Source organism: Fundulus heteroclitus, chromosome 15 (assembly GCF_011125445.2).
Source record: "Fundulus heteroclitus isolate FHET01 chromosome 15, MU-UCD_Fhet_4.1, whole genome shotgun sequence".
Lineage (NCBI taxonomy): Eukaryota > Metazoa > Chordata > Actinopteri > Cyprinodontiformes > Fundulidae > Fundulus > Fundulus heteroclitus.
Window position 1 is genome coordinate 19459438 of NC_046375.1, and position 143736 is coordinate 19603173.

At 42.8% G+C, this 143736-nt stretch overlaps 5 protein-coding genes, 1 long non-coding RNA gene and 1 pseudogene across 9 annotated transcripts in view; 5 read left to right on the forward strand and 2 right to left on the reverse strand.

The window, feature by feature from the left end:
- The window catches only part of LOC105929054 (solute carrier family 23 member 1), a 13819-nt gene extending 9211 nt beyond the window's left edge, over positions 1-4608 (forward strand). Inside the window, exons 9-12 of the mRNA XM_036147625.1 lie at positions 827-991; positions 1089-1197; positions 1344-1439; positions 3439-4608. Of these exons, the coding sequence (XP_036003518.1) occupies positions 827-991; positions 1089-1197; positions 1344-1439; positions 3439-3662 (594 nt within the window). The 3' untranslated portion in view covers positions 3663-4608. The remainder of the gene's footprint in view (positions 1-826; positions 992-1088; positions 1198-1343; positions 1440-3438) is intronic.
- A 10066-nt stretch (positions 4609-14674) lies between these two features.
- LOC118556543 (solute carrier family 23 member 1-like) lies at positions 14675-35421 on the forward strand. 2 transcript variants are annotated; one of them, XM_036147626.1, is made up of 12 exons: positions 14675-14990; positions 18388-18533; positions 22734-22891; positions 23104-23263; positions 29744-29925; positions 30097-30217; positions 30577-30733; positions 30812-31065; positions 32273-32437; positions 32538-32646; positions 32794-32889; positions 34056-35421. In XM_036147626.1, the coding sequence occupies exons 1-12, from the start codon at positions 14975-14977 to the stop codon at positions 34277-34279; spliced, it is 1788 nt and encodes a 595-aa protein (XP_036003519.1). In that variant the 5' UTR covers positions 14675-14974; the 3' UTR covers positions 34280-35421. The 2 variants fall into 2 exon arrangements, with proteins under 2 accessions (XP_036003519.1, XP_036003520.1); XM_036147627.1 differs by lacking the exon at positions 14675-14990 and adding an exon at positions 17630-17944.
- Positions 35422-41168: 5747 nt separating this feature from the next.
- On the reverse strand, positions 41169-54235 carry LOC105929052 (glycerophosphocholine phosphodiesterase GPCPD1). Its single transcript, XM_036147624.1, has 20 exons — positions 53873-54235; positions 53496-53585; positions 52741-52831; positions 52524-52608; positions 51648-51723; positions 50954-50995; positions 50237-50360; positions 49440-49680; positions 49197-49359; positions 48968-49097; positions 48778-48832; positions 48614-48706; positions 48466-48540; positions 47856-47895; positions 46942-47000; positions 46796-46861; positions 46577-46713; positions 46256-46391; positions 45960-46120; positions 41169-42516 (listed from the first exon to the last, which is right to left on the reverse strand). The coding sequence occupies exons 2-20, from the start codon at positions 53542-53544 to the stop codon at positions 42318-42320; spliced, it is 2022 nt and encodes a 673-aa protein (XP_036003517.1). The 5' UTR covers positions 53545-53585; positions 53873-54235; the 3' UTR covers positions 41169-42317.
- A 1803-nt stretch (positions 54236-56038) lies between these two features.
- On the forward strand, positions 56039-64189 carry napbb (N-ethylmaleimide-sensitive factor attachment protein, beta b). Its single transcript, XM_012866654.3, has 11 exons — positions 56039-56265; positions 57999-58078; positions 58264-58380; positions 59133-59179; positions 59549-59626; positions 59731-59786; positions 61051-61135; positions 61219-61323; positions 61413-61481; positions 61561-61611; positions 63050-64189. The coding sequence occupies exons 1-11, from the start codon at positions 56165-56167 to the stop codon at positions 63149-63151; spliced, it is 891 nt and encodes a 296-aa protein (XP_012722108.2). The 5' UTR covers positions 56039-56164; the 3' UTR covers positions 63152-64189.
- Positions 64190-66287: 2098 nt separating this feature from the next.
- Positions 66288-73344, reverse strand: LOC105929075 (GDNF-inducible zinc finger protein 1). 2 transcript variants are annotated; one of them, XM_012866686.3, is made up of 8 exons: positions 72976-73104; positions 70443-71434; positions 70176-70359; positions 69934-70100; positions 68299-68393; positions 68044-68211; positions 67802-67959; positions 66288-67711 (listed from the first exon to the last, which is right to left on the reverse strand). In XM_012866686.3, the coding sequence occupies exons 2-8, from the start codon at positions 71396-71398 to the stop codon at positions 67064-67066; spliced, it is 2376 nt and encodes a 791-aa protein (XP_012722140.2). In that variant the 5' UTR covers positions 71399-71434; positions 72976-73104; the 3' UTR covers positions 66288-67063. The 2 variants fall into 2 exon arrangements, with proteins under 2 accessions (XP_012722140.2, XP_012722141.2); XM_012866687.3 differs by having other exon boundaries at positions 66289-67711; positions 70443-71413; positions 72976-73344.
- A 22614-nt stretch (positions 73345-95958) lies between these two features.
- Positions 95959-121386, forward strand: LOC110368763. Of its 2 annotated transcripts, none has more exons than XR_002428384.2 (3): positions 95959-96907; positions 97011-97110; positions 121282-121386. It is a non-coding gene; the product is annotated as an uncharacterized LOC110368763 (long non-coding RNA). The 2 variants fall into 2 exon arrangements; XR_002428383.2 differs by lacking the exon at positions 121282-121386 and adding an exon at positions 104446-104790.
- A 16159-nt stretch (positions 121387-137545) lies between these two features.
- The window catches only part of LOC118566202, a 7158-nt pseudogene continuing 967 nt past the window's right edge, over positions 137546-143736 (forward strand).

The window sequence follows — 143736 nt, forward strand, 5'->3', positions numbered from 1 at the left end:
TAACAGAGCACTTCGCTCTCAGACTGCAGGTCTGCTGGTGGTTCTTAGAGTCTCTAAAAGTAGAATGGGAGGCAGATCTTTTAGTTATCAGGCTCCTCTCCTGTGGAACCAACTCCCAGTTTTGGTCCGTGAGGCAGACACCCTGTCTACTTTTAAGACTAGGCTTAAAACTTTCCTTTTTGACAAAGCTTATAGTTAGAGTGGCTCATGTTACCCTGAGCTATCTCTGTAGTTATGCTGCTATAGGCTTTTCTGTCATTTTTTTCTTCATAGTAGGTACACCTGGTCTGGTGTTCTGTTAGCTGTGACATCATCCTGGGAAGACAAATCATCTGCTTGTACCATATAACATAGAAAAGATTCCTGGATCAATGTTTGCTTCTGTGATTTTTTTGTCTCTCTTATTGTCTGTCTGCTCTGTCTTCTCTAATCCCCGGTCGGTCGAAGCAGACGACCGTTCACATTGAGCGTGGTTCTGCTGGGGGTTTTTACTTACCGTTAAAGGGGAGCTTTTCTCTCCACTGTTGCTTCATGCTTGCTCTGTATGAGGGATTGCTGCAAAGCCATGGACAAAGGAAGACGACTTTCCTGTGGCTCTACACTCTTTCAAGAGGAGTGAATGCTGCTTGTCAAGACTTGATGCAATCTACTGGGTTTCCTTAGATAGGATTTTTTTTGACCAATCTGTATAATCTGATCCAATCTGTATAATCTGATTGAATTTTACTTTGGAAAACGCCTTGAGATGACATGTTTCATGAATTGGCGTTATATAAATAAAATTGAATTGAATTGGATTGAAATGTTTTGTCCACTTTGATGACAGGTGGCTAGTCGGACTGTGATTCTTCTAAGTGGATTCCTCATGATTTTGATGGGAATGGTGGGCAAAATTGGAGCCATCTTCACAACCATCCCCACTCCGGTAATTGGAGGGATGTTTCTGATCATGTTTGGTGTCATATCTGCCGCAGGAATTACCAATTTGCAGGTAAATCTATCATGAAAATATAGGTATATTGTTTTCATTGCTGACGAATGCACTTTTCCCAATAGTGGCACTTTGGATAATCTTTCTTTTTGGACAGTTTACAGACATGAATTCTTCTCGGAACATCTTTGTGTTTGGCTTCTCCATTTTTTCTGCGCTTGTCATTCCGAACTGGATCATGAAGAACCCCGGGGTTCTAGAAACAGGTACTTGGGGAATTTAGCTGATTTGTATACTTACTGCTTTAACATTTAATTACAATGCCGTCAGCTGTTTCTGTTGTAAATTGGGAATGTTTCCACAAAGATAAAGCTGTTATTTCACTTTCTTGTCCTTTGTGCGTGTGACTCAGGTGTCAAAGAGGTGGACCAAGTTTTGAATGTATTGTTCACCACCCATATGTTTGTGGGAGGGTTCCTTGGCTTCTTCCTAGATAACACGATTCCTGGTAAGCTGAAGTGCACTGTTGCTAATTGTCAGGATCCCCAGCGGTTTTATTACTTATTGTTGCTACCTGGGGATCTTGCAGCCTGTTATGTTTAGTATTGTTTATCCTTAGATTTGTGCTCCTGTAATTTGTTTAGTTTTCTGTTCGGTATTTGTGTTAAGAGTGTATTCTTGTATCTGTTAGTGGTTACTCTTTTAGTTAGCTTCTGTTCTTTATGATTTCAGTAGTTCTGTTAGATCGTTTTTTTCTGCCTGGTCTTCCTTCATTTTTTTAAGTTTTCCTTCATGTCTGCCCATTCTCATGTTTCCCTGTTACATTCAGTTCTCCTTCTGCCCTTGCCAGCTTACTGACCTAACTTTCCTTCTGCTTAATTGCCTTTTACTCATCTCACCTGTGTAATTTACTCCACCTGCTGCTCCTTCCATCTCCTCCCCTTTATATTCAGCTAGCTCAGTCTCCTCCGTCTATCTACTCAGTTCTGGTCTCATTGTTATTCATGTTCCTGGTTCCTGTTTCCCCGTCATCCTGTAAGCCTTGTTTATTTATTTAATAAATCACCATCCTGCTGTTATTGGAAGAAATGGAGCAGGTTTTCGGCACTAACAACCTGGGTTTTGCTCCCATTCCGCCTCTTACTGCTCTATCGACCCCACACTGTTGACGGCATAAGTGAGCTCCATCCACCACACAGCCCATCGCACCACCCCCCAGCTTATTCTGATCACTCACTTCCTCCTGTTTACTCCGCTTGGCCCGGCGCTCTCCTCCACACTTCGACGACTTGGCCTGAGGCACAAACGCCAGCCTTGGTCTCCGGAGCATTGGTTGACGGGGCACCTTTGTCGGCTGTTGCTCTAGCCCAGCAGCGAAGACATTGACGACGATGTGGTGTGTCTTCCACAAAGCCAGAGTTGCCCACGTCATCAGTCCGAGAGGAGCGTACCGTCGTCACAACTTCCACCTCCAGCCTTGAGCCACCAAAGGGTGTCCAAATCCCATTTGAACCATCAGCTCTATTCATATGTTCACCTTTCGCCTCAGTTCTGGCACAGACTGTATTACCATGTTTATCGTCATCAACACTCCGGACTCCATCAATAACCTCTTCATCATCCATTCCCCCAACACACCATCAAAACTGTCTTCATGCTCAGCCTTCCTAGCATCTTTGCCATCATTTATATCATTATTATCATCCTCACTACGCTTACAACATGGACTGCCTCAAGCTTCTGAGGTCTTCAGCGACCCGGTATTGTCTGAAGTCTTTAGTGGTCCTGCTTCATGGTCTGAGAACGTCTGTGGTCCTTCATTGCCTGGAAACATCCGTGGTCCTGTTCAAAGGTCTGGTGGACTAATCGGGTTCTGTTGATGTCTCCGAGGGAGTGGGGGACTCTTCTGGTTCTGCTCCAGTCTCTGAGGGTCCGGGTGACTCCTCGGGTCCTATTCCTGTCTCAGGGGGTTCGCAGGATTTTTCGACTGCCAGATCTCCAGACCTCCGTTGTGGGTTCCAGCAGAGCGGCTGCCACCAGTCTGAGCTCCGCAGTGGGATCCAATGGATTGGCCACAACCAGCCAAGCTCTGCCGTAGGTTCCAGCAGACCAGCCACAACCAGCCTGAGCTTCATCGTGGGCTCCAGGAATCAAGTCTCCAAATACCTGAGTCCTGTCTTCAGAGCTTAGCCCTTGGTTCCAGTCTGTAGCATCAAGGTCCTGGTTGTAGTCTGTAGCATCGTGTGTCCAGGCTGCAGCACTGAAGTCATGGTTCCTCCCCCGACCCTGCATGGATCGGCGGGTATACATACTACATGTATGGATGAAGTTTGTTATTCAGGGGGTATGAATATTTTTGCAACACACTGTATGAGAATGCTTGACCAGAATTGGGCTTTTGTGCTTTTCTCTCACCACAAATCATTGACTTTTAACTGGTAACTGTAGTGCGGCCAAAATTATCAACATAAAACATTGTAAACCCTTTTGCCTTTAACCTCATCCAGGGACCAAGCGTGAACGTGGCCTCCTCACCTGGAACACAGAACATCGTGAAGACTCCAGGAACGCCTTGACACCAGAAGACGTTTATAATCTCCCGTTCGGAATAACTACTTGTCTTCAAACCCGGTCCTGGGTCCGTTACGTCCCCTTCTGCCCACCGACCAATCACATGACGGAGGATGTCGTGTCACAGGGTCAGGGGACTGAGCAAATGACAAGAGTTTGAACTGTTTTCATCGGGTCACAAACATGCGTCTTTTTCTTAAAGTTAAGACTTTGTTCAGCTTTACTTTTCATTGCTGGTTGATTGTTAAATATACATATTGTAGCACATTCAATTCATTGTAGGCCGCTAATAATGCATTTCATGAAAACATGAAAACATGCAGCTCTGTTTCCTCTTGTTCCCACTTTATTTGACTTAATATATTGAAAAATACAACAACAAGATAACATTTCAATAACGTTTCTGGTCAACATGGGGAACCTGCGACACACTGATCGGCTGCCTTCACATTTTGTCAATACCAAAAGGAGAACTACTGAATGATTAAACTGTTCCAGGCGTGTTCCATTTTCTCTTATCCTTCTAATAAGTCTTGGAGCAGGCGCTGAAAACCAGATTGTTGTTGTTCCTCAGTTTCCCCTTTCAAAGGAAATTAAATTCAGCCTGAAGGTATACTATCATACATCCGCATCTCCACATACAGGCAGCTGCTAAAAACACCACAGCAGCAGCGGCATACAGGCCGTTATTGTGTATCCTTTACAAACAGATAACTCATTCTCTCTATCTCTCCTGCTTACCTTCCATGCTGTCGGCTCTTTGTCTCCATGTTCATTTCCTCTGTCTAATCACCTCTGACAGGCAGATGGGAGAGGGTGTAATGTTTTGACCCGGGGACCCAGCATATCTCCCCAAGGGCCATTTTGACCATTGGTCAGTGGTTCACCTCCCACTCTGTGCTATTTCTGCATTCTGCAGAATCGCCAGGCGCTACAAATTTGTCTGTACGCAGAGTTCCTAGCAAAATGTTGATATCGCTTAAACTTGTTCATGCTTTGTCATGTTACAAGCACAAACCTTATTTAATTGGGATCAAATGCAATGAATATTTATATGAACACACCTTACAGTACAAATAACCAAAAATCATTGACATCCTACCGGACCTAGGCTGGTATAATATATATATATATATATATATATATATATATATATATATATATATATATATATATATATATATATATATATATATATACCTTCCATTTCACTCTTTTGCACGATTTAATTTTATCATTACATCCTAATACCATGCATTGTATTTTATTGTGGTAATGTGACAAGATGAGAGCAAGTTTAGGGTGTAAGAGTAACATTGCAAGGAACTACACACTTAGTGAGAATATATTACATCATGCATAAAACTGTCTAGGGTTTTATGTAATACTCAGGCAGCTATTTGCATTTTAATTGAAAGGGATGAAGAAAGATAGCCATGTTAATCTTGGATAGCTTTAACTTATTCTTTCACAAATGTTTTTCTGCCTAAGGAACTGATTTTATTTTCTCTTTCAGCATATTGTCCCTCTTCCTAGCTTTATGTGAAATGGCAGCTCATTATTGCTGCATTGTATCTATTTATTTTTCATCCACAGATTAAAGAAGACCAAAATATTGTAACTTTAAAAAATGCCCTGAAGGATGCTTTTATTTCAATCTGTCAGAAATAAAAACCCACAAAGGTAAAAACAAGAAACCTAGCATTTTTGCAAAAAAAAAAAAAAAAAAAAAAAAGAAAAGAAAGGAGCTGTTAAATAAATAGATGTTTCCCAGACACATCTTTATGGAAGATATAAATAAAGGTTTGAACGATTGCTGGCACAATCTTCTTACTGTACATAAATTCCTGCTCAGGGGATCATTTAAAAAGGTGGAAAATGTACAGTGGACATAAGAACATTATATCAGTGAGTTAAATTTTCGGGGAAACCAATGCTTTAGTCAGTGGGACAAATGGCAGGTTGGTTTTCTGAGCTCTTGGTGTCATGTTTTGAGGCAATTTCCTGACCCACATGCAGAATCACTCGGGAGACCAGTTCAAGTTAAGAAAGTTTTATTTACAATATGGGAAAGATTCAGTAAAAGGGGTCAAATCCACCAGGGGAAGAGATGAGTTAACAAGACTGTAGTGGGCAGGTACGGAAAATGACGGAAGGAGAGGACTTACTGTAGTTGGCAAGAGCGGGGGGAGTTAGGATTCGGTGTTGGTGGAAAGGTAAGGGTCTGAAACACAGGAATAAAACTGAGACGAAGATCATAGAGTCAAAATTCACACACAACACAAAATTCTAAATTTTGTGTTCACACACACAACACAAAAAGAAAAGGAAAATAAACAAATAACGCTCGAGAACTGGCTTATCATAGATAATCATCCGGCGAAGAATGATGATCCTGCAGCTCCTTTTAAGCACCAGTCAGCCTTGATCAGGAGATTTACTCCAGGGACTCTCCAGCAGAGATCTTCTCTGGAACAGGAATTCACTCGTACAAGAAACCACACACACGCACCAGAATCCTAGCACTTGGTGTGTTTAAAAGCTGGCTTTTAGGATACATTTTGGAACATAAAGGAGGCAAAATAGTGTCAGTTGAGTTAAATGTGTTCCTTTATTTTATGTGTTGGCGTCAATATATAGAAATGCTTAGTCATTAGTGCTCTGTTACAAAAGCTGCTCACATAGATTGTTCTTCAGACACTGAATAAAAGGACGTTGCAATACCGCAGATTGCAGGTGAAACTCTGCACTAAAGGAGACACTTACTCCCTTTGGCCACAAGAGGTCCTCAGAGACCGTTTAGACCTCATAATTCTGGCGCTTTTTACGTTTCCTATTTATGGTGTGACTGTCTGTAGGAGCTGATTTTCATTAGTCTGCAGCTTAAACATTCATAAAGTGAATGTTGATGCAGTCCTTAACCTTTCTCTGTTTAACCCTCAAACCTGATTCACTGCCAACAGATTTTTTTAAAGCACTTTTCCTCTTGAATCCATGGTCTAAATATTTGTTTTTTAAAGCTGGGTGTTACTTAATGCCATCCACTTTCATTATCCACTTCCAGCATGATTTCATCCAGCCTGTCATCTAAACGCTCATTCTGTTGAAGATTCAGCTGAGGTCTCCACAGATCCAGTCAGCTGAGGACAAATATTGTATGTCTCTCATTCCTTATCAGGTCAATATCCATCATAGCAGACACCAGACCTGCTTCAGAGACATCATTTTCAGCCAGCTGTCTCCACAGCTGATCACCAGACTTTCCCAGAATTCCCCCTGCTGGACTATAAGCAGATCCATTAAGAGAAGAGGGAACATCTGTCTACGCTGTGTGCAGATGGCCCCGAGGTCCGCAGTTACTACTCTGTCTTGAACAGAACAACTAAAATCTCTCTCTCTCTCTCTCTCTCTCTCTCTCTCTCTCTCTCTCTCTCTCTCTCTCTCTCTCTCTCTCTCTCTCTCTCTCTCTCTCTCTCTCTCTCTCTCTCTCTCTCTCTCTCTCTCTATATATATATATATATATATATATATATATATATATATATATATATATATATATATATATATCCAGGGTGAGTTGGCTGAAGCAGGTGAACATGTGAGCAGAGTTGAATGTAATTACTGGCAGCAGGTGGAGTTGATGTGGGCTAATTGGCTGAGCTGATTGGATAGTGGCTGGTGGCTGAGAGGTGACAGGCAGATAAGAAAAGTCCAGAAAAGTCTAGAGCAAAACAAACAAAAACCTAAATCATGACAACCATGTTTCACTGTAGGTATGGTGAGCTCAGGTTGACGTAAGGGGGTTAGTTTTCCGGCACAGATAGCGCTTTGCATACATGCCAGTGGGTTCTACATTGGTCTCCTCAAACCAAAAAAAACCCCTTATTTTATTATGATCTTGTGCTTGTGGCAAACTTTTAATGAAACGTCTATGGCTTTCTTGCAACTGTGTTGTATGCCTACTACTTTTGCAATACATTGTGTTGATGAAAATCTATTTTTCTGCATTTCAGATAATGACTGAATTTGTAAGGAAATATAAGCGTTGGCAGAGGAATCTCCTTGCATTTACACTGCAGCATGCGGTCCTGTTGCATGGTGTGTGACCGCTGCTTAAACACTGGGGGGAGCTGCACACTAAACCCTGATTTCAAGTTGTCTGCCAAGATCATGACTCATGTAAAAGCTAAACAGCTGTTATTTGCGTCAAGCACAGAAATTCAGTTATAATTAAGAATTAATACACATTTGCAGCAGTAACAGTTGTGACTGTATTTGTTTTCAATTACAAACTATAATAACAGAAATTATCGGTGCCGATGTCACATGTCATAACACCTGCACTGGGATAGCAAAAAGTCAGGGATTAGTAGTGAGACAAATTATTCTTTCCTTCTAGGAAATCAAACTTCAAGGAGACAACTCTTTTTACTTTTCCAATTCTGATTGTTTTTCTCTTTCGTCTATATTGGAGAACACATAGGTACGTGTGCCTATTTAGACAATGTGTAAATAAATACGTGTTTTTATGCCAAAATACTCTTAGCTCTTAAACAAAGATAGACGTGGTATTACATATTGATTATTGTTCATTGTTTATTTTTTTCCTTTTTCTGATGCACATGTCTTTCTGTACACACCAACAATGATTTCTTCATATTTTTTGCGTGCTGTTTATATCCAGGTGCGTACAGACAGTATTTTTTTTAAAGCCTGGAAAAGTGTTTTGAATTTCCAGGTCTTCATGTCCTACACTTTGCTTGAAACTGAGGCAGGAGCTTAATGCTCTTGAAAGACACCCGTTTTGCACAGCTGCCTTCTTGAATGTGCGGAAATTCTGTAACATCAGGGTACTTCATTTGGCAATGTGATTCAGCCTTAGTTTGTCAAATACAGAGACAACTAATTAATAAGCATTGAAGTATGGTTTATGGGTTGGCTTTCGGCAATGCTATCATGACGTGAAATCTCATCTTCAGAACCAATCTCTGGTCAAAATGGTGATCTCCACACACTCCTACCCATAGAAAAAAATATACTAGACATCTCATGGTTTTGCCCTACAAAACAATGAAACTGGTATATAGTGGATTTTCTTAAATCAAATGGTAAAGTCTTAAAAACACATTTGTTTATTCTAACTACGCAGTTTTCCAAGCAGGATTAAAATCAATTTTCTAAACATGTTTCTTCTGTCATGAGCCTGCTTCTCTTACTTACTTCCATGTTTGCAGGCTGCTACTTTTTGCCAACATAAAATACCATATTCTGCGCTCTGCTTTGGGAACCCTGGGAACTCTCAGGTGATTGACTCAGGAAGCAAACACAGAATACACACTGCAACAATGTCGTTCCACACCATACCTGTAATTATGAAAAGAGAAAAACTCAACCAAGACATATTTAATGGAGAGGACCAATGGGAATGTTACTTTCATCCCAGGTGAAAAATGAGAATGATTTTGACTAGTTTTACAGTACAATATTTATTTATTGCTCTTTCAAGTAAAATATTTTAGAACTGTCAAAAAGCATGTGGTCCTTTAGTGCAGTAATTACTATTTACTACACATTCCATGGAGAAAATAATTTTAACCTTTGGGGTTTAAAGTATCACAGAGCCTCAACCTGGAGCTTTCCTGAACCCTAATCTTTTGTCGTTTTATCAGTATTAATATTTCAGTAAAAAATAACTGTATACGAATAATATTATGCATGTTTTACTCATAACCTTGTTTAATGTCACGAACGAGAGACGGATGGACCCAGTATTCAGGCCGAACAAGCAGGGTGAATGAAAAAGCAGGTTTAATAGAGGCAAACTTAAACAATACAGGGGCAGGCAAAACTCAGTGGTCAGAATTACAGTCCAAAAACCGGTACACAGAGAGGCAGTCCAAAAACAGGCAGAAAATTAGAAACAGAGCAGGAAAATCAGGATCAGATATCAGGCTGGCTCAGATGTCAAAAAAGGCAGTTGGGTTAAATCTACAGACGGATGCTGGACAAAACTCACCAAAGGCTAGTTAGACAATGATCTGGCAGAGTGCAGGAGACAGAGGCAGATATAAGTAGGGGAGTGAGCAGGTGAACAGAATTAAATTAATTACAAGAATGGGTGGAGCTGATCAGGGGAGACAAAATGGCTGCAACTAAACTGAAGCTGATTGGATGGTGACTGATGAAGGGGAGTGAGAGCAAGACAAAAGAATGCTGGCAGGTGAACTGAATAAAGGCTGGTGACAGAAGTGATTAGAGCAGGCCAGATGAAAAGTACAAAATCAAACCACATTAAAACCCAAACTATTCCATTAACCAAAACTAGTACAGAACCTAAACCTAAGACAGAATTGATTACATAAAAGAATCACTAAACCAAAATCACCATAAAGACCAAACAGGACATAAGCAAATAATAAAAACCAGAGCTAATACTAAGACAGTAGAGTGAACTAATTAAAAAGACCAACATAAACTATAACAAAAACTCAAATCATGACATTTAATGCATTTAGTTTATACAATATTACATATCAGTCTTCACATATTATTAAAAAAAAAAAACGACACACGACTAATAAATGTCACATTTGGGAGTAATTGCCATCATTTATTTCTTCTTAATATTGCATATTTAAACAAACCAAATCGGACTGTTTTGAATCAGTACAGAAAACATGTCAGAGAAGACAGAGGCTTACTGTGTAGATGTGTTATGTTTTCCTAGTTTATTGAGCAACACTGTTTCTGTCTCTATGTAGAATTAGACCTGCTGCAACAATGAGAAGCAATGTGGTGATCTAAAGGACCCTTTATTGCATTTGGCTACTTGGAACAAATGTGGGCTACACAGTGGGTAGCGCTGTTGCTTTGCAGCAAGAAGGTCTTGGGTTCAAGTCCTACCCTGGGTCTTTCTGCATGGAGTTCGCATGTTCTCCCTGTGTATGTGTGGGTTCTCTCTGGGTACTGTGGATTCCTCCCACAGTCCAAAAACATGACTGTTAATTGGTTAATTGACCTCTCTAAAGTGTGTGTGTGAATGGTTGTTAGTCCTGTTTGTCTCTTTGTTGACTGCAATGAACTGGCAACCTGTCCAGGGTGTACCCCGCCTCTCACCCATTGACAGCTTGAGATAGACACCAGCACCCTTTGCCACCCGGATAGGGAAAATGGATGGAATGAGTGTTGTGTTTTTCTCTGATGCAAGCACCAGATGTTTTGATGAAAATCTAGCTGGAAGCCCTCAGAGAGGGTTCTTACTGGTGTCATTTATTGCCAGAGTTTCAAGTATACATGCTGTCCAAGTGAAAGTCCCTGTGCTCTTCGTCCCTCATGAGGACCCTGGTGACGCTCATTAAAGTAAACCTCCACCTCCCAACTTTGTAACTTACAGGGTGGCTACAGGATTTTGGAGCCCTTTGTATTTTCTTCCTGAGGCTATGGTAAATGGTAAAATGCTAGGTGTTTACCTGAAGCTATGAGAGGAGTTGATCCGTCACTAACATAGTTGTTGTCTAAAGCGCTGCTGTTTTCAGTCTGCAGTAGACACAAGGCCCTGACGCATTGCCTCGGAAATCAGAAATAGGAGCTGGGAATGGGGTAAAACCTAGTAAAAGTGTTCCAGTTAACACAGTCGGTGAAGTCGCGACTACAAAATTAAATTAAATTAAAAATGGTTAGGGTTCCAATATGGTAGCGGCAAGGAAAGCCGTAATTTTGTTTAAATCTGTACTCTCCACATGCAAACCGCCTGTTTAATTTGTTTGGTCCAGAGTTGCAGACGCTACATGTAACATTGATTTTAGACACACACTTACAACTGTGTCTTTTAAAATAAATATGTTTTATCACAGCTTACTGATGTTGATGAGAGGAGCTGCCATATTGGATCCGACAATTGGCCTTTAAAAAATGTCTGCGACTTTCCGAGAGGAAAGCTCGACTTTAAGGCAAGGCAAGTTTATATGTGTGGCACATTTCAGGACAAGGGCATTGCAAAGTGCTTTACATGATTAAAATATAGGAAAATAAAAACAGAATAAAAGCAAGTATAAAAAAAACATTGTAATAAAATGTAGGAACATTTAAACAAAATTAAACATAGGAAAATGGATACTAAAAGCAAATATTAACAATTTTAAAAATTGTCTACAGGCCTAAACTAATGATGTTTCAGTAAGCAGGTTAACTAGAACAGTCAAAGACAATATTAAACAATGTGGTTTTAATCTTGGTTTAAAGGAAGTCAGGCTTTCGGCACTTTTACAGTCTTCTGGAAGTTTGCTCCAGATAAGTGGAGCATAACAACTAAATGCTGCTTCTCTGTGTTTGGTTCTGGGTATGAAAAGTAGGCTTTAGCAGCCACTAGTTGATTTTTCTGATCGGATTGCAAAAGGAATGCAACATGTCTGTCCTCCCAGAGCTTACTGGGAGCTAGTCAACAGAGCAAATGCTGTTTTATTTGCATCGCCAGTCTGCATGCGTGCCCGTTTCAACTATGAAGACCGACCAGGTGACCTCAGAGCGGAGGCCTGTTCAGTTATGTCTGAACTTATCCCGATTAAAGGGAGGATTGAACACATTGTAATGTAAAGAATAAGGAAGTAAAGGAAGGAAGGAGATTAGGAATAGAAGAAGTACAAAACATTTAAAATGTCCCTTAATCTTATTTTCAAGCACATCCTGTTCCCCAACAGAGTGTGACAGGAAACGTGTCAGGCAGGACTCAAACGACAACTCAGGCAGTTTCCAAGATTCAGTTGTTTAATGGAAGTCCACAGGTCACTACACAGAAAATCAGTCACAAGGGCAGAGGTAGCCAAAGAATACTGGGCAGAGGCAAAGTTGAAGCATAAAAAGGTTTAAAAAAAATTTAAAAAATCACTAGAGGCTAGAAAGCTTGTGAAAAAAGGTCTGGATCACTTGCTGGAAGAAGCAAAGATGAACTTACCTGACTCCGCCAGATAGATTTGCTCCGCATATCCATCTGGAAACCTTCCGTTGAAGTAATTTTGGGAAGGGGCGAAAATACTGGTTAGCTGATTGGCCTATGTTGGTGATAGACGGGCCAAATGAACCAATCAGATTCGTCGTCGCTCGTAACAGAGCGACGACGAAAACACAACCACAAGCCAAGCTACTCTTGCTGCTGCAGGTAAAGGCTCGTTAGCTCAGCAAAGAAATACTCTGTAATTCCGATAAAACTTGCTCGATAGCCGCGCTAACGCTAGTTTCATCGGCTGAAGCCGCCATGCTGTTAAGACTGAACTGACGCGCTTCCCGTTGCGTCACACCTCAACCCGCCTCAAAGCCAACGCTGATTGGACGTTCGTTTGGTGAACGGCTCCAAATTTTCTTCAACGGAGAGTATCCAGACTGATCTGCGAGTGAAACCTTGAAAGCTCGCGAGATCAGGATGGTCTCACGAGGCTAAAGATGAACTGCCGAAGAAAAATGGGAACCGACTGCTGGAGCATGGTCTGTGTGCTCCTGACTGTTATATTTAATCAGATGTGCATAAAGCAGACTTGTTGTTAATATGCAACCGGTCAAACTAGCTTGATCTAAAAGCATTTCTTCCTCGTGTGAAGTGTTCTGACATCATTGGAGCTTTGAGTTGATCTCGCACTACAAGTTTAATGTTAACAAAAACACTGGAAAGCAAGTGAATGATCTGCCTGCCCTTGGTGCAAACAGTTTGAGTTCTTGAATTTAGGCATCAGCAAATTGCCAGTTTGAAGCTACGCTAAAAGGTTTTAAGAGGCTGCAGTTCAATTTTTTTTATTAAAAAATTTTCTTACTTTGTTTATATGGATCAAAGAGCTTTCAAAGCCCCAGTATAAGATTTACACACTGGGGCTTTAAAGCAGTCAAATCATTATAAGGTGAATATTTTCCCTAGCGCCAGGAAATAGTTGCCTTTCATGCAAGATTATTATAGCGTGACGGACTCATACCAGCCAGTGCAATCATTCTGCTGCTTTAACATGACAGCATGATAAAAATGTGTTTTAATATCACTTTTAGAGAAAGTTAATATCAAACTGGACATTAAAAGATTTACATAAGAACAAATTATTAAATCTCTCTAGAACCAGTGTAGATTCACAGGATTTACGATTTTCAGTAGATTTTTATTAATACAGACAAAGATGTTTGATTAAACAAAATTGTTTTACCCAAATAATCAAATATGAAGCAGATTTTTTTTTTTTATGTAGCAAAAAGAAGTTTCTACAAACTTGGTTAAGTTTTGGATGTGAAAGCATCAGGAGTGTTGGGAATTGATCCTAACTCCATAATTGTTTCCTTTTTTCCCCCTCTAGTATCTGTGATGCTCAAGGAGAGCAGCCAAAGACCATGTAGGTGTACAGGTTTAGTCTCTCACATCTGAACAGACCAGGTGAAACGTGACGTCACACATACCGGTGCTCAGTTTTCAAGCCAGTGTGCTGGATGAAGCACACTGGCTTGAAAATTGAGCACCGGTATAAGCACATCAGTATAAGCACATCTGCATAAACATGATGCAGATGTGACTTTACAAGTGTGACAGTCCAACAACTGGGGAAACAGTCATCGTCTATCATGCAGAAAGTTGCTTTGTTTGCTATTATTTCCATGCATGTAGCCATTATTATGTTGCTCGTTGTCATCTCAGACAGTAGAGCAACAGCGTGCCATGAGTTTTTCTAAGTGGTGGAGTGATGGGTCAAATGTGGATTCTGCAAATTGCACAAAATGATGTTTAATAAGATGACGGTGCTGGTTTCCATTAATATCTTTTATTATTTATCTTTTTCAAGTGGAGCGACTTGATGCACTTTTAAAACCACCTTGGGAAGGATTAACTTCCTCTTCATGAAGTGTAGTTGAAAGCACTTGTTCCACGTTTTGAAGCACTCTTATAGATAAGCTTCCATATACGTGATTTTAGGAAAAGCAGAAGAATGTTGTTTTTGCAACAGTGCACATGTAAATCACTGTCCTGTTTTTTTTTTTTTTTTTTTTTTTTTTTTTGGGAGGGGGGGGTGGTTTTGTTTCTGCTTTTTAGTTTCAACATGAGCAATCGGTCAGTCTAAATAGACTCATGTAGAAATATTGGGAGAGTATTTCCCAACACCTGGTGAATCAGCGTCACCTGAGCACCAGTTCTGTCTGGTGCAGAGTATACCGTAAATAACCGACGCCCAGAATTTGAAGACTGAACGTAAGGAGCTGACTGATCTAGAGAAACTGGATGTTGTCTGGCTGATCGGTCGACTTCGGCGCTCACGGCGCGGAGACGACTGAGTGCATCAAAGCAGATGTTCCCTGTGAGGGCGGGAGAGCATGCGCCCGACGGGTACGCCTCCTCCAAATAAGCAGGAAACTGGTTAGGATTAAGGAAAAGATCTGGTCGAAGATCCGCGATCAAATCTGCCTCGACCTCCAGAAATAATTTCGGGTCCGGACTAAACCTCAGAGAAGAAGATGCAGGAGTCTCTGGGTGAGTGGACTTCCTTATTCTGAGCATTTTTTGGGGTATGAGCGCCTAGCAGCATGGCTCTACTGGAGAGTAGGCTTTGAGCTGGCAGCGAGCTCGTGTTAGAAACCTGAATAAACCCACATGCCTGGAGATGGGTCCTAAGCAGGGGCGGACTTAGCCATTTTGGGGCCCTAGGCAAACTTTTGTGAAGCCCCCCCTCCCTCCGCTCCCCTCCAAGTCTCGCCTGAGTGCCAAGCAGTGAGGTGCGGTAGGGTTCATAGCTGGTGAGGCACTGACGTCATCAGAGTCAGATTTACAAATATATACACTCTACAGAGTAGACTCATTACAAAGTGCTGAAGGAGACTGACCAAATACATTCACCAACAGACATGGAAAAAATATTGATTCTTTGATGGAAAAAAACTAAATTACTTGTCATTTGATTGATAACAGTTTATGAGTTATGATGGATTTCTGCATTTGTAACACATTTAAAAACTATAACCCACATTACACACATTTCATTACAAAAACAAAACATAAGTAATTATCGCTATCTTACCTCTACTTATAATTTAAGTCCATGCGGCGCTCTTTCTGCACAAAAATATCAGTCATTTTCCGGTAAAAGTTCTGTTTATCTTCTTCGGTTTTAAAACTCTCTCAGTCTCAATGGAGCTCACTGCCAGGGAGGAAAGCCTTTCTTGATCAGTCCTGTTCCGGCTGTATGTTTAGAGTCTTTTTAGTGCTTTATTGTTTAGCAAAACTCGCTAATAATACATCCATAACTTGCTGTGACGCTACAGTTTGGGATCACGAGTTTTCCTTGAGCACCCCCTGCCTAGAGACCAAGGAACTGCCGGCCTCACCTACAACCCGTGCTTTGCCTTTTATGATCAGCCAGCAGAACATGAAAACATATTACCTGCACACAGCTTGATGACCAAAACACAATTCGTAATCCACATACATTAAATTATGGAAAATCAGTTCATAACTGTTTGAACAACTGAATTTATGATCTAGAGACAGGAAGATGCATCACAGAATGGAAGCCAGCGCAGTTAACATGGGATTGCGCAATCCCAGGGGAGGCCAAGCTCGCTGTGGCCTCACCGGCTTCGCTATGAAGCGCCACCAAGGATTTACATGGAAAATAGCGAAAAGTCTGCGATTTTAAATAAATTATGATAAAAAATGAGGAAATTAAATAAAAAAGAACTTTTATTACAAGTGACTGAGTGAATCGCAATTTATATTATGTTATCATTATTATATATTTTCTTTCTTTCCATGATGGCAAGTGAGTCCTGGCCTCACTTGCCTCTCCTGACTGCACGTCACTGGTGCGAAGGCTTCTGTATCTGTAGGGTTTCATGCTGCAATACTGAGACTCAGACAGTAGAGCAACATTTTCTTGTAGTCCCTCCCCACAGGGGGACCCGAGATGACATATTACAATAAGCATTCTTATGGTATTTTAGCGAAAGGAAGTAATACCTGTATTAACCAGATGTGTATGAGGGGTTTTATGGGTCCCCCAGGAAGTTGGGTTCTTAGGCAACTGCCTAGTTTCGCATAAAGATAAGTCCGCCCCTGGATGACTGAGTCCATAAACCAGTTACAGTCCAAAGTCAGAGCCGGGAGATCAGAAAATCAAACAACAGTCATTAATCAAAATCCGAGGGCCCTGGGAAAAAAAAAAAAATCAGAGGGCAGAGTCAGAGGACAGATCCAAGTTCGTTAACGGGCAGACTTAGTAAACAGACAGGGAACAGGCAGGCTCAGACAATTCAGGAACAGAAACTGGTTAGGTAACGGACAGGTAACAGGTATATCAGAGACCAGGCTGGTTTAGAGAATTAAGAGGCAAAATCGGGTCAGATCACAGGTCGGGAAACAGACAGAAACCGCTGGACTAGACTCACCAATAGGCTCGAAATAATCTGGCAGATTGTAGCAGGATAGAGCGTGTTTAAATAAGGAGGAGAACAGGTGAGCAGAGCAGAGTGCTAATTACAAATGACAGGTGGAAATAATCAAAGGGAAGGTGGTGACTGAGGTGAACCAAACTGATTGGTTAGTGACTGGAGACAGAGACTGATTGGATAATGACTGAGAGGTGGAGAGAGCTGACTGAAGACTGGCTGATGAACTGAGCAGACTGAGCAGGTTAAATGAAAAGGAAAACAAACCAAAACAAAACCCAAATGGTGACAGATAGCTGGCAGGAGAACTGATGAAATAAGGCAAAGTGCAAAACAGAACTAAAGCAAAAACCAAACTATGACATACACATCTGCATTTGTAATGTGTTTGCACAGCATCTGTCTCATCAGCCCATCTCTAATCAACAGTATAAAAATCACTGCATGCTTGACTTGTATGTCTATGTATGTCTATTTCTAACTGCACATTTTTTTTATAATATTAACACATGGAATGTAAACAAACTCAGATATTTGCTAATTTCTTGTCTCTGTCCTGCTTTAGTTAAAATGTTCAACCTCACATGCAGCCGCTGAACACGTGAGTCACGAGCACAAAGCTTGAATCAACAAGTTCATTCTGTCCAAAGATTCCGATGTCCAAAAAAAAAAAATAATCTTGCAGGTTTAATCCGCTTAACCAGATACCGCTGACACGGCATTTCCTATACTGAAAAACAGAATTAAAAAACGAGAACTTAAATCAGATCTCCCATCCGTTTTATTGGTGGTTTGGCCCTAAAAGTGCTGATGATGTAATATTGACCCTGTTTGCACGAATGATTTTGAGGTCAGTTTCTTTTTTCTCGGAATCAGAGTGCTCTGCTTTTCTACCTCTGGGTCACTTCTGGGTTATAGACTGTAAAAAATAAATAAATAGAATAAAATAAAAAGTTTTTTAGCAGAATCCCTTCATTGACACATTTCTACTAAAGCTTTCATTCAGCGAAGGAAAGCAATAGCCTTGACAACCTTTCATTTGATGTGAGTACAGTTGCTTCTTCTTACAAAAACTACCAGCGCTTTTGTTTACTGTATTGTTCTTTTGTTATGTTATTTTATCTCTCTATCTATCTTCATAAAGAATAACAATTATTTTTCCCTAGACATTGTTGCATTTAGTGATGCAGAAGCCTCCTGAATGAATTGTGCTCTATGTTTAGAATCACACTTCTGTTGCTATGCACACTAGATGTGGCCAATCTTTTGAAAAAGTAAATTACAGCGAGGTAGGCTTTAGAGCTTTCCTGTCTGAACATGGAAAGCAGATTTTGTCCAGAGACCAGTGACTACTTGTTTGACTGAATTAAAAACGACGCATTGTCACCTTGTGAGTCATCACACTTTATTTTTGCTTGTTTGTTTATGTTTGGATTTGTTAGAGCAAGTTTTTTTTTTTTTTTTTTTGTGGGTGTGTTGCACTGCAGATACTGAGCAAGTCGGTGATCAACTCCTGAAAATGGCAGATAAATCCAACCGGAGCGACTGTGTGGCAGAGGAGGACAGAAACAGACCGACCTATTGTGTGACCGATGTCCCTCCTTGGTACCTTTGTATTTTCCTGGCCTTTCAGGTGGGTGTGCTGCGCTCTGATGTGCAGCTGACCAGACGGGTTTCAATCAACTAATTTCACTGATTAATAAAATCTGATCTGATAAGAACTTATCATTAAAATTAATTTCATTTATTAAAATAATCAGGTAAAATGTAATGGTTTACTTAAGATTGTAGGGAAAATGTACATCTTATACTAGTCACCAGTCTAATGCTGCTCATTATTGATTAACAGAGTTCAAATAAAATAGGAGCTCTTTTTCTATAACAGCTAAGCTGTCCAAATCCCTCAAAGCTATTGGTCTGACTCTCAGTTGAAGATTATTTTTGAGGGTTCCATTTCAAGACCTTTTTATAATAGAGAAGATAATACAGATATAATTTCTTTGGCTCAGAGATACACCTCAATGCAGCGGACAACGCCACTTCTGTCGGTTTTATGGATGTCACTTTTAAACAGGACGGAGGCAATGGCCTCTGTTATAATCAGCTTTGACATGTGGCGTATCTTCCCTTTTCATTCAGTACCTGGTTATTAATGTAAAGAAGGCTCGCTTGAAGAAAGTCTTTTCAGAGCCCAGTTTAGTTTATGGACAACAGGACAATACAAGAATAGCTTGGAATGTCAGGAAAACGTCCTCTTTATAAAAGGTTAGCGTAAGATTTTGAGGAAAAAATTGTCTAGACTTAGTTTATTTTGCCACCTTAATTTGACCCTTTTAACTATGCGGAGATACACAAAACGAAGTTAAAAAGTGAAAGGGCTGGTTAATGCCACAGCCACATTCTTCCTGTTATGTTTCTCTCACATTGGAATAAGGTTTGTTGAAAACAGTGTAGTTTAGTTATTAACATTGGCTGACAGTAGCCAAGGGCAGGCAAAGGGAATTGTTAAGGTAAATTAACTACCAACATTCCTATAAGTACGAGGAACTGTTTACTGAAGAATTTTCACTTAATCAAAATGGGGCTATGATGTATCCCTGATGTATTTTTGTGGATTGCCGACTCGGGTTGTTGTAATACAATGACATAGCGTCCTACTTTGCTTGTGCATGCTATCACTTTCTACGCTACAAACCACAGCAGAGATATGTGGTTTACATATGTCTCACCCTATCCTAATCCTGTTTCTATTAAATTTATAATCACTTAAGAAAATAATGATTGAGTGGGGGAAAAAAAGAAAAAAAAAACATTTGAGCTACTCAAGTGTTTGGGAGAATCTTTAGCTTTGCGCCGCTTATGCCATGATCCCAGAGACTGTTCTGATGCAGTTGTCTTTAAACTGTGAAATAAATAAATAAATCACTTTATAAAATATCTAGTAACCAAAGTGGCAGACATGTTTACAGGATGTTCATGAAAAAACAGAAGCTCGTGTTTGCTGGTTTTAGGGGAACAAAATGCGAAGCTGAAGAAGCAAAGATCCCAGTAGTCATGGATTTGGAAACGGGCTACAGAGGCTCAGAAAAAAGCAGCAGAGGATCTCTCTTGAGATAAATGTGGAATAAGAGACACATCTGTGGCACCAGCCAGAGAATTCTGGGATTTGTAGTAAAAGCGGTGCATGTGCTCTGTGCTGGTGGGCTAGCTCTGATTAGATATTTAGAATTATGTCGCAGTCCAAATCTAATTACACTGTGGGTGTTTAAATTTGCCATGTTGTGGTTCTCCCAGGTTCTTTACCTGAAAAAAATGGTCTTCTCTATTGTAGACTTCTGAGACTTCGGTAGGAATAAAAAGTCTCTTGAAACAGACATCCATCTATCCATCCATTTTCCAAACCGCTTAATCCCTCATGGGGTCGCGGGGTTGCTGGTGCCTATCTCCAGCGTTCACTGGGCGAGAGGCGGGGTACACCCTGACAGGTCGCTTTGAAACAGACACTGTACTTTAAAATATTTAATCTAACAAGGCAGAGGGATGTTTAAAGCTTCAGTGCTGGAATCTCATACACAACAATCTGAAATGGGTAAGAACAGGAAATGGGGAGTCCCAAGCTCTCGGTAACGTCAACTTACATAGACGAGCAAAGAACTGGCTCCAGGGATGTACACGTGTCCATTCTGCAACGAGTGTCGAATAGTGTCAGCTCATCCTTTGCTTTCAGTCAGAAATATGATAGAGGGTTTTTTTTTAGTGTACCTTGTTAAAGCCTGGGTTTGGTCTTGTTTTTCTCTTTTTCTCCTTTTTCTATTTCTTTGAAATCTTTTTTTAATGTTGTAACTTTAGATTCACCTCATGGGGGATATCAAATTTAGTTTTAAACCACTCGTTCGTGCATAAATACTTTCAGGCCCGTATTTTTTCAGGAGGAGGACGCGGTTCCTTGGAACTCTGCAAGTACTATTAAACAATATCCATATGTTACACAGTAAAACGACTAGTTTTACCACTATTGACTTCGGTTAACTGGGGGGACATCAGATGTTAAAACATATTTAATGTTTGAACCAAGAGTCAGAAACTTCTGCCGCCCGGTTGCCTTCCTCCCAGAAACCTCTGCATTCTCAATAGAAAAGCCCAACCTCTGCTTTCCACCCTCAGTTCCTAGACGGAAATCCTAATTCAACACGTTTTTTATCCCCAGTCAAAATCCTTATCAGTATTTTTAAAACCAGATTTATTATTTTACTCTCTATTTGGTGTAAGCTTTAAGGTATATTTAGGTTTTGCTCTCATTAGGAAATTGTTGGTTAAATTTGCTGTTTTTCCTCTGGGGGGGGGGGTTCCAGTGTGGAATCTTACAGGGTCCTCGAGAGCCAGAAACCCTCCTTCTCTGAAACAGTATATAGGGTTTGAGGCTTGGAAGCTGCTCCTCTTGTCGCTGATATCCTTGGGGAAAGAAACAGTTGAAGACACCCTGCCGTCAACACCAATTGTTGATTGAATTAAAATCTCAGCTCTTTGTTGAAGAAAGGAGACCAGTGATATTTGCTCAACCAGTGCTTTAATAATTCTTGCAAGAAGGAGACCAAACAAACACACTGTCAAAAGAACTCTGCTCTAGCTCTGCATTTGTTCTGCTTTAACTACAAAAGAGATTCTCTCTCTTATACTCACACAACAGCAATGAAACAAGGAAAGGCAAATAGGATTTTGAAACTTTATTTAATGTACCATATCTGGCATATTGTGGCTTTCACTGAAAGTCTCGCAGGCTTTAAAGAGGTACAATAAAAATATCATAAATATGACCTTGCAGGAAAGCAAAGGACGAGTGAACACTATTTTAATTCATACAGAATATCATACGCAGAGGTTACATTGAAAATTTCCAATCACAGGGGTAAGTTTGAGACACGTGACATTGAGAAACTGAGAAACTCCTGAAAAAAATGCTTACATAACTAAAAAAAACACACACACACACACAACAGGAAACACAGGAAATAAAAAATACAACTAAAGATCCAACAAGCTGTGAAAATGTAGGAGAGGACTGAACTGGGGGGATCTTTTATTTCAGACTTACGGTCACATCTTCGTTTAGCAGAATTCCCACGATCTGGGGTAACTCTCATCCTTTTATAAGGATGTGGTATGACGTAAATGCGAACATGATATCTTACTGTGCACGTAGACCAATCCAGACCAGGAGTCTGTCCTCCCTAAATGGAATGATTATATAACCGTTTGCTGTAACCTAGTTGGGAGGGTGTGTGTGTGTTTTGGAAACGGTCCTTAGTCAAGAATCCCAAACAGATGTTTCCTCTCATTTCTGAACAGAATCTTTATCTTACTGCACTACTGTGGAAAACAGAAAACAGCCAAACTTTAATTGCAATCCTTAGGAAGGTCTCTAGTGTTTTGAAATACAGGGCTAAGTTCAATGAGAGTCCAGTTATCCTTATGTTACCTCTGCTGTGGGGCACTTTAAATATCTCTGAATTCTCATAGCTGAACACTAATCACTCTTTGTTGGAGAGGATTCATTCAATCTACCATAAAAAATATTGCTAAAACTGTAGAATGTAAACAATATTTGTAATTAGTCTGCAATAAAGTCTGTCTTGATAGAAACTGACAAGGGCAGCAGGTAAAACAAAATCTAAATGAATAGGTTATCATTCAAGCTTTGAGAACAGCACCCTGATGCAATGCTGCTTGTCTTTTCTATAACTAAAGACAGCAAACATGTATGAACCAAGCTTCAGTTTGTTTCTGTGTCATGTTTGCATCAGCACAGTCAGTTTCATGTTCCTCTCCTCCACAGCACTACCTGACAGCCTTTGGTGCGATCATCGCCATCCCCCTCATCCTCTCTGAGTTGTTATGTCTGCAGCATGATGGCCTGACCCAGGGCTATCTAATCAACTCTATATTCTTCGTTTCTGGCCTCTGCACTATTCTGCAGGTTACCTTTGGCATCAGGTGAGAATTCCTGGTTTGGGAGCAATAATATACCCTGAGCTGTGTAACAGATTAGCGGTTAAATAGCAGCGCCACTGCCTCAGTTCTTTGAAATTATGTCCTCGGTATCACTCTGTCATTTAGTAATCTTTTACATCTTGCGATTTAAATTAATTTACTGTAGATTGCAGACCTTTTAATCTGATTTTTTTTTATCTTTGTGAAACTTGAAGACTTCCTATCGTGCAAGGAGGTAGTTTTGCCTTGGTGACCCCAACCGTGGCCATTTTATCCGCACCAGAGTGGAAGTGTCCGGCTTGGACCCAGAATGCAAGTTTGGTCAACACCTCCGATCCCGTTTTTATTGAAGAATGGCAGAGCCGCATGAGAACCGTAAGCCAAAATGAATAATTTACTTCCTAAATACAGATACCCCTTCTATAAAGCTGAAAATCAATTCATTCAACATACAGTGCTTTACAAAAGTATTACTAGTCATCTAATATTTTCAGATTTTGTCACCTTAAAAAGAACTGAATCTATTTTATTAGGACGACCAACACAAAGTATCACATAATGGTAAAATGAAAGGTTAATTCTATGTATGTTTTTTTGTCTTTAACCATGAAATTAAACTTTATTTATATTGCACCAATTCACAGCCTGTCTTTTAAAGGTACTTTACAAAATTAAATTCAATCAAATCCCACAGATTGGTCAAAAGGTTTCCTATTTAAGGAAACCCACCAGATTGCATCAAGTCTTGACAAGCTGCATTTACTCCTACTGAAAGAGCGTAGAGCCACAGCGGAGAGTCGTCTGCATTGTCCATGGCTTTGCAGCAATCCCTCACACTCAGCATGCATGAGGCGACAGTGGAGAGAAGAACTCTTCTTTAACAAGGAAAAAAAGCAGAACCAGGCTCAGTGTGAACAGTCATCTGCCTCGATCGACTGGGGTTTAGAGAAGACAGAGCAGAGACACAAAAAGCACAGAAACACACATTGATCCAGGAATCCTTTCTATGTTATATGGTAAATTGTGAAATTTTGGATCTAGAGTTAAAGTAAAATTTCATTATTTTATGAAATGGCATGATGTCACCTACCGCATCTCTTTATGTCGTTCTCCAGTCTCCTGTTTACATAGCTGGGCTGGTGTGCATGTGTGTACATGCACACATGTTAACAGCTGCCACTCAGGGCTTTAGCTTCTCCCTGCCCTAAAATGTCACTGTCAGAGCAGTGCAGTGTTGGAGCAACATGGCAGAGAGCAACCCCAGCAGATCAAAATGTTCTCTTGCTAACATCATTCTAAAGTTATGATTTACTTACTTCTTCATTAGACATGTTCCTCTGAAAGGTGATGCTGTTATTCTGTGAATTTATCCTTTACAAATATGCACATATGAGGCTACGGATGAGTAGTGGAGGGGAAAGGAGGCGCATGGTTATCATACATCTTGTTTTGGTCTAGAGACAGTGCTCAGGCTCCACCTTGTGGTGAAATATTGCTTATTGCTCCTTTAAGTAAAGGTTTGAGAACAGCTACTGTAAAACCCTGGGGTACATATCCATTTACTATGGATAGATTAATCATGTCTAAAATGGGAATACTTCGCTAAATAACTTGGTTGGGGTTGGGTCTAACATACAAGTAGAAGGTTTAAATTTTACATAGCTCAGAAAGCTCTACTGCTTCTAAACAGTTCAAACACCAATCAAGTTTCAAAGATTCCTCCGACACTTCCTCACTTCCTAAAAACGAGGTAATCATGTTTGGGAGGATGCCAATGGTTTTATGTTTTAATAGAATCAATTTTGTTTTTTAAGAATCCCATAAAGAATCCCATAAAGATGAGAGCTAAGGGAATGGATGGATCAGCAGAACTCTAACTTTGTGTAAATTTGGCAACTGCACTAAAGAGAAACCTAGGATTATGTTTTATTCCCCCCTATTGATGAAAAATATGTAGCTCTAACTCTGCGAAGGGTCTTTTTATACAACAGTAGACAGTTTATCCAGATTAGGTACCATTTCCTTTCCAATGTTCTAACATGCTTCAAATAATGTAGCTCTGGATTAAACCAGGGAGCCAGCTTACTGAGAATAGTTACCTTCTGATTCTAGAGGGCTATGTTGTCTAAATCAAAATGCAATGAAGAAGTAACGCCATCAACAAGAGATTCAATTTGCGAAGGGGAAGAAATAACATTGCTGCCCTCTGCTGGGTATTTCTGTGATGCTGAGGAAATGAAAAGGGGGAAAGACTCTTTTACCATCTGCAATAACTCCTTGACAAAATGAGTTACAAAAACATTAAATTTCCCTTTTGGATAAATAAAGTGTTTTTGAATATGAATTGAATTGAATTAAGGTTTGATACAGCATTATCTGATAAAGATGTACTGTAATGAAACCTTCTTTTGAGGGTGGAGAACACAGTTAAATTGAACTCTAAGGTTAATTGGACAGGGTTGTGAGGAAATGCTGGTATTTCTTTGAAATCAATGGCATATGTCATCTGCATAATGCAAATTAATATCAAACATGTAACGTGCAATGTAATACAGCTTCCTGAGTCAATATTTCATGCAACAACCTTTTGCTGCAGTATAAGTATTTTTGGGTGTCTCTCAGTGAGCTTTGCACATCGAGAGACTGATGTTTTTGACCACTGTTTTTTGCAAACTGACCCAAGTTAAATTGAATTGAGTGGAGAGCATCTAAGCAGTAATTTTCAAGTCTAGCCACAGATTCTCTTAACTCCTTGTTTCACCATGAGGAGGGTGTGTTCAAAGTGATGTGGAGTATTAAGTTTTTGTTTTAGCATTGTACAGAGTTTGGCATGAAGGACAAGATGTTTAATTTTGGTCTCTGACCAAAAAATGCTTTTCCACAAGTTTACCATGTCCCCTACATCCCTTGTGACAAACTTTTAACAGGAATTCTTATGGCTTTATTTAACAATGGTTTAGTTTTTGCTCTTTGTCTGGAGCAGCCCGAAAAGCCCCTTATGATGAATTACGTAAATGGATCTCGTGTTCCCTCGCCCGCGCGCGGGTCATTGGGGCCCCACTCTGGATCCAGGCCTGGAGGTGGGGCATGTTGGCGAGTGCCTGTTGGCCGGGCTTTTATCCGTGGAGCCTGGCCAGGCTCAGCCCGAAGAGGAGACATGGGTCCCCCTTCCAATGGGCTCACCACCTATCGGAGGGGCCAAAGGGGTCGGGTGCATTGTGTAGATGCATTGTGTAGTAGAGGGCGGGGACCTTGGCGTTCTGATCCTCGGCTGCAGAAGCTGGCTCTTGGGACGTAGAATGTCACCTCTCTGGTGGGGAAGGAGCCTGAGCTAGTGCGCGAGGTTGAGAGGTTCCGACTAGAGATAGTTGGGCTCACCTTGACGTGCCGCTCTGACTCTGGAACCAGTCTCATTGAGAGGGGCTGGACATTCTTCCACTCTGGAGTTGCCCATGGTGAGAGGCGCCGAGCTGGGGTTGGCATACTTGTTGCCCCTCATCTCGATGCCTGCACGTTGGGGTTCACCCCGGTGAACGAGAGGGTGCCCTCTCTCCAAATTCGTGTGGGGGGACGGGTTCTGACTGTTTGTGCTTATGCACCAAACAGCAGTTGAGATTACCCACCCTTTTTGGAGTCCTTGGAGGGGGTACTGGAGAGTGCCCCTACTGGGGACTCCCTCGTTTTGCTGGGGGACTTCAACACTCAAGTGGGCAATGACAGTGGGACCTGGAAGGGCGTGGTTGGGAGGAATTGCCCACTTGATCTGAACTCGAGTGGTGTTTTGTTGTTGGACTTCTGTGCTCGTCATGGATTGTCCATCACGAACACCATGTTCAAGCATAAGGGTGTCCACATGTGCTCTTGGCACCAGGACACCCTAAGGCGTAGTTCAATGATCGATTTCATTTGTTGTTTCATCTGACCTGCGGCTGCATGTCTTGGACACTCGGGTGAAGAGAGGGGCGGAGCTCTCCGCCGACCACTACCTGGTGGTGAGCTGGCTCCGATGGTGGGGGAGGAAGCCGGTCAGACCTGGCAGGCCTAAACGTATTGTGAGGGTCTGCTGGGGACATCTGGCAGAGTCCCCCTGTGAGACAGAGCTTTAACTCCCACCTCCGGTAGAGCTTTGAACACGTCCCAAGGGAGGCGGGAGTCTGAATGGACCATGTTCCGCGCCTCTATTGTTGAGGCGGCTAGTCGGAGCTGTGGCCGCAATGTTGTCGGTGCATGTCGCAGCGGCAACCCTCGAACACGCCAGTGGACACCGGCGGTGAGGGAAGCCGTCAAGCTGAAGAAGGAGTCCCACCGGACTCTATTGGCCTGTGGGATTCCGGAAGCAGCTGATGTGTACCGGCAGTCGAAGTGGCAGGTGGCTCGGCTAGTCGCCAAGGCAAAAACTCGGGCGTGGGAAGAGTTCGTAAAGGCCATGGAGAAAGATTCCGTATGGCTTTGAAGCGATTCTGGTCCGCTATCCAGCGTCTCAGGAGGGGGAAGCAGTGCAGTACCAACACTGTTTATAGTGGGGGTGGTGTGCTGCTGACCTCGACTTCGAAGACCTCCTTAATCCCATCAACACGTCTTCCATTGCGGAAGCAGAGCCTGAGGACTCTGGGTCGGGTTCTCCCATCTCTGGTGCTGAGGTTGCCGAGGTTGTTAAAAAGCTCCTCGGTGGCAAGGCCCTGGGGGTGGATGAGATTCGCCCTGAGTACCTTAAGGCTCTGGATGTTGTGGGGCTATGTTGGTTAACGCGGCTCTGCATCGGGAGCAGTTCCCCTGGATTGGTAGACTGGGGTGGTGGTCCCCCTATTTGAAAAGGGGACCGGAGGGTGTGTTCCAACTACAGAGAAATCACACTCTTAAGCCTCCCTGGTAAGGTCTATTTCGGGGTTCTGGAGAGGAGGGTCCATCGGATAGTCGAATCTCGGATTCAGGAAGAGCAGTGTGGTTTTCGTCCCGGCCATGGAGCACTGGATCAGCTCTACACCCTCAACAGGATCCTAGAGGGTGCATGAGAGTTTGCCCAATCAGTCTACATGTGCTTTGTGGATCTGGAGAAGGCATTCGACCGTGTCCCTCGAGGGATCCTGTGGGGTTTTTTTCGGGAGTATGGAGTACCGGGCCCTTTAATAAGGGCTGTCAGGTCTCTGTACGACCGGTGTCAAAGTCTTGTCCACATTGCCGGCAGTAAGTCGGACTCGTTTCCGGTGAGAGTTGGACTCTGTTCATAACTTTTATAAACAGAATTTCTAGGCACAGCTAAGGTGTTGAGGGGATCCGTTTTGGTGGCCTTTGGATTGCATCTCTGCTATTCGCGGATGACATGGTCCTATTGGCTTCATCAGGGCGTGATCTACAGCACTCACTAGAGTGGTTTGCAGCCGAGTGCGAAGCGGCCAGGATGAGATTCAGTGCCTCCAAATCCGAGACCACGGTCTCGACCCAGAAAAGGGTAGAGTGCTATCTCCCGGTTGGGGAGGATGTGCTACCCCTAGTGGAGGAATTTAAGTATCTTGGGGTCGTGTTCAGGAATGAGGGGAAGATGGAGCGGGAGATCGACAGGCGGATTGGTGCGGCGTCTGCTGTGAAGCGGGTGCTGTACAGATCCATTGTGATGAAGAGAGAGCTGAGCCAAAAGGCGAAGCTCTCGATTTACCGGTCGATCTACGTTCCTACCGTCATCTATGGTCACAAGCTTTGGGTCGTGACCGAAAGAACGAGATCTCGGATACAAGCGACCGAAATGAGTTTTCTCCGTAGTGTGTCTGGGCTCTCCCTTAGAGATAGAGTGAGGAGCTCAGTCATTTGAGGAGGACTCAGAGTAGAGACGCTGCTCCTCCATGTCGAAAGGAGCCAGTTGAGGTGGCTCGGGCATTTGGTAAGGATGCCTCCTGGACGCCTCCCTGGTGAGGTGTTCTGGGCACATCCCACCGGGAGGAGACCCAGAGGAAGACTCAGGACACGCTGGAGGGACTATGTCTCTCGGCTGGCCTGGGAACGCCTTGGGATTCCCCCGGAGGAGCTGGCCCAAGTGGCTGGGGAGAGGGACATCTGGGCCTCCCTACTGAAGCTGCTACCCCCGCGACCCGACCCCGGATAAGCGGAAGACAATGGATGGATGGATGGATGGATGGATGGATGGATGGATGGATGGATGGATGGATGGATGGATGGATGGATGGATGGATGGATGGATGGATGGATGGATGGATGGATGGTTCAGTTTTTGCTACTTCAGATTTTTGATTCATGTTATCCCATTGACAGATTCTTGCACCTGAGTTGTGGATCTCTGCAGCTCCTCCAGAGTTACCAGGGGCTTCTCTGTATGTCCTCTCATTACTCTGCCTGTCAGATTAAGTAAATGTCCTGTTCTTGGTAGGTTTGCAGCTGTGTCATAATCCCCATATTTGAGGAGGATGTGTTGCTCAGTTATCTGTGAGTCGTTCAGAGATGCGGAAATAATTTTGATAACCTAACCCTAATTTACATTTCTTCTTCACAACATTATTGCTGACCTGTTTGCTGTGACTTTTGGTCTCCATGAGGCTTTTTGTCATTGTCTCTCTTTTGAGACGTTCATAGCGTTTTTACTGAGATTAGTTTACAAACGGGTGAGTGTATTAAGTGTTGCTCTGTCACATAAAATCCCAATAAAATGACATGATGTTTGAGAGTTGACATTAGAAAATATGAATAATTCTAATAACAATAATAATACAATCCAGAGGAAGTAGTACTCTTTAATGGTACTGTATGTGTTTTCCCAGCTTGAAACTATTACAAGTTTTGGTCATCATTATAGTTAAAAAAGTGCATTAATGCTCATGCCTCTGGTTATTGTATTTCTCTCCACAGCTGCAGGGCGCAATCATGGTGGCCTCTGTCCTCCAGATTCTTGTTGGTTTCTCTGGCCTCATAGGGTTCCTCATGCGCTTCATTGGGCCCTTAACCATCGCCCCCACGGTGTGTCTTATAGGCCTGGCTCTGTATGACTCGGCCGGGGTAAAGGCTGGCACCCATTGGGGCATTTCTGCTTTGTAAGTAACTTTTCAGAAAGAACACAAAGCTCATGTAAATAAATAAAAAAGAATATACTAGAACTTCTCTCTCATAAAGTGTTTTTACTGTTTAGAGCGTCATCTGTATGTCTCAACCATAAGACTGGTTGTTCATTTGCATGCTATTATGCTCCTCTGTCATACTCACAGGACTGCAGGGCTGATAATTCTCTTCTCTCAGTACCTCCGTCTCATACCAGTTCCTGTTCCGTCATGCAGCAAAACCAAGAAAAGGAAAATCTCAACGTTTTATCTCTTCCAAACCATGCCTGTACGATGTTTTCTACTCACATACTCACTGCGAAAATGAAACTAAAAATAAGAATTTTTTCTTGAAATGAGGGTGGATAAGATTATTGGCCAATGGCCTTAAAATAGGAACAATTCATCTCTTTCATCTTATTTTAAGTGCAGTATATCTAATTATCTTATGTTAGGGGCAAGAATACTCATTCCATTGGCAAATAATCTTATTTACTTGCTCAAATCAAGGAGAAATACATGAATTTCAAGAATATTTTACTTATTTTTAGTTCTCTTTTTGCAGTGCTGTGACATCTTCGCCATTTAAGACTAACATGTCCTACTTTTGTCCATATCAGACCTCTAATCCATACTAATGTCAGTTAGATTCTGCTGGGCATTGCTGTCTCGTGGCTAGTCTGTTACCTCCTCACCATATCTGATGTCCTGCCGTCTGATCCTACCCGATACGGTCACCTGGCCCGTACTGATGTGAAGGGAAATGTGGTGAGCCAGGCTTCCTGGTTCACACTGCCATACCCCGGTGCGTAGCTTTACTAAAAACACTGCTTGATTGATAAAGAGACCAATAGAGTGATCATCAGTTTGACTTCTCCTTCAGGCATGTGGGGGACACCAACTGTAAACCTGGCTGCTGTGGTTGGGATTTTGGCTGGAATAATATGCTCCATGGCAGAGTCTGTGGGCGACTACTATGCCTGTGCCAGGTTGTCCGGGGCTCCTCCCCCTCCAAAGCATGCCATTAGTAGGGGCATCGGTGTTGAAGGGCTTGGCTCTTTACTGGCGGGAGCCTTTGGGACAGGCAATGGCACAACATCTTTCAGTGAGAATGTGGCAGCTCTAAGTATCACCAAGGTAAGTGCAGAAAACACAGGTTAGTCACTTTCCTGTGTAGAATGCAGCTTTACTGTTCCCCTCAAGAATACATGAATTTGGCACAGTTGTCGTGTTTCACAAACTCGAGAACTGCGCGGACCATAAGGCGCACCGGATTATAAGGCGCATTAAATATTCTCCCCAAGTGTGTGTGTCCACAGCTCTCTACTGAGAGGAGAGGACAGAGTAGATGGACTACACTGCTCTGTTTCCAAAATAAAGGCCAAAATAAACGTAACTTTTATATGGAATTAACTTACTTGGTTTATTGCTGCTAGGGCGTACTCTGGTACCTAGAGAGAGAGAGAGAGAGAGAGAGAGAGAGAGAGAGAGAGAAAGATATATATATGTGTGTGTGTTTGTGTGTGTGTTATGAATATAAAAATCAATTGCTTAAATCTAAACATTGTTGTCTTCATTATTTCATAAAACCATGTGAACCTTTTATGATCTGGTATAGACACAGAATAGGAACAGACTTTTTTGGGAAGTATTAAAAAGATAAAATTACTAATATGAGAAAAAAAGTCATAGGAGAATAAAGTAAAAAAAAAAAGACAAAAGTGGTAATATTATGAAAAAAATGTCATATTATGAGAATTAAGGGGGGGGGGCGACATTTTCAGAATAGTCACAGTTTGCAGAACTATTTTAGTCCTGGAGTAATGGGGCCAGGTTAGATTCTTTAAGTTATTTTTTTTCTTTACGAGAATAAAGTCAGAAGAATGAAGCCAAAGGGATATGAAAATAAACTCATAATAGTACAAAAATAAAAAAAATTCAAATATAAAGTATATTCTGAGATTAAAGTCCCTCTGATACTGTTTAAGTGTCTGAGTCTAACTGCAGATTTGCCACATTCAACATGGCGGACACTCTGACACATCCACAGCATAGGTAGACCCTGCCCAACGAGGCGTCTATGTATATAATGTCTATGTAGCGACACAGTGTACCGTAATGCTCTGAATATCCATTGAGTGCAGCAGCTTCTTTGCTAATCAAAGTCTATGAGCACATTGTACCACATAAAATCAGTCAATAAGCACAATGGTAATCATGTATAAGGGTCACCGGATTATAAGGCGCATCATCAATTTTTAGAAAAATTACTAAGTGTGCTTTATAGTCTGAAAATTACGGTACTCTTAAAATTATCCTTTTTTTTTGTCCACTTTGATGACAGGTGGCTAGTCGGACTGTGATTCTTCTAAGTGGGTTTGTTATGATTTTAATGGGAACAGTGGGAAAAGTCGGAGCCATCTTCACAACCATCCCCACTCCTGTAATTGGAGGGATGTTTCTGATCATGTTTGGTGTCATAGCTGCTGCAGGAATTACCAATTTGCAGGTAAATCTATCATACAAAAATATAGGTATATTGTTTTCATTGCTGACGAATGCACTTTTCCCAATAGCGGCGCTTTTGGATAATCTTTCTTTTTGGACAGTTTACAGACATGAATTCTTCTCGGAACATCTTTGTGTTCGGCTTCTCCATTTTTTCTGCGCTTGTCATTCCAAACTGGATCATGAAGAACCCCGGGGCTCTAGCAACGGGTGCGTGGGGATTTGTCTGATTTATGGATTTACTGCTTTAACATTTAAATACAATGCTGTCAGCTGCTTCCGTTGTAAATGGGGAATGTGTTTTTGCAGAGATAAAGCTGTTATTTCACTTTCTTGTCCTTTGTGCGTGTGACTCAGGTGTCAAAGAGGTGGACCAAGTTTTGAATGTATTGCTCACCACCCATATGTTTGTGGGAGGGTTCCTTGGCTTCTTCCTAGATAACACGATTCCTGGTAAGCTGAAGTGCACTGTTGATAATGGGTTACAAAAATTGTGTCTCTTACTTTGACTTTAAGCACAGAGAGATGCATTCACAATGAGTGAGCATGCTCTACAGGACAAGCCTTCATTGAAGAAGTTTACTCTCATGTGTCTCTATTGACTCATTGCAATTGCTTAGCATGCTTTGCTAAGCAAAGCATGCTTAGCATGTCAGCTTTTTTTACAGTATTTATATGTTACAACGTAATTTGATTTTTTGAATATTTCACATTTCACATAATAGACCAACACAAATAGTGTGTATTGAAGAAGTAGAAGGAGAAGAATGCATGATGTTATTATTCTTTTGCTAAGATTTGCTGCAATTACAGTTTTGAGTCTTTAAGCTATGTCTCTCCTCGATTTTGTCTTGGTCACTCTGCCACATAACTATGCCTTGATCTAACTTTTTGATTACTGTTCACTTTGGAGATAAACTTTTCAGGGTGATGAGCAGTGTTTTTCATTTAATAAAACTTTTGTCATTGCTCAAATTGTTCTACAAGCAGGGACTAATTCAGTACCTACCAAAAGGCGCTTGGTTGTGCTGGATTAAATTTAGGGGTATTAAAAATAAAGGGGGCCTAATACTAGTGCGTGCCACACTTTTCAAATTTCCATTTATCAAAAAGTTGAAAACTATGTATGATTTTCCTCCAGCTCCACGTCTGTATGCTGCGTTGTGTTCATGTATGACAGCAAGAAGGTTCTGGGTTAGAACCCCGGCCTGGTGTCTTTCTGCATGCAGTTTGCATGTTCTCCCTGTGCATGTGTGAGTTTTCCCCAGGCTTCCTCCCACAGTCCAAAAACATGACCGTTTTGTTAATTGGGCTCTCCCAAATACTCTAAGGTGTGAATCTGTGAGTGCATGGTTGTTTGTCCTGTGCCTCTGTGTTGCCCTGTGATGGAACGGGTGACCTGTGGGATCAGCGGGTACACAGAATGGATGTATGGATAAAGTTTGTTATTCAGGGGGTATGAATATTTTTGAAACACACTGTATGAGAAGGCTTGACCAGAATTGTGCTTTTGTGCTTTTCTCTCACCACAAATCACTGACTTTTAACTGGTAACTGTAGTGCGGCCAAAATGATCAACATAAAACATTGTAAACCACTTTGCCTTTAACCTCATCCAGGGACCAAGCGTGAACGTGGCCTCCTCACCTGGAACACAGAACATCCTGACGACTCCAGGAACGCCTTGACACCAGAAGAGATTTATAATCTCCCGTTTGGAATAACTACTTGTCTTCAAACCCGGTCCTGGGTCCGTTACCTCCCCTTCTGCCCACCGACCAATCACATGACGGAGGACGTCGTGTCACAGAGTCAGGAGACTGAGCAAATGACAAGAGTTTGAACTGTTTTCATCGGGTCACAAACATGCTTCTTTTTCTTAAAGTTAAGACTTTGTTCGGCTTTACTTTTTATTGCTGGTTGATTGTTAAATATACATATTGTAGCACATTCAATTCATTGTAGGCTGCTAATAATGTCGCCACAAGTGAAAAACATGAAAAAATGCAGCTCTGTTTCCTCTTGTTCCCACTTTATTTGACTAAAAATATACAAAAATACAACAAGATAACATTTCAATAACGTTTCTGGTCAACATGGGGAACTTGCGATCGGAGGTCCTCACATTTTGTCAATACCAAAAGGAGAACTACTGAATGATTAAACTGTTCCAGGCGTGTTCCATTTTCTCTTATCCTTCTAATAAGTCTTGCAGCAGGAGCTGAAAACCAGAATGTTGTTGTTCCTCAGTTTCCCCTTCGAAAGGAAACATAATTAAGCCTGAGGGTATACTATCATATATTTTTGCAAGAAGAAGGGACTTTTAAATAAATAAATGTTTCCCAGACATATTTTTTATAGAGGAAAATAAAGCTTTTTACTGGCGCTGGCTCAGTTTTGTTTCTGCTTGGTGCATCAACCTGAAACATCCAAAAGGTGCAAAACGTACAATGGCAGACCATAAGAACATTACATCTGTGAGTTAAAGGCTTGTCTTCTGAGCTCTTAGCGTGTTTATACAATTGAATGTAATCATGTTACATTTTGTAACATGAAAGGAAGAAAAAATGTCAGTTGATTTAAATGTGTTCATATTTTTTTATGTGTTGGAGTCATCATATAGAAATACTTAGTAATTAGTGCTCTGTTTAAAAAAAAGACGGTCTGGAAGCAGAGAAGTCCGTATAACGGGTCAAAGGCAAAGTTTCCAGGGCCAATCTTTTCCCCAGGGTGGAAAGATTGACTTCACTATGACCAATATGGGCCTTAAAGCATGACTGAAACATCATTAGTTCTTTGTAGTCCAGCTGTTTTTAATATTTGCTTTTAGCTCATATTTTCCCATGTTTTATTTTGTTTCTACATTTTAATCCAGCTGCTTTTATTTTGTTTTATTTCCCTATGTTTTAATCATATAAAGCACTTTGCATTGTATTTGTACTAAAATTTGCTATACAAATAAATTTGCCTTACCTTCTTACAAAAACTGCTCACACAGATTATTCTTCAGACACTGAATAAAGGGACGTTGCAATACCGCAGATTGCAGGTGAAACTCTGCACTAAAGGAGACACTTACTCCCTTTGGCCACAAGAGGTCCTCAGAGACCGTTTAGACCTCATAATTCTGACGCTTTTTACGTTTTCTATTTATGGTGTGACTGTCTGTAGGAGCTGATTTTCATTAGTCTGCAGCTTAAGCATTCATAAAGTGAAGTCAGTGAAAGTCTAAACACTGATGCAATGCTCGCTATTATGTCTCTGGAGTGTCAGTGTGAGAAAATGCCCACTGGTGTTGATGCAGTCCTCAAACTTTCTCTGTTTAACTCTCAAACCTGATTCACTGCCAACAGATTTTTTTAAAGCACTTTTCCTCTTGAATCCATGGTCTAAATATCTGTTTTTTAAAGCTGGGTGTTACTTAATGCCATCCACTTCCATCGTCCACCTCCTGCATGATTTCATCCAGCCTGTCATCTAAACGCTCATTCTGTTGGAGATTCAGCTGAGGTCTCTACAGATCCAGTCAACTGAGGACAAATATTGTACATCTCTCATGCCTTATCAGGTCAATATCCATCATAACAGACACCAGACCTGCTTCAGAGACATCATTTTCAGCCAGCTGTCTCCACAGCTGATCACCAGGCTTTCCCAGAATTCCCCCTGCTGGACTATAAGCAGATCCATTAAGAGAAGAGGGAACATCTGTCTATGGTGTGTGCAGATGGCCCCGAGGTCTGCAGTTACTACTCTGTCTTGCCCCTGAACATAAAATCCAGTTATTGAGTCACTTTCGAGGGTTTGTTTTGTGCTTACAGAACAACTGAAAAATTTCAGATTTGATTTCAGTTCCAGCTGATCTGGCTGCTTTCAGGCTGTTATCCAGAGAAATCCTGTTTACCAAACTCCCATAAGTCTGTTTTTTCTCTCTTTATCCACCAGCTCTAAACTCAAGAGCTCCTTTTTATCCACTCCAAGCTATTAGATTTCCAGATGAAGTTTCCAGCACATCTTTAGTCCAGGTTTTTGGCTGTTTTACCTGCCATATCTCTTCTTCCCAGTTTACCATGTTTAGTTTGAACTCTTTAAAGATAAGAAAAGAACATATGGCTCACAAGGCTGTTGAAATAAATTCACTTCAGAGTGCAGAAATATTAATTCAGAAAAGTCTCTTGTAAAGCTTTCTGGTTTCTGTTTATTTTGCTCTTGCATGGCAGTAGATCAGGACTTTTGGCTTACATAAAGCCTTGTTGCCCGTTGGCTCTATGCTTTTCATCATTAATAAAGCATTTGCATTTTTTCTAGGTCAGACTGACAGTGCTCCCACAATCTCACATTTTCTCAATTTAATCTTACTTTGACTATAGCCAAAGTAACACATGAATATATTTTCATCTGAACCACTCATCTGTAGCTCTGGCTTTTTGTTTACAGTAATTTTCCACACAACGACTCCTGCCACATCCACCATGTTTCACTGTAGGTATAGTGTGTTCAGGTTGACGTAAGGAGGCTAGTTTTTCAACACAGATACCGCTTTGCATACATGCCAGTGGGTTCTACATTGGTCTCCTCACACCAAAAACAGCTTCTTTTATTCTGTTCTTCTGCCTGTGGCAAACTTTCTATTAAACGTCTATGGCTTTCTTTCAATTGTATTATAGGCCTACTACTTTTGCAAGACACTGTGTTGGTGAAAAAAAAAAACTTTAATTGTGAACTGCATTTCAGATAATGACTTGAATGAATTTGGACTACACTGCAATGCAATTTTGTTGCATTTACACTGCAGCATGCAGTCCTGTTGCATGGTGTGACCGCTGCTTAAACACTGGGGGGAGCTGCACACTAAACCCTGACTTCAAGTTGTCTGCCAAGATCATGATTCATGTAAAAGCTAAACAGCTGTTATTTGCATCAAGCACATAAATTCAGTTATATTATATTGATTCTTAATTATATTATTATTAATTATTAATCATAATTAATAATTAGTTATTAGTTAATTATTAATTACTAAGAATTGCCTATTCTTCATTCTTAATAATAGTTCAATCTTAACTATTATTAAGAATTAATAGTTGTGACTGTTTTCTTTACATTTACTATATCTCATAAAAACAGAACTAATGGCTGCCGGTTCATTTTCCCTCTTTGTCGAAGCTAACTTCCTCTTATTTAGTTCAAAAAGCCAGAAAGAGGTAGCCAAAGCACAGCCAAAACATCATCTGCACCTTTCATTTAGGAAAAAAAAAACTTAACGTGACGGCTCTATGGCGAAGTAGATGACGACACATTGGCCCAAACGAGTCATCCGTGATGGTCACAGTGCGACATTTTTAGGATGTAAGCCAACAACTAAGGGAAAACCTTGCTGGAATTTATTTTTAGCGAAATTAAACCTTTCACAGTTAGCAGACGACCTAATGTAGGAATCTAAAGAAAGCTTTTGCAGATTTTGTATGTCTGTTGCAGTACTGAGGGAAAATAAAATAAGCATTAAAGCCTCCAAGGTTGCACCGTGGGAGGAATCCGGAGCACACCCCAGGCTGGGATTCAAACCAAGGGGCCTTCTTGTTATAAGGCAACACGCTACCAGCTGAAAATCTTTTTTTTTTCATATAATTTTGGTGTTCCAGCTCTTTTAGGTATATTCACATTAATCGTTAGGGTAACTGACTGCAAGGGAAAACAGTGTTGGTATAGAGATGTGCCACTTTACCTTAATCTGAACTGGAAAACCTTGACTAAGGATGAGCGGAGCTAAGGGTGTTGGAAATATAAACAGAGACAAGGGATGATAAAACTCTGCCAAAGTTCATGGTGATACCGCCAAGACAGTCACTACATGAACCCTGACCCCATCGGTGCTCCTACAGCTCCTATTGACTTTCATTTATTACTAAAGCACACGTATTGCAGCTGCTATGCTAATTGATTGTGCTGTTCCATTTTTCTAATTTTTTTGTTATGTTAATTAAACTAATCATGATTTAAGTCGTGCAAGGAGGTGCAAATTTAACGTCAACTTTGCTGATTTGCTGCAGTCGTGTCTCATCTGAGCAAAGACAGACCTGACCGTGGCGCAGGCGTTGCACAGCTTCAGAGATTGAAGCGATTTACAGTGTGTCAATACAAAACATCCGCTCAGGATCATTAGTGGTCACTACTGTCTTTTCAGCCTTGATGTGACTACCTACGTCAAGCTTGGCCTGTCATGTGAATGCTTTCAGCATCATTTTTCTTTCATTTCTTTAAATCAGTTGTGCACAACTGAGGACATTTTCATCTGGCTTTAAAGCGTCATTGCATACTTTTCTGTTGCCTGCTTTTATATATCATTGTTGCTCACAAGTAAGAATAAGAAATTGTGAATGCCTGCTGGCATTCCTCCTCCACTGCATACCAAAACCAGCATAACGTTTGGTGCACAATTCTCAAATAGCCTGTGTGCCACCATGAGTACGCGAGTAAATCATTACACTTTTATTGCGCGTCAGCAGTAAAGCGTGACTGGGTCTTGTCGAGTTAAAAAGCTGCCTTCAGGTGAGCAAAGCATGATGCCAGGTTGGATTTTCCAGTACATGGCAACCCAAACTTTGTTATCAATGACACAGTCATGGAAGATAACTGAATTGCTTAAAGACTTCCGCAAACAAAATGATCCAATGGCACCAGCACTCAGATTTTATGCCACTTCCTCAGAATGCAGGGTGGTATATTTAATTGCAGCTGAAGGTTTATTGCTCTCTGGAAACCGGAGCCAAAAGGTAACCATGGCCTTGACGTACCTGATAAGCCGGCCGAGCCGGTTGCTGTGACCTAGTAGTCACTGACAATTTATTTGTCTAGCTATCAACTCAGAGCGCAAAACGGTTTCGGCCCACAGGTCTCAAACTGTGCTCCAGGTATCACTGGTAGTACTCGTACTCGAAGCACTCAGGCTAGAGTTGCAAGATCATATATCAATATGCGTGCAAAGGATGACATTGCTGCAATAGTTGCGAGGCTATTAGATTTCAAGTGCCAAGCATTGACACTCCTAATACCAGTGGTGCGTTTGTCCATTGATGCTCAGACTTGTGACAATTTTGTGACCAAGATTCTGAGCTCACAGAGAAGGATGGGAACTTTGTGAGAAAGACTAAATAATTAGAAACATTTGAATTTGTAACATCTCAGTTTTACTGTCACATTTACCAATAATACAATACATCTTCCCAAATGTCAAGCAGTAGCCTACTAATTCATACGAACTGTAAGTTTCTATTATCTACAAGTACTATGCAAAGAAATGTGTTCCACCAGACCTACACTACTTCACATTTTCACATGGAAACACTGTTTCACCCCGGATTCATGACCCTGACAGTCAGTTTCATTAACAAGTCAATGTGGCCGAGGTAGGTGTACGACTTGGAGCTTACTAATAAACTAACTGCACTCCTAATAGTTTTTCATGTTTTTTTTTTATATAATTTCACATCTGTATAGATCTAATTCCAGGGATACGTTATTTTTGACTTGTACGACTATTTACATAGTCATATGCATCTAAGACTAAGGCTGGAGAGTCCTGGGCCCATACTGACGCATACACACGGTGATAAATAAATGCCCGTTTGTCTTCCCCCCCCCCCCCCCGGGACAGGAACCTACACGCTGCTCACTTGGGGTACTGGACTTGGAAGCCCCCCTACCTGAAATGTGTTTGCTGATGTCTGTGTGCTTGCTTTTTTGTGCTGAGGATTTTTCTTGCATTACTGGCACTGTCACAGAGACAGTGCCAGTAATGTACCCCCCCAACCATCCTGATGTATTCCTTTTCTCTACTCTGCAAGAAGGCGGCGCCTGACAAGACTGCAGATGCAGTCTCCCATTTACAGTCTTTCCCTTGATGGGCTGTACTCAAACGAAACTTCCCCCACAAAGGACAAATTAACTCAGTTCACAAGACTCTTTTCAGTAGAAAAACATAATCATTTTCCAAGCTCCGGAGTTCTTTGTCCTTGACATAGATTCTAAAAGTGTAACATACAAAAGATCAATATGGGTTTATGCCAGATATTTCTACAGGCTTTATAGAACCTGGAAAAACAGAAATGGCATGGATTGATGGAAAAGAAGGGAATACTAATGGAAGGAAAGTAGAAAGGATGGAAGTAACAAGGAAACAGAAGAGACATTAAGATGGAGAGGAAGTAGCACAGAAGGAAAGGAAAAGGAGGATTGATGGAAAGGAGTCAAGTGTGGAAGGACAGAATGAAAGAAATACAAGGATGGGAATAATTAAGGCTACAAGGATGAAGAGAGAGAAGAGAGACAGGGAAATGAAAATTTAGATGTAAATTTCTAACAGATCATTGGGAACAACCTTTATGGTTTAACAAACATGGCAGAGAGGGTCAATATTGCATCCTCAGCACTTTTAAGGGCCAAACTCTAAACAATAACTGGTGTCTTATGCGATGCCTGCAAACACGAAAATTTCAAACTGATGGGAGAACTGACTCCACATATTTTAATTCTGTTTTGCTACAGGCAATGCAGTGTCAGCAGTATGTGCTTAAACGGATTAAACCTCCACAGCAGGCTTTTTTTTTTTTTTTTTTTTGCTCATTTTAATCTTTTGACCCAAGGTGGTTTAAGCTTAGTGCTTGTAATTCACATGTTCAGTGGTCGCATGGCAAGCCGCACATTCTAACTAAAGCAGGATACAGACAAGAAAATAGCAAATGTCTGAGTTTATTTACATTCCATGAGTTAATATTATACAAATGGTGCAGTTAGTCATCCATATACATACACATACAAGGCAAGCATGCGGTAACTTTTACACCGTTGATCACAGATGGGCAGATGAGATAGATGCTGTACAAACACATTACAAATGAAGGTGTAATCTGGAGCAGAGAGAATTGGTGCTCAGGGGACATCGATTCACCAGGAGGTGGGAAAAGACACTCCCAATATTTCTACACAAGGCTATTAAGACCGACTTGAAACTATAAACCAAACAAAAGAAAATCCCCAAGGCAGTGGTTTACATGTGCACTGTTGCAAAACAACATTCTTCTGCTTTTTCTCAAGTCAAGGATATGGGAAGCTGGTTTATACAGTACATACAATAAGACAGCCAGCATGAACTAAAGTCAAAGTTAAGTTTGAGGATTTCAAAATGTGGAACAAGTGCTTTCAACTACACTTCATGAAGAGGAAGTTAATCCTTCCCAAGGTGGTTTTAAAAGTGCATCAAGTCGCTCCACTAGAAAAAAGATAAATAATAAAAGATACTAATGGAAACCAGCACCGTCATCTTATTAAACATCATTTTGTGCAATTTGCAGAATCCACATTTGACCCATCACTCCACCACTTAGAAAAACTCATGGCACGTTGTTGCTCTACTGTCTTGAGATGACAAAGAGCAACATAATAATGGCTACATGCATGGAAATAATAGCAAACAAAGCAACTTTCAGCATGATAGACGATGACTGTTTCCCCAGTTGTTGGACTGTCACACTTGTAAAGTCACATCTGCATCATGTTTAGCTTCATCCAGCACACTGGCATGAAAACTGAGCACCGGTATGTGTGACGTCACGTTTTACCTGGTCTGTTCAGATGTGAGAGAGACTAAACCTGTACACCTACATGGTCTGATGTTTTTGGCTAAATTTCAAACTTATTCATTGGCGGCAGAACATCTGAGGACAGAAGGAAACTTAACCCACACAGAGAAGCGAGGTGTGAATCTGGCCAATACCTTTTTTTTTTTCTTCTGCAAACACAAGGGTCAATTTTATTAACCTTATTTTGGTCATTTTCTGTGTCAACGTGCAAACAATCTAATGAAATCTAAATGTAGTTGGTTGCTATGAAGAGCTGAGCCCAGAATCGGACTCCACACTTCCGCAAGGGACCTTGGAGGCGACGCACGTCACTGCGGAGCAGGGAATGGAGTAGCAGGAGCAGGCAGAGCTCTTCATGGTCTCCTCTGTGATGACCTCTTGCAGGGAGTGTTGCTCTTCTACCTGGAAGAAGTTTGGCTGCTCTCCTTGAACATCACAGATACTAGAGGAGGGAAAAAAGGAAACAGTTATAGAGTTTATTTATGGAGTGGATTTAATTATTTGGGTAAAACAACTTTGTTTAATCACATTTGTAAATCATAAATTTGTAAATCCTATGAATCTACACTGGTTCTTGACAGATTTAATAATTTATTCTTATACACATCTTTTAAATGTTAGCAAATTTTAAGGGAATAAAAAAGACAAGATGTCCAGTTTGATATTAACTTTCTCTAAAAGTGATAGTAAAACACACATTTTCTCTCATGCAGTCAGGTTAAAGCAGCAGAATGATTGCACTGGTTGCTGTTCTCGCTCCAGAAATGAGGCTCGGGTGCGATCACATTCCTAGATATCGACACCTGATGGTTTACCACCATGAGACATCCATTCCTTGATTAACAGGTTTACTTTGGCCTGAGTGCCATCTTATCTCTTTCTTTGGTTGATTAGCTTTTACAACCTGCTCTGGAGCACATAAAGTCCTGCAGCTGAAACTAAGCCAAGCATCTGTGCGATAAAGAAATGATCAAAACAAACTTTCGCCACGCCTGTTTCAATCAGTGGAATAAAATGTCCAAATAAAACCGAAACAGCCATATTGATAAAGCCAATAAACCCTGGAAAGGAAAGGTTCAGCCAATGAGGACAGGAAGTTTAGCGAGGCCAGTGAAATCACCCTTTGTTTAAAATAGGCATGGGCCGGTATGAGTCTGTCACGCTATCTTGCATAAAATGCAACTATTTCCTGGTGCTAGGACAAATATTCAAAACCAAAATCAATGTATTTTTTTTATCTGCTATTTTAAGTGTACATTATCCATCTTACCATCCTTCTGCTGTGTTTATACAGTTATACAAGCGTAACAAGCTGCAAACAGCCAGACCGGTTTTTATTGTATGCAAGAGAAAAAGTCTAACAAGCAGCGCCCAGCAACAGGTGTGGGAGGGGGTGGGACTGCATTACTCTTCGAAAATAAATGAAACTGCAGCCTTTTAAAACCTTTTAGCGTAGTTTCAAACTGGCAACCGGCTGATGCCTAAATTCAAGAACTCAAACTGTTCTTTGCACCAAGGGCAGGCAGATCATCCACTTGCTTTTCAGTGTTTTTGTTAACATTAAACTTGTGGTGCGAGAGCAAATCAAAGCTCCGACGATGTCAGAACATTTTCACGCGAGGAAGAAACGCTTTTGGATCAAGGTAGTTTGACCGGTTGCATATTAACAACAACACTTGTGTGTTAAGTCTGCTTTATGCACATATGATTAAGAAAAAGGAGCCAGCAAACCATGTTCCAGTCTCATGCAAATAAAAAGCCGTTTCTTCTTGGAGCCACGCTTAGGCAAATAAATAAAATCACTTTAAAAAAAAAAAAAAAAAAAAAGGGGGGGGGGGGGGATTTTAAAGCATTCTCCAAACAGTGCATGGATGTGACAATAACGGGAAGTTTCCTAGTGTTTATTAAAAAAAAAAAAAATGATAACCATGACAGCTGACCAATCGAGTGAGTTTAGCACAATCACAGTTTTTACGAGTTTTACTAAACAGAAATATATTTTTCCAAAGCCATGAAACCTGATAAGTCAACCGCCTCATGTATCATTGTCAAGAAACACCGCTGTGCTCCAGCAGCGTTTGATGAGCTGGACTCATTCAGGCGGTATCTACGCAGGGCGACCAAAAAGAAGCCAAGCGGCATAAAGTGAACTAAAAGCACAGGAGCCAGAGAGACATTACAGGATTCTGGAGAACTTGAGTCAAAATATGGCAGCAAGCCTTCACAAATTCTGGAAGAAAGAGGCAGAGTTAGAAAAACAAGATAAAGACGTGTAGAAACACACGGAGGGGAGCTGGTTCCCAACCGTCCCTCAGGCCCAGATTTTTTGCAGACCTCAGCAGAAAGCGGAGCTGAGATAAATATAGAGCAAATGTCACAGCATGGAGACACCCAGAAGTAAAACAGCCAAAGGAACAGGTTCTGCTGACCACAGGTTCCTCTATACCAGAGGACTCAGTTTAACTCTCATGCCTTATATAACAGCCCTCGGACATCATGTTTGTTCGCTTCACGCTCCAACGAGTCCATAAACAATCAAGTGAAGAAGAAAAACGGCTGCCAAATGCCCCAGAACCCTGCCAAGGGGTTACATAAGTATGTAATACCTCTGACAAAGAAGCTAGCCGCTCTGTTTCTGCATGCCAGCATGAGAACGAGCAGCCACTTGGATGTTGTTGGCTACATTTTCTTTCACCTGCATTAAAGACAAAACTGTGGCACAGAACAAGGTCGTTTAGTCTGGAAACGCTGGAAACTCAACAGCAGCAGCTCATGTGGCCTTTTGAACACGACAACCACCATTTAGTAGTTTAAGTTCAGTAAAATCTAAAAAAAGAAACTGTTTTTTCAACATTTCAACTAAATGATATAAGGTTTAATAATGGGATCTTGTATAATTGAAACTTTCAAGCATGATTAAACAGATAAAGAGTCCTAGAACAGCTGCTATCAGGGAATACCTACATGAGAATCCTGCATGGGGGAGCGGAGAAGCTCTTCCAGCCCATCTCATGTTACGCTACACCTTTAACACCCTTTGTGTGGTTATTATGTGAACCCATTGCTCCCGGGCGGAGGCCGTTACTGTAAACAAGTGACTCACCAGCTGACTCTTCCCCTCAAGCACACGCTGGAATAAAGATGCTAGCTAATCGTAAACATGTAGTAAATGTCCTGTTTTATGACGGAGCAACAGCTAAACAAACCCTCTGACCCAAAGCCGGCCATAAACGGGTGAAAGGCTGTTTGCCGCAGAGCCGGACTATTTAAACAAAGTCTCTCTCCATCATAATAAACACTGGCAGCAGCGGGCGTTCAGAGAGTTTAGCCTGGAATACAGTCGATAATGGTCATCTTTAACATAAACTACACGTTTACAATATTTAGTCAGTGGGAAAACAAACCAATGTTAAGAAGTTACTGTTTAAGAAAATCCCTGGTGGCACATATTTATAGGCATTCCTAAAAATCCTAACAATAAACATTATTTAATCTATACTTTTTCCTTTTTAAGTTGATCAAAGTTTCTAGAAACTTATTAATAAATGATTGGGGTGAATAAACCAGCAGAGCAGGGACACCAGAAGTAAAAGAAAGTGAAGAACAACAACTTCTCTTTCCTTCCATCACAAATGTAGCATTATGGAGATTGTTAATTTCTACAGGAACATAATCTAAAAACATCTGCTTTAGTTAACCAGACTAAGACCTCATACCCACTTGTTAAACTCATTTAACACGTCCTCTGAACCTTCTTAGAGTGCATGGCATCATAAAGTCTTAATTACCTGGACATGTTTAAATAAATAAAAACTCTGGTTGGGCTATCAACATTGTGTGTTTACAGTTTACAGCACATAGACTGATGCTGAGCTGTAACCTCACCTGTCATAAATGAGCCCATCGATCCCCTGCGCTCTCAGCTTCTTCCTGGTTTCGTGCTCGTTGTTGTCGTCTCCCCAGCTGAACACCACCAGACCTTTAGACTTGGCCTCCTCGATGTAGTTCAGGTGCTTCAGCAGCTCCTCTGTGTGGGCGCTGATTCCCTGCCAGGGCAAAAACGTCAACGTCAGCAAAACATCAGCTCCTTTTAACTCCACCTTACCCATCATTTTCCATTAAATATATTGAATTTTTAACAGCGAAACCTCCAGAGGTAAGAAAAAGAAAAATTCACACACCAGAATGTTCTCGCTTTGAGCGAAGCTGACAGCGATTTGCGTAGTTTGACAGCGAATGTCCATCAGCTCAGGATACTTCTTTGAAATCCCCTGAGTCAGGAAAAGGATGGGGTACTTGTTCTGCTTGAGTCGCACCCTGTCGGCCAAATTATACAGACGTTTTAGCAGCTGCTGGGAAGAAAGTGTTTTAAATAGATCCTTCAGGAGCATCTAATGTCTCACTGGCTGCAGAATAAAATAGTCCCTCAGCTTTTAAAGGGATCATTTACAGGCCAATGAGACAATATTTCAACTGAACATAACCTGCATGGCGGCGCTTACATCGTGCAGATATCTGGGTCGAAACAGGAGAAGATGATGCGCCTTTTCCCCGCGTTCTCCAGAACGCAGTTCAGAATAATGTCCAGGAAGGTGTTCATGTTGAAATACGAGGACAGGTTGCCGTCCCATGTTCCGTCCTGTGAAAGCAAAGCATTAAAGACATCAGCTGGCGTAACCAATTACGTTGTTACGTTTGAAGTCTGGTTTAAATATACTCACTTTCATTTGGCTGATCCATTTCAATTCGATGTTAAAACCAACATTTTCCGGAACGGCGTGGAAGATCTTTGGAGAGGAACAGAGAAGGTGATCGTTTTCTCCCCGGCATCCGGATGTCAACGTTATCGCTTTAGCGCATTCTTTACCTGTGATAATGAGGGGAACGGCTGATGTTCATCGATTTCCTCCTCGTCGTCCAGCAGGTCTGCACAAAACAAACAAAACAGGGGAGCGTTCACACGTCATCCAAATTATGGGCCGATCCAGTATCTTCTGGTCCACTTTCCTGTGACGCAAGGCGGCGTAAGCAAAGCGCAGGACTGGATTTAGGTCACTACAGCGTGAAAATTAAACGATTCCCAGGTTATGGTTTTTATTCGTTTCCTGTTTTAGCCGTGTCAAGCAGAAAGAGGATTTCTATTTTCAGGATGAAATTAGATTGCCATTAAATGTAAATAATAGGGCCGTGCTTCGGTGGCGTAGAGGTTAGCGAGCACTACTGTACAAAAAAATGAGCCACTAGTGCCATAAAAAAACCTCAATAAAGATTAAAAAAAAAAAAGTTAAAAATAAAATGGGAAGGTGTTTGCTTGAAGAAATAAAAATAAATAAATAAATAAAAAAAAAGTAAATCAATTCTCTTGCATCTCCTATCTAGTTTTAGTCTTTCAAATCTAAATGTCAATAAACAGAAACCCAGGTCAGTCACACAAACGGTTTTGGCTCTGACTGCTCATCGTTTCTTCTCTGCTAATTTCTCTCTACAAAGACAGGAAGCCCATGGGCTCCTGCTGCAACTCTTCAGACACCATCCAGAGGCAACCAAAAAACAAGATTCCACATATATGAAAGAAACATTTACGACGGATGCAGGTCCAGTTTGGTGACCTCGGCACTACATCCTTCAGCAGCCTTTGTAAGACAGCTGAAATAAAAACGGCCTCCTGACACACCAGGCTACTCCCAACCATTATGTAAACAGCATTTTCCAGATAAGCAATTTAAACCTTCTCTACCAGGGCGTGACAGGAAGGGGTGAGGAACAAAAAACACTGCTTACCTTTGTCATCGCTTCCTTTCAAGGCAGCGACATGGGCCAGCTGGACAAGAAACAGATCATCATATTTAGGTCAGTGCCGCAGCAGGAAATAACACCTAAATCCTGTAATCAATGATCAGCGAGGACATTCCTGTCGATATCCTTATCAGAGCTAGGAGAAAGTCACTGCGGATGATCAACTGAACGTTGCTGTAATAATCTGAACCACTGATCACCAGCGGATGTAATCAGGCCGCTGATCAACACAAAGCAGCTCATATTGAATTCCTGAACCACGTTTTGAGGTCACATGAAATTCAAGACAAAAATCAGGTTGAATCCTGCTGAATTAGCAGAATAATCACTAAACAAATCCTGATGCTACAGTACTGTACGATGGCATCTGACTGCTGCAGATTTTGTGTAAGAGCTCCCTCCCAGCAGGGTGAGCAAATATCGTTAAGAGTGTGTCGACCAGCCCAACAGCAGAGAGATAAAATTACAGCACAAACCAGACTAACCACTAACAGCACACCTATAACACACGTTCATCAAGCAAAATAGCATAAGTATATTTTCATTACTCGACAAGACAATGTTGACAGTTGGGTTTAACCAGGGCAGAGTTTACCTTCAAGAGCTGCAGCTGATCAAAAGTCAGGTCTTTGACAGGGACCTCGATGAGCTCCAGGGTTTGGGCGTTTTTCTGCCAAGACAAACAGAAGCATTAGCATCAGGAAGCCAGCGCGGGCGGCAAAGCCAAGGTGTATGGAGCTTGCCTTCTTGGTGGCGATGCAGCAGGTCAGGTCGTGGTAGACGATGGGCACGGCATCCTTGGAGAGGTGAACGTCAAACTCCACAAAGGCTGCTCCCTGCAGGTAGACAAACACGTTGAGGCATGTGTCCTGTGTTCACGCACATATCTGCCGTGCTACACACTTACGTGCTTAGCAGCACTTGTGAAGGAAGCGATCGTGTTTTCTCTGACTTTGTGATGTCTGTAAAATAAGAAGAATTGACGAGACATCTAAACTAACTGGCAGTACGGTCTAAAATAATCTCGCTGATCTGAAATGTCATCTTTAGACAGAGGCTAATCCCTGATGTCCAGGTAAAGCTGAACGGAGACTCACTTGGCAGCGTGTGTGCTTCCAGCTCCTCTGTGACCCACATCCACGGTACTTGTTTTTTTCCAGTGCTTCGTGTACGACGAGCTCATGTCCCACTGCAGCCCCTGGATGGGGCGGATCACCAGGTAATCCACTAAAGACACGAGCGGCAGTCAGCGCGGCTGGACTCGACAATATTAGGACATGTACAGAGAAAACACTTTAAAAAAAAAAAAAAAACAAGAAACTTCACCTCTGACTTTCCCAATCGTCTGCCTGGAGTTCCGTCCCATTATGGGAAGCATAAGGACACCGGTGTCTTTGCCGTTCTCCAAGAACGAGGAAGAGAGGAGGCAGGCAGTGCCCACCTGTCCGGGATGGACGTCTCCCTGGACTAAATGCTCGCTCAGGTCCTCCTGCAATCAGGAACCGGATCAGCGTGCAAGTCGTAGAACATTTTGACGATTCTTCGCGGAGCCACCGGGGGCAGATTTACCTCAAAAAACTCGAAGGTGAGCTCTAGGTTGTCGGGGTCCATGGTGTGGATGCTGTACTCGGTCCACTGAGAGGGCTCCAGGGCGTAGCCGCACTCGGGCTGCGAGTGTCGCGACTTGTAGCCGTTGGCAGTGATCAAACTGATCTCCAGGGTGGGGGTCATCTTGTGCCAAGAGGAAGGACTGAGGTCCTCTTCTTCATCCTCCTCCTCTTCTTCAATGCCCTCCAGTGTAAGTTTAATCCTATAAAACACACACATTGTAAAAAAAAAAATTAAAATAAAAACTCAAACTACTTTATATTTAGCTACAGTTGTGCTCATAAGTTTGAAAAATGGGCCGGGAAAAATAGTTCTATCAGAGGATACGTGATGACAGTGAAACGATTTTTCCATTCATGGTTGGAGGTTGTGTGAAGCCGTTTATTGTCAAACAAATGTGTTTACTCTCTAAATTATATTAACAGAAACAGCCCAAATGAACCCTGAGCAAACGTTTACATACCTAGCGTTATTCTCAGTCTCCATCAGAGGTAGTAACTAGCTACATTTACTTGAGTAACTTTTAGAACAAAATGTACTTTTAGCAGTAGTTTTATTGCACTGCATCTTTTACCTTAGTAATATTAAGAAGCAGTGCCACTCTTGAGTACAATGTTTGGCTACTCGACCCACCAGGGTATGTAAACCTCTGAGCACAGCTGTCCATACCCGGGTTTACTGCTGCTCTTATGCAACAGCCCAGTGCGACGTCTCACGTTGCTCTCTGCGGCTAAATTTGAACGGCGTTGCATCTTTACCTGAAGCGCGACTTCTTGAATTTCTTCTTGGTGATGGACACCGGGGGCCTCTTGGAATAGTGCAAGCGCAGGCGAATGTCTGTCTGGCAGGTCAGCCACCCCGAGTCAACACATTTCACCCCATCTGCAGAGAAAGACGGCGCGTGATCAGGGCGGTGCGCAGGCTTCATCCATCCTGCAGCTGCTACAATAGCAGGGAGGAGGCTCCCCGTTTAGTACAAAGGACATCCGGACATGTAAAGAAACCAAACAAATGAACTGCCTGCTGTGCTTTTGTATCAATAGAGCTTTTATTCCCCCGTTTCATTCAGGGGATTTTGTGTTAGACCAACCCAGAGTAGTGCATGATTAGAAGCTGAACGCAAGATTATCAAAGTTTTGTATTAAAAACATGAAAAGCTTCTCCTTTATTAGTATTCAGCTCTATTGACTTTAATACCCAGAAATAAAATCCGGTGTGACCGAAGTGCTTTCAGAAGTCATCTAAAGTGTAAATCGATTGCAGCTGTGCAGGAATTAATCCCAGTAGAAACACAGCGGTGCTGTGAAGGCCTTAGAGGTTTGTTAGAAAAGATTAATGCAGGTAGCAGCATCATGTTAGCGTTAATGTCCGTGTTCTGCAGGGACACTGAAATTAGCAGGAGTTGGCTGAAAGGGGGCCCCGCAATCACTGCTTTTAAAAAAGGCAGAAGATAAGCTTTAATGATGCAAACTTACTGTGAAATCCAAATTCCCCGTCATCAATATTCTGCTGTGCATCTGCGGTTGGAGGAAATAAAGTTAGACTAATCTCAGTTAAGAAAAAGCAACTTTATATCTTTTCGTACCAAATGTACTCTGCTCTGTTGCCTCAGCTTTGACCTTAAACTATTTCTTTTTACGTTAACTGCAATATTTAAAGTCAAAAGGACAGAGTTTACTTTAGCTGAATTGCATGCCATCAGCCATAAATCAAAAGGGTAAGCAGGAAACAGTGATGCTCAAAGACTTCCATAAAACAAAAAAAAAAAAAAAAAAAAAAAAAAAAAAAAAAAAAAAAAAAGGGGGGGGGGGGGGGTGGAAGCTACTCATCCTGACTGGCTCATGTTTTAAAAAGCTTGGTTTGCATAAAGCAAACACAATGGCTGCTGCCAACAGAGATCTATAATAACAGGCCATAGTTTCTGTTGCATCGCAGCGTCTCCCCTGTGGTTCTAGATTAGTGCAGCAAGCGCTCTCAGCAATCCCTCCCAAAACATCCACACAGCAAACAGCTAGAGATTACAGTGACTTTTTATGTGAAGGCCACACTGCTTTCCTGAGTGGGTTAAGCTACAGCGGACCAGGAAGGGGAGGCTTGAATACAACAAACTTTGCCCATCCCAACCAAACCAAACGTTTTTTTTTTTGTTGATCTTTTTGGTTTTTATACCTGTGGGGCTCATCGTGCGGGGCTGATGATGGGTCTCCCACAAATTGACTACCACTTGACTTGGGCCACCTGCACTCTGCAATTCCAATATTGGGTACAATGTTAGGGTTTTCAAGTCAGACAAACAAGAGCTACCGTTCAAGCTGGTCTCTGGACCAGAGAGCGAGAAAGCCGCTAGAGCTCCAATGGTCGCCGATCCCCCAGGTGGATCGGGCACAGACCATGGGTTGAAATCTGAAAAGGGGATTTGTTAGTGCAAGGAGACCAAAAAAGAGAAAAAGAAACCCAAGCTTCATCTCTCTTTTTTTAGATTATAAAATTATTATATGTAATCTTATCTCTCTGGCAACAATAGTGGATGAGGATTTTGGTTAAATATACAACGCGGTGCTTCTCGACTCCTGTGTAGCTGCTGCAATCCTGTTTAAACCGCTTTCAGGGCGTCGGATTGGCACTCTGTTGATTGGGCAGGCGCTGTTGTTTCCAAGAGCTCAGTACTGCCAGGTGTGAACAGGTTTAACAGGGGAAGATAAAACGATTTTTAAAAAAACTATCCAGGCTCCTAACATTCACCCTTCCAAGCCAGGAGAAATCCAGCTCAAATTAGTGGTGACCTGAACAATCAATATATAAATAAGACACACAAGCAGTGTGTGATGATCTGCAGAAGATCTGCAAAAAAAGAAATCTTGTCAAGCAGTCATAATAATACATTGAACAACTTAGCGCTACATAACTGTACTATACATTAAAGTTAAAACGTAACTTTTACGAACAAAAAAAAACAAACGATCAAAAGCATCACAAGTATGACAATAATCACACGTATATATAGGCACGGCACTTGGTACCAAATGCCAAAGCAGAACAGCTCACCTTGGATTGCAGGAAGAGGCCCTTAAAATAGCGATACGTGGAAACCACCCCTCGGGGGACCGAGATCGTCACGGTCCATGTGTGCCTGGGATCAAACCAAAATACAGCCCAGGTTTTAGGCCAAACACAAACACCTGCTCTCTCTGCATTAACCACATTGAAGGTGCATCAATAGCTTTAAGAGAAAGTACTGCAGCACACGTAATGTTTCACACACCCCACGTCGCCGAGAGGATGCAGAGTCACAGCTTTCTGATAGCTCCAGCTTCCCAGAGCCTCGCAGCTGCCGACGACAGCCATCACCTCACCTAGGAATGCGGGGAAAAAGGCGTGCAATGCATGATGGGAGCCAACAGTCTAAATGTCGTTACATTTCTTAGTCTTAACAGTTTTCACAGGATACCATAAGCTAATCACTGCAGCAGCTGTCTCTGGAAACAGCAATGCTATTTCTTCAGACACTGTTGGGGAGCAGGATGTGCTCAAAAATAAGATTATTAAGGAACATTTTAAATATGTTTTGTACTTCTTCTATTCCTAACCTCCTTCCTTCCTTCCTTCTTCTGTACTTTAAAATGTGTTCAATCCTCCCTTTAATCGTCCATCCTTCGTCTCTTACATTGCTCCTTCCTTGTTGCATAATTCCTTCCATCTATCCTTCGGTCTTCCCTTTCTCCTCTCCTTACCCGCTTTGTTCCTTCCCTACATGCCATCCTTTCTTCCATCTTTTACTTGCTCCGTCCTCCCTTTTCGCCATGCCTCTGTTCCCTAAAGGAAGGAGCTTACTTGAAGAATTACTTAGCAGAACATGAGCTTTTATATCTACATTAAATGGGCTAACACGACCAAGAGCTCGGGGAATTATGAAGTACAGCTTTTTTTTTTTTTTTTTTTTAGGACATTTAAGAGCAGCAAAATTAAGCTTTAAGGCAGTGGATTGTAGATGTAAACAGCATCACACACCAGACGTACCTGGAGAGGTCTCCCCCCTGATGGACAAGGTCACCTGGGTGGTCTCCATGGTGGAAACAGGCACGCGCCGGGACTGGCGATGCAAACAGGCTGCAAGACATCAGCAGGGTTGAAATAGAAAAAAGAGCCTGTGCTCTGCTCAGCAGCTCCCAGGAAGCTCTGGGAGGACAGACATGTTGCAACACTGGCCACGTGTCTCCCCGCAAAACAGCTGCGTCTTCAGACAACAGCGACGATTCCCCCTCCTCTGACAGCTTCGGGTAAAAACACCTGGTAGCATCCCTACCACCGTTTACCATAAACAACGAAGCCCGAGGAGGGGGGCGAAAAATACAAACAGCTTCAACATATTACTACACAGAGCAGCTGTTGACTACCTTCCTAACTCCTAATGCGCTGGCCCGGTGTTTTTCTCGGCACTGCGGAGGAGGGATTCACACGGCAAAGCCCGGCTCTTCTATCCAGCTGAGAAGCATCTTTCTGGGCGAACGGAACTCGGACCAGCCGGCTCAACCGCTGCCATCGCCGCTCAGCTCATCCGCCGCCCGATTCGAGGCGGCTTTAGCCGGGAAAAGAAACACGGAGGTTCTCGGTTGCAGACGCGAGGCCCGGGGATAATTAGGAAAACCCCGCACCCATAAACGCTTTTTAGTCGAAGGCTCTCGCGAAAACTGGGACAAAGCTTCCAGACTGGCCGCTTCGGCTTAGCGCAATTTGTAATAAACATCAGCGGGCAAGACACATCCGGTGAAGGATTTTCAAACTAAAATAAAGCGAACCGTTCGACGTGCGTCTACATGTTGGTGCAGAGGTCTTCTTTCGTGACAGTGAGCGAGAATATAACATACCATGGTGGAAAATTAAAAGAGACGTCTCCTTAAAGTTTGATTCCCTTGAGGGAAATAATAAAGTTTCTCGCTAATCCCTGATTCCAACGTCCCGGTGGAGGTCACCAGTCTGTCACAGCACCGCACAGAGACACACATGACTGCAACCCTGCTGTCGCACACTTACACCTTGGGACAAATGACACACAAAAAAAGATTAAAACCTGAAAGAAACGCTTTTAGATTCAGTCAAGACTAAACAACGTTACTTTTATTCTGAAAATATTTTCTACGAAATCGATGCTGGTTCCGCTGCGTGCTTGACGAACTGGTTCATACCGCCCTGCTCCGGATCTGTGGCGTGTCCCTGTGATGCGTTTAAGGTTCCTCCGAATAATGGGTTGCACAAACAAATACGAAAGGACATTTGAACAACACACACACACACACACACACACACACACACACACACACACACACACACACACACACACCTAGTTTTCCTAATGATTGATGCGGACGACTTCGGGATTTACGTGCTTCTCACAAATCCACACCAACTAAGTTTAGTCTGGGCTGCCTCAACCAGAAAGTCTGGGGATTGTGGTTTTTGAATTCTTTCCACAACTGCTTTTTATTCAGGCATTCGCAGACGGTTTTAAAATCTACGTTGAGTAAATGACTCGTTTTGCGAATTTGTGGCAGACATATCCGAACTGAATTGGGGGAAATTGTATTATTTTTTTTATAGCGACGTCAAGAACAAATGTACGATTGCCCTACAAATACACCCATGGCCGTTCTGCGAAAACACAGGCTGATATATGTGCTGTCATTCCCAAAACACATAAAGAAAGCAGGTCTCTCCAGACCGATTCTACGAAAGCGTTTGTCTGGAAAGCTGGAATCTAAACATAGGCCTACATGAGTCGGTCTTCTTGGCTGCAGGGACACGCTATCGTGTTACACAGTGTAAAAATTGTTCTGTAATTTTTTTTCCACCTCGACGTCAGGGAATAAAACGCCTATCTTTTGGTTTTAACCTATCAGTTGAGAAGAAATAAAAGTCGTGTTTAATCACGTCTTCAGACTTCAGTTCCTGGCTCTTGCACATTAAACATGGATGACTCGGGTTTTTGGTTGTTTGTTCTATTATTTGTGTGTGTGTTGTGTAACCCTCGAAACTGAAAATGTGATGAGAAGTATGTGTCGTTTTTTCAGTCATAATCTAAATATTTAACATTCAGAAAATCTGATGTAATTTGCTTCGAAGGACGAAAAAAAATGCGACTTAAAAATTAAAAAGCGCCTAAATGGGACCCCGCGTTCCGGTATGGCTGCAGGGAACTGTACATGCAAGTTTATAAAATAAAGATAAAGCTACTAATGATGTTTTAGCGCCCTCTACGGACGAACAAACACCTTGGAAAACAGCTAGTTGTGTGTGCTTTAATCCAGAAATGTTGCATTTACTTGTTTTTACCATTCAAAATGCCATGTTAAATTACACATCTGAAAACTATTCGTGCTACTGAATAATTTTAATAATAATAATAAAAAAATTCCTGCAACGACATTTTTACGTAACACAGGGTAATAAAATCCGGCTTCTTCTTCACTGGGAGTCGTAGTTTCTGTCACGATGACACCAAATGTTGTCGGGTGGGTAAAGAACTCCAGCTCCCATGATGCCACGGTGCCTAAAGCCACAAACTGGGGTCACGCCTACGCTAAATCGACTGTAATCCTTACTGTACACAACTGAATCCTCTGCGGGTAATTTTTCTTTCGTTCTTCCCGTTTTCCTGCGGCTTCAAGTTTTCTCTGAACACGCTGAGAGGGATGGACACCTCCGGGAAAGAGAAGGAAGCCATTCAGCTCATGGCCGACGCTGACAAAAAAGTCAAGTCCTCCGGCTCCTTTTTGGGAGGGATGTTTGGAGGGTAAGACAGCACTGCACCAAAGAACAGCTAGCCACCGTCAAGTGTCAGCAGTAAAACTTGGCCCGAAGCCCGCATCCACCTTCACCTTTCTCTAAGGGCCAGCTTATAATAGCAGCAGCGAAACATTGCATACATTTATTTAAATATTCCACCAGGAAGGTGACACATGATTGGCTGTGAAAAGCCCTTTACACCGGTTAGCTAAGTTAGCTGCTATCAGTGTAAACAAAGCAGCAAAGCAAGAGTTTCTATTTGGCTCTGCGCAGCAGACTGTCCATGCAGCCTCAGAGAGTTATTATAGTGTGCTATATCTTCTATATTAGTTTAAGAAGTTGTTTAAAAAAAAAAAACATGACTGAAGTTGATATTTAAGTAGCTTCTGGCTACATTAAGGATTATATTTGAATACAAATAGAAAACGTCGTCCTAGATTTGTATTAGAATAACCGTTCCCTCATGATTTAATCCCCAGATAATCCCCGGACTTCTACTTCTAAACTAATCGATTTACCGAAAGGTGTGCTAATCCCCAAAGGTGTTTTTAGTGGCGCAGCCTTGCACAGGAGCAGACTCTCTTCCAGATCTTGTGAGATCGGCTGTTAATTGGGGAGGAATCGATGCCCGGTTTTCATTCCCAGAAACAAGACGGACAAACAAAAATCTCTGCCTCCTTTTACTCTGGCAGCCCTCACTAAGCAGCAGTGCAACCATCTTGCCAAGGTCATCGCCTCATGAACGGATGGCGTTGCGGCGCGAGAGCAAAGCTGCCAAGAGGCGAGCGCCAACCTGAACTGGTAGGTCAGGTCAGAGGAGCCGTTCATCGAGGTGCGTAGCAGCTGTGGAGGAGCTGCAGAGATGCGTTGATCAGGTGGGAGAGTCTGCTGCGACAACTGTTCGTCTTGCACCCCGCAAACCTGGCTTTTATGGAAAAGTGACTTGATTAAAGATCCAAGAAACGATATCCTGTATAAAGTTTGCCTCACGTAAGGATGGATGTTTAGAAAACATGCTGAGGAGGGCGCTCTGTAAAACGAAAACTTTTTAGTCTCTATGCAAAAACTCGACCGGAAGCATGACGCCCTGAATACGCCACCGTGACGGGGAAAAGGAGGAAGCAAAATCCTGGGCAGGGCTGGAAGAAAACCTGTTAGAGGCCGCCAAAGACTCAAGAATCTGTTGCAGTACCGGGAAAATGCTGTTCGCCGATATCATCCATTCAACCCGGTGCAGCTTGAGCTAATTTTAAGAAATGAAAGGAAGCGATTTGGGCTGAGCGTTCCGTCCCTGGATGTACAAAAGCACGTAGAGACACACTCAGGTTCGGCAAAGTTTTGTCCCAGAGGGTGAATGCAAACGCACGCAGTTACTTTTAAGATTTTTGAATATCTGTTGGAAATAAAAAAAACTTAAATGCTGTGTAGCATATACCTTCCACTTCACCATTACGCTCTGTCGATCTATCAATCCCACGCATTCCCAAAGAAACACATTGCAGCCCGTGGTTGTAATGTGACAGAATATCCTTGAGCTGTCATCCGCCGTGACATTTGACTGCCGTGAAACTCTCTGTATAACCCTCTGCCTTGATTCGGTGACCAGTGTGCTGCTCGTTACGGCACTTTAGACCATCTAAATAAATGTCCAAAGCTGAAAACTGCTCCTCCTTGTAACACCATCGTAACAATATTAACAACAAGCTTTCTTCTTGTTTTGTTTGTTTTATTTTTTCCTAGAGGACATCACAAAGTGGAGGAGGCGTGTGAGATGTACTGCAGAGCTGCCAACATGTTCAAGATGGCCAAGAACTGGAGCGGTAAATGGACGTCAAGCCTAACAATTTTTTCCATCCTTTTTGAAGGGTGTGAAGTCATGCCATATGCCGTAATTACACCGGTGGCATTAAAAGAAAATGGGGAAACTACTTGAAGCAGAGTGTAGGATACATTTCAGTGTGGCCGTTCTGAACGCGTCTGTTTTTCTTTTTCTGCTCTCTTTCAGCCGCTGGAAGTGCCTTCTGCAAGGCAGCCCGCCTGCACATGCAGCTGCAGAACAAGCACGACTGTGCCACCAGTTTCATCGACGCGGGGAACGCTTACAAGAAGTCTGACCCCAATGGTGAGACGGCACACAGACGGAAATGGATACGAATGTGACTTGGACATGGAGAAAAATCTGCCAACATTCATTGTTTTGCCTATTTTGACTCTGTGATGAACTCTTATGCTTTTTTTTTTTTTTTAAGCGACAATATCTATTAGCGGTCGTTATCCCGAGGCTCTCGTCCAGACTTTTGAGCCAAGATTGCTCATATTATTCCCTTTGGGTGTTTGGTTCGCTTTAATGCCGGCCAAAATAAGAACAGTGGATGAAAAATGTTTCCGAAGAATGAGACCAAGCTGGATTTTAACCTCTTGCACAAAACGTCTGACAGAACGGAAGTGGGATGTAATCAGAACATGCATGCGGTGCTTTTCCACAGCCTCCTGCAGAGGGATCTCATTCCTGGGGGATGCTAATTATGGTCTGTCACACTGAATTGGTGGAGTTAAAACAATCTAAGAGTTGCTTTGGTTACTTTTTTTTTTTTTTCAGCTCAATGAGCGTCAGAGCTTCTTAGAAGTCTAATTTGTTAGTTTAGTCGATAAAACCAACATTGATGTTGTGGAAAAGAGCCTTTTTAATACTCTCTACACAGACGTTGCGAACATTTCAAAAGAATAAGAAGCTTGGAATGAATGATTCATGTCTGATTTTGCATTATTCAGCCCAGTTCAGTCACATGAAGTCGTTTTCCACATACAGTGGCTAGGTATGTAGCCGTAACATGCTGTCTAACTGTTCCCTCCTTTTCCCTCTATGCTGCTAAGAGGCAATCAAGTGTTTAAACGCTGCCATCGATATATACACAGACATGGTAAGATGCACTAAGAATGGGATCATTGGTGTTCTGCTTCATATGCATCTGTTTAACATTTAGGTCACTTGTAATCTCCTTTGAGTAAACATGGCTGTACACAACATCATCTGTGAGGTTATGGATTTATATACAACATTTCTATCACTCAGTTTACTTGAATATCTGTGTCAAACATCTGGATCGGATTGCTTTGCCCTTTTAATTTCATAACGAAACAAAAAAAAAAAAACAGCTTTAAGTGCAAAGTGTCAGGCTACTTACTGCCTGACGGTGCCCAGAATTAAGCATGCACCACAACACTGTGATTGATCTGTGTGATAGATCCAGTCAGTAATGATTGTTGCTCCCCTCCTGCTCCCGCTCCAGGGAAGATTTACCATCGCTGCCAAACATCACATCAGTACCGCGGAGATCTATGAGTCTGAGCTGGTGGATATCGAAAAGGTATTACGTGGCAGAGGTCGTGCAGCGGAAAACAAATGCGGTCAGCCGTTAATTCTCTTTTCTTTTTGAAATTGTAATATATGTGTTTTTGTTTTTCTGGAAAGGCTATTGCTCATTATGAACAAGCAGCAGACTACTACAAAGGAGAGGAGTCAAACAGGTACTGTTTCTTGTCGGGATTTTTTTTACACCTCTCTTGGGTACATGCTAACTCCTGTAGTTAAGGTCAAAAACAGCATTTATTCAGGATTTCTACCAAGTCTGGAAAGATAAGATATCTGGGTACCACTTTAAAATGATGCCCCCCCCCCCCCCATAGACTGCTAATAAATAGTTTATAGACGCATTGTTAATTATTCTGTAAGTGCTTTATAGCTCACCCATAAGTGTTTATTAAGCATTAATTAAGGGCAAGCAAGTGTCAAAAAAGTCTGAAATGTTTAACAGAAGCCACTGCAGATGAAATGTATAGTTGAACAGATTAGGCTCACTATTTGGCAGGAAACTAGTCAGTTTTTTTCTCTTGCTTACCCTTAATTGATGGTAAAAAGTTATGAATGAGCTGTAAAGTGTTTACAGATTAATTAATAGCATATCGATAAAAAAAAGTATTAGCCATCTATAAGGGGATTATTATTATGGTACCGACATGGGATTTATCTTCCAGATCTGGACAAATCGGACAAAAACAAATATCGAGAAAGCAAAACATTTGTCTTTCATGACCATCCCTGTCAATTTCCCTATAGGTGGCATCAGTCTTAATTCTTCAATCCATCCGTCCGTACTTCTGAATGTCTTAGATGTTTAGAAAAGACACGAGTTATGACCAATGAGAAGGGACTTTGCATTTTTAAAAACAGAGACAGCAATTTATGAGATTCCTCTGTTGATTTTATGTTATGCTTTCAAAACTTGACAACTTTATACGTCTCTTTAGTCTTTGTTGCAGGGATAGCGTCGTACTGAGTGGGGGGGTTACTGACTGTGGGAAAGCGTTTGTAGCCCTGGTCAAACGTGAGCAGTCATTAGAGAATTGGAGCACAGAGTAAACCAAACGTTTGAAAATCCTGCCAAGTCTGAGGATCCAGTCTGAGGATGCTTCTCTAGTTCCCAGAACATCATGTTGGCTCTCGTCTCATTCTGACCTGGAACAGCAGAGTAAAACTTACATACATCAATCGTTGCAGCGTTAGCAGCATCCAATGTTTTTTTTTTATGGGTAGCCAGACAAACTTTCTGTTTTGCTGAACATCTTCCAGCTCAGGGAGGAGAGAGCAGCAGCTTTTCATTTGGGCACTGCTCTATTCCCCGTGGCTCTGGGTAGTGTCTTAGCTAAGCAGTCTGATCTCACTGCCCCCGACATTCGCAGGCTGTGTTGCTACGTCGACTTAATAATGTGTCGGCGATGTCTCTCGCTTTAGCTCCGCAAACAAATGTCTGCTGAAAGTGGGAGCTTACTGTGCTCAGCTGGAGCAATACCAGAAGGCCATCGAGATCTACGAGCAGGTTAGTCCCACACGTCCTTCGCTCGCTTTCAACAGCCCCTCGTGTTCCCGTTCCGTTTTGACGCGGGTCTGAATCTCATTAAGGTGGGAGCGAGCACGATGGACAACCCGCTGCTGAAATACAGCGCCAAAGAGTACTTTTTCAAAGCGGCCCTGTGTCATTTCATCGTTGACGAGCTCAACGCCAAGGTTGGTGCACACGTCCGTGGTCCTGGGCGAGCGTTTGGGTTACCGTGCCGCCGAAGGCCAAACGTCTTAACGTGTCCTTGCCCCAACAGATCGCGGTTGAAAAATATGAGGAGATGTTCCCTGCTTTCTCCGACTCCAGAGAATGCAAGCTGTTGAAGGTAACCCCCCGAGTTGACCTCTGAAGCATCCTGCCTGATCTGTTCGTGCTCTGATTGTGCCGTCCTCCGTGTTGAACAGAAACTCCTGGAGGCTCACGAGGAACAGAACTGCGACGCCTTCACAGAAGCGGTAAGTCTTCATGTTCCGTCTTTCACGACTTGAACTTTACTACTTTTGAGAAAAGAATGTTTACAGACATGTATACTGTCATTTAGGCAACGGTATTAAAAGAAAAAAGATGTCGTCTCGAGGCCTTGCATTGTTGTTCCGTTGGAATCCTTTTTGTTTCGGTGTTAATTTTTTCTAGTAACGTCTTAATGAGGGGAGGATGGAGCGAGAGATCGACAGGCGGATTGGTGCAGCGTCTGCTGTGAAGCGGGCGCTGTACCGATCCGTTGTGGTGAAGAGAGAGCTGAGCCAAAAGGAAAAACTCTCGATTTACCGGCCGATCTACGTTCCTACCCTCATCTATGGTCACGAGCTTTGGGTCGTGACCGAAAGAACGAGATCCCGGATACAAGCGGCCGAAATGAGTTTTCTCCGTGGTGTGTCTGCATTTCCTTAGTAGCTACTTCAGTTCTGAAGGCGACTGATTACTAACCTGACTCTAGCCAGATGGATATCGCTCGACCTAGCTCCACCCACATCCATCTGGGACGTCTACCATAGAGAGTGATTTCTCCAACCAATTTTATTGTCCAGCCAATCAGGACGCAGGGCTGGAGTTTCATAGATGTGACGTAGTGGAGAAGCGACTGTGACGTGAGACTGTTTTGATTCAACAATGGCAGCTCGCATCGAGGAAGCAAGCGTTAACATTGATGCTGCTATTTCTTCCATGTTGTCCAATCTACCTAATATTGTTTCATTAAAAGAACATCAGAGAACGCCTCTGAAGGCTTTTGTTGGTGGAAACCATGTTTTCGCCCTTCTCCCGACCGGATTTGGCAAGTTTTGTTTTCCGGGGAGCGCCCGTGGCGGACGCGGTTAGCGCAAACCATATTAGGAGGCCTTTAGTCCTCGACACGGTCGGCCCGGGATCGACTCCGACCCGCGGTGCTTTGCCGCCTGTGTTCAGCCCTCTTCCTGTCAGCTCACTGTCAATAAAACGCGTGCCACTAGAGCCACAAACACATTTAAAAAAATAAATAAAAAAATTTATTTTTTTTCCTGCGTCACTCTCATCAGCGTCGCGGGTTAGCTTTGGTGTGAGTGGTTGAAATAGCACGTCGATAAAGATGACAGACAAGTGGCTTATCCAATCATATGCAAGGATTTTTGATAAGGCCCAGCCTTCTGAAATGCCATTACTATGGATCTGTCCCAGATGGATGTGAGTGGAGTTAGGCAGAGCGACATACAGCTGGCTAGGGTCAGGTTAACCGATAACACCATCCCACTATAAGGAGCTGAACGCTTATTCTTGCCACACTTTTCAGATCTCTATTTGGATTTTACTTCTGTATACATTTCTTTCCCTTTCCGAGTCGTTGCTGCTTTGCGTAGGTCTGTCACGCTGGATTGCTTTGAGAAGGCGGCGCAGCTTATGGTGTTGACCTGTTTGCAGGTGAAGGAGTTCGACTCGATCTCCCGTCTGGACCAGTGGCACACCACCCTCCTATTGCGCATCAAAAAGACCATCCAGGGCGACGAAGGGGATCTGAAATGAAAGAAACCTCGGGGTAGGGATGCAGCAGCACGGAGGGGACGGTTTCACGGCGCATGCTTTCACACTCACACACACACACACTGCAGTGCTCTCTTTCACACTCTCCCCCTCCCCCCTCTGCTGTCATCGCCCCAGGAGGGGAGTGTTCGCTGACATTTTTCCGACTCCTTCCACGGCTTACGACAGGAAAGCACTCTTTAGTTTCTGCTACAAGCTTCTCCAAATCCAGTGGGGATGTAAATGGTCTCACCCTCACCTCTGATCGGAGGACTGCTGCCTCCCCTTTTCAGCTGAAACCCTCGCCGCGGTGGTTTCAGAGTCCAGCGCTAGCACTGACCGGAGGCTCTGCATGTTTTCTACTCTCAGTTCTTAGGTCTTGTTTTTATTTTCATTTATTTATTTTTAAACCCAGTTCAGCGTGTAAACCTGTTGTGACCATTTTGAAGAATCCTTCGTTACGTGGCGTTAGTCGGACCAGACGACGACCCAATCCACGCTCTCGGCACTGAAACGCTTCTTTTCGTTTTCCACCACACGGAGTGACTTCTCTCGAAACCCGGCAACGACCCGCACAAGTGTTGACTGTTATATATTTGTATCTGAACAAATGCAATCATGATTTTATTACTTTTATTAAACCTCTAGGACGTGTTTGCCGTAACAAGACTCTGTTCGCACCTGTAAGATGTATAGTTTAAATGTAAAAAGCATTCCTTACTTTTAAAGTAAAGAGCACTGACGCGAGGCCCCTTATTGCTTATTTCCAGAGCAGTAATCTTGGGTTCTGTACGCTGTAAAAGTCACTTGAATATGTTTTTATTTATTTTTGATGGGGGGGTGTGGTTTCACCTTTCATACAGCCAGTTGCTTAGCATGTCATCGTGTTGTGCGCATTCACTAGCGATAGCATCACCGCAGTTTTTACAAAGGGAACCAGAAACTCTGCACCCACCTTCTTCCATGTGGAACGACGATAGGCTGTGGAAATGAAATGTATGCCTGTTTAAATTAAGATTAATAAACATAATACGTTCAATACTGTGGATCTTTGTGAGCTTGTGTCAGCCATCGCTTTTTTATTTTCATTTTAAATTATAAGCAAGCATTTCTGGTCACTTTTGGTGTGCAATCTTCCTCGCTATGATCAGTGAAGTGATTCTGTGCTTTTGATGATGCGTTTGAGCTTTTATTCAGAGTGGGACTGTCATACAACATTGATTAAAAGAAGTTTTAATGTACTTATGCGTGTTCCAGATCTTAACGCCAAAGTTGATCTCGTTTGACCCGAACTGTGACCTCAAACAAAAAGAAAAGCTGGTTAGGATGTTCAGAAACAACCCAGGAACAATCAAGGCTCTAGCCAGACATAAACTAAAAAAGGCTTGAAGGGCTGCTGGCTAATAAAGAACCTTTAGAACCGTCACCTTTAAGCTTGACTGCCCATCTCGACAAGCCAAGCACTTTCTGAAGAAGTGTTTCGTAGTTAGACTAGACAGAGAATAAGCTTATATGACCAGAAGAGTGTGTGGAAAAGTCAAGGGGAGGAGAACAGCATGGTGGTTATGACACATCAAATGGTCAAAACCAAAGAATATACACTACCGTTCAAAAGTTTGGGGTCACCCAAACAATTTTGTGTTTTCCATGAAAAGTCACACCTATTCACCACCATACGTTGTGAAATGAATAGAAAAATAGAGTCAAGACATTGACAAGGTTAGAAATAATGATTTGTATTGGAAATAAGATTTTTTTTGACATCAAACTTTGCGTTCGTCAAAGAATCCTCCATTTGCAGCGATTACAGCATTGCAGACCTTTGGCATTCTAGCTGTTAATTTGTTGAGGCAATCTGGAGAAATTGCACCTCACGCTTCCAGAAGCAGCTCCCACAAGTTGGATTGGTTGGATGGGCACTTCTTGCGTACCATACGGTCAAGCTGCTCCCACAACAGCTCAATGGGGTTCAGATCTGGTGACTGCGCTGGCCACTCCATTACCGATAGAATACCAGCTGCCTGCTTCTGCTCTAAATAGTTCTTGTACAATTTGGAGGTGTGTTTGGGGTCATTGTCCGGTTGTAGGATGAAATTGGCTCCAATCAAGCGCTGTCCACTGGGTATGGCATGGCGTTGCAAAATGGAGTGATAGCCTTCCTTATTCAGAATCCCTTTTACCCTGTACAAATCTCCCACCTTACCAGCACCAAAGCAACCCCAGACCATCACATTACCTCCACCATGCTTAACAGATGGCGTCAGGCATTTTTCCAGCATCTTTTCATTTGTTCTGCATTCCACAAGCGTTCTTCTTTGTGATCCAAACACCTCAAACTTGGATTCATCCGTCCACAACACTTTTTTCCAGTCTTCCTCTGTCCAATGTCTGTGTTCTTTTGCCCATCTTAATCTTTTTCTTTTATTGGCCAGTCTCAGATATGGCTTTTTCTTTGCCACTCTGCCCTGAAGCCCAGAATCCCGCAGCCGCCTCTTCACTGTAGATGTTGACACTGGTGTTTTGCGGGTACTATTGAATGAAGATGCCAGTTGGGGACCTGTGAGGCGTCTGTTTCTCAAACTAGAGACTCTAATGTACTTATCTTCTTGCTCAGTTGTGCAACGCGGCCTCCCACTTCTTTTTCTACTCTGGTTAGAGCCTGTTTGTGCTGTCCTCTGAAGGGAGTAGTACACACCGTTGTAGGAAATCTTCAATTTCTTAGCAATTTCTCGCATGGAATAGCCTTCATTTCTAAGAACAAGAATAGACTGTCGAGTGTCAGATGAAAGTTCTCTTTTTTCTGGACATTTTGAGCGTTTAATTGACCCCACAAATGTGATGCTCCAGAAACTCAATCTGCTCAAAGGAAGGTCAGTTTTGTAGCTTCTGTAACGAGCTAAACTGTTTTCAGATGTGTGAACATGATTGCACAAGGGTTTTCTAATCATCAATTAGCCTTCTGAGCCAATGAGCAAACACATTGTACCATTAGAACACTGGAGTGGTAGTAGCTGGAAATGGGCCTCTATACACCTATGTAGATATATTGCACCAAAAAACAGACATTTGCAGCTAGAATAGTCATTTACCACATTAGCAATGTATAGAGTGTATTTCTTTAAAGTTAAGACTAGTTTAAAGTTATCTTCGTTGAAAAGTACAGTGCTTTTCCTTCAAAAATAAAGACGTTTCAATGTGACCCCAAACTTTTGAACGGTAGTGTACATCGAGTGACGATAGCTTACACGGCTGAATTTCCTATGGATCTCTCAGAAGGAACAGTGGAAAGCAATAAATCAGCTAATGTCAGCTGTGCTGTTGTAGCTCTGTTTTTTGGGTGTTTTTTTTAACTAAAGGAAACCATGATTATGAAGAATCTTGACGTTCAGAGTAGACCCATTTTTATTTTTGGACCCGTCGGCTCACCAGTCGCAGTCGATCGAGGGAAAAGCGGCCGACTTTTTTGTAGAGCGTGGACTGGAGCAGCAATCTGAACGGAAGGACATTGCAAAATAACATGGAACTATTTAAATTATAGATGGAATGGGAGCATTTTTTTTTTACTTTGTGATCATAATCATTCACGACTACCATTTAACTACGAAGAAAAATAACTTCTACAATAGTCTAAACGGGTTAGAAATTCAGGTAAGAAGGACGTGGCAACACATACTGTTGGTAGGAAACGGGGGTAAAAAAGCTATTACACAGCCTGGTGCTTAGTAATAATATTAGTAATGATGCACCGCTGTTGCAGATACACTGACTTTAAATGACATGATGGCTTTAATGTTTTTAGTATCGTGTGAATAGTGATTCACCACAAAGACCTGGACCAGAGCAAGAGAGCGTTTCCTCTACGCTGAATGTTAATCTTTGGTGGTTTCTGCTTCATCTGCTGTCTTGTTCTGTCCATTATTCTGCACCTCCGTCTGCTCCCTCATCCCCGATGATCACGGTCTCTATGTCGGGCTGCAACATGTCCCTCCCGGCCTGGGACTTCTGTTCTGAAGCTGGCGCTAAGACCGTCTGCGTGGCAGCTGCCTCCAGCAGAGACGCCGCCGAGATGGCGGAGATGTCCGAGACCGACGTCAACAAGGCCTCAGAGACCGGGACGGAGAGCGTGGGGACGGACAGGGAGCAGGAGGGCGCATCGGAGGACAACCCCTGAGCTACCGACACCGGGATGGAGAAGGGGACGGCAATGGCTGAGCCGTCTAATGACAGGGCGCCGGCGCCGCTCGTGGCTACGATGGACTGGGTCTGCGTCCCGGGCGGGACCTCGGTGTGGATAACCGTGATGGCCCCGCCGCCGCCGTGGCGGACCAGGGCGAGGGTCCCGTGACCGGCCCAGCCAGCCGGGAGAGCGACCTGCTGAGACGGGACCACCACCGTCTCCGTGCCGGCTTTCCCCGCGCCGTCTGCAGAGCTGGAGCTGTTGCTCGCTGCGCTCTTCCTTCCCTTTTCGGGCTTCTCCTTCGTAGGCGACTTGGGCTTCTTCTCCTCCACGTTGCCCTCCAGCACCACCAGGTAGGTCTTCCACGGAACGTCGGAGCCGTGGACCTGTTCAAAACAACCCCGATTAAATAAGGTTCCCCCCCTCAGAGACGCGCCTCCTTCCTCTGGCGTTTTGGCGAGAGCGGCGCTACTCACCACGGTGTGCCTGCGCAGGGTGGACTTGTCGGTGAAGGTGCGCTTGCAGAGGCCGCACATGTAGGGCTTCTCCCCCGTGTGGATGCGGTGGTGCCTCTGGAGCGCGTTGAGCTGGGTGAAGTGTTTGTTGCAGTCTTTGCAGCTGTACGGACGCTCACCTAAGCAGGCAAACCCCCAGGGGACAGATTAACCTGAGAGATGCGACCGTTTATAGTGGGGTGTGCGCGCGTAAAGACCTTTACCCGTGTGAATTTTCAAATGCTGGTTGAGGGAGTTCCTCTGGGCGAAGCCTCTGTCGCAGTACTTGCACGTGTACGGCTTGGAGCCTGTGTGGATGTTCGAGTGATGCCTCAGGTACTCTTTGGAGGCGAAGCTTTTACCGCAGGACTCGCACATGAAAGGCCTTTCCCCTAAACCCACAGAGCGCTCGTTTTAGTCCGCTGAAGAACGTTAACATGTAGGACAATAAGTGAGTAAAATCAAGTCTTTGTTTTTACCTGTGTGTGACCTCTTGTGGTAGGACAACATGTGCTTCTGGGAGAACCGGGCGTCGCACTCGTCGCATTCGAACGGCTTCTCTCCTGTGTGGGTCCTAGGCGGATACAAACGCGTCAGTGTCACACTAGTCTGACTAAAATAAAAAAACAAACAACAGTGGTTTCAACCCACAGAACAAAAGCAACCTGATCCCTTCGGTCAAAACCTTTGAGAAAAAGCTTTTAAGGGGATTATGGTTGGAAGTCAATCACCTCAGGGCTGGACTTTGACTAGGCCATTCCAACACGTGACTATGCTTTGGCTTAAATCTTTCCCCTCTAGCTCTGCTTTCAGGGTGGCCACCCTGCTAGAAGTTTCACAGCTTTGAACAGCCTCCCTTCCAGGACTGTCCCATGTACAGCTCCATTCATCTTCCCCTCAGCTCTCCCCGTCTCTGCGGAGGAAAATAATCCCCACAACATGATGCTGCTTCTACCGAGTTTTGCTATGGGGGCAGGAAACCCTGATTCAGGAATGAGAGGTTAGTTCCCCCACCCCACCCCTCTCCTCTCCTTTCACATGTGTCTTGTGTCTCCTTTTGACAAACTTTAATCTGGGGTTTCTCATGGCTTTCCATGCACTACTTTTCCATGAAGGCCAGATTTGAGGAGGACAAAGGTAATAGTTGGCCTACCGAGCAGTTGATCTGCGCAGCTCATATAGAGTAACCTTGGGCCTCCTGGCTGCCTCCATAATCAACGTTCTCCTCCCTCTGTGAGATGCAATTGTCTTTTTTTTTTGCCCCCCCCCTTCTCAGCATCTTTCTCCCTGTGTCACTTGGTCTTCATGCCGCTCTTTTTCACTAATGTCCCCTAAAAAAACAAAACTAAATTCTTTACAGGGCTGCTGGATTTATGCTGAGATTAAGTTACTCATCATCGCTGTACTCCATTTACTAATTTGGTGATTTGTGAAAGTATTTTGTTTCCTGCTCGATTTTATTTAAGAATACACTGCAAAAAGGGAACTAAAAGTAAGGAACATTTTCTTGAAATGAGTATGTTTTTCCTTGATTTGAGCAACTAAATAAGACTGTTTGCCCATGGAATTAGTATTTCTACCCCTAAAATAAGATAATTAGATATCCTGCATTTCAAATAAGATGATGGGGTGATTTGTTCATATTTTTTTTTTCTTCCTTTTTTTTCTCCTTTTTTTTCTTTTTTTTCCCCCTTTTGTTCATATTTTAAGTGCAAAAATCTTAATCCATTGGCAAATAGTCTTATTTAGCTGCTCAAATCAAGGAAAAAAAAAACACTAATTTCAAGGGGAAAAAAAACACCAATTTCAAGAAGATTTGACTTACTTTTAGTTCCCTTTTTGCAGTGTATGTGAGGGGGGCCAGGATACAGGTGTATGCCACACTTTTTAGATTAATAGACATAATTCTCATAATTCTCCTACCGCCTCATGTGAAAGCGCCAGTTTGTGTTCGGTTTTTTTCATAAAATCCCATTAAAAACACACAAATGCTTGTGGTTGCAACAAGTCAAAACGTAGAAAGGTTCAGAGAACTTTAAACGACTAATTAAAAGGACGTGTATCTTGCGGCTGAGATTCCAAACGAGAGCTGAGAAGGAAAAACAAGCCTCTACCTGTGATGCATCTTGAGGGCAGATTTCTGGGTAAACTTGGCCCTGCAGACGTCGCACTCGTACGGCTTCAGGCCCGAGTGCGTCCTCTCGTGCAGCAACAAGGCGGCTTTGGAGCTGAGGGACTTCCCGCAGTCGCCGCACACGTGCCTCATGCTCCTTTCGTGTACCTGAGACGCAGCAGGGGGGAGTGAGAACCTGGTGACTCTGGGGAAAAAGAAGGGAAGTGTCTTCTAACTCCTCACCTGCTTTTTGTGCCGGACGACGTCCTTCTTGCGTTTGAAGGTCTTGGTGCAGGAATCGCAGACGAAAAGCCTCTCGCTGCTGTGGACGTGCCTCTCGTGGATCTTCAGATTGCTGCGGTTGGCGAAGGTCTGCATGCACGTCTCGCAGCGGTGGACGATGTTCGCCTTCACCCCGTGGTACGCGCTGGGGCGAGAGAACAGCTGAAAGCACGAGGAACTTCGGGGACACGGGACGAAAAAAAACACGCGGCGGAGGCACCAAGTTACCTGATGTGCTTCAAGTAGCTCTTCTCGTAATGGAAGGTGCGCTGGCACTTGTTGCAGCTGAACTGGGCCTTGGACAGCCTCTTAGCTTTCTCCTCGGACTGCCCCTCCTCGTCTTCCTCGTCCTCCTCCCCCTCGTCCAGATACAACGGGTCGTGAGAGTCATTGCTCGCCGCGCCCTCCTCAGAGTCCCAACCTTTGGCCTCCTCAGTAGCTCTGGCACCGATGTCCTCCGGCACCTCCGTCTCCTCCGTGTCCTCGTCTTTGTCTTCCTCCGTCTCTGGTTCGGGTTCCTCCGCGGTTATTTCCTCGGACTCGGTCCCTTGGCTTTGGTCCCTGGGACTCGCTTTGGAAGGGTAACGCAGGCGCCTGTGGAGGACTTCGCGGCCGGCCACCTTCAGCTTCAGCTTTCTTCCCTGCTTCGTTGTTTTCCTTTGAAAAGTTTTGGCCTTAAGCGTCTTTTTAGTGTCTTGCGTCTCGGGGCTTTTAGCTTTTACCTTTTCGCCGCCGGGCGAGTCGCCTCCATCCACGCCCTTGGCGTCACAGGTTCTCCTCTTGGGCCTCTCCAGAACCCCGGCGCTCAAGGCGTCGCCGCACACCACAGACAGACCCTCGCAATCCAGCAGCCGCGCCACTTCCTGAACGTCGGCGATCTTGTTCCTGGCCACCTCTATTTTCCCGGTGTAGGCGAAGTCCAGGTACTTGGAGAAGTCGCCGGAGCTCATGTTGGAGAGCGGCAGTTTGGCCCGGCCCGCGTCCCCGGAGAGGAGGAGGTTCTGGAAGTATCCGCTGGATGCAGCCAGGATGAGCTGGTGGGCCTGAAACTCCTCCACGTCCCCCTGGTAGTCCACCTCCACCGTTACGTCGCACAGTTGCCCCCGCCTCCTCATGTGATGCAGGGAGGCCAGAAGGTTTTCATGGTGGGACTTTGAGGTGAGCTGGACCACTTTGATGCCCATTTGTCGCTCCTGGCGCTGGACAGAAGAACAGAGGAGCTGAAAACACAACCGGGCGACATGCAGTTACTACAGAGACCTGCGGCACGTTCCATTCTTAAGGCGGTGACCTGACAGCGAGTATTTTCTTGGCTTTTATCTTGAATTTTCTTCAGCTTGAACGAAAAAATGTAAAAAAAAAAAAAAAAAAAACTGTTTAAGCGATTTATCAGAGGAATGTGTACAATCAGAGAGTTTTGGTGAAAAGACTATGAAGCTAAAGAATTAATTTTTCTTTTTTTAGGGTGGGGGGGAGGCATAGTCTTTTCCGCATCATCTAACTTAAATGTTAAATAAACAGCACCGTCAAAAAGCTCTGAGTCTCTTGCTTTCAATGAATCAGACTTTCTAGTTATATTATAACGCACCAATGACCAATAATTCTTAACGTTTATCTCTGGACGTCAGCCTTCATTTACTCGTCCAATAAACCCCACCAGCAGGCCTAGAAAGGGCTCTTTTTCTTCATATAAGAACAAGCGGCGCATCTACAGATTAACAAAATCTACTGGATTCCTAAACCGTCCGACGCCCCTGTCACAAGGCGCTGACTTTGCTGTTCAGCTTCCGTGAGTATTCACGCCCCTTTCCTCTGACACCCCTAGATAAAACCGCGCTCCACTAACTACGCTGTAAACGTCAAGTAAAATAAATCCAGCTGCTCCGTCAAGAACTTTGGATTTTTTTTTTTTTTTTTAGAGAACAGAGCATCATTAAGACCGATGGACACATCCAGGAGGGCAGGGACAAAGTTACAGAGAGGTTTAATGCAGGTTTCAGTCTTAAAACTATTTCCCAGATTCACCACGGACACACCTTCCTGATGGTTAAACACGGCGGTGGCAACATGATGCTGAGGGGTGGTGGGGGCCTTGCTCTGACGTGAACAGGAAAGTTGATGAGAGGATGGATGGGCAGGAAGCAGGGCAAGAAAACCACTTAGAGGCTGCAGAGGGCTCCAGAGTCCAGATCTAAATCTAATTTGGTGTCTGGCTGCTTGCGAACAGATGCTCTCCATCTACTCTGACTTAGTCGGAGCTGTTTTGCAAAGACAAATAACAAGAAATGTCCTGGTTCCGCCCCTGGTCTGTTTTCCCCATTCCTTGCAGGCACAACTTTCAAACTGACTGCTACACTTCTCACTTTCTGTACGCGCTAACATTTTAGGGGTGGTTTATTACTTAATACACATCTCTTAACCTGAACCCGGCTATAGCAACTGTCCTTCCTTACAGTGTAAAATGGAGCATAATGTCTCGGTAAAGCTGACATATTGTTTTTATCTTTGCAGCGTGGTTCGTCTTCACAAGAACAAACGCTACTTTCCCCTCGTAACCCATCGCCCCGGGCTGACATTGGCTGCCGCTCGGGGTAAATGCTAGCACTAGCATCGCAGACAGCGGCTAAGGTGGCTAAAGTGGCCGTAAACCAAACGTGCTCGCGGGCTAGCGAACAGGCTGCGCCGCTCACCGCACGCGGAGGAGTGCAGCGGTGACCGCGCGTAACCAGCTAACCATGCAGCAGGAGTTGAGTTTTCTTACCGTAAGCTCGGTAAAATGGCAACCCTTCACTTCCACGGCGGAAGGCACTTCCTGCTTGAAGTCCCTCACAAAGAGCGATTCAGGCTCTCCGCAGCGGCGACATCCGGTGACACGGTCGCTGGATTTGGATTAAGTCCTTCGTTGTGGAAAGGCTCGCTTTGTTTTGATTTTGTTTATTTTAACTATCGACTACTGCGTTTACGTTACCGAGATTAAACGAGCGCACCCGATATTGCGCTCTGGTTATTTCGCATATTCTCAGCTCTCTGTTAAGAATCATTTTTGGCCTTGTAGCGAATTATTTGCAGAAATCTGGCGTTTCATTTATTTTATTTCAATGATGTTTAGTAGATACTATTCACAGTTAAGCATGCTGGACGGTGATTAGAGGATACACGTTGGCTGTCTGGGTAGCTGCTTAGAGAGTCATCCTTAAATAAAGCAATATTACCGTAACGTTCAACACAAATAACAGGAAAATTAATGCGTTTTTACACGCATTGATCCGGAATGTCCACGCGATGGCGGCATTGCGCAAAGAGAAGACATCTTTGACCGTCTCGTGCTTTTGTAGCGATAAGCGTTCGCCATATTGGGCAGGGAGACGTCAGCCATGCAAACCATTCAGGTAAATGACAGGGATCCGCTTTAGACTTCTAATTAAAACATTACTTTTACAAAAGAAAACGTGAAACAAAAATCCAGTTCAGCATTATGTTTATGTTGCTCACCGAGATACCTATGTATGTATAAAAGCAATGTATGCTTGTGTAAAGTCTCTTACAGTATGACGCTTCCATAACAGTCCAACCATTCAAAAATCCAAAAACATATAGGGCCGCTAAAAATCTTTGGGTGACACACTTCAACTACATTGGTACATGTATAGTCTTTTTTTATTGTAGCATACAATATAATTTTTTAGGCTTAATTAAAATGTTTTGTTTACACAGCAGCAAAAATTACAAGATCCAATGAATAATACAAAAACAATAGGGTGTTCTGTGACCATATGAAAGCATAAATTGAACAAAAAACAAATTCGTCTTGAAGCTCAGTTAAAGCTAATATGTGTGATAAACCTTATTTGAAATCACACCTTAAGATACTTTGGATTCCCCCACCCTCAAATATTGTGGAAAAGATTTACCAAATCCTGACACTGAGCTTTGGTTGAGGAAGCACGTTTAGGATGAAGTTAAGGTACATTTTAGATAGTCTTCACAGAAACCAAAATGAATTAGTCCTTGGAAGAGGTTATGAATAGGAAAATTGGAATGGCACAGCAAAAAAGTAAGGAACATGATTATTGAAATATGTGAAATACTTTGTACAAAAGCTATTTTTGGGAATGACACTTTTTTTTAAATCATGTATGGAGGAACTAGTTCCTTACATCGCTCAGGTGGGATTTTGACCCATTCTTCCAATCAAACTGTCTTCACATCTTTAAGGTTCTGTAGAGAATATCCTTTGCTGTTTTTGTTCGTCACTACTGTCTTGCCGGGAAATCCACACTCATTTCATCTTCAGTTTCTTATCAACTCATGTCCTGGTACATTTCTGCATTATCCTGTCTGTCAGGCAGCACTATATGTTGTTAAACACCATATGGTACTCATCTGAACAGACTGGTTTGTCCAAATTTTCTGCAACAAATTTTAGACCAGCTTAAATAAGCACTTTTTTTCAGCAGTTATTGTGTTTCTGGGTAAAACTGTGTTATTTCCAGGTTTCTCTGAAGCTCCCTGTGAGTGCCCCCCAATGTTGCTTTTAATATTTATTCCATGTTCCACAGCACTTCAGTCCACATAACCTAACTTATGAACTCGTTTGTTTTGATCTGTTTGTATGTGTGAATTTCTTGAGGTTTTTAATCAACATCTCATTTGGATTTAATGTAAGTAGGAATCTTAGAAATATATGCAATAAAAAAAAACAACATTGATGTGTATCTTGCTTGTTTTATCTGCTGTAAACTGTATAACTACCGTGATTAAAAACTGCATCATCAAGCGGAATGTTAACCAACACGATCCGATTTTTACTCTAATGGATCAGATTTCTAAAACACGGTTTTTAAAGGTGTGAATGGCTTGTATACAGGACACAACTTCTGAACAGAAATTAGTGAGGAAAATTATAAAAACTGTTAAACTTTATGAAGGTCTGAAAGTTTTATCCCTTTTCAAGCTGAAGATGTCCTGGTCCAGTGGTGTTTTGTACTTTGCTTTTTGTTGTTTCTGCATCCTGACTGTTTCTGGGTTGTTTTATGTCATTATTAGGGTCTTGGCATATCTAGTTCATTCCTTTGTGTCAAGTTTTCTTTCTTGTTTCTTGTGTCCTGTTCCTCTATGCATTCTGGAATAGACTCTTATGTTAATATTAGTCTTTTTTCCCTTTGGGTTTGCAGATCCCTTTGTGTTTGGTTCAGCTCTCTTTGTGCTCCCTCTGTGTTAATTAGTCTGCTTCCCTGAGTGTTCCTGCTCTGTATTCTCCCCCATTTGCTCTGCATCCCTCTGATTAGACTTACCTGGTTTCAATGGCACCCTCCACTCCTCCTCAGTGTTTAAGCTCCTTGGCTTTCATTGTTCTCTGTTGGTTTCTTTTGTTTACACTTGCCTTGATCTGTGGCCTGCTCTCCTTGCACCCTCCACGTACGTTTTAATGTTCTTCTTATTAAATCCTTCATATTAACCACGTCGCTCCTCATTTCCTGTCCTGCTTTAACTTCACACCCTATGAAACCAGATGTATTACGTTGATTTTGCGCAATTTTACTGGTGGAATTTTTTGAAGTACAGAATATGTTAAATCGTCATTCAGTTAGAAACCAGAATAATAAGCAGCATTTAAAAAGATCAAACTTGGATAAATAGCTAGTGGGAGCAAGTTTGAGCTCATAAGTTTACTGTTGTTAGTAAATGATGAGATTTTTCTGGGGAAAATGCCCTTCCAATGTGTGAGTTTATATTTGTGTGGTTCTCTAAACAAAAGTTTAAGCAGCTTCAGTCCTGAGCTGAAAGCCTAATCTCTGATGTCTAATCTTGGGTCCATTCTCACCACCGAAAATGGTGGCATTGCTGATGTTCACAATTCCTAGCCACGTGGCATCTCATGCTGCAATAAGAACTCAGATCTAAATGTGTTCCCTTTGTGCTCAATCACCAGGCTAACTACAATTGTTGCTGAATCCAGAGCATTACAGTGCATACAGTGTATGAAAAGACACATAACCTTTTCCCCCCCTAAATTTTGACAATAAATCCGACTAAAGGTTTCTTGTTTTTGGTCAGATAGGATTACCCAAAGTATATATAATTTTGGCTGGCCAAATGCCAGAATAATGATGTGATATTTTAAAAATAGCTTTCTTAAAATGTACGTTTTCGTACACTAACATTAATACACTTAACAATCAGGGAAAATTACACCATTTTCACATAACTGTGCAGTGTTCACTTGTTAAAACAATTACACACAAGTATAAATGAGTATAAAGCGCTCAGGAAGAAACAGCTTCTTCCATTAGAGGAACTGTTTTGGCATCAGAATTAGTAAATTAATCACGGGACAAAAGCAATAGACTTTGTCAAGATGCTGCCTGAAGCCAGTAAGTCATTATGCATTATAATATAATATGAAATATGAATATGACCACATAGGTTGGAAGAAGCCTTTACAGCAAAAAACAAGAAAATAAAACACAGATTATGGTTTCCAAATGCACACAGGGCCAAAGACCTTAATGTCCTAGGCTCTAATTGAACCCAATTATAAGGTTTTGGTCATAATGGCCATCGTTACATTTGAAGGACTAAGGAGGAAGGGATATTATGTGGAATTATTGAAGCAATATCTCAAGACATCAGCAGGAAATTAAAGTCTGAGTGCAAATGGTTCTTCTTAAGAGAAAATCTGGCACAGTGCTGGTTTAGTTAATACGTGGCTTAAGGACAACGAAGGCATTGCTTCAGAGTGGCCGTCACAAAGCAACAAGCTGAATCATAGAAAGTTTGGGGCCACAGCTGAAAAGATGCGTGCGAACAAGGCGGCTTATAAACCTGACATGGTTACATTAGTTCTGTGCGGAAGAATGGGCCAAAATCCTAAGTTTAATTTAATATCAGTGAGGGGAAAAAATATTGTCTTTTTATTTAGTATACATGCATATCTGTGTTCAACTTTAATTAAGCTGGCCAATAATAATGTATTTCTCAGTATTTCATACACTTAAACTATAGAAGCCTCACCACTGGTTGACTTTTATTCAAGGAATCAATGAGGTAGAACTGTTACAGTAGCGGTTAAACTGGTTAAGACTGCATTTAGGACTCTTTTGCAAACTGGACAGCCATATTGAAAATATGAGATTTCGGTCAGTGAGCAACATCTGGCTTTCCAAGTCAAAATGCTGGCTTAAATGGGCATTCCAGTTCATTTTTGTGACTTGTAATTTAGTCTACCAAGTCCAAATACAGTACAACTATAATACTTAACTAATTAATATGAACTATATATAGACAAAAACTAAAAGTAATATTACAGTGCTGTCATCTGACTGGGAGTGCTACAGTAATGCAAATGTAAGTTAGGCAACACGCATTCAGGCTAAGACATATCATCTGCAGAGTTGCAAAATGCTGTCATTCCAAAGTTGTATGGAAAGCTACTTGGGAAGTCACTGGGGAACTGCTGCCAAGTGTGTTTTCTCCTCAGGAAATCCATATACCTTACATTTGTCCTAATGAATTCTGCAAACCCTCAGTCCGCTCTGTTCCGGTGAGTCATGCTTCTCCCGGATCAACTGTGTGCACACTTCAGCTCTGACCTGGAACATTGTGTTCGACCAGCTTTTATTAGAATACTCCTATAACACACACAATTCCCGCAGATGACACTTAACTTGCGACCTGGACACTAGAGATCCTCATATCCTGCACAATAACTCCAGATACTATTGTATACTAGGAATTTAGAGGTATCGAGGCAGATATGAGTCAGTCTAAACTTTATTGAAATTCTCATTTAATGGAATTTCATTGGAAAAAAACACCATACCTTTACACTTTTTGGTGAAGATGGAAGTTTTTTTTTTTTTTTCGATGGATGAGCTTAGCTTTTCCTTTATTGAAGGGTTTTTATCCAGTGAACGGTTAAATAAACAAACAGACTGGCACTGAATGGAAAAGTTAATAAACTTCTCTTTTCTTACCATTGCAATATATGTCACTATATAGCAAAAAACCTGCATCTTGCAATCTGAAAATGAAAGGTGAACATTAAAGCCATCTTGGTTTCAGGAGTTGCTGTCTGCAGCGTCAAACTCTGCATTGTCAGAATGAAAACGGCAGACAGGAACAGGCTCTATTCATCGCTGCCAGACGTGCGTGATCAGGGCGATAAACATAACGCCTGATCGTTGAAAGAACAAAAGGTCAAACAGTCATTTTAGCAGCATGTCTTTTTAATTTACCTTCAGCAGGGATATTAGCTGACTTTTTGCGTCGCTCAAGGGCACGTCATGTCACTCAAAGGTGCACAGGATGTTGGCTTGTGAAAGTCAAGGTTTCACGTATTCCCTGCTAATAAATACCCGGCTGTCTGAGCAGGGCCAGTAAAACTCCCGGAGATTCATCGTCGGCGTGGTGACAGAGATGAAGCGTAGATGCTTGCTGCAAGGTGAAGGCAAAACATTTGCACATCTTTTTGGGTCGTGTTTGCTCTGCTGCGATGGAATCCTCCAATCTACAGAAAATATTCTTGCTGGCGTTCCACGGTGTACAAAAGGCGGAACAAAGCCTGCGATGTGTAATTGAAAAGCAGCAGATTATTGAAGCTCGCTGAGTACACAGAAGAGAGAGAGAGAGAGAGAGAGAGAGAGAAAAGAATGCAACACTTCTCTGGTGGTGATTTTTGTCTGGGCTCCAGTCTACGTCCGGGCTGTTAAAAAACACTCCCAACGTGACTGCAGTGAGGGTAAGTCCGCCAGTCAGTGTCCTTACAGGACCTCTCTGCAGCTTCTGAACAGGACCGACTCATAATCGCAGCAGACAAAGTCGACCAGTGACGGCGAACACCAGAACATTTTATGGAAGTTTGGACAGTGGAGGTCCAAGAATAACCACAGTCGTCCTTTTTGTGCTCGCCCAAATCACCGCACAGTTGTTGCCAGACCATCGACGCTGTAGTCCAACACAGCAACTCTGTGGTATCCTTCCCTTCCTCTTCACTCAGTAACCTCTGTTAGCAGAAAACACATCAAATACTGTCTTTTTTTGTGTGTGTGTGTTTCAACAGACATAAATGTGTTTTTTGTTGTTTTTACAGCGCTCCAGCTTTAAGTTGCACTTTATTGATTTTGTCCAAAAACTGGAACGCGGTTGTAGTTATTTTAGAAAAAGAACACAAATCTCGACAATTATTTACTTGAGGAAGAAATTAGGATTCAGATATTTAACTTGTTTACGCAGGTCAGTTGAGGGCAAGTTTATTTTGCCAGAATACACAGAGCATACCAGGCATGTCTAGTCTATCCTGAACCTCTCCAACTTAAAACCCTTCCCTCTATTCTTTTCATTTTAAGCTGGCTTGACGCCCCACCACAGTAGACTAGTCCAAAGCATTGGTTGAATCCATGACTTCATGGCAACATGAGAAACCAGTAATTCACAAAAAATGCAGAAGCCTCCACATACGTGCACAGTGACTCCAGAGATGGTAGAGAACCTTTAAGCAATTACATTTTGCCGACTGGAGCAAAAGCCATTTCAATTTGCGTTGGGTTTTTATGGCAAGCAATGTCTTCTATGTGTTTTCAACTGGAAGCTAAATACAAAAAAGGGGGTGGGGGGCATAAATGTATTTTTCATTAAGGCATGGAAAAGAAGCAACTAAATCAAAAAGCTGAACTTGCACATCAGTATGATCTGCGGTGCAGTTTAAGCATCAGCACTGGTACATTTTGCATTGGATTAAAGGCAAAATAAGACCAGTTTAAACCCTTTTCTATCTGCAGGTCAAGACAACACTTTTTTCTTTTACAGGATACATACACATGATACAAAGCAACGGTAGCATAACAAGTGTTTCCAAGAGTAACCTACTGCAGTCGCAGGGCACCACCATTTTTTTTACAATCAAGGCCAAAAGTACACATCAGAAATCTAATGAAATCACCCGAAGTCAGTCCCAAGAGGAAGTTGATGAAATTATACTAAATCCACTGACCTTAGGTTTAGATTTACTTGTCTTTCTCTTGCTCTACGATTTTTGGCACAAATGGAACCCCATACTTAAACCCACTACATACTGTATACAGCTTCCATTACATAAGCCCGTTAGATACACACCTTATACAGACTCATAAACACACCACAAGACACATGAACTTATTTTTGGCTCAAATGGAACCCCATACATAAACCCACTACATACTGTATACAGCTTCCATTACATAAGCCCGTTAGATACACACCTTATACAGACTCATAAACACACCACAAGACACATGAACTTATTTTTGGCTCAAATGGAACCCCATACTTAAACCCACTACATACTGTATACAGCTTCCATTACATAAGCACGTTAGATACACACCTTACACAGACTCATAAACACACCACAAGACACAAGAACTTATTTTTGGCTCAAATGGAACCCCATACTACGAAGGAGAAGAAATGTCCAAAACGTATAGCATTGATTGTAAAAATGGCGGTGCACAGCGAGTGTAGTAGGGGGCCTCTCAGTGTAAGGAGAGCCGAGAAACCTCAGAGTCCTTTGCATCAGAGAAATGCAGTAGTCAGCAGAATGTAATGCAGCATAATATGTTGAGGATGGTGCCGTTTCTTTTTTCCCTTAAATATGTACAGCATATTTAAATCACTGAATGTAGTTAGACAAGCTGCACGAAGATCTCAGTCAGATATTAGTGTTATGCATCTTAAAACTGGCCATGTTGCTGTAGAATGTATTGAGGAGGAACTTTTGGTAAGACCTAAATATTAAGCTGCATTTTTGATGTATCTTGTTTGCAGTTTCACTAAATGTCTTTTTACCCCGCCTCTCGCCCATTGAATGTTGGAGATAGCAGCAGCACCCCTCGTGACCTCACAAGGGACAAGCATGAGGGAAAATGGATGAATGGATGGATGGATGGATGGATGGATGGATGGATGGATGGATGGATGGATGGATGGATGGATGGATGGATGGATGGATGGATGGATGGATGGATGGATGGATAAATGTCTTCTTTTTTTGGTCTGTATTGATAACCACACAATTACCGGCATGTCCCTGTGAACCTTGGGCATGTCTAAACAGGACAGCTCGTTGCAGTGTTTGCTGCTGTGTCTAAGATCAAATTAGGCCTGATCAAGCTGCCATGATTTTTGGGTGTTTGTGTTTTGTGACTTAGTTTTGTATTTGGATAATTTTGGGTTGTTTATTTTAATGTTAAATTGTGTGCCATACACAGTTTGTTTCATTCCATTCATTTGCATCATGATTCTTAGCTCTTTCTTGCGTTCTTTTCTTTTAGTATTTGTTTAGATTCACCTTTTAATGTAAGTATTTAGCTTTTGGTTCAGTAATATCCTTTTACCCCCGTTTTAGTTCCCTCCATGTTGAAATCTGCGGTGATTTGTCACTTTCCCTCAGCTCAGTTAGTCTCGCCAACGTCTCCGGCCATTCAGCCTGCAATTAAAATCCAGTCACATCTTTTACCTGTTTGTCAGATTCTCGAGTTGCCCTTTCCATCCATGGCAGTTTTCCTGTGCTCCTGATGCTTCTTGCAGTTCCTCTTGTGCCTGTTCTTGTTCTTAGTCCTTAATAAATGAATACTTGCCTTTTGCTCTTCCTGTCTGACTGAAATTGGGTAAAACAGGTTAGTCCTTCCAAATGAGACGAATGGTGCATCTAAATCGGAGGTTTCCATTGAAAGCCATGCATGGCTCTTTCGCTTTATCAACAAAAAGCCCATGGAGAAGAAGCGTAACCCAGCCTCGTGGCTGAGCTATGACTGACCACCAGAGACGAAGCGCTGGCTTCTTACAAGAAGTCACTTCACACTACACGACATCCCGCTCTTTGCGTACCTGACTGCGTTCTCTGCCAGAATGAGAACATTCTCGTTTAAAAATAGTCAAACATACAAGTAAAGAGCTCCCAGAGATTGAAATGGGATTGAAAACTCCTGGCCAATCTCAAAAAAGGGTTAAAGATTTAGTTCTCTCTTCTTGGGATTGACAAAGCAGGTATATAGAATCAAAGGGCATTTCTTAAGAGCTCCTTTCAGCGTTTGAATGATGGAGGTGTAGCTGTGATATTATCTTTTCTCAAATGTAAAACTTTAAATTCCCATATTTATATACGTTCGCTCTCTGAGAGACCATTTGTTTACATACGAGAATGGTGACCCAGAAGTTCCATATACAATTTGTGCAAAGCATCGTGGGCTGCTGCTATGAGGTGGTTAGGGAAAGCACGTAACATCTACAGTATTTCATGTACATTGCTCAATAAGTATTGCTGAGTTGTACAGCATCTGTATGGCATTCCTGAGCGGAACTGGTGAGTGGTGAGGATATTTATGTTTCCATCCTGGACCCATCCTGATCTCCATTACCAGAGATAAGCAGATAGGACGTATGGACGGCTGGATGAACGGATAGATTTTAATGCTTGTTAGGACAGATTCAGACTTGGTAGACTCAATGCAATGGGTTCCGACCAGCAATGAACCTTCGCAATCATACTTGTGAACTTATCTGGGCAGTGAGGTTTAGCAAAAAAAAAAAAAAAAAATGTAATCCATGTTTAATAAATAAGCTGCAAGCATAACCTATGAATGGTATCTGTTCCTCGGCCACTGAAGGGGCTCGGTTTCACCGAACAGAGATGTTTTTTTTTCTCTCTCTCTCTCCCTCTCTTCTGCCTGCCTGGTTTAGAAAATACTTTCCTTTCATTGATGAAAAGATATACAGCATTCAGAGATGAAATTACTTTCCAAATGGCCTCTGACTCACTATCTCTATTCCCAGCGCTCTCTCGATCTCCCCCTCCCTCCCTCCCTCCTTCCCCCCCCACCCCACCTTCACTTGTCCTTGTGAATGTTCTGTCTATTGTAACTGTATACGGCACTTAGCACTTTAGACGGCAGAAAACCAGCTCAAGGACTGCCGCCCACTCTTGTGATGCTCATAAATAGACTATTTGTCCAGGCTTACCAAGCACCTTACCCACTGAGCGCGTGTGGGTGCGTGTGGACATTGTGTAGCTCGTACTGAAATAGAACTTCGCTGCTGTCGTGTGAGGGCGGATTGGAGCCTGTAGCGAGAGAGATACCAGTTTGTACAGGAGGGCCGGTTGTTGTGTGGCTGAAAATCAACTGCAGTGACTCAAAAGTCTATCCCCCGGCGTTCTACGGTTTCCCGCCTGCAGCCCGCTAAAACAGGTGTCACCTCTGCAAAGTTGTTTTTTTTTTTCTTTTCAGAACACAACACTCTCCTAAACTGCGTGGGATCCATTCGACCATCAGCACATTCCTGGAGAGCTGGATCCCCAGAAGCAACAACTCCTCCCTCCCCTCTTCCCTTCCCTTCCCTTCCTTCCTTCCTTCCTTCCTGCCTGCCGCCCTCGTGTCATCTCCTTCGCTGCCGTGGATTGCATCACTCGTCTGCTTCTCGGGCCTCCTCCCGCTCGGACCCTTTAATCACGTTTGGCACACGTACGAATCACCCGAGCAAATATGCGCCACAGTCTCGCACACACATCCACGGCGGGCAGGAGGCACCCCCCGTCGGTCCTCGTCCCTGGTTTTGTGGCTTCAGCTGGAATTTTATGGTTGGTTTGAGCGCAGGATTCTGGAGGTTTTCCAGCTGCCCTCCAAAAGCTCCCTATTCCCTTCTTTCTCTCCTTCCAATCTCTCTTTGTTTTTTTTTCTCCTCTCTTTCCTGCCTATACGTTCGGTTTTTACGCGCATGCCCTCAAGGTCAGAAATATCCAGCGGGTTCAGATTTGAATCCCCGTTGGATATGCCTCGCCTGACTCCCGCTCTGCCTCTCCCTTCCTCTTTGCTTTTCTTGTGTTTGCTCAAACAGACGTCCACACACAGACACGCTTACTGTAAGTGTAGCGAGCCGAGTGCTGAGCATTCCCGCACAGGAAACACGTGGAAAAGCGTCGACGGTTCCAGCAGTCGACTGCACAGGCTATCCGGCGTGCGACAGTTATGATGGAGAGATCATCACGTATATTGACTCTACGCATTAAACGTGGCATCAAATGGGCATTTGATCCTTATTGTTCATTATGGCCCTGTCCTTGTTAACAAAAAAAAACAAAACTGTGGGTTCACGTTTTTCCTGAGTTGTGCAACATGGCAGAGGCCCAGGACTTGGGTAATAACGGGAGCCCTGGCTGCCTAAAAAAAAAACGCCGGTTCCACCGTGTTTTTGGGGTAAAGTAGAAAAAGTCTTTCTTATTCATCTCTCCTATTCTCAGTCCCTCCTTTATGTTTATTATTTCTCATCTGTTTCAACTGGAAAACACTTTTGATCTGGTCCATAAGTAAGTTTGTCTCCTATTTGGGTTTAATCATTTTTGACAGACGTTGCACAACAACTTAGTGAAGAGATTCGGGTAATTCCGACTCCAAACGGAGATAGGCATCTGCTCTGCTGTTAAACAGGTAGAAAAAATTGATGGACACATCCTTGTTCATATCCATTTTCTTCCCAACCCATCAAACTTCTAAAGCTAGAAGTGGTGTGTAATCCATTCAAATCCAGATTCTGCTCCTTTGAGTCAGACCGTGCCTGTAATTCTCCCAAAGGGACGTAACCGGGAGACATCCGGTCTAAGCTCCTAAGTGCAGCCCTAGCCGAGCTTCCCCTGGATGATGGCGCTCGTCCACGTGAAGCTCCCTCTTCCTGCTCCTCGTGTCCAGAATTGTGTTCTTTCGGTCATAATCTTCACCGAATCAGACCAGAACGGAGCACGCATAACCGCGCAGATGACACCCAAATGTGTCCAGCCATGTTACACTCCATCATACCACCACCCATGAACAAGACCCCCTAGATCCTTGAACTCCTCTGCATGAGACCCTCGATCTGAGGGGCGCGATCAACCTTTTTCTGACTGTGAACTGAAGTCTAATTAATTCGTCCCGGCCGCTTCAAGCTCTCCACCACCGCGCCACACTAAATGCCACGGCTTGGAAAGACCATCTCGATTATGCTCTCAGGTCATGTCTGTGGATTCTACAAGAGGACTAAATATTAGATAGAATGTAAAAACATCGCCGACATCTCCTACTGCCGCACCGAATGCCTCGTGGGATACGGTCACGAGCCTTTCTCCGGATCTGCAAGAAACACACATGGTCTGCAGAGTTATACTGCTGTGCACCTTCATCTCATTAACTGTGTGTGGGTAAATATCGGGTTGATTGTTTCACATATGCGTCGCATCAGCTCATCAAATGAGAGGCAGAAATGATCAATTCTTTTGCTTCAAACGTCGGCAAATCCTCCACAGACCTCTCGCAAAACAAGTACACAAACTGTGAGACGTGGCGGATTAGAGTAAATGATTAATATTCTGTTGGCTCAGCAGAAAGCTTTTGTCCCCATCTCTTTTGTCCTGCTTCCCAGTGCTGCAATTTAAAGTTGAATCATTGTCACAGCTCTGAAGGTTTTGGCGAGGCACAACCACAAAAACAAAAAAAAAGTAGTAGTAAATATTTTCTGTATCCTGGTAAGATATATTTTTTTATCTTACAACCTACAAAACAGTTCTTAAAAACGTCAACGTTGATACCGTTTGTTTCTTGGGATGGGGAAAAAGCAACAAACATGAAAAGTACAAAAATTGGCTAGTGGCTTTTTGTTAAAACTGATTTTAAAAAGCAGCACTTGAAGGGTGGATGGTCTACAACTTTTTAATTACTTTAAGTGAGAAATTTACTGTTTTACTCACAGGATATTATTGAAATCAAAGATGTGAAGAAAAACATTAATCAACAATACATCAAGTTCAAAATCTGGATTAGTAAAAAAATACTTTTGTGAATATTGTACAGATTTTACTTATGTGAAACATTGTTACTTATCATCCACCCATCCATCCATTGTCTCTGGTGTCCAGATGTAAACCGCAGTCCTCTTTCTGGGGTGTTTTTTTTCCAGTCTGAGGTGACACACTTAACGTCTCTACTCACTTTAAAAATGTTTTACATGATGTTGTCAATCAGTGACCAGAAGCAACATTATGCAACTGTTTGCAAAGTTTGCTGTGACGTCTGAGCTCCTAGAACCTACAAACCCATTTACCCTATTGACTGCTATTCTAATCGTGGCATCAACTTTTCCTGCAAACATGGCATGGCCGTTTATAGGAGGTTTCAGGGACGGGACATTGACACGCTTGTTTTTTCACAGGCTAAACAACTTTGAGAGCCTATTCCTTATATGGCATAACTTCATCATGCTGCTGGTGGTGGGAAGCATACCCCAACAGTGTGTGTGTTGGTACTGCCTACCAGAATGCAGTTTCAAAACCACAACAAAAAAATAACACTTTCTGTAAAATATTTGTTCTTGAACACTTGAGATAAAACAAAGCGTAGAACTATAACTCAACAAACAATTAAATGAATATTTGCAACTGTTTGTTGACTTCTAATCCTTTTGGACCCTTTCTTCATACAGCATATTGAATATCCTGTTAATTTGTCTGGGTTTGAGCTGGGTCAGATCAGTTCCAGGGCTTTAAGAGGCACGGGATTTGAGAAGAATTTCTACGTTAAAAGTTTTTTGGGGGGTTTTTTGTCACGGGAAAAGAGAGGCTCCTAGTAAAATAAACCACATAAACGTCTTGGTGAGAGCTTCACCTGGCTGCATGGTTTGGGCTTGTTGACACAACGGCTCAAGACGGATTGGCTTTCAAATATGCAACTGGTTGTCAAATATACAGTGTCAAATTAACTTCAAGGTTGCCTCCCAAAGGTCGATGTTCTCAGTTTTGCATTCGTCCATTTTTCTTGGGTCGTCTCCCAGAAGCAAAGGAGACCACAGATATGAAAATACCTTTTGCGAATTGGGGCCCAACCGCACAGCTTTCCCGGCTCAACATCTTCTGCATAAAGACATTTCTATAATACACTGAAACTGATTTTACAACTTCTCCTTGTTAATAGTTTGCTCAGTCCTTTCAGGCCCTTGTTTGAAATGTAAAGGCTGTCGTTTGATTTCGTTTAGTCTTAAGTATGAATGGAGTTTCATTAAAAAAGAAAATCCAAAATGCCAGAAGAAAAGTCAATAGGGTAACCTTCTAGGTTCTGAAAGAAGCCTGGAACGGGGGGAAACCTACGTTACAAAACTTTATAAGTAAGAAAAGAAAGAGAATCTGCAGCAATAATAAATTAGATTTTATGTTTCCTAGCACTAGGTGGAAAATTAAAGAGATTTATACTGTAACGGTACGCTCCTTATAGTCACTGCAGAGTTGTGCACTTTATGCACTTATAGCAGGAAATGACCCCACCAGGTATTGGTGAAAAAATAAAGCCCACCCTGAAAGACTAGAAGAAAACCAGATCTAAGTCTGCACCCCACAAAGTACAAGTATACCCAGTACTTACAACTGTAAGTATGTGATTTCCTCTCTGACTCAGTGAGTGGTAAAATTGTCAAATCTCTGGTTGCAGAAATTTAACTGACAAGCAAAACACTGAAATCAGGCCGACACAACCATCTCCCTCAGTTTCACCTGGTCAGAAAGGTGGGCCGCCCCCTCTTCAGGGGCAGTTTAAGGACAGTTTCTGACACTTTTATCTGCAGTACTTAAATTAAATTGAGTATTAGTTTCATACCATAACGGTCCTATGGCCATATTTACGCTTAACAGCTTGAAATAATAAATCGTACCTCGTTCCGGGACACCTGACATCAAACACCTGGTTACAGATAACTGAGGCAGAAAGCGGGGTAGATGAGAGCTGGATGGCAGGGCATCACCCGATCAGAATCTAATTCAAGAATGCTCCACCAGAGACTAACAAAAGTTTTTTTTTTTTTTTTTTAATGACTGGATTTCATAACGCTGGAGATAGGCACCAGCACCCCCCGCGACCCCATGAGGGATAAGCGGTTTGGAAAATGGATGGATGGATGGATGGATGGATTTCATGAAAGACGCTCAATGATAAAAAAAAAAAAAGATAATTCTGCCATGTGTGTTTTAGAGTGAGTGATGTTCCATCAGGGTGAAGCTGATCAGGTCGCGCTAGTAAACACCATGGAGGACTAGTCACTTCTGATACATTTTGACAAATTCTGAAACATTCGGGTTTCATTCCATTCTGCCCTGTTCAACAAATCTCTTCCGTGTAAAACAAGGGGAAAAACGAAAAGAGCTCTGAACAGTTGCTTTGTGTGATGCCTTGTAGAGGCAATAGGGAAGTGTGTCTTTAAGAGGGGGGTAGATTTTATATTAACTAGGTAACAATTTATAATAAAATAATAAAACAAGTAGACATAGTTAGCATAAATGCTTAGTTCTGGGCGATGAACTATCCAAAATGAGATGGACGGATTTTACAGAAGATGTTGGGTAGTAGCTTTAGATTAGATTTTGTCCTGAGTCAGGTTGAACGTGTAGGGGATTTATACTTTTACTGTAATGTCGAAAAAAAAAGATTTTAATCTATTCCCATCTGCGTCTTTATATATGAACACAAAATCCAGATAATCTAAGGAAACAGGGCTGTGATGTAAGCACCCCCTTTTCTCCCTCGGTATGGACTCTGCTCTACATAAACATCCCATCTAAAAGCAAAGTCCAAATATGGAGTGAAGAGAGAGGAAAAGAGGACGAGGGTAGGGAAACCGTCGTCCTGGTTGTTCAATGACTGACACATTTGCTGTGAAACAAGACAAGTATTGGGGATGTTTGACGCTGATAGACCAAGACACTTTAAGAACAAGATAGAAGTACAGTAAATGCCTCCCTGTCACACTCACACTTATGGACAGAAACTAAAAGGTCGACTGATGATCTAGCTCTGTCAGCTGACTGAGGTTAGCAAAAAAAATAACTATTTTGTTCTAACCAGGATTAATATGAATTTCACAGGGCCACAGTGATCACAGCAGGACTGCAGTCCCTCACTGTATTCCCCGATACCAACGCTGCTTCGTCACTTTTTCCAGAACGAGCTCTCATTTGATCTGCTCCCGTAAAAACGGCCCTCCGTCTGAGACAACTGTCACCGTTTATCCATATTACAGAGATAACGGGGCCATCTTCTGTGGTTTGGCGGTGTCAGATGAGCTGAGTGTGGAGGAGACTGTCGGGGGGGGGGGGGGGGGGGGGTGCAGTGATTCATTGTGTTGCTCTCTAATTGAATGATCCCCCATTCATCGTGGGCATGACGGTGAGATCATCGTCCATCATTAGACGTGCAGGTTTTGGAACTGAGCTGCAGGACAGAACGTGGTGTGCTATAGACTCGGTTTGTCTCTTTTTACGTTTAATCACAAACTGTCCGCACACTTCATTTTCTTTGACACTTTGGAAATGAAGAGACCCTGGCCAATTAAGATTCCGAGTCGTTGTCATTTGTTTTTGGGAAAGACTCTTGGTGGCAAGTTAAAAAAAAAAAAACGACGTAGCTAGTGATCGTTAACGCTGTTCGGTCTGTTCATCTGAAGTTCCTTTGTTGCATTCATACGGAAAGAGACATTTCATACTGATTCAGTCATTCTCTTTGGATCATTTAAAGACATTAATGATTCTCTGTTTGGGAGGAATTGTATGTATTGATGATCAGTGTTCTGATTTTACGTTACTCGTATCAGGATTGTTACCAGTGGAGGAGAAAGACTTAGACAGCTTTATTTGTCATTTTGTATGCACAAAGTGCGTTCAGAACAAAATTTCGTTTGCATACAGCTTGAAAAATCACAGTAATTTGCACTAAATCTCAGGATAAAGATGCAATTTCAGGATAAAGATGGTCCCAAACTATAAGTTTGGTTGAGTGAAGTTGTTCCTTAGCAAGGGTTTGAAGGTGAGGCGACGTTCCCAGGCAGGTGTTACAGTCATAGTCTGAAACAGGAAGTAAACTGACAACCGGTGAAAAGATCTAATGGCGACTTTTGGTAACCCCCAGGAGTTCACGGGCACAAATAAACTATGAGTAGGCCTTACAAAATCCCTAGGAGAGCTGGATTATTGACACTGGTGTTAACTGCTACATGTGCTTATTGGGCATAGCTTCATGAGTTGTTGGAAAGGAGTGAGTGTGCCGAATGGTACGAGCTCCCCTAGTGTCAAGGAAGACTCAGCAGCACAGGGAAGAAGAGGGGGGAATGGAGGAACTTGGAAGTTGGACAGTCTGGCAACAATGGGGATTCCTACCTGTTAGGACGTAGCTTGAAGACATGATTGGAAACAGGTGGGTGTGCACCAGAGAAGGAATCGCCCGCTCTGTCCAGGAGAACCGGCAACACAGGAAAGGTGGAAGCAAGAAGGAAGAGAGGAAAAACCCAGCCACTGCAGGGTCATGACGAAGTCTCTTTTCTCATTACTGAAGGTCAACGTGGGTGGTGGGATTTTCTTTTTTCTTTCTCTCCAGCAAATACATATCGTAGCTGCTCTCTAACACTGATACTGACAGAAACCCAACCGGTGGAGTAGTGTTTACTGCGACGCGGGGCAAATTAAAAACGGTTATTTGCCAAGTCAGACGGAAAAGTTTAACGATTGTCAACCGCACCAGAGATTACATCCTCTGCAGTAATGTCCGATCTACCATATCCTAATGAGGGAAAAGTTTAGCCCGGCGGTGACTTTACAGGCCATTTTTCATTCTAACCTTCACTGTCAGCGGCAAGTAGTGACTGAGGAATTAGATGGTTGACACAAATGATCTTTGGCAGGATGTCTGGGCTCTGCCTGAAAGATATGATGTGGAGCCAAGTCATCTGGGGGGATTCGCGAAGTAGAGCTGAGGCTCTTCTGTGTCAAAAGGAGCTAGCGGAAATGGTTTGGGGATCTGTCAAGGATACCTCTGGAGTGCCTTTAACAAGCTCGATGCAGGCGTGTCCTACTGGTTCCTGACCATGGGACCCATCCTGGACAGGCCAGAAAGATTATGTCTTTCAGCTGCAGCCATAACGAGAGGGAAGCACTGGCAGCTCTGCTTAAACTGCTGGCATCCTCACCTGAACTGCATAAGAATTAGAAATCAGAAGGTCAGACGGATGGAATGGATCTGCACTTTACACACGCAAATTGTTTATCTATCCCTGAAAAGGTGGTGGGGTTTACCGGGGGAATAGAAAGAGACTCAAATCGTTGCTTTACTTTTCTTTTCTTTTTTTTTTTGATGTGCAAAAGTATTAATACACCTTGGATTTTTCCGGATTTTGCAGTATTAGAATCACACAGCACATTCGTTTTATTAGTATTTTAAGTGACATAAACACAGCATGGATAATTCTGTCATTTTCACGTGATAGAGAAAGGATACATAATACTAAAAATGAGCACAAAGAAAAATCAGAAAAGTGTAGTGTACTTTTGTTTTTCATTTTATGTAAAACCACCTATTGCTAAAATTACAGCTCCTACACTCTTGGGGGTGTGTCCCAATTCAGGGGCTACATCCTTTGAAGGCCATGTTTGTATGCCGATTATGTCACAGTGCAGTTATTTACGGTGGGGACAGCGGGATTAACTTTCAGGTTTCATTTGTTTGGGTTCACAGCTGCTTTGAGCTCTCTCGGTTACAAGGCAACAGGAGAATCGCCAAGGTAAGGGTGTGGAGAGCCGATTAAGGCTGGATCGCCCCAATCCGCTAGCTGATCTCCACCGCTCTTCTCTTTATTTTGGCCGATGAAGGATCCGGCCTACGTAGGCCGGGTCCTTCAAAGGGTCCTCCAAGGGTGTGTCCCTTAATTGGGACACACCCTTGGACTATCTCTCTGTCAGCTTTGTACATGCAGAGACAAAAGGTTTATTTAAATGATGCTTGCCTAGGTTTCCTTGTAAAATTTCTCAAGCTCTGTCAGATTGGATGGAGGGCATCTGCGGATGGTACTATTCACATTTTCCCACCAAATATTCGAAATTAAATTTAGCTCTGGATTTTGACAAGGAGCTTTTTAACATATATCTATTTTTTGAGCTGTTATTTTATGGCCAGTATTCGTTAGACCTATGTAGCCTCTAGCAAGTTCTCTTTGAGGATTACCCTGTATTAAGCTTGATCTTCCCATCTTCCTATCAGCTTCCTTGTCCATGCTGAAGAAAAGCATCCCCACAGGACCATGCTGCTACCACCACCGTGTTTCGCAGTGGGAATATTGAGCTCATAACGATGAGAAATGTTAGTTTTTCACCACACATACTGTTGAGCATGGCTAGAAAGTTTGCTTTTGGTCTAACTGGACCAGAGTACATTCTTCTGCATGTTTGTCTAGTCCCCTATATAACTTGTAGCAAACTTAGAATTGGATTTCTCCTGGCTTCATTTTAACAATAGCCTCTTTCTTGACACTCTTTCAAAATGGTCAGATTTGTGGGGAGCAGTGTTAGCTGACAGCAGACAGATTCTTCCACCTATTTTGCTGATCCCTGCAGCTTCTCCAGAGTTACGATAGGTATTTTGGTTGCTTCTCTGTTTTTCTGGTTATGGATATTATTTTACTACCACACCCTGCTTTAAACTTCAAATTTTTATCTCTGACCTGTCTGGTATGTGTACTTGAACTTGCAGCTGAGTAAGAACATAGTTTTTTTTGTATTTCACCACTGAAGTGAAGAGCTTTTTTGGGTCCTCACTTTTTTTCTGGGCTAGGGTTTAGGCTAAGGCTAAGCTGTCAATTAGAGTTAGGGGTAGGTTTGTAATGGCAAAGGTTTCCCTGTTAGGCTATAGAAAGCGTTGAAAACGAATGGAGGTCAAAGCACGGTCCTCAGTAAGTATTTAAAACAAGGATGTGCGTGCGTGCGTGTGTCTGTGTGTGTGTGTGTGTCACATAAAGTTCTAATAAAATACATGGTTGTCTGTGGTTGCAAACTGACAAAATGGCTGACATTATTGGAGTTCAGGAAAAGGTATGGTGCTCTATGGCATATAAGTTAAGGAATTCTTTATTAATGTTAGAATAACTCTTATTCGTAAAACGTGTTCAGCATTATGAAAAGGAAATAGCTGTAGTGGAGGTCCGTGCGATTTGAACTGGGTACCTTCACAGAAAGTAAGCATGCTGCTTCCAAAAAAGTTAAAAAACAAAACAACTGGACTATTTTCCGAAGTTTGAAGACATTTCGCTTCCTATCCAGAAATCTTTCTCAATTCAAAATGTGTTAATAGCTCTCAACAAGCAACACAGCAACAACTCTAACCACTGAGCCACCAATACTTTACGCATCCCATATCTATCAAAAACATGAACAAAGTAATATTAACAGTAATGAGGCATCATCCTCAGTCAGTGTGTTTGTCAAAGTAAAGACATTAGATCTAGAAAATGTATAATTGTAAGACACAGGGTCTGGATTCAAGACATTTGGTGTACCTGGGTTTTTATAGCTGTCTTGCACATCCACAATAAATAATGCAAGCGAACCTCTTTCAGCAAAGCCCTGCATGGACGATGATTTAGTAAGCGTGTTTGGAAGAGGCAGAAAGGTAAGAGAGGGTGCTTGACCTCCCGTACAGACCTGGGAAGTTCAGTACAGGTTGTCCTGACTGTCGCAACAGTACAGCCTCACAGCTTAGTCGTCAAGTTAGATCCATGGATCAACTCCTCGCGTCTCTTCAGAATCTTTTTTTTTTAATAGCTCTCAACGAGTTGGGTAGTGTTATTGTGACACGACATATACATGTGTGAATTTGGAGTGGGGTTGAGTGGGGGTCACCTTGACTTTCCCTCCGCAGTGCAAATCAGAAAGTTGGAGCAGGCAATCATTCTCAAATTTGTCTATCGAGTCTCACATCAGAGCACAAAGAAGCAATTTACCCTCTCAGCACCGCACAGAGTAAACACGCAGGCGGCAGCCGCAGCCTCTCCTCCTCCGCCCCTTCCTCCACGCGCACCAGCGATAAAAAAGACACGGGGAAGGGGCGAGCGGCTGCTCGGTACACAGGTAAATGGACAAAATGATCCAGTTTGCCTCATTAGAGCGAGACGCTGTGTGCCCAGTGACACCAGCAGAGCTCGGTTGTCATGGAAACCAAGCAGTTTTTGTCACAGCCTCTATCCACATCTCTCTTTTTCTGCCTCTGATTTTTTTTTTTTTTTTTTTGTTCATTCAGGGGACAGTCAGATCACTGATACTCTACACCACAGGGCTATGACTCATGCACATCCTCTTTTGCATCTGGAACAAAAAGAAAACGGGGGGGGGTAGGAACACAGCATATACACATACACACATAAGAATGCATTGAGAACTATGCATACTTTCTGCAGAATTCACTGTATTTGTACGGAAATATGAACTTATGGATTTATTGATGATTCCATAGGGACTATGCACGTTGAGAGCCGCATCACATTGTCTTTTCCTCATCTCTGAGTGAGAATACTTCTATCAGCCAGTGAGATCTGGACTGTTGTGCCTCGTTAAATATCAGGTAGATTATGTGCTTTGCTTGCTATATTGTCTCACTGATCAGATGATGCGCTCAGCAATATCTCCTCTTATTTAGGCCAACTGGAGGACAGAAAATGTAGGACTGTATAGAAGCAAGGCCAGAATCTGACTGATGTGGGGGAGAACGAGAGACTTAGCGAGTGGAACCGAATCCGATCTGCAACAGTGTATTAGACAAAGCAGTAGGATTTGTTTTTCGCACTGCCACCAGGGGATTTTCATTTGATCTTTAGGAAGTTTGGGCTATTGCAATCCACACGACATACAAATGCACACCCCGAGGTGCGAGGTAGAACAAAGAGATGACTGACCCCATGTCGCATTGTTCTCCTGCTCCTGCCTGCAGCAGTTTCATCAAAGTCCCTCATCTGGCAGCTCTTTGTGCGCTTGCGCGGTGCATGCACGCACACAGACTCACACACACATTGTGACCATTTATCTATCCTGCCAGCTTGATCTGGTTGTTTATCTTTTCAATCTTTCCCTAACTCATATGGACATGCATGCATTACCCCCCACTCCCTTTCCCTCCCTCCTCTATCTTTTTTTGCTACCACATCTGGCTCAGCATGTGGCATATACTGATGTATAGATAAGGGATAAAAGCACATCCAAGAGACTTGATGAGGATTTTGTGTCATTGTGTCACCATTTCTCAGCGTCAGCATTGCAGTGACTCTGCAATTATTCAGCGGATTGCGCATTTTCCATGTTAAGGTTTCTCTGATGTCCCCGTGACGATGCCGTGCACAGTTTGGCAGAGGATACAGCAAACCGGTTAGGATGAGAACAAAATTCATAAGGTTTTGACCTACATGCAAAACACCATGTGTTGTGGAAACTGAAGGCCGCACGTCACCCTGAAAACATAATCAGAGCAGTGAATGATGGTGGTGGAAGTATCATACTATGGGGATCCTTATGTTCAGCAAGGACAGAGAAGCTAGTCAGAGTTGCTGGGATTCTGGGTTGGGTTAAATACAGTAAAACAGTGAGAGGCAACAAAAGATAAAAGACTGGGACAGAGGATGAACAAGGTCAGACAAATCCAGTCTGAAAATATAAATGTGAATACAACAATTAATGCAAGCTGTCTCATGCCTGCCTGCTATATTTTTCACAAAACAGTATTTTGTTTTCTATTGTAAAGGGAATTCAACTGCTTGGATACTGATTTCCTCTAATGTAAATCAGTGGAAAGACGTGCTGGTTGCAATTAAGCGTGTCCCCCTCATATTTTTGCTATCTCTGGTTTATTTCAAATCCTCTCTTTGAATAATAGGGCAGGTATAATGAGAAGAACAGACCACAGTGAGGGCTTTTCTATGTCTTCAGTCACACTACTAATAGGAAAGCAAAAAAAACCTGAATTTAATAGCAGGTCATTTGCAAGGAGAATTAAAGAAATCCATCTGCTGAATTGTAGCAGAAACTCGCCATAGGCCTTTAACTCTTTGTTTAGATTTTTTTTTTTTTTTTTGCATGACTGATCCCTGTTTATTAAGGGAGAGGGATTAGGACTCAACAGGAGAAATCATAGCCGCAGTGATGATCATGACATATGCGCATTTTCTTCATTGTTCCTCCCCCACCCCATAATAAACAGCACAATTCCTTGCTTTGTTTCGTGTTTCATCTTTATCCAAGTCATTTATGTTTCGGTCTGCTCTTGGGTTTCCCTACAACCCCCACCGTGACACGTCTAAGTAATCAAACAAATTATGCACCCCGACGACAAAATTAGCCTGCCTCCCCGACAGAACGGAGAAAGGACGCGGCACGGGCGCGCGCGCAGGAGATTTGCCACATTGTTACGGCTTGTTTTCAGGACCATCTGTATCCATCGCGCAGTGCATTAAATGAACTAATGAGATGTGAAACTGGCTGTTAAAGTCCTTGATTGCGAAGTGTGGGCCCGATCTCATAACAGAGCAGCGTGAAACATAAAACAGGCAGCTATTTTCTGGCCAAGTGCAAATCAAACATCAGTTAACAAGAAGGTGGGAGAGCCTCGCATTCGTCTCGCTGGAGTCTGGGCTCGGCGGCGCATAGCTGATGAGTTTCCTGCTTTAGTGCTTCCAACCAGTCAGCCAGCCGCTCCCTGGCAAAGCAGCCCGTGGATGACTCATCGCGTGGAGCATGTGATCCTTTTCTTAATGCACGCTCACACTCATACGGCTCCGTTTATCTGCCAGGGGGATTTCCTCCCCAACACTGCACGCCACTGCCGTAGAGACATCCCTGGAAGAAAACAGTAAAAAAAAAAAAAAAGGGATACCCTGCAAATCTGCCTGTGTGTGGGTGTGCATGTTTCTTGTAGCGTGTCTGCTAAAAAAAAATGTTTGTGTTCATCGCAGGCTGAGTGGACGTGTGAAGGAGAGAGTGCTGATTTTCCTACAGGCCACGGTTTGACGAGGGATGAGTCATCCGGATGGAGACCCCGAGGAGGAGAGGCAGGTTGGTGATTCACCCTTTTAAAAAAAGAAAAATCACACTCAGGGAAGGGGATAAATGGATGTGTGTCTGTGTGTGTGTGTGTGTGTGTCTGTGTGTAATATTTGCATTAACAATTCATTGTGCGTGTACATTCAGGACAACAAATGTGAATTCATGTGTATGAAAGCGTTTTCCGACACATGGCGTGATGAAATCTTCAGGTTTGAACACATCCGTCATAGAACTCCCGGGTCTGAAGTCTGATTTAAACATTTTTTTTTTTTTTTTGTCTTGTGAGCTGTTTTTGTTTATCTCCCCTCATTTTGTGGAGAGTTGGCATATACATGTATCAGAGAAATGCCACAGGGGATTCTTCCCTCCATTAATCCACCCACCCTCCACCTTTTATCGGCTTGCTGAGACAATACAAATGGCAAAAATGCAACATGGCTGCGAGCATCTGCAGTTCTTATGCAAATGTGACATAAATGATCTCATTATTTTCTTGTCAGATATGTTTTGAGCCTTGAATACTAATGCAATCAGATAATTGCGTGTAAGATATCGGGGCTAAATTAATATTCCAGTGCAGGGGTGTCAAAGTCTGGTTTTTCAGGGCCGGTGTCCTGCAACATTTAGATGTGTCCCAGGTCCAAAAGGCCTGAATCAAACGGCTGAATGACCTCCTCAGCATGTAGCCAGGTTCCTCAGTGGCCTGCTAACGACCACATTATTTGATTCAGATGTGCTGAAGCAGAGAGACATCTAAAAGCTGCAGGGCACCTGCTCTTGAGGACTAGAGTTTGACACCTGTGTCCTTTATTCCAGTGCCACCGAATGTGCATGAAATGTGTTATTCAAAACCTTTAGTGCCTGTGTGAAGGTTTCAACACGTTTATGTTGCCCATCTCCAAAGCTTGTTTGCATGTTTCTGATACTAGCAGAAGCATGCAAAAAGGTAGTCAGCAATTAAAAGATGGGTTTGATTGCTATTATTCCAATAAAGATTTTTGAATGAATTACTGAGAAGTGTTCCATTGCAGCCTATTCTTATTACCTTTTTACGTTTTGAGTTGTTTTAAATAGCTAAAGTCGGCTGAAACAGAGTCCACCTTTCCACACTTTGAATATGTATGTACTTTCTACTTATAATAATTGAAAAGTATTTTAATAGAAGAGACATCTTTCCATTATAAGGAAACTACTAACATCACTCCATAAAGTCCAAGCAATTTCTTTAAAGTGTCCTTTTAATAAGCAATATTAAGCCACATCATTATTTCACTAGTTATTGCTGAGCTGAAATACCAACAGCTCTAACTTTCATTTCATAGAAACATTCTTTCAGCAACATTTGAAATTATGAAATTTTCACTTTTTATTTGTTTTTGTACTTCCACCCTGGGTCTCTACTGCTTCTAGAAACAGTCCAAGCACAAAGAAAAACCAACAAACATCTAGCTGTTTTTTGGCAATTAATAAATGCCTTGTTGGTGTCTGGAAAATGAGCTGTTTCAAAAACATCCTGATTGTTACATCACAATCAGCGGGCACTGCCTCTCACCAATTACATGACATGACATTGAAGTCATAATTGTTATTGGAATAAATCACATACACAACATTGGCATTAATACATGCCAAAACATTTGCATATAATTCCCTTATACTTAACTACAGTTGAAAAGACAGACAATGAAAGGTTAGCATGATGGTAATTTGATTGAAAATCCCACAGGGAAGCTAGCATAGTTAGCATGGTTATTTTTTCTCAGATTGTTCTGACCCAAAACAACCAAAATGCCTCCTAGAAGTACTCTACACAAGCTAACACTTCACAAAAACATTACACTCACAGACAGATGTTTCTAAAAAGTTGAGTAGACATTAGTTTACACAGATGACTAATGGTTAGCATGATGGTAATTTGCATTGAAACTCCCATAAAGACGCTAGCCAAATTAGCATCTTACTTTTTGTAAGGCTGCATCCGAAATGGTCTAATTCGTAAGGACTCTTTAGCTAAAGCAGTATCATCTGAATTTGCTGAATGTGTCGCCGTTCGTTATAAGCGCTGTCTGAAAAGTGCAGTCAGCAAGGAAGGAGGCAGGAAAAGGAGTCTGCATGCTTCCTATCAGAGTTCCTTTAGCACTTGTGAGCTTGTGATGTACCTTACTGGCGCTAAGGAGCCATAAGGAATCCCACAATCCTTTATGTAACATGATGTATATGCACGTATACGGTGGAATAAAGCAATGCGAGGTCAGTCAGTAATGCTAGTACTATTCACAGGCTACTTTTCCTACCTTCTTCCTTACTGACTGCCCTATTCGAACAGCACTTGCCGTGATGACCGCTGACGCACATCCGCTTTGGATTGAGCCCCAGTTTGTGTAATGGAGAGTTCAGCCATAGAACACATTTGTCTAACTTACGTTTCTTAGTTCTTTTTTGGAAAGCTGTAGGCACGGATTGATTTGAATCAAGCATGTACGTTTCCGTCGAATAATGACGTCAGAGTTGTAGGCTTTTCAAAGTCAGCACAGCAGTCCGAAGCTCCTTTCCTACCCACAATAGTGTTCTTACTGTTGACCCCATGAAAGGTAAAGGAACAGGAGCTTCCTAGAAGTATCTTACACAAACCAACACTTTATAGAAACACGACGCTCACAGACAGATGTTTCTAGGCAGGTGAGAAGATATAAGAGGATAGTTTACTTGTGGCTTTCAACCTAGCTCTGGTACTCTCTCTAAGGTAGCCCTGTAGGAATAAGCTACTTACCATTCAGAAACTATTACTGCATCTTTGCTGGTTGTGCAGGAGGCTCCAGTTCTTCTGCTTCTGACTCAGTGTGAAAGATGTACTGGAGGGGAGGGGGGGGGACTAGCTACAGCTTATTTGCATAGAAGTGACAGAGCCCTAAGACAGCAAATTTTGAAAGGATCTCAAAGTAGATGAAATGGGGAGGTGAAATCTTATCTGAGAATGATTTTTGTGCAAAAAAATACAATGAATATGTGTTGTATTGCCCTTAGACCTGTCCTATATGTTTAAAAGGCAGCATAATAAGTCACCTTTAAAGGTTTTTGACGAGCTATGGACGTTCTGCATTCATCAGTACAATGACATTCAGCAAAAGAGCTCACAGAAACCAAAAGTAGACTGGTTATAGCAGTCAAAGACTGTCTCCCTACATTAAGATGATTTATCAGCTGGGCGGGATGCTTGGCTGATGATGAGGCAGTTATCTACAATAGACAACAGCAAGATCATCAATCTTCCCCTCCAACGATGATACGGTGTCTTTGTGAGAGAGTGTGAGTGAGAATGGATGTGTGGTTCCTTGTAGGTGAAAGCAGGACTTGCTCATTCTCAGTCTTCTTCACAGGAACCCTGACAGACAGACACACACACACACACACACACACACACACTGATATGCTCAAGGAAGGGTCACATACAGCCACACAAATTGGTTTTAGCTGAGGTTTCAGCGCTGGTAGATTAATCACATCTCTTTGAAATTTTGAATCAGACTCTTGTCTTTTAAAATTCAAACATTGTTCCCAGCCTCTCCATTTTTATTCCTCGACTTTCATCTGTCTTTCTTGTCTTCACATTTCTTACAGATCCCCCTTCTTTCCTTCCTTTAATCAATGTCTCATTGTCACATTTTCTTCGTTTCCCCTCTTCCATCTCCGCTCTCCTCCTTGCTCCACGGCTGATGAATAGAGTGGAAAGTTCTCCCACAGTATCGCCGAATACAGCTGCTGTATTATCCGTCCACTAAGTCCTTCTGCGAGCTGTTAAATATAGTTCCACTTTCAGTGTTATTCTCGCTCTGCTGTTAAAGTTAAGGCATGGCTTTAGTTGTGCTTATCGCTTCAGAGACCGAGCTTGTTTTTGCTCCTTTGGGAAGTACAACCTTGGAATGCGGCTTTCATCAAGGAAGAATGATATCAGCGTGTCACCAAATAAGACGAGACCATTAATTTCCAGCGAGCTGCACTGCTTCAGGAGACAAACATTCATTTTGGGGCTGGCTGATTAGTATGCATCCATACTGAAACAATGGAAAATCAAAACCCCTTGAACTATACATGCATTTAAATAAACAATGCACCCATTGTGACTGACAATTATTTTTAATTACACACAGAGACAATGACAATGCAGCAAATTCAGACGATAATACCATGATCACCAGTTCTGTATCAGTAATTTTCTTGTCTTTATCCTGGGAGGTACATTTATTTTTGTTTTCCTTTTATTTAACTACATCTTTCATTACAGCTAATCATGACCATGAATACTGTATACTTTTTTTTCCTTTCGTTTTGGTGTTAAAAAAACCCCACATATCCAAGAAATGTATAAAAAGCTATATTCATTCTTCATTTGGAAAAATAATTACTATGCACAGATAGTGATGAAGCAAGGTACAATCTCTGGTAAATGAGCTCAAAGGGACCAAAGATCTGAAGTGCCCTCCACACTTATCGGCTCCCCTCGTTAATATGTAAGACTTGGACCAATTCCTCTTGTATTTGAGTAGCTTTATTTCACAATATACTGTGCAGTTTACTTGAAAATAAATGGAACAGATATTTTAAACTGAATTTGGATCTAACTCTTTTAAATGGGTCCAAACTTTAAATAGGTAGACATGACATGACAGTGATACCCATAACTCTTGGACACAGGCAACAAGGCTGGGTAGGGATCCAGCTTTATCGTGTCACCACACACGGCAGTAAATGGTAAGGGAGGTATCCAAAGCTCATCATTAGGTAACAGCAGAAAAAAGTGGTATATTGAAGTCATCGGGGCTCCATAAGCAACCCATCATGATGCTTGGATGTTGTGCTAATTAGTCAATCCCACTCACATGTGTTGAGCATTTTCTGTTGAGTCCCAGCTTTATTTAAGTTCCAGGTTTTAGTTCCTCCTGTGTTGCGTTGTCTGTTTTCCTCGGCTGTTTTCGATCTCTGTTCCCACGCTATATCTTAAGTTGGCTTCATTAAAATGCTATTATTTTCAGTACGCGCCTGCCGACGTCTTGCTGCCGCTTTGGTCCTTCACCCCAAACTCTGACAAAACCTTAATATCTACATGCCCACCTATTGTTTGAGTGGGACAAAAAGCAAAGTTTGCCCTAATATCACACACTTAAATGTGTGGAATTTGATAGATTCAACTTAAACTCCAACTGTAACTTTGTACTTTGGTCAGAAGAAGATTCACCTGCAAGGGAACCTTGTCAGTATGCATGGAACCATAAAACCTTTTGAAACAGGAGGCTATTTGAACCAAAAATCAAGTGGGCTCTGCAGCACAGCTAAGAATAGGTCGGCATTGGGTCTTTTAGCAAGATAATGATCCAAAAGCTGTGTTCCCCAATGAGCAAAAACAAAAACAAAAGTATTTACCAGACACAGACTAAACCGTACTTCAAGGCCATATCTGTTCATAGAACAGAGTTCTATGAACAGATATCTCATGCCTTTTTCAAAGCTGAAAAAGGCATGAGAGGATCCAGGACTCGTTGATCTATAGCAGGGTTCTGCAACCTTTACAATCCCACGAGCCATCTCTGCCCTGAGTCCAGCTAAATAAACCAGTTTTACCTGACATTTGAAAAAGACAACTTATCATTTTTGAATAACTTCCGACAAATTTGTTTTTATTTTAGGTTTAAAAGAGATGAGGAAGAATACATTCCCCTTTATAGGATGTGGACATTTGTCGAAGTTCCATTAAGAAAGAAAATGTAAATAAATATTACAGGTCCTTTTAGAGTCATTTTGTTGTGGAAATTCAATGTAAATATTCAGTGAAAAAACTGCTCAAACTTGCATTTATTGTTATTATATCTAGATCTGGGATCATTAGTTGGTTCTTAATCACTTTCAGCCAGTTATTAAGAGCCACTTGTGTCTCTGGAGTTGCAGGTTGCAGATTTCAGATGAAGAGAGATTATACATTAAGGTCAAAGACCCTTTAAATCTGCGCGCTCCAAACTGGTGAAAAGTTACGGAAGAAACCTACGTTGTCCTGCAGGTGACAAAGAGTTTAGATGAGTTGTTCTTCAGCCACAAACTCAGAAACTGTAAGCTTTTAGAACTCACCGAATTCCTCGTGTAAACATTGATTCAATATCTTTCTTGTTTCCTTTGTTTCATGATTTTTACAACCCAACAAGGCTGCTACATAGCAGCAGGGTGTTGTAGAATGGTAGTTTAAGTTAGGGTCACAATGATAAACATACATTTATTACATTTAAAGTCAGATTTGAAGTCACAAAAACGTTCCAGTATTGACTATGTTGAACAAATGGTGAATGCCATGTCTTTGCACATTTTACACCTGTAAAAAATAACTTTAATTCAGATCTTTGGAGACAGGTGTACATATTTAACTGAAATTATTCACCACCCACTGTCTGCAAGTTATGTTTTTGGCTGAATTCAAAGATGTTCAAGTGTTTGTTAATTACACAAAATCACACGATATTACAGAGGTTTTAGCCTATTTCAACACTAAATCCTACTTTCAGTGACTGCTGCAGTCTTTAATTGTTTGAACCCCAACAAAGAGCAGCACTCTTTATAAAAAGCACAGATTGGGCGAACCCTGATCCAGCCAATCAAGAGCTTCATTAGCTGCATCATGTGTGTTTGAGATATATCACCTCAAATGGTAGAAATGTGAAAAGAGAATTGTCCCAAAAAGTTTGGAAAAGAGAACATTGTCTTGCACGAACAAAGAATAGGATGCACAAAAATATCAGAGGTCCTGAATGTTCTTGGGGAGGCTTAAAGCGAAGAGAACAGAGACTGCACCACCTACAGGTATGGTGACCAGATGTTCCGATGTGTGTGAGACTGTTCCAGATTTTTCACTAATGTTACGCTGGTCACTGTCGCTCCTGTCCCGCATTTGACTGGGTCAAAGTCTTTAAAATCCAAAAAAATATTCGACAGGTGTTTTTCCGAAGCGTAAGGAAAGCAGAGATCAGCCTTCAAACTACGAAGGAGCGTCCCCCGTCATGACCAACCTGGGCACGATGCTCGCAATATGAAACAGAACGGCTAAAGGATATTTATGATTATAAAAAAAAAGAAGAAAATGTAGCCACAACAGAGACAGAGACTGTTTAGAACCGGATGAAACCAGTGAAAGGTGATTCTCAGGGAGCTTTTTGTTAAAGTTGCCAAAACAGGTGAAGCAGGGATTAATTAATGCAATGTGAGATTTGTGCTAAATTAAAAATTAAGTGGTCATCATAGTATTGCTAATGTGTCCCACATTGTCCCTCATTAGCATTCTTGTCCCACATTCATGTTTTTTTTGAGCTCCGGTCACCCTACTTGGAGATGGCAAAAAGAGGAAGTTATCAAAGGGCTGCAACCAGATTCTTGAAGAGGCTGCTGGTTAGAAACCCATCGACTGTCTGCAAAAGCCTTGGTGGAAGACTTGGTGGCGGCTGCCAATGAGGTTTCAGTTTCCACAGTATAAGGTAAATATTAAAACGCTGAATGACTCCATGTGTGAACTCCAGGAAGACACCGCTACTGACCTAGAAAAAGTCACCCCCCAGTTTGCTCACAGCTACACGATGAAGGAAGCCAACGATGACTCAAAGCGGGAACTTTTCACCCCCTTCGACCAGTGGTTTATCTGTGGGAAGAACTTCTGTCAGAAGCTGTTTTCTGGCTATGAGTAACGATCATAGCTGCAAAAAGGATGCTTGTCATGATGGTGTTGAACAACTTTGAGACTCTGGTCATTCAATGTAGCATGTTGTGTTTTATTTGGATAAACCATTTGTAATATCAGCTGTACTGAGCTATTTAATTGGGTCTTCTTCGTATTGTTTGTTGCAAACAGCTGCTAGTTGGTACGTTTTGGCAATAAACCTAATTTGTGTGTGAGGGTGCTTAAATAGCTGTTCATGTATTCTGAAAACCTTTCACTTGGGTGTGAATTAGCAAGCTCCATTTCAGAGTTTGGTCACATGTTTTTTGGTTTACATGTTGGCCATGTTGGAAAAATAACCAACATTTTATTCTGTTTTATTTTAACGGACATTTCGGATCACGCATACTTCATAGCTCAAAGTGTTGATCAACTTCTGCATTGTTCCACTGGAAGAAATGTAACTCTAGGACTGGTTCTGTACAAAAAAAAAAAAAAGAAAAAGGCATTTTAAGTCAAAGAAAGGTCAGAAAGCAACCTTCTCTCCTCGCTTACAACTACAGGTATCCGGTTAGCTTGAGCGCATACTACCAAACGGAGACAACACACAGACAAAGTGCTTCTTTTTGATCTCGACCGAGTGAGCCCTCATCTTTTTGTCTTGCCACCGGCTGCGTTGGCATGGAAACCTCGTCGGAGAGAGGAACGCCGGGCCCGATCGGCAAACTGGGTCACGTGGAGAGCAAAAGAGGCAAAGGACCCACGCGGGCGCCCGGAGACACACACACGGCAGCCCCCTTTAGCTGCAGACGCAGCGTTACAAAGTAAAGAAACCCCTGACCTATTTCCCCACCAGGATAAAAGAACGAGCTGTGCTTCTTTTGCACAACATCTATGATGAAACACGCCGTGCACTTAAAGTATAATCAATCAGCTATACTGCTCTCTGGGTTTTTTTTTTTTTTGTTGTTGTTGCTCAAACCTCTTGGCCTCTGTGTTGGAAAGCTTATCTCCCTCCCTGTTTGATACTTTAGGTAGATACTGGTTTGGAAGTGTTGATGTAAGAGAGGAGCAAGAAGGCAAGACAGGGTCAAAGGCAACCCGGTTATCATTCGCTGCTTGAGGATACCCGTGCACAGAGATCCAGCCCAAGGTGCATGCAGCTCCACTTGGTTTTATGATCCATAAACCAGCTAAAGATTTAGTGTTACAAGAGTTTTGTGAGTCTTGGTCCTCTGCCACGTCTAGGTGACCTTGTAAAAGTATCTGCAGGGAAAGATGATCAAATTAAAGATCATATTCACACACACACACACACACACACACAGAAAAAAATACCAAGGCAAAAAAAAACAACAAAAAGTTTGCGGCAGAAATAGACTTCTCTGTTTCTGTCTTGCACTTTCCTTGCTGTTAGCCATTAATGACGGCGTAGACGATGCAAAGAGATATAAACAATTCGCAGACACACACCCACACGTTCCAGGGTGTCTGGGCTGCCTGGCCTTTCTGCTCGGTTCATGACAGGCATTCAGTTACATCATTCATCAGAGAGCGGAAGCTCGGATTACAGGAAAGGCAAAAACAGGCCTCCGGGGTCTGAACAAGCTGCGTGTGTCTGCACGCCAATGTGTGCATGCTCGCTTTGCATGCACGCTGCTCCTGTATGACGAATCAGGATGCCTGTCACGTTTCGCTAGGTGCATGCAAGATCAGTGGGCTTCAGATTTCCATCATTTAGTTTGACGCACCGTTTTGGGGCTCTTTGCAAAGTTCCGAGTTGGGTATCCGTGCTTTGCGGTGGCTAGGGAAAGTGTCTGTGCCAATTAAACTTGTTCCATATTTTATCTCATTACAGCCACAAACTGCAGCATATTTTACTGGGAACTTGTGTGACGGACCATGAAACATGGTGGCCAGTGCCAAAGAGGCTGCAAAAGACTTGAGCCTAAGGTGGAGGTTCACCTTACCCCAGCCCCAAGCAAACAAACAAACCTTCAATGGAAGGATTTAGATTAAAGCTTATTCATGTGTTGGAATGGTCCAGTCAAAGTCCACCCTAAACGTAAATGAGAATCTGTGGCAAGACTCGGACACTGCTGTTAATAGACAGACTATTAGAGACACTCCCCAAAGGGCTCTCCAACTATAGCTGCAGGGAAAGCTGCCTCCACTAAGAACTGACTCAGGGAGGCGACTGGGTACACACTTTCCAGGTTTATATTTCTGGAACCATGTACTTTTCAGTTTCATGAGTATGTGCCGAGTTAGGTCCATCACATACATTCCCAAGAAAATGCATAGAAAGTTCTGTTTTCTATGTTACAAAATGTAAAGAAAACGTCAAGAACGGCAACGCAATGCACAGTATTTCATTCATGTGTTTCCAGTCTGCAATAGTACCTCTCATACTCGATAAATGTACATTTTGGATATATGATGAAGTTGTAAAGGCACCTTGTTACTAACAATTGATAAGCGGTGAGTTTGCGAGTTTTTGTTCACAGCTCCGAACTCCACCTCGCACCTCCCTCATTTTCTTGGCCGGCAAGCGTGAGTTAAACCAGAGCTCCGCAATTAACAAGAAGAAACAGGCTTGCAGATGTCCCAAAGTCAATTAAACATCAATAACTCCAGCTGGGGCCGGTGACTTCGTCTGTCTTGGCCTCGTCGCTCGTCTCTCCCTCTCTCTCTGGCCGGTCTGTCTCATGTTGTGCTTTTTTGCCAATAATTCGAAGTCTGTCCCCTCTCTCCTCCTCCTGTCCTTGTCAGACGCTGGGGCTGCTCTGAATTTCACAGTCTGTTTGAAGCTGCGTCTCAAGCATGTGGGTGAACAGGTGCCTTTCTGCGTGCAGCTGCGTTTCTTTCTCAGCATCTTGGCAGCAGGCTCCGTGCTCCCTGCCACTTTTATCACAGTGATTTAGAACCAAACTTTAAGATTTATTATAAAAGGTAAAGTGCCATGGCACATAAGTCGCTACCAAGCACGATTTAAATATTAGCAGAAATGCATTGTAGCTCTTGGAAGCCTCTATGTTTCTTAATGTTAATGCCATGTCTCGGACAGTTAAATGAGTGTTATCTTAAAATTATTGAAAGACTATGCTCTAAACTTCTGGAATACTGAAACAACATAGCCATAAAAAACACTGTTAAGGGCAATAATTTTGCATTCACAACCTTGGATGAGGCTACTCAGGTTCTTTAGTTAACCTGTCCAAATTGTGTAAAAATTAGTTGATGGCCAAATTTGGGAAAACCCAATCAGACGGCTTTAGAAGACTTTGTACAATTGTAAAATTGACACAAAATGACATTTTTTAGATTTTCATTTGTTGAACACACAACAATAGAAATGTGTGATTTTCCTTCAAGTTGCAATGACGCACAGCTTTTTCTCTGATGAATACAATCACATATCAGATGTAAATAAGCGGCTAGATATGTACCTTCAATTCAATTCAATTTTATTTATATAGTGTCAATGTTTCTTTTTGCTATTCACAATATTCAGTCTTTCTTACTGATCTGGGCTACAGACAGCCTCCTCAACTACACGGTGTGTTGCTAAAAGTCTGGATTTCCATTCAAATTAACGCGTAATATTGCAAAAAAAAAATTGTAAAATAAAAAAATAGGCCAACATCCTACATGTCTTCAGAGGAATGAGGAAAAGGAAACGTCCACACGCTTAACTTTCTCCTCTCGGCTTGTTTTCAAAGCACATTAAAAATCTGTTAAAATTTGGCTTGAGCAGCAAGTTCCTCTTTCCATCAGCTTGGAGGGAAAAAAAAAACAGCGTGAGGTTTGGCTTTAGGCTTCAGAGCGCTGTGATTCTCACTGCGGTGATGAAACTGTAAACTGTACCCATTAGGTTTAGCTTTAAGACACAAGCTTGTCGATGTCTGAACGCTAATTAACCGAACGGCAGGATAAAATCAACCCCCTTCAGTGATGACATCTTCATTTCAGCTTTGGCTGCGACATGCGCCTTCTTCCTCTCCTTTTTTTTTGCAACCCTCTTGCTGGATTCTCTAATGCAATTCAGCAAGGTGACAATAATGTGGCCTGCAAGCGCAACGTGCTGGCCGTATGCAAAACAGTCACTCATCTCCAAGGAAGGCAAGGCTGTTAAGATGGCAGTGATGAGGAAGAGCATCTTTAATCATCCTAATTTTAATATAATGACTTTTTCGTGAATCACACACACAGAGGCTGTTGTCTGTTAAACCGCGACGCAGATCTTGTCCTTGACCTGCTGAAAACTGATTGTTCGTCTTTTAGATTTCTCAACCACTTACAGAGGAATCTGTGATCCACTGCAAGTAAAGGCCTGTAAGAAAAAAAAATTCAGGTTTTACCAATATTGTCAGTGACTCAAGATGTCCTGATGGCAACAGACAACGCTCCCAGCAGAGAGAGAGAAGATGATTTTCTTCCAAAATTGTGAAGAATGCATTTGTTTGAAACTCCTAAGGCAAACAATTTTTTGAAAGGGTGAGCTCGAAAGGGCCTGCTTCTTTCACGGAAGGTAACGTAAAGTTGAAAACCATTTTAAATGGAATTGACTCTCTTGGGGTCATTCTTGGAACTGTGGTATTGCTGACAAATGTTTCAGGGCCTCTTTTGCCCGATGCGTCCACGCACACACTCGCGTATATCAGGGTGTGTGTACCTCCTCTGATTGCAGGGTGTAACCGGCAGGTATGTCTTTACAGCTGGAGCTCATCAGCGAAGGAGGAGCTTATCCTACATGCTGCATTCTTCGTTCCTGCATTCTTTCATGTTCCATGTTTTCCTCGTGTTGAATCCTCTCCAGGAAACCGGCTCCCAAGTTCCAGCTCTGTTCCTAGATCCCAGTGCTCTGCCTCCTCACTCTGAAGGTTCGTATCTGAACCATACCCCAGTAATAATAAGAATCACCCCTCCTGCTCAGTGTCATCCTGAATCTCTCTTGGGAACCTGGAAGAATCATTCATTCGTTTGTATCAATTGTCCAAACTGGTCTTTGGTGTACCTAATTGTTGCCTGCAAGTGGTTCTCAAACAAACCAACATGACACAAAAATCCTTTAATTGTGTTTTCCCAACCACACATAATGTTTAATTAATCTCCGCTCGTGTTTTAGATATTGTCTGGTCAAGTGTAACCTGTCTTAATATTTTAGATTTTAAACTAGAGATGGCAAAATACAGTCCAGACTCTTTAGAAGCTGTTATTTTCCCCTTTAACTTTGCTCTCTAGAATCAGACACCAACTTCAGCATTATTAGGTACATAGCCAAGCTTTTTGTGGATACTGAAAGGAGAAAATGTGAGAGAAGATACAGTAAATTGGAACCTGTGTCGCTGCGGTGTTTCAGGAGACGGGGTGAATCGTAGACCAAGGCATCCTGATTAAAAAGGGATTAATCAGTCCATCCGGGCCGACCCAAATGGAATCTGAAACCTCAGACCTTGAAGGAAGATATTAAGGTTGGGTAGAACCCACGAGAACAACCTCACAGAGGCCGTTATTCCCCCCAACTTTGTCTCCCTCCTTCACTTTCTTGCTCTTTTCATTTTTTGCTCACTCAAATATGCAGAGGAGGCATTTCCTCCCCCTGTTGTAATTAGCAGGAAAGATGCAAAGCAGATCAAAGGTTGAAATTCAATAAATTTTCGCAGTCACAGCAAATTAGCTTTTTATTGAAGCGTCACCCCCCCCCCCCCACAGCGCAACATGTTTATGAGTTTGCTCAGATTGAATCCGCTGAACCTGCAAAGCTTACCTTGAAACCACCATTGTCTTTCCAGTGGAACTACACATAGAAAAACTTTGGTTTCACCCTTTATTTTTTTTTTTTTGAACAGCACGGCGTTGTTAAGGTCAGAGATGAGCAGGTTCACCTCATCCATCTGGTTACGATGCATAAGCATGGCTTTCATTTAACCTCTAATTTCTGCTGCACAGCAGGTCCGAGGTCCGCAGCTACAGCCTCGTACTTTCAGTCTGCGAAACCCACATCTATTTATTTACTAAACTAGGTCTGCTGAGTCACACACGCACGCACACACACACACACACACACACACAGTGACCTCGCGTGCAGTTGTGCATTTCAACAAAATTCCTTATTTCATGTAAAAAAAAACACAACAACACACAGACATCATATCATCTGTTGTAAAGCATACATTACAGCGCCTTGCAAAAGTATTTACACCCTTTTCACCTTTTCATATTTTGTCATATTACTGGCACAATTTCGGTAGATTTCACTAGGATTTTCAACCATATTAGAACCTAATGTGTTTTTGGGCCCTTTTCCCTTTGATGCCCTTAAACAAAAAGTCATCACAACCAGCTGGTTCTCAGAAGTCGCACAATTATGGGTTTAATTTAGTTTCAATATGAACACACTTTGTCCCATGTACAGGACATTGCAAAGCTGTGGCAGCAGTTGCTCTGCTCAGAAGATGAGAGAATAGCACTTTGTGGCCTGAGTGGAAAACCCTGCTCACCACCACGAACTAGGCCCTCCCAGCTGTGAAACATGGCAGTGGCCGCGACATGCTTAGGAGATGCTTTTCTTCAGCAGGGATAGGGGAACTCGTCGGGGTGTTTGGGAAGACAGATGAAGCTAAACACAAGGCAATGCTGGAGGAAAACCTTTCAGGAGCTGCAAGAGACTGGAGACTGAAAGTGAAAAAAGAAACGCAGCGGTGGTCACGGCAATTTTTTTTTGTCGTGAAAAACTATTGCTACTTGACAATTGTGCAGCACTTTATGTAGGTCAATTAAATTAAAGGCATGGGTGCTTGCTGTTGTTGTGCCAAAAATTCGAAAAATTTCAAGGGGTATGAATACTTTTAAGATGCACGGCCGATTGCCAATGAGTCTGGGGTGTTTTGAAAATGTTCCCCCTAGGAGCTGCTGTCTCAACACTTAAATGACCGGCGTTTCTACCTACATTTTCAAATTCGGCAGCTTGAAAACATGAATTTGACACTGATGTTTAAACTACCGTTTTAAAGGAGAAGTCCGGTCAAAATCAGAATTCAAACTGCTGAAAGTACTTTAAATATACAATTATTACATACTGTTCAACAAATAATAAGCTTTTTTAATTAAGAGTAATTTTCATTTGAAGGTCCTTTTATGGGGGCCGCCATCTTGGTGAAGAAAAGTACTGCCTCCTCCCAGTTTGTGACGTCACTGTGGGATCAGCTGTAGAGCAAGTCCCAATGCCCTATCTGTCCCCTTGTAAATAAATAACCGTTTTCATGCCGAAATAATTTTTTTAACCCCTTAAACAAAGATAGACATGGCAGTAAGCATTTAAATTTAAATTAATACTAATTTTACGTTTTAGAGACATAAAAAGACAACAAATAAGCATTAAAGTACGGTTTATGGGTTGGGTTCTGCATTGTTATAAGATGAGTATAAAACTCATCTTTAGACCCAATCTCTGCTCAGAATGGTGATCTGCACCGCCTAATCTACTTTTACCAGTTATCATCAGTTATTGCTACCATGAACTGCAAAAAATACGAGCAGATCGACTCATTCTGAGTTTACTCTCTGCTGTCAGGATGAGCTGCAGCACGTTATGAGGCGGAGGGATATTTCATCGTCACTTAGTTTAGACCCCAAACAATCGACTTCACTTTCAGAAACAAGCCCAAAAAAACCCTGCAACCCACAACTCATGAAAGTTACAAGCGACTTTAGAAAAAAATAAGACCAAAGTCGTATAGAATAAGTGGGATTCGCCAAAGTGAGCACTCTTTCTAATTGTGTCGTATCCCTCCGCCGCTACGGTCGGGTAAACACATTTTTCCAGCAAATTCTACCTTATGAAAAAGAAAAACGTACCGAAAAATCCTCGCTCTCATGTCATCTTGAACACAATCTTCTTCTAAATGTTGGCTACAGACGACGTGTTTTCTCTCTGGCCAGAAGTTTGATGGCAAATCCTCTCTCTTTATGGTGGTAATCCAGCAAAACAGCCCAAGGTGGATGAATCGGAAATGTGAAAAAACGGTGTTTTCCACTTTTACCCGATGTATTGTTACATCCAATGGCCATGCACGTGAGCATTGTTGCTTCAGCAATAGCTCTCGCGAATTTCAATGGTGAAGACCTCTGGAAATCCGAAAAAATTGTTGATGATCGCAGCTGTGTAGAACGGCTCCTATTGACTTTGCTTGGAAAGCGCGGAGAAATGCTTTTGCCGCTCCGCTTATCCACGTCACAGGATGTGATGTCAGGCGGCCCCATACACAGTGATCCAGACGACAATTTATGCTTTTATTTTCTTATTGATTAACACTAAATTCATTAAACAACCACAAACATATTAGTCTTAGTTATAGCTAATGATCCTCTGATTTTTCCTCGTTGACCGGACTTCCCCTTTAAAGCCATATATATCTCGGCATGCACCGGAGTATGACCCCTCGCAAAGCAGCCTCATTGACCGATGGCAGGAAGCAGGGTGGTTCTGATGATAATTGCTCGAGGGGGGGAAAAAAACAAAACAAAACAGAGGATGCTGTTAAACGCCAGGATGCGTTCTGGTGGGAGGAGGCCATCGTGTTCATTTTGCGCTCAGTAACCACATCCAGCTCTGCGCCCACCTCGCTCACAAATAGGTTCAACCACTCGAGCTCATCCACTCCTACAGTCCGAGCATCCGTTTGGCTGAGTTACTAAATCCGTTTAACCTTTTTTGCGCTTGTGCCGTTTTTTTTTGTTTTTTTTTTTTCTCCCTCTCCTCCCTGGACCTGTCTGAGTTGGCAAAATCAATCCAAAGAAGAAGCAACAAAAATGCAGGCATTAAAGCCACAGGGCAACTGATTTAGACGGAAGAAGGCTCTATATGAATGCATTCATCTCATCCTCACAGTTGGAAGATGAGCTTGAAGCCCCAGGGTGATCTTTAAAACATCTGCACTCTGACTCTTTAGCAGTGTGGCTGTAATTTGTTGCACATTCTTGCGCAAACAGAATACACTCATGCATGTTTCCTTCCTAATGTCACGTGGCGTCATCGCTCTCATCGATTCAAGTCAATCTCTTCATTGGTAACTTTTTTTGTGAAACGCTCCTCGTGTATTTGCATGCTTCAAGAGCAGTCAGCCCTCATCAGCAAAAAAAAAAAAAAAAAAAAAAAACAAATCAAGGTGAGGCCCTTCTCCCCTGGGCAAAGCAGAGCCACCAGCTGCATGTTTCTCACTCACCGTTCTGCCTTGCATCACGCTCTGACGATAGCCACAACAAGAGAACCTAACGTCGGAGAGGCGGCGTGCTGCAGGGCTGCTGGCTGAAGCAAAAACTGACAAAAGTTTGCATCAGAAATGTGTGTTAGGAGGAAGAAAAAAAAAAAAAGTGGGGGGGTGGGTGCTACCCACGTGTTTTCAAAAGTTCCGCAGAGCTGACTGTAATTACAAACCGCAACTTTGGTGATTTCCTCGAGCTAAATTTGCACTTTTTTTCCTAATGGAACACAAAATCATTGATCACCCCCGCTACTTTATAGATCAGTCTGCAGCCAGTTTGCATCCAGCTATGATGAATGCAAGCGCTCCAATACTCCCCCCCCCCACACACCCCATGAGAGGAAGGCTTTCCCGTGGCCCTGTCCATTAATGCATTATGAATGAGCCCTTGCACATCTCATCTTTTGAGAGACATGTGAGGCGTGTGAGACACCACAGACCGGTGTTTCCTGTCTTCCAGTAAGGATTTCCACGTGACCTTGTGAGCAGAAGGCCACGTGGTGCAGAAGTCCACAACAGCAGGCCAAAAGCTCCATGCAGACTTGAAAGGGAGCGACATCCCAAAAAAGGCAACCAAACATTCTGATGCTTTGTATTCCTTATTTTCCCACAGCTGTGCGACATTGTTCTATGGTTTAAATGTCTCTAAGAAACATACACGTGAATCGTGTAGACATCATGGCTTCTTCAGTATTTCACCAGCGAGTGCACACCATGCTCAGATTCCGAGTGTTTCTGACCGATGATAAAAGTCCTCTCCGTTTGGCGAAAACACCTGCGACGTTTTTTCAGAGACACGCCACGATGAATGTCCCTTATTTTGGCTTCCGGCTCCATATCAAAGTCTTGATTGAAGAGGCTTTCTGCAGGTATTAGGCATGGCGGAAAACAGCATCCCGTGCTTTTCATCTACAGCGCCGCAAAGTTACAGTGATGGTACGTTTGAAGTCTTGGCCAACGACTCTCAGCTAAGGCCTGGCTAAACTTTGAAGTTGCTTGCTGTGCAGTCACAGCTGAGAGTTCACCTAATGCTGAGATAGTTGCAGTGTGCCACATGATGGGTCTAATAATAGAAAAATGAAGATACGCCAGGCTGTAGACATTATTCTCCTTTGAAAGCGCTCCTAACTCTGGTGTTGCTCTCCGCCGCTATGCTTGTGCTGTCCTCTTCCAGTAGCCATTACCAATTTCCTTTCTAGTGGGACCTACAGAGCCTTGCAAAATTATCCAGAGCCAGCCATTTGTTTTTCTACATTTTGTCACATTATAACCAAACTTGATTATAAACAACCAACTGCAATTTATTGTAATTTCAGCCAATTTCAACCAACACAAAGTAGCTTTTGAGAAATAGCTCAAACACATCATATTAGATAGATAGATAGATAGATAGATAGATAGATAGATAGATAGATAGATAGATAGATAGATAGATAGATAGATAGATAGATAGATAGATAGATAGATATCTCTGGCTGTAAATATACAGCCAGAGCTAGCTAGCTAGGGGATTTGTCCTGCTTGAAGGTGAACTTCAGTGCCAGTCTTAATTGTTTTGCAATTCTTTTCTTTTTCGGATTGTCCTGTGTTCAGTCACCCGTAACAATCTCCCCGGTCCCTGCCTGAGGATATTTTCCCCGCAGCATGATGCTGCCACCACCGTGTTTTACCATGGCCACGGTCTATTCTTGATGACGTGCAGTGTTGGCTTTCCTCTCTACACGAAGCGTTTTTATGTCGACGAAAAATTTACATCCATTTCATGAGACTAGATGACTTTCTTTCCCGTCTTTGCTGGGTCCGTCAATAGGGTTTGCGACAAACTTAAGATATGCCTACTTATTACTTTTTTCCCCCTACAATGGCTTTCGCTTTGCTATTCTTCCACAAAGACCAGGTTTGTGGAGTGGACAAGTAATAGTTGACCCATTAACTGATTAAAGGTGCGGATCCCTGCTAACCTGACGAGCCAGATGACTTTCGTTCCGCTTTGCTCCGCCTAGCTCCACTCACATCCATCTGGGACCTCCTCCATAGAGAGTGATTTCTTCAACCAATTTTATTGTCCAGCCAATCAAAGACGTAGTGGAGAAGCGACCATGACGTGAGACTGTTTTGATTCAGACAGCAATGGCGGCTTGCATCGAGGAAGCAAGCGTTAGCATTGATGCTGCTATTTCTTCCGTGTTGTCCAATCTACCTAATATTGTTTCATTAAAAGAACATCAGAGAACGGCTCTGAAGGCTTTTGTTGGTGGAAACGATGTTTTCGCCCTTCTCCCGACCGGATTTGGCAAGATCTTGATCTACCAAATGGCTCCTCTGGTAGTTAAGGAAATGGGACTAGTGCAGCACCCCATCGTTATCATCGTGTCCCCGCTGATTGCTCTCATAGAGGATCAGATCAGAGAGGCTGGAAAATTGGGTGTTACAGGTATGCAGCTGGGAGGAATAAACGAAAACGACGTCCTCGACGGACGTTGCCAACTGGTATTTGGAAGTCCCGAGTCGTGGCTCAGCGAGAAATGGCGGGGCATGCTTGCTTCAGAGGTGTACCTGAAGAACTTAGTGGGGATCATAGTCGATGAGGTTCACGTCACGTATAAATGGTAAGTTAAAAAATCCTACTGTTGTCACTGAACATGGCACAGACGACATTGATCATTTACCGACACTGCGCTGATTCCACTGTTGCTATATCTAAGATGTCGGCTGTTCTGTTTTGTTTTTTTCCTGCGTCGCTCTCATCAGCGTCACGGGTTAGCTTCGGTGTGAGTGGTTGAAATAGTACGTCGATAAAGATGACAGACAAGTGGCTTATCCAATCATATGCAAGGATTTTTGATAAGGCCCGGCCTTCTGAAACGCCATTCCTATGGATCTGTTCCAGATGGATGAGTGGAGTTAGGCGGAGTGAATTTCATTTGGCTAGGTTAGATCTCTGCAGCTCCTACCGAGTTTCCATGAACCCCTATTTTTTTTAGTCATTTTTGTGGCACAAGTGGTGTTTTAATCAAACTAGGCTGACAGGAAGGGGTGCTGTGAGAGAGGGGAAAAACATCTGGCCACAAGCCAGAATTGAACCCAAGACGGCTGCATCAAGAGCTAAAGCCTCTGCATATGGGCTGCACGCGCCACCCCTGCTTCGCCGCTGCGCCCCAATCTATGCACCCCTTTCTGTTCCGCTGATTAATGTTGTTATTGCCTGGCCTTTCATTGTTGATGTATGGCCACGTCTTTATGGCTTTGCTGTTGTGCCGTACTCTCAATTTGTGGATGAAGGATTGAGAAGTCCTCGGTGAGATGTTCAAAGCTTGGCATAGTATTTCAAAAACCTAAAACTGTTTGAAAATTCTCCTCAAATACATCCCTGAAGAGTGTGGGGCAGGCCGCACGGGCTAAACAGGAATCGAAAAACCTGTCTTTCTATTTAACACCTATTCACTGCTTGGTTTCACTTGGATCACGTAAATACGCTGAGGCTTGAAAGGTGGAAATGTTCAAGGGGGTATGGCTATTTCTGCAAGACACTAAAACAAGGCCTTGCATACAAACAAAGCGTGCAAAGACACTTGCTAGAACGGGGAAACTGAAAGAAAGGCTGGGGGTGTCAGCCACCTTCATGGGTAAAGCCTCGGCGCGTGTGCACTCTCATTATAAAGCAATAAACATGCTGTACAGGCAAAGACGTTCTCACACACCTGTACGCATGCACACACACACACACACACACACACGGATGTACAGCTGCTATGGGAGAGCGGGAGCTACAATGGAAACTGTGAGTCATGAGCGGTCCTTTGCTATTCAGAACCTAAATTATTGTGGCAGTGAGTCACAACAGGGGCTTCCTGTGTGTTCATTTCTGTGCCTGAACGGAGGCAAACTCAAACTCGGTCTGTAATTTCTACTGTACGTACAGGCATACAGGCAATCTTTAAGAGTTCAGTGTTGACGTGGGTTTCGGCGGGGTGCTTATAGGTTATAGGCAGTCACATATGCTGCAAATAGCAGCGTGGAGGGAGCTTTTTTTTATGTCTTGCTTGTTATGCATCTTTACAGATTGTTCCTGTTCTCACCTTTCATTGCTCATATCATGTCCAGCTTAGTCCAAGAACTTCTGTCTGTGCAGATTGTAAACATGATAGGGTTGACATGTCAACATGACACTGGTTAACAGTCACACAATTTCCAGAGAGATAATGGTGGCTTTTAACGTTCATGTTGCACCAACAAGATTTAGCAAGCACACACACACACACACACACACACAGATGAGCAGGTACGCAGAGGGCATAATGACCTGTAGCAACACTGAGATGTGTTTGTGGTAGCAGTGGTTTGATAAGCAGGATGCCTTGATGAGAATGAATGCTTTGTGCTTCCTTGTCACGCTCGGCTTCATTTCAGCGCTATCATACGACTTCTGGCAGTCGACTAGCAGTCATGGTAACGTGCTCGCCGCAGAATTTTAAAGATAGCATTTAGAGAGCAGTCGCCACCCATGTGCACAGCAGTTTGTGGAGCTGAGAAAAAAAAAAAACGGCGGGGCATTCTGTGCGAAGGACAGAGCACGACAGTGTGAAGGAGTTCATGTTGCAGCTGGCCATTTTAAAGCAATCATGGAAAACCATGTGGACAACAAACATCCGCCCGAGACCACAGTTTAAAATTGTTAAGGCGTCACGATTGCTGGTTGTCAGTCGGAGCTGTTGGTTGGGACACAAATTGATACGAAAAAAAGTCTGTAGGAGTGATTATGAGACAGGAAGGTGGGAGGATTTGAAACTGAAACCAGCCCAAATGGAATCAGATGCATGTTCAGCCAACCACCATCAGCCTACTGCTGTCTGCCTAAAAGCATCTGACCTTTGGCAATCAGAGGGATGTGGAACATTTTTTTTTTTCAATAAAAGGTTTTTAAACACACATGAAAACAACCATCCAACAGCGAAAAGGCACATGCAAACTGTTCTTCGGTCTTTGTTGTGCCTCAGTAGTGGATGGCTGGCTTCCTAACACCAGAGAGCGAGGGTAAAAACAGAACATTTTAACTTTCCTCCACTTCAGGCAGCCAGGCCAGGAGGAATGAAGCGGCTGACTGCCTCAGATGACTCATCCCCATTGATGAGCTTAACAGCCTTCATTCCACTCAGGGGAACAGGGCCCGGCATCCCCCCCACCCCTCCTCACCACCACCACCACCACCAGCAGCCCCATCCACCGCACTTTTTGCCTGGGGTAAACTTCCTCTACTCTCGCGCTCTCCCAGTAGAAGGCCTGGAGCTTAAATTAAAGCTCTGGCAGTGGGCCATGTGAGAGAGAAGCAGGCAGCAGCCATTCATTCCCCTGGAGTCTCTAGTCGGATTCATTGTAACAGAGGCAGGGCTCAGACTGGGCCTATTAAGGGTTTTTTTTTACACTGAAGCTGAGCTAGTCTGCAGAAAGGTTCCTTTACAGTTCAAAAAAACGGCTGGGAAAATGAAACTAAGCTGAATTTATATATTAGTTGTTGCCTTTTCCACAGTAAAGCCAGTTATACATGAACTTAGAAGGTGACGTTCAAGAAACAATAACTACTCAAGAATAAAAGCCTTCAAGCATGACCGAAAATATCAGTTGCCCTCTCTGCCAACCTTCTGGAGAAATATTTTATGCTCAGAGGAGACTAAGATGAAGTGAAGTGGCTATGATAACAGGGAGATTCTTTTTTAGCTGTAAAAGTAAGGGCTCTCAAACCTGTAAGTACTGGGCCAATCGTGAAGCACAGCGGTGGCAGAGCCATCATGCTAAGGAATCAACAGGTTGAATCTTGGACACAACTGGTTACTCCAACGGGTCACAGGAAAGCCGAAGAAGCCCTTAAGGGTTGTTTTGAGGCAACAGACTGGGATTCACTGGGCCAACCGCATAGAGAGGACATCAATGCCATGGCTGAACCTGTGACTGACTATATAAACCTCTATGTGGACAACGCCATCCCCACCAGAACGATGAGAGGCTTCCCCAACAGCAAACCCTGCATCACCAGTGACCTGAAGGAACTGCTGAATGAGAAAAAAGAGCCATGAGGAAGGGAGACAAGGAATTATGGAGTATAGAGAAGAAACTTAAAGTCTAGCTAAGAGAAGGCAAGAAGCTGGAGAGGAAGCTCCAGCAGGACAGTACAAGAGATGTGTGGTCAGGGATGAAGAAGATCACAGGCTTCAAGCAGAAGGAGAATCAGATAGATGGAAGTCTGGACAGAACCAATGAGCTGCATACATTCCTTAAGAGGTTCCTTCTCTCCTCTCCACAGCCAATCAGTTGACAATAAAGTTCCCTGTCACACCTTAGATGTTTTATCTTCCGACGCGGCCATGGGCCCTTCTACTTCTGCGTGTTTGTTCTCAGCAGAAGATGGTGTTTCTCCCTTTGCCTCAACTTTCCACTCTTCTGTTTCGTGAAGTCAAGCGAAGAGGCAGCTGGGGAGACTGAACCGGAATAAGACTCGAGGTCCAGATGGTGTCTACCCGAGAGTACTGAAGGCCTTTGCAGAACAGTTCTCAGGGATTCTACAGCACCTCTTCAACCTTAGACCGACCCAGGAGAAGGTTTCATTGTTGTGGAAGACACCCTGCATTGTTCCAGTACCAAAGAAAACTCACCCATCTGTCCTCAATGACTTTAGACCTGCTGCCCTGGCATCCCACATCATACTGGTCCTAGACCTAGAAAGACTCATATTTACCCACCTGAATAAGCAAAGAAGCAGCTATCAGTACCCCTGCAGTTTGCTTATCGTCCTTCCGGGTTTGCTGCAAGATGCCGCAGATCTTCTATAAGTCTGTTGTGGAGTGTGGGATCTCCTATGCCATCATTTGTTGGAGTAGCAGCATCAGAGCAACTGATTTATATACTTTCGAGTCATTTTGATGTCTTCACTATGTATCTGCAATGTAGAAAGTCATAAAAATAAATTAAAGCCATTGAATGACAAAAGTGACTCCAAAACTTTGACTGGTAGTGTATATATTTAAGTATTTATGCATTGTTTTGACTTTGGGTGGATCAGAGAAAATTCACAATAAATTTTCCAAATTTCATTTTATTTCATTGAAGCTCACTGCCAGAACATTTTGTCTAGCCTCCTGTGCGCTGCCACCATGGTTCTACCAGTTCTTGTGTGCTCTGCCAACTGGACTCTATTTCCCTGTTCATGTTCAGCTCTCTGATATGTGCTTCCAGTGCCTGCGTGCTGCACAAAGTTCCCCGTGATTTCCAACTGCTTGCTCAGCCCATTCTGGTGGTTCATCAGTCTGCATCACCTGTTCTGGTCCTCTCCTGATTTCATCTCTGGTTCTGATCTACCACTGCCTGCTTCACCTTCTGAGGTCTGGTTCGGCATCCCTGCCTGACTCATCTACTTATCTGTTAAGTCTGTTTCTGTCTGCTTGCATCATCAGCCACTAACCAACCAACTCTGTTAGTCATTCCACTCCACTTTAACTCCCTTTTTAACGATGTCTTTCAGCATCTGAGCTCAACTTATGCACTAAAAATCTGAATTCTCTCTGCCATAAAGATAAAGTCTCTCTTGGTGAACTCCCTTGATTCATTGTCTTGAGTACTTGAACTGAACAAAAACATCCAGGTTTTACAGGCATTTCCAATAACTAACATCTTGGCTTTAGAACTTGCATCCCAAATATAAATTGAAGCAGCAAAAATCCCCCAAAATGTAGCTTGTCAGTCCATCGTGTTTGGTAGCCTTGATCGGGTTAAGCTGCTACGAAGCAATCAGCATCTCGCGGCGACAATCGGCAATTAACTGTAGTAAGATATTTGCAATTTTCCTCCCTACCCCACACCTTTTGTGTAATGCACTTCCAAAGTAAGATGTTATCGCCATCCCGGGGGATTGCCTCTTTGTTCACTCTGTCATTTCTTTGGCAGTTATTACAGCTGGAGTCACCGGGGTCGGCTCAACATATTGTGCAGCTTGTCGAGAGCCACCTGTTCTCCTTCATATGATGTAGTGGCTCGCTGGCACTCGTGGCACACTGCAGAGCAATAGTACACCAGTTTAAACTGCCCCCCCCCCCCCCGCCCCCCTCCCAAAGTCATTTTGCAGAGCAACATCTGCAACAAGAGGACAATTTGTGCTGTCGCTGTGCCGCGCCTGATACAGAACCTCCACCTGCACTGCAGGCGTCGTTGGGGAGAATAATGTCATTAGGAACAAAATGTGCTCGTCCATGTCAGGAAGCCTTTATGGCTTTTGAAACTCCTCAAAATGTCCCAGCTCTTCATTGCTCCAATTACGTTTCAGAGGAACGTGGTCAGTTTAATCTTCATCTGTTGCAGCAGCAGTGTGTCTGTTGGAGTCATCGTTAATGCTCAGACGCCTTTCAACAATATTTACCGGTTTGTAATGTTGAAAAAAAAGAGTGTTGCTCTCAGGCATTCCTGCTATTTCACAAAAACAACTTGGATTTGTAATGACAAGCCGATCAATTATAGACATTTACCGAAATTGAATGAATCTTTGAAGTTAGGAGGTGATCGGGCGTCCTAACATAACCCTCTTGTGTTTCCCTGTATTTATACAAAATTTAAAACAAGAGCATAACATGATCTAACTCATTTAATTTAAAACAGAAAAGCAACTTAATTCTACTTAACTGGGTGTTCTGGGTGCAGTGGGATTTGCTAATGGTGGATTCTACTTGTACTCAGAAGTGCTATGTATAGTATAGAGTAAGGGAAGTGAAGTATTACTCCATGCTTTGTACAGCTGCAAAAAGAATAGGACGGAGGTTTTGACTATGCAAGTTTGTGAAACCTTGGTATAACTAGATAAGTATAACCCAGACCTGAGTGCCATGCCTGTTTAGTCAGATGAAGTACTCTTTTAAGGAAAATCAACTTTGACTCCTTGACTTCATACATATTTATCAAACCTCCCATCAAAAAAAATCTTTTGTTTCTGTGTTTCAACAAGACTAAAAGCTGTAACAACTTGCATTGTTACAATGTGCTCTTTTGCAGGTCACATCCCAGCAGGAAATGGTTGGAATTCGCCAAGGCTGCAATAATTGCATCACGCTCGTGTTATTTACATCCACACACGCATAATTTCCGAGCGCGTGTGCACTGGAAGCTTAATGAGATTTGCGAGAAAATTCAATCAAACGAAAGTAGAACGTGCACACGTGTGAATCAGGGGCTGAATGGCTCAGCGGGGAAGTCTTTGCATCATGCATTTTTTTTGGGCTTGGATTGTGAACGTGAACGTTCTGTTCCTCGACAACAAAGCAGTCAGATGAACCCAGATTGGGGCAGGGAGTGATTGCGTTCACAGACAGTGAAATCTAGAGGGAAGGCAGGTCGGAAGGGCTCCTATTTTGCTTATATTCGACATTATGCGGTAAACACACAGCGAGCCACACCTGTGAGGTCAGCGGGAAAACACAGCTCCAGTCAGCAGAAAAAGCAACGCTGAAGTGATGCACAGAGAAACTGGCAGACGAGCTGCTCCCATCCTCAGCTCTTATCTCCTCATCTGTGTGCGACTTGTAGAGGTGTGCTGCTTAAAGGGCTGCCCTCCTCTGAGAAAGAAAAATCATGACGGATCCTGTCAGAGATGATATCTCAAAGATACGATGCACACAACGCTCCACCTGAACACCCATTTACAACATTGTCTTTGTAAAATGTGCCCCAGTGGTGACCGAAATGAAAGCAGACTCTGTCTTGCTTGTAGGCATTGTGAAAGGCTATGGTCAGGGTTATCTGAGCCTCCGTTTTTCAAGACCTGCCATGGAAATACGGAGAGAGGGACACTCTTTATTTTAAGATAACGATTCAAAAGAACAAAGAGTATGATGATTGGTGGAACAATGAAAAAGGGAGTCGAATTAACTGAAGGTGTTATAGCAGAGGGAGAGCATAAACCCATAAATCTTTGTTGTTCCTCGGTTGGGGAAATTCAGGGGTACCAGCAGCAAAGGGCAAATGGTGCATGCAGATTCACACAAAGACAAAAAGATGTACAAACTAAATATAAGAACAAGACACTGGGCAGTAAGGGCAAAATCCCAACATAAGAAAAAAATACATTGCAGTTATTAGCCATTATAAAGCATAATCGAACAAATTAAAGAAGTGTGCAACTGAGTCAGGGGATTTTCAAAATTATTAGCAAAACATGTATGTATATTTATGCATAAAAAACACCAAGAGACTATTTATAAGAATGAGAAAACAGTGCAAGTACAGCAGAAACGTGAACACTTATTGCGTTTCTTGGGAGCAGTAATGATTATAAAGTCTAGCAGCTGCTGGGAGGAAGGATCTGTGATAACGCTCCTTGTTACGTTTGGGATGCAGCACTGTGTCACTGAAGGAACTCTCCAGCTCTGCAACAGCTTTATCCATGAGACAGATATGGCCTTCTTGATGTGAGCTCTTCAAACTTCTTCATCTCAGCTGTAGACGAGATGCTGCTCCATGAAACTGCAAAATAAAGGACGGCTGATGCCACCACAGCGTGGGGAAGGATCTTCAGGCGCGACCTCTGCACGACACAAGATGTCAGCCTCAGCAGGTGAACTCTACTCTGATGCTTCCTGTAAAGAGCATTGCAGTTGTGACTCCAGTCCATTCACAATTGTCACAACAAGTACTTAAAAGCAACACAAAGACCTTGTACTCATGATATAAATAGTTTGTTTCAGTTGTTTTTTTCCAGCTGGAGGGATGACATGTCGGGATAACATTCAGTTCAGTTCAATTCACTTTATTCATATTGCACCAATTCACAACAAATGTCTTTTCAAGCTGCTTTACATGATGAGCTGATCTAATTTATTTACTAATACTAATTTAATACATTGCAATACAATACACTATGATCATAAAGAACAGGAATGGTGCACTCCAGCCCTCCAGAGGCAGCATCCTGTGTCTTTGAGATGTCCCCTTAATCCAACATTGGAAGATTAATGGTTGAATTAACTCCTCACCAAGTTTAACACAGGCTTGGTGATGAGTCATTAATTTTTTTCAGGAGTATTCAACCATAGAAACATCTGAAACACCTGTTCTTGAGTCTAACTGGAGTTTGACCATTTCAATTCAGTTGCACACAATCTAACACGACCCTTGTTAGGATACAATTTAGTCAAATTCAGTTAATAACATAAATTCGGAAAACGTTTCCTGTCCAAGGAAGCTCAACCAACTGCATTGAGGCGTTGACTTTGCAGCAGTCGCTCATCCTGGTCAAGTATGTGGCGACAGTGGAAGGAAACCCCTGCCTCTTAAAAGGAAGAAACCTTCATCTGCACTAGGCTCAGCGCAGAGAAACACAACGCGCAGTGCTTTTGTCATTGTTAGTATTATCTTAGCAGAGACCCATACCCTAAATGTGAGCGCCTGCAAATATTCAAAACAATGGGTGAGAGAGAAACGGTTTGAAACGGCTACAGGTGGCAATCGCTCCCTTTGGAAAACACTTTACTTAATTCATTTCCAAATAAAGGCAGTACATTCTTACCTAGGGTGACTTATTTTTCATCAAAGTGTCTACTTTCAGAGTTAATGAACTTAAAAACACACTCAGTTTAATGTTTTGCTGGAAGCAACAGTCCAGAGTAGCACATGATGGAGTGAATTTGGCTGTATAGAACAAGAATGTCATAGTTGAATGCACAACAAATATGTGCAGGTGTGTGTGTGTGTCTGTGTACCTTTCACAATACAAACACTGAGACAAGACACGTCGCGTCACATTGAGAAGCTTCGCAGACAGGCAGGATGCTCAACTAAATGACTGAAGGCTCAGCAGGTGTCGTCTGTGCTGGCATCTCATCGATTTCTGCTTCACTTTCCTGCCTCTTCCTCAGAGGTGGCTGCAATTTGCATCTGCTGCTCGGGACTGGTTGTTCCGTACAGAACATTGATTTAGTTGTATGTAACAACTGTTATCTTTCAATAAAGAAAAACATAAAAAAATAACAAGAAGAACCTCGTGGAAAAGGATTTCATTTGCACAGATTTCGCTTTTATGTTTCACGGACCAAAAAACTGTTTCAGACGTTGTTCCATCCCATCAGGCGAAAAACGGCGAGGAAACGCTGCCGCGGATAAAGTGACTACGGCATAAAGAAGCCGTAATGCACTTCAGAAGATGGAAGTGGCACTAATCCGACAATAATCATGCAATGATGGAGTTGTGTGACTACGGCGTGATGCACGGCATTGCAACGCTGAGGTGAACCGTGACGGGCATGCCATCATTTTCCTTTCTAAGGAGGGATGAAATGCACCGTTTTGGCACAAAAATGTGTTCTTTCCCAGGAGATTAGAGCACGAGGTGCCTTAAGTGTAATTTACTGTGCGCGTGCGCGTCCATGTTTCTGTTTGTGGTCCTGCGTGATGTTCTCGGAAAGATAGAGACAGGTTGCCATGGCAGCAGCTTGAATGTTGCATGAATTGCAGGGATATATGAGTGTGTATGAACTTGCGTAGACCGGGACAGCGTGTCCTCGTCTTGTCATCGGCCATCATAAAGGCTGTGATTCACAAAAAAAAAAAAAAAAGACTTGTTTTCAAGCGACTGTCTGTCTGTAATGGGAATGTCCCCTCAGTGGGAATGAAAAGCAGAGGCATTTCAGCACAAAAGTTACCTGCGCAGATGTTGCATTTCATTTGTGAAAGTCTTTGAGCTGGTCTTCAATGCCATTCATGCATTGCTACAGTATAAATCACCTAAAAAAGACTGCATGGAGACCAGAATGGTTTGGATCAGTATTTGTGTTACTCTAAAAGAAGTGTGTCGCTCAGAATGTTATATTTGGATTTACAGTACATCAGGTGTTAAAGGGAGCTATAGATGAACTAAATGCTTTTCGAAGCTTGCACATCCAAATATGTCTAAAAATATGTATTTTCAAAGCATGTTTCCATGTCAGAATGGCCCATTGGTCCAGACTTAAATCCAATCTGACAAATTTACATTCACAGATTGACACATTAAGCCAGAAAGCCCTGTAAAAAATGTCAGTCTGTGAACATACAAAGGTACCCCTAAAAGACTTGTGCCAGTAAATGCAGAGAAAGGTGCTCTTACAAAGAGCTGACTCAAGGTGGCCGTTTACAAATGATTTTATTGTCATTTGCTAATTTTCACAACACTTCACGATGATGCATAACATTGTTGGCCTGTCACATCAAATCATGCTGAAATATTTTGAGTTTTTTGGCTGTGCTGTGACAAAATGTGGAAAAGTTCAAGGGGTTATAAGCGCTTCTCCGTTTTTGAGCCATCTGTAGCGGCAATAGACCTATGTAATTTGTCCGCATACTGGTGGACGCTCACATTTGACTACAGCTTATTGTTCAGAAACATTTTATCTTTGTTTATAAAAAAAAAAAGAAGAAAAAAAGGAATAGTTTTCAAAACTTGCAAATTGCTGCTATGCATATCCCCAGAAAAGACATGCTGTACTTATTCAGAGATTTTCCTGTTGGCCCGTCTATGCAGGATGTTTTTGCAAGTTTAGCCCAAACCTCAAGAACTTCATCTAGCATTTCATGGTCTGACCTCAGGGTGAACATGCTGGTAAGTCCATTCTTTAAAAATCTGGCAACCATCTCAAACATTTTCCACAATCTGAATAATTTCTTTCTGTTGAGTGATGGAATCCACGTTGCTTGGAAAAGACCTTAAATCCCTGAATTGATGAGCGGATAGACCTGATTATCTGTAATAATTCTTGCAGCACCACAAACTATTTGCCACACATTGAGTCTGGAGCCTTTGGGCCCCAAGAATGTATACTCATCCAGCTGGGAAAAATCCAGTTTTGCTCTCTCTTTTTTTTTTTATTTATGTTCTTAATGCAATTTGCTTTAATTCCCTGTGCAAAAGCGACAACAGCCTTAAAACAAATTCAGATTTTAGGGCAATAGCATAAATATTCCTAATTCTATTTTGATTTAATTTATTCAATTAGGAAAAACCAACAAGCCCAGCTTTTCCAGTTATTCTTTCCCATTAACAGTTCACAAGGTTGGAGCCTACAGAAAGAGGGATTTTGACCACACAGAGCAGGGGTCACAAACCTTTTTAAAACGGAAAGCTACTCATATCATACAAAGACCTACCTGTACGGACTTTTGAACTACAAGAGTCCAAGCTCACCATAACTTTACGTAATATAAATATGTTTTAATGCTTTGTCATTTTTAAATCTATGTAAATACAAGTATTATTAAAAACAAGAGCAGCTGAATAAAATAGCACTTAGCTCACTGGAGGGTTTTGCTATTTCTTTGAACAGGCTTGAGGGCACAACATATGGTCCTGGGGGGCTACCTGGTGCCCGCGGGTACCATGTTGGTGACCCCTCCTCTAGAGCTTCCTGAGTCCTGGGTGCCCTTGTTTTTTCACCACACCTCAGACCCAAATCTGTAGGGCTGTAATGGCCTTGGAAGAAGGTTCATTTTATATTTGGTATCCAATTTGTATCTTGATCTGACAACAGATTTTTGCATCATGATCCTTCTAGAAAATAAATAAACAAACAAACAAACACGACAACAAATCTTTAGTACGCTGCTGCAGGCTTTTATAGGAGTTTCAATGAGTTCATGCTGAAATGCACTCTTAACAAGGTTTCCAGGGCTTTGGGAGCACAGCCACAGAATTACAGATCTTCCACCATTCTTAAGAGTGGCTGTGGTTCTTCTGTCACATCATTATCTTTTATATTACGCCAGAGTGTTTCTGCAGAAAACCGCAGTATTGGCCTCCTTTGACCAATTACTTTTTTATTAAAATAAAAAAAAAATGTAAAATTTTGGTGGAAAAAAAAATACTTTATTAAAGTAGCTTTCAATAATCTAGTTGAAACCTACATGCCTGTATTTGTGATGGTGGAACAAAAAAGGCTTGGTACGCCTCACAACCATCCATTAGGCATGGATGTTATGCAGCATCGGTGTCTCCCGGATGCCACTCTTTGTGGCAGCTTCCTGATGGTGATTACTTATCTCCGTCCTGACTGGGCGTGGTGGCAAGATGCGCTTGGGTGCTCGTCCAGCCTTACGGGCCTCTGAGTCATGTAATATTTATAGCTCAAGGAAACAGGAAGTAATAATAAAATAGGTTTAAAAAAATCCCAGATCAACTTTAAAAAGTTGGTACGCCCTCACAACCATCCACTTTAAAAAAGTTGATCTGGTGCAATCTACTGCACAACAGAGCAGCAGATAGCACCGTTGTCTCGCAGCAAGAAGGTCCTGGTTCGAAACCCACGCCTGGGATCTCTCTGCATTAAATTTGCACCCGTGCATGCGTGGGTTCTCTGCGGGTACTCCGGTTTCCTTCCGTAGTCCAAAAGCATGATGGATAACTGGTTCCTCCGTATCAAAGGTGTGAAACTCAAGTGCTCGAGGAACAATGTCTTGCAACGTTTAGATGTGTGCAAAGTCCAACATGCCTAAGTCACATAAATAGGTCATTAGCAGGGCCCAGTAGAACCCGTGTGCATGAAAAGGTCAGTTGAGCTATAATGTTTTTTGCTCATTTTACTGGTAAAGTGAGAACTTTGACATAAAGTGACGACCGAAAAAAAAGGTCCTCAATGTTTTTTGGGGGCTATGGGTTAGGTTTAGGACTAAGTTGTCGATTAGGTTTAGGTTAGAGTTAGGTATAAACCTGTAAAGGTTAGGGTTAGAGGATAAAAAGGCTTGTAAATGAATGGAAGTCTATGGAAGTCAAAGCACGGTTCTCAATGTCTACAATAGATAAGGATGTGAGTTCTTGAACTTGCATCTGAGCACAAATCTCTCCCAATATCCACTGCAAATAGACCCCCCCCCCCCATCCCATACTGATAGTTGGAGGTGTCAGCAAGTGTGCCACTGTGATCATATTAAAATAAGTCATTAAAAGAAAGTCATTAAAAGAAAGACATACCACGAGATTGCATTTCATTTCAATTTAATATCAATTCAAAAACATCTTATTCATTTTGAAGGGAAATTGAACATTGTAACTCATGTTATCCAAGCCTCAAAGACTCGATTCAATCAACGAATCATCCGTTCTAAGGCTGTTTAAACGGCTGAATCAAACTGAACACAGATGTCACTGTCTGTACTCCAAGGCTTCGGGGAAAACTGGATCCCCTAAATGTGTATTTGTACTTTTCCACTACATATTTGTAGATTGAGCATTTATGTGGTGTCAAAATAATCTAAAATGATTACTTCCAGGCCGCCAAAGTTTGCACAAACCTCAGCTTATACTGGAAGCACAGCTCAAAAAGCTGGGGGGGTTAGAATCAGGCCACCCTTACTCCCAGTGTAGTGTTCCATTTCTTTGGTAAACCACAAAATTAAGTCCATTTCTTAATCAAAAGTGCACTGCCAGAGGTGAGGAGGTGGTGCAGGGCTAGAGTATACGACCCATATTCGGAGGCCTCAGTCCTTGACACGGCCGTCCCGGGTCTGAGTCCTGGTCTGTGGACCTTTGCTGCACGTCTTCCCCCATTAGACGTGCAGCATCTCCTGCTAGCTTACAGCCAAATAAAGGCCACTACTGACAAGAAATCTAAAAAGTACACTGTCTAATCTAAGATTGATGACATGTAAATGTGTTTTCTGATTAAAATCATACTTTTCGGCCAACTCCAAAAGCTTCACTGCTGTATGAATAATGGGTTAAATTGACTATTTTCAAGAAGTCAAGAAAATACATTTCCAACTTGAGAAACTGGAAAATAAGAGCGTGGAGATATGCTAGGAACTACTTTCAGTTGAATATGTGGTAAAAAAAAAAATTCTTTGTCACAATGTCTTAAAGGCAATGGCTACATATTTCTGGAGATCAATTATTTCTTGAACTGTTTCTTTAATTTGGTCCAGTGATAGTTTATAGCAGCACTTAAGGTGCATTCCCCAGGCTAACAACACCAAGTTGTGCTGAATTTGTAATGTTTGTTTGCGAGCTTGTGGACGAAAAAAAAAACCTTCTGACGGATCAGCTAACGGGTTTCTCTGCTAGGGTTTGCATTTCAAAAAAACGTGTGTGAATTTGTGAAAGAGAACCACGGTAAAGGTGAGGTGCGTGGTTAAACGGTATCATAGGCTAGAGTACAGCGCCTAGCAGAAGTATTCACATCACCTTGGCTTTTCGTCTATTTTGTTACATTCCAGCCTGTCATTCAAATGTTTTTTTTTTATCTTATTTTGATAATAGATCTGCACAAAATAGTGAAGTGAGATGAGTAAAAACTGTATATAAGAAAAACAACTGAAAATTGTCCTCTGCATATGCGTCCACCCCCTTTGCTTTGAAGCCATATTAAAGTTCTGGTGATACCAATTGCCTTCGAAAGCCACACAATTAGGTTGTGGAGTCTCCCTTTGTGCAATCCAAATTGTCACATGATCTGGATAGGATAAGCAGACCTTTTTCTGAAAGGCCCCAGAGCCTGCAGCGCCACAAAGCAAAAGGCATCACACCATGAACATCAGAGAGCTCTCCAAACAAGTCAGGGACAAAGTTGTTGAGATGCACAAGTCAGGGTGACTGGAGTATCCGTCCTTAGGGCAACAATGTGCTGTAGACTCCATAGAGCTTGGCTTTATGGAGGAGTGGCCGGAGAAAAACTTCATGTTAAAAATAAGAAGGCATGAAACCTTTGGGCTACCATGGAAAATACTACGCATCCCATCACCCCAAGAACACCACAGTGGTGGTGTGATGGTGGTGGTAGCATCATCGTGTAGGAATTGCTGCAAAAGGTGGTTCTACAAAGTGCTGACTTTAGGGGTTTTAACAGTTATGTATGCTAAAGTTTTCTTGTTATTTTGTTCAAGGCACTTTATTGCATGGTGACAATTTCTGTCAAAATGGTTGCAAACATAGCAGCGGCACAAACTATGTGCAACATTTTAGCGACTGCTATTTGTCTTTTCTCGCAGTTTTATGATCCTTCAGCGGACCGGCGACGCGTTTGAAAGTTTGGCCTCCGGTCACACTAACGGGTCAGAACCTCTGGACTCATGAAGGAGACAAATTAAAAGGCAATGCAGAGCGGCTTCTCTGCGCTGCGGGTCATTTGGAGAGTTAAAGCTTCTCATGTTATGTGATTTCACTTCAAGAGCTATAGCGCGCCCGACTATTATTAACCTCTCTGCTTCTGAGCGAGTGAGTCACCCTGCCCGGCGATTGGGGCTGCCACAAGTCCTCACTCAGCTGTCTGACTTCACCGAGGAGAGATCCAAACCAGTGACGCCAATGCCGTCTCCGTCTCGAGCCAAGATCCTTCCTCTCCAAGTCGAAGCCTTCATGACCTCACTCACAAACAAGCCGCTAACACTTCCTGCAGCCTTTCAGAGGGGAAAATGGAAATGCATCCCCGCTAAGAGCTGCTTCTCGGGGCGGCACATCCTGAATTCATCACAACAGGACATATTTATTTCATTTTGTCTGATGAGGGCAGCAGATTTACTGTTTTTGAGAGGTTGGCAGGTGAAGTGAAGGTCAGTGGAAGCGGCATTGTTTATCTAACCTACTCAAAGGTCCCCACGGGTTTGCCCACAGGATGCGTTGAGCTTCATTTATTCCTTTTGCACTTACGGTGTTTTTGCAAAAGTTTTCCTACTCCTTGAGCTTTTTTTTTTTTCCGCATTCTCCAGCTTTATAACCAAAACGTTCAATTAAATGTAAATGGATTTTATGCGACGGACCAACACAATGCGGCGCATGAGTCATATTAAGCAGAAGGGGGAGGAAAAAAAAAGCGAGGCACGCATTTGTCTTCAATGCCTTTTCGTCAGTGTTTTGTAGAACCACCTTTAACTGCAGTTACAGCTGCAAGTATTTTTGGGATATATGTCTGCCAACTCTGGACCATTATCCAGACTGAAATCTTTGCCAAATGTTCTTTGTCAGATAAAGCAAGAACTATTTTGCCCATTCCTCTGCAAAATAGCTCAAACTCAGTCCGAGTGGACTGGTGGTTTCAGGGCTTTTCAAGCGTTGCTTTGGATTTATAGTTCGCTTTAAGGCTGGAATGTGACCGGACCATAACCCACGGAGACCCAGATTTGGTCTCATCTCACCAGAACTCCGTCTTCCGCATGTTTGATGTGTCCCCTTTAGGGGTTGTGGCCATTCTTTAAACGTCTCCCCAACGTCGTCTCTGACCTGTCAGGTGTGCTCCATGGTCTTCATGATGCAGTTTGCTCTCTAATGTTCTCCTTCACAAACCTCTGGGACGTTCACAGAACAGCTGAAAGTGTACTGATATTAAATAATACACGCATATACACTATTTGCTGATTTGGTAACCTCATAGGGCAATGGCGTACCGCGAGCGAGCTATTTTTAGAAACGTAACGTCACGATGGCGTCACATCATGTGGTACGCAGTAGGGCAAGCTTGCATAGTCCGCCGCTGTGTCGCTGTAAAAGAGATGTGCGTTACCCTTGGTTTTACTCGTTAAAACGACTGCTTTTTCCAAATCTAAAACCATGGTTTTTAAACATTGTTGCTATGGAACGGGCAACAGCGACTCGAGGTACGCTGATCGGCCGGATATGAAGGATGTTTTCTTCAAGACTGCCAAGGAGAAATGTGTGCGCTTGGAACACCGGTGCGGTCAGCCTACACAACAGTTCAACCCGGAAAAAGTTACCAAATTCACCTACATATGTAGCAAGCATGTTGTTGGAGGAAAGGGCCCAACTGAACATCCTGACCCAATTCCAGCGACATCAAGTAGTGAACAGGTAAGAGTATTTTGGTGGCCGACATGTTAATAAAGTAGCGCCTGCTACCATGATAGCATATAGGCTATCATGGTAGCAGGCGCTAACTTGATACCCTGCTACCAGGATAGCTTACTCAAAAACATTTCAAATAAGACAAACATTAAACATATACCGATCCCTGGACGGTGATTACAAACAAAAAAACGGCCGGCGACGCCATGACCGTTCGATCAACTCGGCCCGTTTTCCGGGTTTTTTAAGCCCTCGACACTCAAGCCATCGTTTGAGCTGAAGGTTGGTGTGTTCTTCGACAGTTTGACCAGTAATCCGTGTGCCTGGGACATCGTCTTGGGAAAGTTTAACGGCTGTAAAGTCGGTCATATCGCTGGTTCTGTTGCGCTTGTAATAGCTGGTTGCTACGGGCGTTCTCTACCTGTATGCCCTACCAAAGCGGCAAAAGGGGCGTTGCTCTTGAGTCGGTGACGTCACGTGCGCGGTACGCCATTAGTTAAATTGGATTTTATTGAGGAGTAGCAGAGAAAAAGGGGGTTAATACAATTGTAGAACAGTTCGAAAACAAGGCACCCTTTTCCGTCTTCTTAACAACTGGGTGTCGCCTTGTGTCTTTCACATAAAACAAAAGTAAAAAAAAAAAAAAAAAACTTATGTATGTGGGTGTAACATGATGAAACATGAAAAGGTTCAAGTAGCAGGAACACTTTGACAAGGCACTGAAGGCATATTTTTCACAGTCTCGGCCAGGAATGTGTTGGAGGAGGAGGAGTCAAAGTGTTTTTTTTTTGCTTTAGCGGGACGTTTTTACTGTTTTGTCACTCGAATGTCTGTAAATAGAACGAATGCGAAGCATTGCAGAGAGTCAAGGAAAGTGTTCAGTCCTTAGCAAGAACTCTTCCATTAGCAGCTCGTTAAGTAAATCGTTTCTCAGCCGTAAGCGTGCTACCTTTTTGTTGGATGACGATCGTTGCGCAACACGCATCTGGATGGAAAGAGCACCTCTTTGTGAAATCAAACGTCAACAAAAACTAGAGCTTCTGCTATTAGTTTGATTTTAATTTTGTATGCAGTCACTAGAGCTGTGTGCCATGCCTGCCTGGCTTTAAATCTGATCCGAAGCACCCATCAGCTGTATCCCCTCCTGCTAGCACATCTCTCATTATTCACCATTTTTAACCAAAGTCTTTAATCATTCTTCTCTCTTTTTTTTTATAACCTTTTTTTGTTCTTTCTATCTTTTGCCTTCGCTCGCACTGTATCCTCTTTCTCTGAGCGTTCTCGTTTTTGCCCTGCCTCTACATCCAAATTTCTCTCGTATGACTGACTTTCTCATCGGGAAGTTACCTACAGGGATTGGATGTGACAGCGCTAAACGATTCTGGCTGATATCGGGGAGGGCAGGCAAGCGGCGTTGCTATGTAACAGCGGGGAAATTGGCCACTGGCTGAATGCAAAATTGAAGTCAACTGACTCTCATCTGAGGGAGATTTTTTTTTTGTTTGTTTGTTTGTTTTTTGGGTGGAGGAGGGGGGAATCTTTGAATGGGTCGTTGATTGCAAACGTTAAGATGACGCTTTACTCAGAAACGACACAGATATTGACTTTCGAGCTGTTTTCCTGCAGTCTGTGATTAACACGCACCCGGGGGATTAGGGATACCGACCATCCGGTTGACCTCTCTTCCACGAGAAATCCTGTTTGAGTGGCACACAGAGTTTAAGAGGCAATGCTGGGTTCGGCATGGAGGTGCGTCTAGAGACTCGGTAAGCCTCATTGGATCATCTCTGGTGCTGGTCTCTGTCGCAAAAAAAAAAAAAAAAAAGAGTCACACAGAGGATCAAAGAATGCGTGCAAGAGGAATATTTAGGGATTATTATTTTCAAACCGTGCACAGATGTGGTTTATGCTTAACGGAATCCCTATTTCGGGTCGTAGCCGAGGCCACATGCGGACATCCAGCGGCGTCAGGCGGAAACGGACCATGCCAGGACGAGGATCCAGCCTGTTCCATACAAGAGTTCTCACACAGGGGCACGTCCTGATTGTTCATTGCAGAATTTGCGAAGTGAAATCGGAGCTATTGTGAAGCAAGGAGTGCTCCAGCATCGCAACAAAGAACAAAGTGGGTGGCTCACTCAGATTCTATCTCAGAAACACGCACACACACATATGCTTGAAGAGCTTGTGGGTGCTGCCACATTCAGCAACTGTGAGCCACTGTTTGGAGATGAGAGGCTTCTGTGTGAAAAAAAAAAAAAAACGCATTTCCATGCTGCGGGGGATTATCTGGGCAGAGAGTGAGAAATGAAGGTAGAGAACAGAGGACGAGCGCGCTGCCACTGTCTGCGAGCCGACGAATAGGGGTTAAGTCAAACACTTCTCGCAGTGTCTTGGGTCCAGCTGCAGTCATTCCTCTAGCCGCCCTGGATTCCTACGCAGGATTGCACAATCCTTCTGTCATACCTTGTGGTAAATCTAGGGTGAAGAATAAGGGAATAATAAATCTCCAGTATTCTGTGAAACACATTTAAAAGATAACTGCGCGTGACACAAGACACCTAGTTGTTGTCCAGATGTGAATACACTTAAAGCAAAAGCAAGATTTATTAGTGATTTCTGAGTCCAACTCCCCAGCATGGTTGTATACAGATCAGGGATTTTATTTTGAGGCTTCCGACAAGGGGTCTGCATGCATCATGCCTTGGAAACATCTATCCATAAGTCACATGCCTGATTTTTCTGTTGTAAAAAAAAAAAAAAAAAAAAAAAAATTAAAATAGATGCAAATACACAACTAAATAGTAATAGGTCATTTGAATGCATAGAAAATGCCTGATTGATATTGAATTGAATCATATTTTACACTCATTCTTTCCAGAAGTAGCTGACAAAGTAGCTAAACAAGCATGCCTTTTTCTTTCTTTTTTTTACCTCATTCTTCCCATCTTTGAAAAAAAGACCAGGAACCGGTGGTCATTTCATCCCATTCAAAGTGTAAAAACAGATATTCCCACATGTTTTAGTGTGAATTTGCTGCGCCGGGGATTGTTTGCTGACATGAAACATGAAACTTTGTTGACTTGCCCAGAGGTTTTCAACGACATTCACGCAGAGCTTCGTGGATAATATGGAGCTGGACAGAGTTACTGCAACACTCAATTTCACATGGGGGCAAGTATTATTTTAAAACATTTTACATTTAAATGAGCTGAAACAGAAACAATGATGCATTTGAGTAAATACCACAAATCACTTTATAAAATTCTTGATTTTCCTTGGATATTAAGTATTATGGCGTGGCAAATGTTGCCATGGTGCATGCTGCTACGATGGAGGGACGGATTCCCCCCTTCCTCTATGTTGTTTGAGTGACATTTGAGGGGGAAACTCATTTGTAACGCAGCATGTACAGTAGCTATACTCCGTTCCACCAACGCTGGCTTTAAATTCCTGGGGGTGTAGCCGCGGTACGCTGCTTTCACGTGACCTCCATGCCGGCTTTCAGCCAATAGAGTTTCTGTGTGAGCGGTGACGTCAGGAGGCGGGTTAGCTGCCCCCGAGTATAAGTGGCGCGTGCGCGCGCGCGTGCCCGTGTGCATTCAAACCCTCCCTCCCCCCTCCTTCGCGTAACGCAAGGCATGAACGCAACTCTCTCTCTCTCTCTCTCTGTGTACAGGCGCAGTGTGTGCAGTTCCCCCTCTGCACTGAATGAACTAGAGTCCCGGCCACGTAAGAAGCACAGCGGTACCACGGGAGAGAGGATGTCCTGCTGAATCAAGGGATTGGCCTGGGAAAGTCGGCCGTCCCTTCCTTTCCTTCCTTCCACAAGCTTGCAGCAGCACACACAAGGCGGCAGACGGCAACATTTCTTCCACTGGACAACTTGAATCGGAGGCCAGAGAGCGCGCGCACAAAGAGCTTCAGCAGTCACTCCGGATGGGGCTCTCTCCGCATGACAATCACCGTGCATGGATGTGATTCCCGGGGAACAAGGCCGTGCACTGACCCTGGTACTCGTTAGCCAAAACCGAGCTAGCTAGTTAGCTCTGCACCTGCTAGCCCACCCCGACGAATATCAGCTGCTATTATTAGCTCAGAAACTTGCTTCATTTGTTTGGCTCGTGCATCCTTTTTCTTTTTCTTTTCTTTTTTTGATGTGCGACCGCGAGCCGTGTCCAACATATTGTTTCCGTTTTACGAAACGTGTCTATAGCGCTGCACCGGCGAGATAAGCTAGCGGACCGTTGACTTGGCACCCTTCATTCATTTTTTTTTTTTTTTCCCAAAAAAGCTAACTTTTGGTAGCCTTTGTTGCAGCTTTTTGTCTTTGCATCCACGTTAATGAAGCTGCACCCCGTCGGCCCAGGCTTTCGGAGAGCGGTGGCCGTGTCGTCGGGCATTTAACACGGACTTTTCATTCCATGAATGTACAACAAAGGAGAGCAACTGAGCGGGGGGGACACATTAAACCCCCTTTTTGAGTGCAGCTTCTTTGCCTGTTGACACAAAACCAAAGCACGGTACTGTAAATTTAGTTTTTTTTTAAATATATATATATATATATATTATTTATTGATACCATAAATAATTACGTGAGGTAAATATTTTTTTAATTACTGGACGAGCTAGCGGTGCCCTAACCAAGGAAGAGGGGACAAAGGAGAGAAAGAACTTCTGATATACATATATATATTTTTTTGTGGGGATTTCGCACTTCATCCTCATGAACATACAGAGGTCAAATCCAATCAACATTTCACGTTATGGGAGATCGCGACACAAATCGCACGATTTTGAGGAGCTGTCTTGCTTAAGGACTACAGAGTCGAGCCAGAGCTTCAGCCCCAACCTCGGTTCCCCCAGCCCGCCGGAGACCCCGGACTCCTCGCACTGCATCTCCCGCATCGGGGACTACCTTTTGTTGGAGCCGCTGGAGGGGGACCACGTTTTCAAAGCCGCCCACCTGCACAGCGGCGACGAGCTCGTATGTAAGGTGAGCGCCGCCGATCGTCGTCTCCCCCAACATAAGCAACCTGTATATTTATTTTTTTAGACTTGCATCGATCATTCAGAGTATTTTATTTTTTGTTCTCCCCTTTAAAGGATTTTATTGCTCATTGGCAATAAAACATATAGTACCAGTACAGAACTGCAGATTTGGGTTTTTGGTTTTAGTTTAGTTTGCTGGATGCATATTGCACCAAATCCTGCCACCTCAACTTTTTTTTTTTTTTTTTTTAATTTAATTATTGCTTGCATTGTAAATAGAGAGCTGGCAGCTCCAGCCTGATGGAAAAAGTGAATGGGGTGAGCTGTGTGGTTTGGATTGCATGATGTAAGGTTGACAAAGGAGTGAGTAACCATGCACTCACACACACACACACACACACACACACACACGCTCTGGCTCTGCCCCTGGCTTCTCCCTTTCACATCACACTGCTGTAATCGGCACGCTGTCCAGTAGATGCTCGCACCGTGAACATTGTTGCAAGGCTGCACATTCTCTGGAGAATTGACTGATCGGTCGATGAGTTTGGTGGGATGTATGTATTTGATGGCAGGGATGCGCCGAACCTGGCTGTGATTGGCTCTGAACGTTGATCAGTGGGTCATATGCTGAAAAAGCAGAGTTCGGTTGTGTTTTTTTTTTTTTTTTCATCCGTATTAATTTACTTCATGGAGATTTCCTGCCATTTTTTTTGGTCAATAAAGACATAAACGGATATTCGCTTTTTTAAGTTTGAGGAAAATCCCCGTTGAAGAACCTGTAGGGGTCCTAAAGAGAAAACCAAAAATCAGCATATAGGCCTGATCTGTCGGTCTCTATATGCAGGTGTAGTTAACTTTGCATGTCCTGCCTGCTGCCGTTCCACCGGCACCACGCAGCACGTTTTCCTGCCTCCTTTACGCCACATGTTGACTTTAGCATCCGGCTCGTCATCGAAGCCGCGGCTCTCTTCCCATGTGCAGCAACCTCAGACGGCGGCCTCGTCCGGGATGATTAATAGAAACAATGGTGACATTCACCCTTGGACCCATAAAGCTTTGACATATCCAGTAACCTGCCCCTTTGACTCGTGATAATGTTTTCTCTGCCATGAGAAACGAGCGACCTTTGGCACCGGTTATGAGGTAACACCGCTGTTTGTCCTCATCTGCTTGGCGCTGACCTCAATACAGCAGCAATCAATCCCCCCCCCCCCCCTCCTTTCCAGGATTGATCATCTGTGTGGAGCTTGAAGGCTGGGTACCATCGTCAGACCTGCAGGGCGCTCTTTGTATTGAGTGCAAGCGGAGGAGCCTTCTCACCTGAACCGGTTGTACTGAAAGTCAATTTGGACGGGGAGGGGAGTGGGGGGTTGCTATGGAAACAAACACGACACTGCAACCCCAGGCAGCAGCACAATGCCGTGCACCATCATGATGCTCTCAGTTTAGCTGTACCTTTTAGCACTTCAGCAAAGCGAGGTGGGGAAGGGAAGTCTGCTTGTGCGTCACTGTATGCGCCGGCCAAAGACAACAACCTTCTCCGTGTGTGCCTCTCTCCAGGTGTTCGACATCGGCCGGTACCAGGAGTCGCTGGCGGCCTACTTCGCCCTGGGCCGGCATGAGCACGTCAACCAGATCCTGGAGATCTTGCTCGGGGAGACGCGGGCCTACGTGTTCTTCGACAGGAGCCACGGCGACATGCACTCCTTCGTCCGCACCTGCAAGAAGCTGCGGGAGGACGAGGCCGCCCGCCTCTTCCACCAGATCGCTTCGGCCGTGGCGCACTGCCACGACAACGGGTTGGTCCTCCGCGACCTCAAGCTGAGGAAGTTCGTCTTCAAGAACGAGGACAGGTAAGCACCTTCGTCTGCGGCGATCGAGCGCTCGTGAGAACGCCCCGCCGCCTGTTGACGGCGTGAGCTGAGTCAGACCAAGAGTAAAGGCGGCCTGGGCCTGTTGTTTCTGTGCGCGTGGTTTTTATCGGTGGAAATATCTCACGTCCTGTGTATAAATAGATGAGATGCGTGCGAGTGAGCAGGTAATCATTAGCCGAGCAGGAGGCTGGCGCTGGGTTGAACAACACGGTCCGATAAGCCGCTGGGACCGAACGGCAGATGATCAAACTGAGACTCACAGCTACTGTAAGCATAAGCTGAACCTGACAGTCACACTTGCAGAGTTAGAATCTGACACCTGCTGGCTGCATGGACCAACTACAGAAACGGCATCTGTTGCTACAGAGTTTTTTATTTTTATGAATGGAAGTGAAAACGGCTACAAAAGACTACTCAGAGCGGCTGCTTCACACTGCGACGGCATCAAGCCTACTTATTAGGCTCTGCCTCTCAGCCGCGGGGCGCAGCCTTGTGTGGCGCGTCGGTCTTTGGCACGCACAGTGGAAAAAAGAAGTGGAGCCGCTCCTGGTACGGGTCCAGTGACCTCCAACGGTCCAGGACTGACGCGCGCAGCCTGTTTTTAAATGATTGATGTTGCGGTTTTAGCGAGGGATCTCTCAGGGCGGCGTGGGGATGACCATATGCCAAATAGCCGACCACTCCGTCTCTCTACATCAGTGGAGACGAGTCTGCCGAAATAAGACGAGACAAACGGGGGGCTTTGTTCTGAAATGTGAAACTCTCTGTTGCTGAAGGCTGCAGTACAGAAGTGAATGAGTGGCTAGAAGCGCTAGATGACACTTGAGCTGGCTTAATTCATGTTGGTGAGTCCTTCTATACTATGTAGGCTTTTCATAAAACAGGAGGGTTTTTTTTGGAAGAGCTTATTGTGGACGGTCTGGTATATTCTCACTGTATTTACTTTGAGTAATAATACCAATATGGTTTCACAGCTTAGAAAAAAAAGAGGAAATGTTTTGTCCTACTGCTTCTCAAACAGTTTATTTTAATTTTACTGTTGTGTTAACTACAACTAGGGCTGGGCCATATAGGCCGAACATAACATGTTTTTAGGCTGAATGCCAGTAAGCAGTGGCGTCTCTGGCATGATAAGTTAAGTGGGGCACAAAAACTAAACACCTATTAACCCGTTTTTCTGTGATTTAATCCAACCTAACTTTGATCAATTTTAAATGAAACAGATAAGTTGGCATAAACCACCACACTGGAAATGCTGTTTTATAGAAGCTAAATGTAATTTAATTATTATACATAAAATTACAAATAAAGGCTCACTAAAAATGTTAATTTATTGAATAGGAAAGATTGATATCAAGCCTTCTATGAGCCAGCAAGGACAACCAACACTAGAGGGTCGCACACTTTCCGGCAGAAAGTAAACGTAACGCATGCATTTCCAGCATTTTGATTGGACGATCCGAGCTTGGGGGGCCACAGGATTTGTGCCCCGCAGCTGTCTACTGAGAGCGTGTTGGGCATGACTGCAAATTCACATGTCCATTATTTAAACAAACGCTGGTGGGTGGGCCTTAATATCAAGGCGCCTCAAGAGGATTTAGCCCTATTAGCTTGTCAGTTTTCTGGCAGACGTGGATATGTAGACACAAATGTTTTTAACAGAATTTTATTCCTAAGGGAGTCTGTCTTTTTTATAATATTACTCTATGAAGAACAATCCCATCCTGCTGATTATTGTGAACATAGAGCACCACAGCGACATCTGGTGGGGCCTGGCCCCAAATGCAGAGACGCCACAGCCAATAAGCCATATTTATCTTTATTGTAATCATAAAAAGGCATCTTTGAATCAAAGCCTCATCCCAAAGGTCTCACAGTTAACATATTTTATCAAACACCTGTAGGTAAAAAGGAGAAACTGCGGAAAAATAACCTGCTGGAATACATAAAACTGTGACGCAACACAGACCATCTCCATATAAACAATATAGTCTCATCTTATCTCCTTATAAAAAAAATCTATTTTTAATATCACAATATACAACATGAATATATTTAGACTTTTTGATATGAGGTAGATTAAGAAAGCCCTAAATTTACTGGTAGCTTAGCACTGTAGAGTGGTTGATTCTATCGTTCTGCTCATTATAGTAGCACAGGTTGGAAGTTGGTGTCAGTGGGTCTGTATGTTCTGGTAGAGGCTGCCACTATGAGACGTCTTTGGTTTCCACACAAGAACTGACCGGGAGTGCTAGACTGCAACAGTTCTTGTAACAAGTGAAACGGGCCGCCCCAAATGCACCCTGATTGATTCAGCTCAGTGTCCCAGTGACTGCTTTGGGTTTAGTTGCTCTTTATTGTGCATTTAAGCCCTGGAAAGCACAGTGAGAAGTTTTCCTCGTCTGAAGAGCAATGCCATTACACGTGGTTCTCAATATCACCGAGGAGGAACCGGTGTCTGCTGCAGAACTACGGTGCTTTGTTGCACAACGATGGAGTCAATATTATGCAATGGGTCAAGGGCTGTTTTTAAATGGATTTGTCATATGTTGCAGTTTTTGGTGGTGTTTTTTTTCCTATCTAAGGTAGTGCTTGTTTTGTTTTCCCCAGTAGATGAGCTGTGGTGTGGTGTTTTTGGTTTATGAGCTGTGCATGCAGACTGCAGCATCTCCAGTTCTTGTTGTCAGGACATGGAGGGATATCATAGCCGTGCTCGGCTTGAATTATACATCAGGCGCAGGGGAGCTGAAAAAAAAAAACATGTGGCTTTTATTTACATAGAGGCATTTTAATAAACCTCTAATACCATTTTCTTATTTTAGATGTCATGGAGCTCAAGACTTGTACGCCTCAACAGCTTTGCTAAAACAACAAAAACAGCTTTGTTCCAGTTGTTGCTGTGAAATAACCTTGAATTGATGATTCTCTGAACGTTTCTGCTGCAAAGCCGTCAATCCTTTAGTTCAGTGCTGGACTCACTGTGTTTTTTCCCCTGTTTTTGTTTGTTTCTTCTTTTGGTTGCAGGAG

What these genes read in the sequence shown, in the direction of transcription:
- LOC118556543 (XM_036147626.1), top strand. An exon ending in CATTGGGGCATTTCTGCTTT is followed by an intron (nt 29,926 to 30,096) that starts GTAAGTAACTTT and finishes TCATACTCACAG; the next exon opens with GACTGCAGGGCTGATAATTC. An exon ending in ATCTCTTCCAAACCATGCCT is followed by an intron (nt 30,218 to 30,576) that starts GTACGATGTTTT and finishes AATGTCAGTTAG; the next exon opens with ATTCTGCTGGGCATTGCTGT.
- LOC105929052 (XM_036147624.1), bottom strand. Translation starts at nt 53,544, where the DNA reads ATGGAGACCACCCAGGTGACCTTGTCCATCAGGGGGGAGACCTCTCCA. An exon ending in TTCAAGAAGTCGCGCTTCAG is followed by an intron (nt 49,681 to 50,236) that starts GTAAAGATGCAA and finishes TGTGTTTTATAG; the next exon opens with GATTAAACTTACACTGGAGG. An exon ending in ATCAGCTGCAGCTCTTGAAG is followed by an intron (nt 47,896 to 48,465) that starts GTAAACTCTGCC and finishes TTTCTTGTCCAG; the next exon opens with CTGGCCCATGTCGCTGCCTT.
- napbb (XM_012866654.3), top strand. Translation starts at nt 56,165, where the DNA reads ATGGACACCTCCGGGAAAGAGAAGGAAGCCATTCAGCTCATGGCCGAC. An exon ending in TTGGGAGGGATGTTTGGAGG is followed by an intron (nt 56,266 to 57,998) that starts GTAAGACAGCAC and finishes ATTTTTTCCTAG; the next exon opens with AGGACATCACAAAGTGGAGG. An exon ending in CAAGAAGTCTGACCCCAATG is followed by an intron (nt 58,381 to 59,132) that starts GTGAGACGGCAC and finishes TATGCTGCTAAG; the next exon opens with AGGCAATCAAGTGTTTAAAC.
- LOC105929075 (XM_012866686.3), bottom strand. Translation starts at nt 71,398, where the DNA reads ATGGGCATCAAAGTGGTCCAGCTCACCTCAAAGTCCCACCATGAAAAC. An exon ending in CCACAAGAGGTCACACACAG is followed by an intron (nt 68,212 to 68,298) that starts GTAAAAACAAAG and finishes CTGTGGGTTTAG; the next exon opens with GGGAAAGGCCTTTCATGTGC. An exon ending in CCCTGCGCAGGCACACCGTG is followed by an intron (nt 67,712 to 67,801) that starts GTGAGTAGCGCC and finishes TGTTTTGAACAG; the next exon opens with GTCCACGGCTCCGACGTTCC.